The sequence below is a fragment of the Alosa sapidissima genome, chromosome 5, assembly GCF_018492685.1.
Source record: "Alosa sapidissima isolate fAloSap1 chromosome 5, fAloSap1.pri, whole genome shotgun sequence".
In the NCBI taxonomy this organism is placed as follows: domain Eukaryota; kingdom Metazoa; phylum Chordata; class Actinopteri; order Clupeiformes; family Clupeidae; genus Alosa; species Alosa sapidissima.
This window is the reverse complement of record NC_055961.1, coordinates 16,069,212-16,190,612: the sequence shown is the minus strand read 5'-3', so window position 1 is coordinate 16,190,612 and position 121,401 is coordinate 16,069,212. Positions and strand designations below refer to the sequence as shown.

Below are 121,401 nucleotides of genomic sequence, written 5' to 3'. Positions count from 1 at the left end.
ATCCCATAAAATCGGAAAAAAATCACGGCTTCCAATGCATTTCTATGGAGCCGTAAGGTGAAGCTGTCGGACTTTATCTACATGTGCGGAGCTACTGGACTGCCATTGGCTCAACCGCGTTCGATGGGCGGGGCTTGTGATAGGTCAATAGGGAGGGAAAGTGAAAACCAGCGCCCCAAGTGGTTGGTGGTAGACCTATTTTTAAAAAAATATTGTGAAGCCAAATCAGCAATGTTATCCACCAAAATATTTTTCAGTGTCTATACAGTAATAATATTGTACAGTATTAGTACAGTATTGTACAATAACATTATACAGTAATAACTGTGAAAATGTCAGACCCTATTTTGCCTTATTTAAGAAAATCGAAATTGCTCCTTTTGTTTCATAAACGAACTACAAAAGAAATCACGTGACTTTACCCTTCAACGTTACTCACGGTAGCATGGTTTGTTTATTAGCCTGGTTAGCACTGACACTTAACACTTACAGCTAGCTCTTCATGTGAGTAGAAGCACAACACCAGTTATCCTGACATAAAGGTTATCACCACGCGGTTTACATCACGTTCCGTTATTACAAAAATATGTTAAGCCAGTTAACCAAATTGCGTATACGTTAGACCGGCACATCCGGGAACTTGACTCGTGACAAACGTTCCCGCCCCTTTCGGGGGGAAAACAAACAACCCCTCTCATTAACTCCAACGCAAATTAGTGTCAATAAACTTAATTCGTACAGAAATCGCAGGAGTAAATAATAACAAAAAATACCACAAATCAATATGACCACTCAATACATAACCACTTTGCCGGTCGTTGACCGTGAAAGATACCTACAAAAGCTTAATTCAATTAGTATAAAAACATGTCCCTTCAGTCTCGAGTAGGCTACGAAGTGGTCCAACAACCCCACTCAGTGACCAGAAGTGTCATACGGTCTTCTCTTCTTATGGCTTGTAGCCATAATTTTCTTCTGTCAGGATTTTTTTTGAGGACATGGTAGGCAAAAGAAACTCAGGGAGGGGTTCTTAGCTGTGTGGTTGGTACATGTCTACCGGTTCACTCTGGCTTGTTCTGAGGGAATGTTTTCCCCTCAAAAGGGGCATGGCGCAAACAACCTGCTCTGTGTGACGCGGGTCGGGTTGTAAGTATTGATCAGTTAGAGATTAAGCGCCCAAACATGTGACGTCACATGCAGCTGTAGTTCCTTATCACCATGTTATGACAAAAACTCAAAACAATTCAACTGATCCTAAAAATAAGGTATGACCACTTGAAGCAATAGAGGTGACCCCAGTGCCTAACATATGGAAGGCATTAAATTAAGATCCCAATGTGCACCGAGATATATTTAAAAAAAAAAAATCCCATCCACTCCGCTAAACTCTAGGAACGCAACCACTAGATGGCGATGAGATTACTTTCCCTCCCTATAGGAAATGGAATCATTTGGTTGCCCTTCCCTGCCAGTCATCACTTCTCATATACATAGTGCACGTGGTAATGATCTCATCCCGGATAGCAGCTGACACAATATTGGGCTAGCTAAAAGTCAGTTAGAAGTCTTGCCCTGTGTCATATTTGATATTATGACATTTCACTACAAGCTTGTACAATTCAGTCGATGTGATGGCTTGTTTGTTACATTATGTCATCACATTGCTATATAATGACAGAATAAAGAAATGTAACACAAGGTATTATTTATACATTCTGGTAATAAAGTATATAAACTTGACAACTGAGCCTGCACTGATTGCACCAAAGACGTCATGAATAAGATGCTGTCCTAGCAAAGTAATAATCTGATACATGAGGATGCCATCTCTCTGGTGACTCCAGAGCTTCAGTGATTTAGTTCTGTGTGTATTGGTTGTTTGCAGCTGGAGCCCCTGACTGTTACCCCAACAGCTTCAGTGCCCCAGAGACCCAGCCCCGCGCCATGGAGTCCAGTGCCCCCGAGACCCAGCCCCGCTCCATGGAGTCAAAGTTTCAGGTGTCCTTTGACGTGGCCTGCTGCAACAGTGCTGACGTTGACACCGTTACTCCGTTAGGAGTAACACCGTCAGGGGGCAGCCGTGGCCTACTGGTTAGCGCTCGGACTTGTAGCCGGAGGGTTGCCAGTTCGAACCCCGATAAAGTAGGAACGGGAGCAAGGCACCTAACCCCTCACTGCTCCCCGAGCACCGCTGTTGTAGCAGGCAGCTCACTGCGCCAGGATTAGTGTGTGCTTCACCTCACTGTGTGTTCACACTAATTCACGGATTGGGATAAATGCAGAGACCAAATTTCAAAAGAGTATATATACTCAGGTATGCCTGCCAGCTAAAGGAAGTGGTATGCGTTTTTGTAGACGTCAATGACATGCATCATTGACACATGGTCTCAATTGTTGGGAGGCACACAACACACCCCGTATACCGCGTTGACGATGCAATTCTCATCACACGCCATGTGCGCGGGGACAAAGACACACGATTACACCAGGCGTGTATGTGGCACCTCTGTGGGTGGCTGTGTGGAAGAGAAGTTCTCTTGCTCCCTGGCTGGTGAAAGATGTTACATGTGCCCTTAGTGTGAAAGTCATTTATAGTTTAATGCCTGAGTGATCGTGCGACTTTGGATCTGACAGGAGCACAGACTCAGTGAATAAACATATGGTCAGCGGTTTGCTGTCCGCGCTCTTTAGGTGTGCACCTTCTACACCCAAGTCTTGTGTGGGGCGGAGCGCCAGCAGAATTGAACCGACAACTTTCAGGCTACAGCACGCTAGCCCAGCTCCTTAACCACTACACTACCACCGCCCCGTTTGTGTGTGTGTTTGTATGTTTGTGTGTGTGTGCGTGTGTGTGTGAAGCGTGCGTGTCCCTCGTTACACAGGATATGTGTGAAGCGTCTAGTGCAGTAGTGTGGAGGTGCTTGTAGTTAATGCATGCTGCTTTCTGCTTGCAGTTAGTGCATGCTGCTTTCCGCTTGTAGTTAGTGAATGCTGCTTTCCGCTTGCAGTTAGTGCATGCTGCTTTCTGCTTTTTAGCTGGCTAGCCCCCAGCTAAAAAGCAGAAAGCAGGGGGTGAAAATAAGAGCCGAGTGTGCAAGTCTCCTCCGCAAGTCTCCTCCTCCAGCCTCTCCACCACCAAGACTTTTGCAGTGCCTCCTTGTGGCCACACATGGTAACTGGGTACCAGTCCCAGGCTAAACTGCAGGGGGTCTCGCAGCAGCAGTGGGCCCCAGAGATGTGGTGTGCAGGCCCACCACATGGTGGACATGCCCTGACGCCTATCAACCAGCTATGGGCAAATAGCCCCACTACCTTGCGGGTTAACCTCTTGAGGCAAGGCTAAGGGAGCACACCCCAACAGAAAAAAAATGTGTTGGCTAGGTCCCGGCAGCCTCCTGCAGCCAGGACGGGGAGTTTGTCGTCCTGGGCCAACCAATGCCACCAGACCCACCTTATCATGGTGAAGATAGTGCTACTGAGGAGAGCGCACCCCCTGTAGCACTTTAACAAGTTTGGTTTTGATACAAGAAAGCATTGCTGAGATATATGCTTTGTGTGTAAGTTGGCCCACTCAAACAATGCCAGACCCATACATAAATCCTGGCACCTTCTCTGGCTGAAATTCAGACACCATGCTAAAAAAACCTCTGTAGCTGAAAATAGACCTCTGAAGTTTGCTTACAAAAAAGCTACTATCCTTGCCCATGTAAGAAGATCCTGTATCTTGAGATTTTTCCTATGACAAAATAACATGGAGATTTTGAATTATCGCCCCTGTTAATCTCTTGCGGGGATGAAGAAATCGGAAATGCAGATGTTTTGCTCTACACACTTTTGTCCTCTGCCTTCTAGTGGATACTGTGATCTTTGGTGCGTTTGGTAAGACGACCCAGAGCTAACTTGCAATAAAACTGGCCATAGGTAGTTAGCTTTAATTAACACCCGGATCTCCTTATATGGGCAAAGATGGCAGCTTTGGTTCCTTTAGAGGGAGTTAAGTTATTTAGAGACGGGTGACCGTCGCAGGAAGTGCATCATAACAAAGAGACGCCAGACCCTCTTGTATCAGCTGTACTCGGTGATACTGCAGACTCGTAAAATTAGTTAGAACATAAGGCAGAAAAAAGACAAGTTTCCTCATGCTGCTTCCTTATGTTGGAATGTGCAAAAAATTACAATCAAGCCTAGCCTACAGAAAACACTTAATTGATGTGATATAATGATAACTTGTTAAATGTATGCCTACAAAGGTTTATTAAACATCATAGTCATTTATTTCGTCAGTCATCATGTTCATGTTAATGAATAGGAAGGACACTTAAACCATAGCCATAAACCAAAATATCTGCCGTGAGTCCCTATGCGTGAGTCACGAGCTCCTCCCAGCTGACTCTGGCAGATCACATGGACAGTCAGTCGCGATCGGTTATTTAATAAATAAATGTGAATTATGAATAATAATAAAACGCTTCTACCTAATATGACTATTTTCTATATAAACTGTAAAAGAAAATATGTGTTTTCCTGCTGTATTCTCCATAAAGAGTAAAGTAAACGATGTACTTATTTCTGGAATTGACGTCACTTCCTGGACTCGTCTGAGGCTGGTCTGAGGTCTCTCAATGACTTAACCCCTACTATTTTTATAGGCGAACTTCAGAGGTCTGTTGAACCATAGATATACATAATACAGGCTAGATGTCTCGTCCGCGCTGCTGGCCAATAGAGGTTGACGTCCGCACCTGGAGGCCACCTTGCCACAGTCAGCTCGCTCACTCATAGGCCTAACATTGTGTTTCAATGGTGCATACTTTTTAAACAACCATAACTTGCTCAATTTTCTACCGATTTTCAAACGGTTTGGTTTGTTATAAACGTCAGAGATGTAGTTATGACACTGCATACTTATAAATAATAATAAAAACGTCAACATGTTCAAGTATCCAGATTATAGTTAAGTTAATAATGTTTGCAAGAAACCAAACCGTTTGTAAATCCGTCAAGATTTCAGCGAGATAAGAGTATTTGTGTTTGTGCAGATCAATCACCTTACATCAGGTACCACAGAGCCCACCAGATAGCTTGCCTGTGACAAGATGGCCGACGGTGATGCCGTTAGAGACTCCGCCATAAGAGTGTTTTCACACTTGGTCCCTTTCAGCCTTCTAAACGAACTCAGATTGACGACTTTTTTGTGCATAATGTGAGGGGGCCTGCACTGAATTAGAAAGTTTGATTGGCTGACATGTTGACTGACAGTTAGAGGATCTTTGCAATAACTTCAGATCAGAATTCATTAAAAATGTATATATATATTACATATTTCATATTTTTTTTATATGAAACAAAATCACCACACCAGTATCTATCAATCTATCTATCTAGCTAATTTCTGCCATTTTTAGGGGACAACTGTTCATATCATTCTCCCGTTTATGCATCTCATTAACTTTTGTTTTGCATGCATTACCCATTGTTGATGACACACCCTTGGTGCGGTTCAAAACTGGTTGGTTCACTAGATAGCACCAGTTCTGGACCGCACAAGATACCACTAGATAGCACCAAGGTTTAAAGAATTCGGAACGCCACTGGTTCAAGAATGCGTGCTCTGTGTAGGTCGATAAATGGCCTATGTGAAAACACCCTAAGTTAGTGCAAGATGTTTAGCACCTGCGACAAAACTGTGTAGAGCAAAACGTCTGCATTTCCAATTTCTTCGTCCCTGTGAGAGTTTAACAGGTGCGATTATTCAAAATCCCCATGTTATTTTCCTATAGAAAAAAATCTCAAGATACCGGATCTCCTTATTTGGGCAAAGATGGTAGCTTTTTTGTAGGTGAACTTCATAGGTCTATTAATGTCTGGCCACACCCCAGAGACACTGGCACGCATCACTAAACAATGCACACCTGGAACTCATTTGATTCTAATTATCACTGAATTGAGCATGAGGGCGTCCTGCCTTTATAAGCCTCCATAATGCCAGCTTGAAATCATCCTTTCCATTGTTGTTTAGTGATCCAACATGGCAGTACTGGCAAAAGTTGTCGCTGTGTGGTTTCTCATTGCTACTGTTAGTAATGGTGAGTGGTGTTAAGTATCTTTTGGCAGTTGTATTGTGTCTTTTAAATCCCACTTAAATCATGATTTCTTTTGCTCATCTGAGCAGTCTTCTGTCTTCCAAAGAGGGATGTTGTGGAGAAAGGTGCCCATGTGGTTGATGTTACAACACCAAATCCCAACAACCAGACCCAAACCGGAGATAATGGTGAGTATTTCTGTAGTGCTCCTATAGTCTTACAAGCTGGTTGTGTTGAACTCAAATGTCTAAACTTGAATGGAATCCCCAGGTGGTGCAAGTGAAGATGTTCAATCAGCCACTCCAGCACCTAATCCCCAGAATCAGACAGATGCTGCACAAACTGAAGTTACTGGTAAGGATAATGGCTTATTTTTGCCTTCATTTTATATTTGTTATACGTGACCATATACCAATCCCATCACCCAACTGAAATGCATTTATTTTGTGAAATACAAAGATGGAGCAAGTGAAGATGACGTGGTAACTGAAGGCCCAAATTCCCAAAACCAGACAACAGCTGCCCAAACTGGAAATGCTGGTAAGGACATTGGGTCATTTGAATATGATTTATGTACTTCACTATATACCATTCCATACACAGCCCCACTGACATAAATTTATTTTGTGAAATACAAAGATGGAGTAAGTGAAGATGACGTGGTAACTGAAGGCCCAAATTCCCAAAACCAGACAACAGCTGCCCAAACTGGAAATGCTGGTAAGGACATTGGGTCATTTGTGGCTTCATTTGAATATGATTTATGTACTTCACTATATACCATTCCATACACAGCCCCACTGACATAAATTTATTTTGTGAAATACAAAGATGGAGCAAGTGAAGATGACCTGGTAACTGAAGCCCCAAATTCCCAAAACCAGACTACGTCATATGCTGCAGGTGGAGTAACTGTTACTGGCAATCAAATCCTACGGGGGTAGTTGCTAACATAGCCTGAACAAACTTCTATTAGGGAAAACCATTGGGGTCACTTTAAATTATGCCACCACCTACATCATTCCCAAATTATACTATGGTCTAAAATGAGCCGGCTGTTTTTGTGTAGGGTCCCAGGATGGTCCAAGTGAAGATGCTGAGGTTACCATGCCGACACCAAATGTCCAAAACCAGACCACCTCAGACCACACTGTAGGAACTGGTAAGGCTCGCTGGCTGTTGAAGGGCAGTGTGTCCCTGTCCTGCTTACAACTGCAGTTGGGAATAATCTGTTTATGACTCGGTTTGGTTCTGAAACTAACTGGATCCTCCATGACTTTCTCCTTGTTTTCTCATGTGGTATCCCAAGATGGTGCAAGTGAGGATGCTTTTGTGTTAACTACTGTACTGAACCTGCATAATGAGACTACTGCTGCCCAAGATGGGACCACGGTTACTGGTATTTGCTGATTTGGCTTTTTGACATGTTTCTGTGAGATTTCAATTTTATTGATACATCTGGGATTTGAAACTTGACCAAGACATGATGCTCTACAGTACATTAGTATCTGATTTAGATTTGTGGAATTTCTCCCCATCCATCATGACAATCTCTAGCTTCTTTAGCGCTGGTCTTCTGAGACTTGTGGATTGTAGATGTGTGAATTCAGTTCATTAGCCCCACTAGTGCTCTGTACCACACAAGGAAGGAGTCCCTTTGGTTGACTGATTTTAGAGCAATGGTGCAGAAACTGGGCACTGTGGGCTGGCTTGGTTGTATGGTTCATATCTTAGCCCAGCAGGTCTCTTATATAATAATCAGTGCCAGTAGTGTCACAAACCTCTGGTGGTTATCAACCCCATGTTGGAGCGCAATAGCATTTGTAAACTTGCTCACCAATTATTATTTTAATACTTTATTATCCCTGTCTCCTACTGTGCTGCATACTCTGCTCCCTAACAAACTGCTCAGACTTAACCTCTGGCTGATGGAGCTCCCCCAGTCATCTTGTATTTGTCTCCTGTGAATTGTAGATGGCAGGCTATATAACAACTTGTGCAGTTTGTTAGCCCAACTACTGCTGTACAAGGAATGATTTTGGTTTGAACCTTTTTGGAGCTGAAATGGAACATTGTGGGCTGGCCTGGTTCATATTTCAGGCTGTAGCATTCTTAGATCAACCAATAGTCATAACAAATGTCTAGTTGACCAGTCCCAGATTGAAGCAATGGCATATGGTAAGGAGTTCTGAAATGTAAGTAAAATGTAACTTGTCTTTTTTTACCAATCCCTGTAGACTCCCATGATTCTGCCTAACCCATTCCTGATGTGACCATTCGGAATGCTATGCCTGATGGAACTACTCATCATTTTCATATTGAAAGCAATAAAGACCAGACTTTTTAATCCAATATTGTCTTTCCTGTTTGTTTTTGTTTTTTTTTGAAAGTGGGAGTTGTGATTGTCTTGTCTGATTTGGCGGTAAAGCTGAATAGAAGACCTCATTAACTTTCCTGTTACATTTACGTTTAATTTTGTAATGTGTTAGCCTAACTAAAAGGGAAGTTGGTCCAGTTAATTATACAATTGGTGGATATTGGGTCCGTGTAACGCTTATCAGTTAGATTTTCTAAACACAAACGGACATTTGGAAAAACAGAAATGGATTCAAATATCCAATTTCATTTTTTCCGCCTTGACAAATTAAATTGGATCTTGGAACTGTTTTTCTGTTTTTATTCAGAGGATCAGAAATTTAGAAAATGACAAAATTGCATCTGGGCTCCAATTATTCAGTACTGCAATGATATTCTCTCCCTCGTTCCACATAACTAGCCAACCAATCTTGGAAATGTGCCCTGGTTAGAGATGGTTTCTATGTAGCGGTAAAATAAATGAAAGCAGGCTGGGCTACCTGCCCACTAAGTTTCATGCAGCCTGGTCTTTCAGTGTGTTGAATTTGACACAATTACTGAAAGGGGGGAGGGGGCTGACTAGCTTAGAGTAGAGATCCTGGCCACAAAGTTATCGAAGTAAGGACTGAGTGGCTGCTCACTGTAGATTATAATTGACATTTTGGCAAACAGCCTTCATCCAGGCTGTAAGGCTGTTTGCCTTTAAACAGTTTTATATTTGTAGCCTATGGAAGTTCAACCACATAGGACACAAAGGAGTTAGGATTCTTTCTTTAAGTTTATTCACCAGTGTGTAGGTAGCAGCTAGTAACCAGAAATAGTCTCTGGCATTCAACCAAAATACGTTAGCATGAATTGGTAATGTTGATGATGAAGAAATCGGAAATGCAGATGTTTTGCTCTACACACTTTTGTCCTCTGCCTTCTAGTGGATACTGTGATCTTTGGTGCGTTTGGTAAGACGACCCAGAGCTAACTTGCAATAAAACTGGCCATAGGTAGTTAGCTTTAATTAACACCCGGATCTCCTTATATGGGCAAAGATGGCAGCTTTGGTTCCTTTAGAGGGAGTTAAGTTATTTAGAGACGGGTGACCGTCGCAGGAAGTGCATCATAACAAAGAGACGCCAGACCCTCTTGTATCAGCTGTACTCGGTGATACTGCAGACTCGTAAAATTAGTTAGAACATAAGGCAGAAAAAAGACAAGTTTCCTCATGCTGCTTCCTTATGTTGGAATGTGCAAAAAATTACAATCAAGCCTAGCCTACAGAAAACACTTAATTGATGTGATATAATGATAACTTGTTAAATGTATGCCTACAAAGGTTTATTAAACATCATAGTCATTTATTTCGTCAGTCATCATGTTCATGTTAATGAATAGGAAGGACACTTAAACCATAGCCATAAACCAAAATATCTGCCGTGAGTCCCTATGCGTGAGTCACGAGCTCCTCCCAGCTGACTCTGGCAGATCACATGGACAGTCAGTCGCGATCGGTTATTTAATAAATAAATGTGAATTATGAATAATAATAAAACGCTTCTACCTAATATGACTATTTTCTATATAAACTGTAAAAGAAAATATGTGTTTTCCTGCTGTATTCTCCATAAAGAGTAAAGTAAATGATGTACTTATTTCTGGAATTGACGTCACTTCCTGGACTCGTCTGAGGCTGGTCTGAGGTCTCTCAATGACTTAACCCCTACTGTTTTTATAGGCGAACTTCAGAGGTCTGTTGAACCATAGATATACATAATACAGGCTAGATGTCTCGTCCGCGCTGCTGGCCAATAGAGGTTGACGTCCGCACCTGGAGGCCAACTTGCCACAGTCAGCTCGCTCACTCATAGGCCTAACATTGTGTTTCAATGGTGCATACTTTTTAAACAACCATAACTTGCTCAATTTTCTACCGATTTTCAAACGGTTTGGTTTGTTATAAACGTCAGAGATGTAGTTATGACACTGCATACTTATAAATAATAATAAAAACTTCAACATGTTCAAGTATCCAGAGTATAGCTACGTTAATAATGTTTGCAAGAAACCAAACCGTTTGTAAATCCGTCAAGATTTCAGCGAGATAAGAGTATTTGTGTTTGTGCAGATCAATCACCTTACATCAGGTACCACAGAGCCCACCAGATAGCTTGCCTGTGACAAGATGGCCGACGGTGATGCCGTTAGAGACTCCGCCATAAGAGTGTTTTCACACTTGGTCCCTTTCAGCCTTCTAAACGAACTCAGATTGACGACTTTTTTGTGCATAATGTGAGGGGGCCTGCACTGAATTAGAAAGTTTGATTGGCTGACATGTTGACTGACAGTTAGAGGATCTTTGCAATAACTTCAGATCAGAATTCATTAAAAATGTATATATATTACATATTTCATATTTTTTATATATGAAACAAAATCACCACACCAGTATCTATCAATCTATCTATCTAGCTAATTTCTGCCATTTTTAGGGGACAACTGTTCATATCATTCTCCCGTTTATGCATCTCATTAACTTTTGTTTTGCATGCAATACCCATTGTTGATGACACACCCTTGGTGCGGTTCAAAACTGGTTGGTTCACTAGATAGCACCAGTTCTGGACCGCACAAGATACCACTAGATAGCACCAAGGTTTAAAGAATTCGGAACGCCACTGGTTCAAGAATGCGTGCTCTGTGTAGGTCGATAAATGGCCTATGTGAAAACACCCTAAGTTAGTGCAAGATGTTTAGCACCTGCGACAAAACTGTGTAGAGCAAAACGTCTGCATTTCCAATTTCTTCGTCCCTGTGAGAGTTTAACAGGTGCGATTATTCAAAATCCCCATGTTATTTTCCTATAGAAAAAAATCTCAAGATACCGGATCTCCTTATTTGGGCAAAGATGGTAGCTTTTTTGTAGGTGAACTTCATAGGTCTATTAATGTCTGGCCACACCCCAGAGACACTGGCACGCATCACTAAACAATGCACACCTGGAACTCATTTGATTCTAATTATCACTGAATTGAGCATGAGGGCGTCCTGCCTTTATAAGCCTCCATAATGCCAGCTTGAAATCATCCTTTCCATTGTTGTTTAGTGATCCAACATGGCAGTACTGGCAAAAGTTGTCGCTGTGTGGTTTCTCATTGCTACTGTTAGTAATGGTGAGTGGTGTTAAGTATCTTTTGGCAGTTGTATTGTGTCTTTTAAATCCCACTTAAATCATGATTTCTTTTGCTCATCTGAGCAGTCTTCTGTCTTCCAAAGAGGGATGTTGTGGAGAAAGGTGCCCATGTGGTTGATGTTACAACACCAAATCCCAACAACCAGACCCAAACCGGAGATAATGGTGAGTATTTCTGTAGTGCTCCTATAGTCTTACAAGCTGGTTGTGTTGAACTCAAATGTCTAAACTTGAATGGAATCCCCAGGTGGTGCAAGTGAAGATGTTCAATCAGCCACTCCAGCACCTAATCCCCAGAATCAGACAGATGCTGCACAAACTGAAGTTACTGGTAAGGATAATGGCTTATTTTTGCCTTCATTTTATATTTGTTATACGTGACCATATACCAATCCCATCACCCAACTGAAATGCATTTATTTTGTGAAATACAAAGATGGAGCAAGTGAAGATGACGTGGTAACTGAAGGCCCAAATTCCCAAAACCAGACAACAGCTGCCCAAACTGGAAATGCTGGTAAGGACATTGGGTCATTTGTGGCTTCATTTGAATATGATTTATGTACTTCACTATATACCATTCCATACATGTAAAGTGGCTTATATATGTGTTGATAAAAGGACTATCTGTGGGCTGAATGGGGTGTCATTGATGTATATGGATGGACTAATTGGTTATGGACGTTTATGATGTGGACTCTTGTTTGATTATACCCTAATTGGACTGCATACGGGGTTGTCTGTTCAGGTGATCCCTCTCTGTTTCAATGACTAATGGTGGACTGGCCGTCTCCGAAATTGATGCTTGCGGATAGGCTGTATCTCCCTTTAAATACAGGCCTGCAAAGAGAGAACGGGGGGAAGAACCGACGCAAGAACGCACCGAGGGCCGGGCGATCGGTAGACGCGGAAGTGGCTATGAGGACCGAAGATCACTGATACTACGCCCGCTAAGTATTTTTGAAAGGAACGTTGATTGTTCCCTTACCTGTGCTTTGAGTTGAACTGTCTTAGTGCTGTCTCGCGGTGTCCTGATTCCTGGTGTTGCTACCCTTGCAGCGGTGCTGAGGCGACAACGGAGTATTCCCCCCGACGAGGGGATCAGCTGATCGGATTAGACGTCGGGTGGCTCGGAGTCAACGTTCTCAAACTTCGTTGCTAAGTGGGGAATCCCCGCAGAACGGCTCGCGTTGATGACATCACAACCACGAAGGGTATCCCGGAATCTTCCTGCAACTTGAGCCCTGGGGGCGTGGCCTCGGCCGACTGGACTCGGACTACGTTATAGGGACTGTGTGAGTGGTTCAACCTATGGAACTTGTGTTTTCCAGAAATACTTTTGTACTGGTCGGAGGGAGGCCTGCCCGACCAGTACTGTCTTTTCCCTCCACTTAAAGACTGTTGGAAGGGGAGTGGCACCACCAGGGGTGGACAGCATATTACATCCCCTGCCATTGTCTGCTGCTCTCGCCTTACTGTGTGGCGGGTGACTTTTTCTGAGTGCATTTTGTGCCCTGGTGTGTTTGCCCATTGTGAGACATTTTGTAGTGAGATTTTGGTGTGTTATCTTGCGATGTGTGTGCTGCTATGGTAACAGGTTTCTTGGTGTGTGGGTATACATATGAAGCTGGTTAAACTCGTGAGCTGTCAGTCAGTGTGCTAGCGTGCTGTGTGTGCTCCTGCCCTTTAGTGGTGGTCTAGATCTCACTTCCCCCTATGCCGAACAGTGTTTTATGCTGCTTGTACTAATAAATATTGTTGTTATACTACTACTACTGCCTCTGTGTTGTCTGTGGCTCGGGAGGATTTGGTTATTGTGAAACCTAGCAAGTGCAATTGTGACATTTTTGGCGTAGTCGGCAGGATCCTCCCTTAGCACAGACAATGACAGACGAAGCGCCACAACCCAGTAATGCAGCTGGTGCAAGTAATGTGATCATGATGCCATGGTTCCTAGGGGGACCCTGGGTGCCAAAATTTGGGGATAGAGAAACAAGTATTGGCTTTCATGATTGGCATATGCAAATTGAAACTTTGATCCGAGCTCAGAACCTCACTCAGACCCAGCAGGTTGACTTTGTTTTAAGCACTCTCCAAGGCGACGCAAGGCGTGAAGTTCTACTACTCCCCACAGATGACCGTAACACCCCAGACAAGATTTTCAAGGCCCTGACGGACCTCTATGGAGAACAAGCCACGGTGGTGCAACTCAGGGCGAAGTTTTTTACCTGCAGACAGCAGGCCGGAGAAGAGGTGGGTGGATTTGTGTTGCGGTTGCGGGAGTGTCTTGCCAGGTGGCGTAAGAAAGAGCCGAGGGCTGAAGGAGAGCAGGGTGATGACGACGAGATGCTCCGCTCCCAACTGGTGGCAGGTCTACGACCGGGACCCATACAGCAGGAACTTCAGAAGCTGCTACGACGACAACCTAGTCTCACATTCATAGAGGTGAGCAAAGAAGCTAAAGCTGTTGAACACGAACAGGGCCACGACGTGGAGGAAGCCACTTCTAGGAAGACCTATGCGCCCACCAAAGCCTGCAATACTGGCCACCCTGCAGACGACTGGCCGGAAATCAAACAGACCCTGAAGGCTGAGGTGCTAGCTGAAGTCAAGGAAGAGATGCTCACCTTAAAGGACAGTATCTTGGGGGAGATACGGCAACAATTCCGGGAGAATCAACCCTCGGCCCAACAGCCTGAACAGCGAGGAATGTCCAGATGGGGGAATGACCAACGACGTCGGCGGGAGAGAAACCCAAAGTGGGATGACCAGGGGCGGCCCATCTGTCTGCGCTGCGGTCGGCCCGGACACATGCAGAGGGACTGCCCCGAGCGCCAGCCCCCACCCCAGGATTTTTGACCGCCTCGACCACCGTTGGGCAGGTGGCCGAGGATGAGGCTCCGACTGAACCCGCACTTAAGCCCGCACTAATTGGACACTGCCCAGAAGTCGAGGTAATAGTACAGGGCAGGGTTATTCCCTGTATCTTAGATACAGGATCACAAGTCACCTTATTCAGCCGCACGTTTTTCCGCCGTCATTTACGCCAAGAGAAGGTTCAGGGGGCAGATGGAATCTCTTGGCTGTCGTTGAAGGCCGCCAATGGACTTAAGTTGCCTTATGTGGGCTATGCGATACTGGACTTCCAGGTTGGGGGGGTGCACGTTCCTGCTAAGGGAGTCGTGGTAGTAGAAGATGACTGCCTACAATCTGACCATGCCATCCTTGGAATGAATGTTATCAGCCATTGCTGGCAGGAACTGTTCCAAGATGGGCACCCGGGCCTGGCGGCCTTCAAATCTGCAATTCCCAAAAGAGCCGGGGAAGCATGGGAAAAAGCCTTCCAGGTGTGTCGTCGGGTACAGGCGTCCAAGTCGTCAGCTGTCTTCGAGGGCACTGCACGCTTGCAGCGACATGGTTCCGTCTCATTGGCCCCCATGACCGAGACCTTGATATGGGCACGCGTCCCCCAAGCTGGGGGCACACCTGACTGCTGTGTCATGGTGGAGGACCTGGGTGGAGACCTGCAAGAGTGGCGAGTAGGTCGGGCTGTCGTCCACATGCGAGCTGGTAAGCTGCCTCTCCGGGTTTGCAACCCCCACCCCTACCCCGTGGAACTGCCTTCCCGGAAGCCCCTGGCCACTGTTGTGCAGATTGATCCAGCTGATGTGCAAGGCCAAAGATATCTGGTACTCCAATGCAGTGGGGAGCAGGAGGTGGAGGTGGATATTCGCTCCGTCACAGCTGGAAGAGCAGAAGAACATTTGGCATTGTCCCTGAAGGGCGAGGACTTGACCAAAGAGCAACAAAGGAAGCTGGAGTGCCTGCTCCGTAAATGGACCCACGTCTTCGCAGCCCATGAGGACGACTATGGGCGGACAAGTGCTGTTCTTCATTCCATCCCAACCGGCGATGCCCCTCCAGTGCGGGAGCGCTACAGACCAGTCCCCCCTAGCCTATATTCGGAGCTGCGCACGCTACTGACAGGGATGCTGAATAGTGGGGTTGTTACGGAGAGCTCCAGTCCGTGGGCAGCACCAGTAGTTCTGGTGAGGAAACGGGACGGCAAGTGGCGTTTTTGTGTTGACTATCGAAAACTCAATGCAGTCACTCATAAAGACGCCTTCCCCCTCCCACGCATTGAAGAGTCCCTCACCGGGATGAAGAAGGCGAGGTGGTATTCCACATTAGACCTGGCCAGTGGTTACTGGCAGGTGGAGGTCCACCCCAAGGACAAAGAGAAGACTGCTTTTACAACGCCCATGGGTCTCTACCAGTGGGAGCGTATGCCTTTCGGACTGTGTAACGCACCAGGTACGTTCCAGCGCTTGATGCAACGGTGTCTAGGGGAGCATGTAAATGATTTCTTACTGATCTATTTGGATGACATCATAATTTATTCAGAAGATTTTGACACCCACCTGCACCACCTCGACCAGGTTTTCGGAAGGCTGGGCCATCATGGCTTAAAACTCCACCCTCAAAAGTGCAAGCTGTTCCACCGAGAGGTTAGGTACTTGGGCCATGTAGTAAGCCAAGAGGGAGTGGCGGTTGACCCCGAGAAGACGACTGCAGTACAGCAGTGGCCCGTCCCTAAGACGGTGAAGGAGGTACGCTCCTTTCTAGGATTTGTGGGGTACTACCGTCGCTTCGTCTCAGGGTTTTCCAAAGTGGCGGGGCCTCTAAACAAGTTGTTACAAGGTACAGGGGGCAATAAGACCGCAAGCATAACGTGGACTCCTGCTTGCCAAGAAGCATTTGAAACCTTGAAAAGGACCCTCACTCAAGCCCCAGTCCTAGCCTATGCGGACTTCACAGCCCCTTTCCGCCTGTACACAGACGCCAGCTTCCAAGGCTTGGGTGCGGTCCTGGCACAAGTACAGGAAGGGAAAGAGCGCGTTATAGCCTATGCCAGCCGTAGCCTCCACCCCACAGAAAGGAATGACAAGAACTATAGTTCCTTCAAATTAGAGCTTTTGGCACTAAAATGGGCTATAACAGAAAAATTTAAAGACTACCTGTGGGGGGCGACCTTTACAGTCTATACAGACAACCGGCCTCTTACCCACCTTCAAACCGCAACCCTGGGGGCAACCGAACAGCGGTGGCAAGCACAGCTAGCCTGTTTTGACTTCCAGTTGTGCTATAGGCCAGGGTCCGTCAATCAAAATGCTGACGCATTGTCCCGGTTGCCAACGGAAGCCAACAGCCAATCGGTGGAAGTGGAGCTCCCCCAGAGCTTGCCCCATGGAATCAACACTGGAGTGACTGAGATTGAAGGCGGGGGGGGAGATTGGACTCGCATCCAGGAGCGGGACCCAGACCTGGGGAAGGTCCGGCAGTGGAAGCAAGAGGGGAAACGGGAACAGCAGATAGATCTGCGACTTCTCACGTCTGGGGGGCGACGTCTTATGAGGGAATGGGACCGTCTACGACTCCAGGATGGGATCCTCACCCGGCAAAGTAAAGACCCAGCCACCGGCCAACTACTGTCCCAAGTGGTAGTACCAGTCCAGGAGCGGCGTAAGGTATGGACCGCCTACCATCAGACTTTGGGCCATGCACGGGGGCAGAGGATGGTAGAGGCACTCCGGGGCCGCATCTTCTGGAATGGGCTGACTGGGGACTCCAAGCGCTGGGAAAGGGAGTGCCACCAGTGCGTGGTGGGGCGGGCGGGGAAAGAAGAGAGGGCCCCACTCCACTCAGTGGTGAGTCAATATCCCTTTCAGATTTTGGCCATGGACTATTTGTCTCTGGGGCGGGTGAACGATTCCCATCCCTGTGTTCTTGTCATCACTGATTTGTTTTCTCGGTATGCTTTAGCCGTACCGACCAGGGATCAGTCTGCCCTGACGACAGCGAAGGCCCTGTGGAAGAACGTGATCCAGGTGTTCGGTTGTCCCGAGCGGATACTGACAGATCAAGGCGGGGCCTTTGAATCCGAAGTGATGCGAGAGCTGTGCCAGTTGTACGGGTGTACCAAGAGCCGCACGACCCCCTACCACCCGCAAGGTAATGGGGCCTGTGAGCGGTTCAACAGGACCCTCCTGGGACTGTTAAACACCTTGGACCAGGAGGGTCAGGGGCGTTGGGCTGAGCGGCTGCCTTACCTCCTCCATGCCTACAATAACACCCCTCACAGTTCCACAGGACTGACCCCATTCTACGTCGTCTTCGGGAAACATGCCAGGTTGCCCCTTGATGTCGCCCTTGGAATCTCCCCACCAGAGGCCCCATGCTCCCGAAATGACTGGGTCCAACACCACCACCAGCAGCTGCTATGCGCCTACAAGAGAGTGCAGGAACATAGTCAGCGTCGACAGGAGTGGGACCAGAGGCGGTACAACCAGCGGGCTAAGGCTTGTCCTCTGTTGCCTGGGGAGAGGGTCCTCTGCAGAAACTTCAGACGGCGTGCTCAGGGAAAGTTGGGGCCTTTCTGGGTCCCAGAACCCTGGGTGGTGGTCTCCCAGCTTAACCCTGGGCAACCGGTGTATAAGCTGCGTCCAGAAGGCAAGGAGGGACCTATCAGAACCATCCACAGGAACAATATCCGTCCATGCCCGGCCAGTTGGACAACTCAAGACCCCGGGAGAGTCTCCCGAGGGGCCGACCGGGTGAGTGAGGTGGGGTTCTGGCCTATGCGTTTTGGTAGTGACCCAAGGCACCCAGGTGTCCCACAGGTTGAGATGGGGGAGGGTATGCCAGAGCCCAGACCCCCAAATGTAACTGATTGGGGGCTGGAATCAGGTACAGGGGATGTTGAAAGTGTGGACTCTGCTGTAGGACTAAGACGCTCCACTAGGAGTAACCTTGGGGTCCCCCCTGTGCGATTTGGGGAATAGCTGGTGGTCGGGACGACCACTGGTCAAGGGGGGAGGGAAATGTAAAGTGGCTTATATATGTGTTGATAAAAGGACTATCTGTGGGCTGAATGGGGTGTCATTGATGTATATGGATGGACTAATTGGTTATGGACGTTTATGATGTGGACTCTTGTTTGATTATACCATAATTGGACTGCATACGGGGTTGTCTGTTCAGGTGATCCCTCTCTGTTTCAATGACTAATGGTGGACTGGCCGTCTCCGAAATTGATGCTTGCGGATAGGCTGTATCTCCCTTTAAATACAGGCCTGCAAAGAGAGAACGGGGGGAAGAACCGACGCAAGAACGCACCGAGGGCCGGGCGATCGGTAGACGCGGAAGTGGCTATGAGGACCGAAGATCACTGATACTACGCCCGCTAAGTATTTTTGAAAGGAACGTTGATTGTTCCCTTACCTGTGCTTTGAGTTGAACTGTCTTAGTGCTGTCTCGCGGTGTCCTGATTCCTGGTGTTGCTACCCTTGCAGCGGTGCTGAGGCGACAACGGAGTATTCCCCCCGACGAGGGGATCAGCTGATCGGATTAGACGTCGGGTGGCTCGGAGTCAACGTTCTCAAACTTCGTTGCTAAGTGGGGAATCCCCGCAGAACGGCTCGCGTTGATGACATCACAACCACGAAGGGTATCCCGGAATCTTCCTGCAACTTGAGCCCTGGGGGCGTGGCCTCGGCCGACTGGACTCGGACTACGTTATAGGGACTGTGTGAGTGGTTCAACCTATGGAACTTGTGTTTTCCAGAAATACTTTTGTACTGGTCGGAGGGAGGCCTGCCCGACCAGTACTGTCTTTTCCCTCCACTTAAAGACTGTTGGAAGGGGAGTGGCACCACCAGGGGTGGACAGCATATTACATCCCCTGCCATTGTCTGCTGCTCTCGCCTTACTGTGTGGCGGGTGACTTTTTCTGAGTGCATTTTGTGCCCTGGTGTGTTTGCCCATTGTGAGACATTTTGTAGTGAGATTTTGGTGTGTTATCTTGCGATGTGTGTGCTGCTATGGTAACAGGTTTCTTGGTGTGTGGGTATACATATGAAGCTGGTTAAACTCGTGAGCTGTCAGTCAGTGTGCTAGCGTGCTGTGTGTGCTCCTGCCCTTTAGTGGTGGTCTAGATCTCACTTCCCCCTATGCCGAACAGTGTTTTATGCTGCTTGTACTAATAAATATTGTTGTTATACTACTACTACTGCCTCTGTGTTGTCTGTGGCTCGGGAGGATTTGGTTATTGTGAAACCTAGCAAGTGCAATTGTGACATACACAGCCCCACTGACATAAATTTATTTTGTGAAATACAAAGATGGAGCAAGTGAAGATGACCTGGTAACTGAAGCCCCAAATTCCCAAAACCAGACTACGTCATATGCTGCAGGTGGAGTAACTGTTACTGGCAATCAAATCCTACGGGGGTAGTTGCTAACATAGCCTGAACAAACTTCTATTAGGGAAAACCATTGGGGTCACTTTAAATTATGCCACCACCTACATCATTCCCAAATTATACTATGGTCTAAAATGAGCCGGCTGTTTTTGTGTAGGGTCCCAGGATGGTCCAAGTGAAGATGCTGAGGTTACCATGCCGACACCAAATGTCCAAAACCAGACCACCTCAGACCACACTGTAGGAACTGGTAAGGCTCGCTGGCTGTTGAAGGGCAGTGTGTCCCTGTCCTGCTTACAACTGCAGTTGGGAATAATCTGTTTATGACTCGGTTTGGTTCTGAAACTAACTGGATCCTCCATGACTTTCTCCTTGTTTTCTCATGTGGTATCCCAAGATGGTGCAAGTGAGGATGCTTTTGTGTTAACTACTGTACTGAACCTGCATAATGAGACTACTGCTGCCCAAGATGGGACCACGGTTACTGGTATTTGCTGATTTGGCTTTTTGACATGTTTCTGTGAGATTTCAATTTTATTGATACATCTGGGATTTGAAACTTGACCAAGACATGATGCTCTACAGTACATTAGTATCTGATTTAGATTTGTGGAATTTCTCCCCATCCATCATGACAATCTCTAGCTTCTTTAGCGCTGGTCTTCTGAGACTTGTGGATTGTAGATGTGTGAATTCAGTTCATTAGCCCCACTAGTGCTCTGTACCACACAAGGAAGGAGTCCCTTTGGTTGACTGATTTTAGAGCAATGGTGCAGAAACTGGGCACTGTGGGCTGGCTTGGTTGTATGGTTCATATCTTAGCCCAGCAGGTCTCTTATATAATAATCAGTGCCAGTAGTGTCACAAACCTCTGGTGGTTATCAACCCCATGTTGGAGCGCAATAGCATTTGTAAACTTGCTCACCAATTATTATTTTAATACTTTATTATCCCTGTCTCCTACTGTGCTGCATACTCTGCTCCCTAACAAACTGCTCAGACTTAACCTCTGGCTGATGGAGCTCCCCCAGTCATCTTGTATTTGTCTCCTGTGAATTGTAGATGGCAGGCTATATAACAACTTGTGCAGTTTGTTAGCCCAACTACTGCTGTACAAGGAATGATTTTGGTTTGAACCTTTTTGGAGCTGAAATGGAACATTGTGGGCTGGCCTGGTTCATATTTCAGGCTGTAGCATTCTTAGATCAACCAATAGTCATAACAAATGTCTAGTTGACCAGTCCCAGATTGAAGCAATGGCATATGGTAAGGAGTTCTGAAATGTAAGTAAAATGTAACTTGTCTTTTTTTACCAATCCCTGTAGACTCCCATGATTCTGCCTAACCCATTCCTGATGTGACCATTCGGAATGCTATGCCTGATGGAACTACTCATCATTTTCATATTGAAAGCAATAAAGACCAGACTTTTTAATCCAATATTGTCTTTCCTGTTTGTTTTTGTTTTTTTTTGAAAGTGGGAGTTGTGATTGTCTTGTCTGATTTGGCGGTAAAGCTGAATAGAAGACCTCATTAACTTTCCTGTTACATTTACGTTTAATTTTGTAATGTGTTAGCCTAACTAAAAGGGAAGTTGGTCCAGTTAATTATACAATTGGTGGATATTGGGTCCGTGTAACGCTTATCAGTTAGATTTTCTAAACACAAACGGACATTTGGAAAAACAGAAATGGATTCAAATATCCAATTTCATTTTTTCCGCCTTGACAAATTAAATTGGATCTTGGAACTGTTTTTCTGTTTTTATTCAGAGGATCAGAAATTTAGAAAATGACAAAATTGCATCTGGGCTCCAATTATTCAGTACTGCAATGATATTCTCTCCCTCGTTCCACATAACTAGCCAACCAATCTTGGAAATGTGCCCTGGTTAGAGATGGTTTCTATGTAGCGGTAAAATAAATGAAAGCAGGCTGGGCTACCTGCCCACTAAGTTTCATGCAGCCTGGTCTTTCAGTGTGTTGAATTTGACACAATTACTGAAAGGGGGGAGGGGGCTGACTAGCTTAGAGTAGAGATCCTGGCCACAAAGTTATCGAAGTAAGGACTGAGTGGCTGCTCACTGTAGATTATAATTGACATTTTGGCAAACAGCCTTCATCCAGGCTGTAAGGCTGTTTGCCTTTAAACAGTTTTATATTTGTAGCCTATGGAAGTTCAACCACATAGGACACAAAGGAGTTAGGATTCTTTCTTTAAGTTTATTCACCAGTGTGTAGGTAGCAGCTAGTAACCAGAAATAGTCTCTGGCATTCAACCAAAATACGTTAGCATGAATTGGTAATGTTGATGATGAAGAAATCGGAAATGCAGATGTTTTGCTCTACACACTTTTGTCCTCTGCCTTCTAGTGGATACTGTGATCTTTGGTGCGTTTGGTAAGACGACCCAGAGCTAACTTGCAATAAAACTGGCCATAGGTAGTTAGCTTTAATTAACACCCGGATCTCCTTATATGGGCAAAGATGGCAGCTTTGGTTCCTTTAGAGGGAGTTAAGTTATTTAGAGACGGGTGACCGTCGCAGGAAGTGCATCATAACAAAGAGACGCCAGACCCTCTTGTATCAGCTGTACTCGGTGATACTGCAGACTCGTAAAATTAGTTAGAACATAAGGCAGAAAAAAGACAAGTTTCCTCATGCTGCTTCCTTATGTTGGAATGTGCAAAAAATTACAATCAAGCCTAGCCTACAGAAAACACTTAATTGATGTGATATAATGATAACTTGTTAAATGTATGCCTACAAAGGTTTATTAAACATCATAGTCATTTATTTCGTCAGTCATCATGTTCATGTTAATGAATAGGAAGGACACTTAAACCATAGCCATAAACCAAAATATCTGCCGTGAGTCCCTATGCGTGAGTCACGAGCTCCTCCCAGCTGACTCTGGCAGATCACATGGACAGTCAGTCGCGATCGGTTATTTAATAAATAAATGTGAATTATGAATAATAATAAAACGCTTCTACCTAATATGACTATTTTCTATATAAACTGTAAAAGAAAATATGTGTTTTCCTGCTGTATTCTCCATAAAGAGTAAAGTAAATGATGTACTTATTTCTGGAATTGACGTCACTTCCTGGACTCGTCTGAGGCTGGTCTGAGGTCTCTCAATGACTTAACCCCTACTGTTTTTATAGGCGAACTTCAGAGGTCTGTTGAACCATAGATATACATAATACAGGCTAGATGTCTCGTCCGCGCTGCTGGCCAATAGAGGTTGACGTCCGCACCTGGAGGCTCACTCATAGGCCTAACATTGTGTTTCAATGGTGCATACTTTTTAAACAACCATAACTTGCTCAATTTTCTACCGATTTTCAAACGGTTTGGTTTGTTATAAACGTCAGAGATGTAGTTATGACACTGCATACTTATAAATAATAATAAAAACTTCAACATGTTCAAGTATCCAGATTATAGCTACGTTAATAATGTTTGTAAGAAACCAAACCGTTTGTAAATCTGTCAAGATTTCAGCGAGATAAGAGTATTTGTGTTTGTGCAGATCAATCACCTTACATCAGGTACCACAGAGCCCACCAGATAGCTTGCCTGTGACAAGATGGCCGACGGTGATGCCGTTAGAGACTCCGCCATAAGAGTGTTTTCACACTTGGTCCCTTTCAGCCTTCTAAACGAACTCAGATTGACGACTTTTTTGTGCATAATGTGAGGGGGCCTGCACTGAATTAGAAAGTTTGATTGGCTGACATGTTGACTGACAGTTAGAGGATCTTTGCAATAACTTCAGATCAGAATTCATTAAAAATGTATATATATATTACATATTTCATATTTTTTATATATGAAACAAAATCACCACACCAGTATCTATCAATCTATCTATCTAGCTAATTTCTGCCATTTTTAGGGGACAACTGTTCATATCATTCTCCCGTTTATGCATCTCATTAACTTTTGTTTTGCATGCAATACCCATTGTTGATGACACACCCTTGGTGCGGTTCAAAACTGGTTGGTTCACTAGATAGCACCAGTTCTGGACCGCACAAGATACCACTAGATAGCACCAAGGTTTAAAGAATTCGGAACGCCACTGGTTCAAGAATGCGTGCTCTGTGTAGGTCGATAAATGGCCTATGTGAAAACACCCTAAGTTAGTGCAAGATGTTTAGCACCTGCGACAAAACTGTGTAGAGCAAAACGTCTGCATTTCCAATTTCTTCGTCCCTGTGAGAGTTTAACAGGTGCGATTATTCAAAATCCCCATGTTATTTTCCTATAGAAAAAAATCTCAAGATACCGGATCTCCTTATTTGGGCAAAGATGGTAGCTTTTTTGTAGGTGAACTTCATAGGTCTATTAATGTCTGGCCACACCCCAGAGACACTGGCACGCATCACTAAACAATGCACACCTGGAACTCATTTGATTCTAATTATCACTGAATTGAGCATGAGGGCGTCCTGCCTTTATAAGCCTCCATAATGCCAGCTTGAAATCATCCTTTCCATTGTTGTTTAGTGATCCAACATGGCAGTACTGGCAAAAGTTGTCGCTGTGTGGTTTCTCATTGCTACTGTTAGTAATGGTGAGTGGTGTTAAGTATCTTTTGGCAGTTGTATTGTGTCTTTTAAATCCCACTTAAATCATGATTTCTTTTGCTCATCTGAGCAGTCTTCTGTCTTCCAAAGAGGGATGTTGTGGAGAAAGGTGCCCATGTGGTTGATGTTACAACACCAAATCCCAACAACCAGACCCAAACCGGAGATAATGGTGAGTATTTCTGTAGTGCTCCTATAGTCTTACAAGCTGGTTGTGTTGAACTCAAATGTCTAAACTTGAATGGAATCCCCAGGTGGTGCAAGTGAAGATGTTCAATCAGCCACTCCAGCACCTAATCCCCAGAATCAGACAGATGCTGCACAAACTGAAGTTACTGGTAAGGATAATGGCTTATTTTTGCCTTCATTTTATATTTGTTATACGTGACCATATACCAATCCCATCACCCAACTGAAATGCATTTATTTTGTGAAATACAAAGATGGAGCAAGTGAAGATGACGTGGTAACTGAAGGCCCAAATTCCCAAAACCAGACAACAGCTGCCCAAACTGGAAATGCTGGTAAGGACATTGGGTCATTTGAATATGATTTATGTACTTCACTATATACCATTCCATACACAGCCCCACTGACATAAATTTATTTTGTGAAATACAAAGATGGAGTAAGTGAAGATGACGTGGTAACTGAAGGCCCAAATTCCCAAAACCAGACAACAGCTGCCCAAACTGGAAATGCTGGTAAGGACATTGGGTCATTTGTGGCTTCATTTGAATATGATTTATGTACTTCACTATATACCATTCCATACACAGCCCCACTGACATAAATTTATTTTGTGAAATACAAAGATGGAGTAAGTGAAGATGACGTGGTAACTGAAGGCCCAAATTCCCAAAACCAGACAACAGCTGCCCAAACTGGAAATGCTGGTAAGGACATTGGGTCATTTGAATATGATTTATGTACTTCACTATATACCATTCCATACACAGCCCCACTGACATAAATTTATTTTGTGAAATACAAAGATGGAGCAAGTGAAGATGACCTGGTAACTGAAGCCCCAAATTCCCAAAACCAGACTACGTCATATGCTGCAGGTGGAGTAACTGTTACTGGCAATCAAATCCTACGGGGGTAGTTGCTAACATAGCCTGAACAAACTTCTATTAGGGAAAACCATTGGGGTCACTTTAAATTATGCCACCACCTACATCATTCCCAAATTATACTATGGTCTAAAATGAGCCGGCTGTTTTTGTGTAGGGTCCCAGGATGGTCCAAGTGAAGATGCTGAGGTTACCATGCCGACACCAAATGTCCAAAACCAGACCACCTCAGACCACACTGTAGGAACTGGTAAGGCTCGCTGGCTGTTGAAGGGCAGTGTGTCCCTGTCCTGCTTACAACTGCAGTTGGGAATAATCTGTTTATGACTCGGTTTGGTTCTGAAACTAACTGGATCCTCCATGACTTTCTCCTTGTTTTCTCATGTGGTATCCCAAGATGGTGCAAGTGAGGATGCTTTTGTGTTAACTACTGTACTGAACCTGCATAATGAGACTACTGCTGCCCAAGATGGGACCACGGTTACTGGTATTTGCTGATTTGGCTTTTTGACATGTTTCTGTGAGATTTCAATTTTATTGATACATCTGGGATTTGAAACTTGACCAAGACATGATGCTCTACAGTACATTAGTATCTGATTTAGATTTGTGGAATTTCTCCCCATCCATCATGACAATCTCTAGCTTCTTTAGCGCTGGTCTTCTGAGACTTGTGGATTGTAGATGTGTGAATTCAGTTCATTAGCCCCACTAGTGCTCTGTACCACACAAGGAAGGAGTCCCTTTGGTTGACTGATTTTAGAGCAATGGTGCAGAAACTGGGCACTGTGGGCTGGCTTGGTTGTATGGTTCATATCTTAGCCCAGCAGGTCTCTTATATAATAATCAGTGCCAGTAGTGTCACAAACCTCTGGTGGTTATCAACCCCATGTTGGAGCGCAATAGCATTTGTAAACTTGCTCACCAATTATTATTTTAATACTTTATTATCCCTGTCTCCTACTGTGCTGCATACTCTGCTCCCTAACAAACTGCTCAGACTTAACCTCTGGCTGATGGAGCTCCCCCAGTCATCTTGTATTTGTCTCCTGTGAATTGTAGATGGCAGGCTATATAACAACTTGTGCAGTTTGTTAGCCCAACTACTGCTGTACAAGGAATGATTTTGGTTTGAACCTTTTTGGAGCTGAAATGGAACATTGTGGGCTGGCCTGGTTCATATTTCAGGCTGTAGCATTCTTAGATCAACCAATAGTCATAACAAATGTCTAGTTGACCAGTCCCAGATTGAAGCAATGGCATATGGTAAGGAGTTCTGAAATGTAAGTAAAATGTAACTTGTCTTTTTTTACCAATCCCTGTAGACTCCCATGATTCTGCCTAACCCATTCCTGATGTGACCATTCGGAATGCTATGCCTGATGGAACTACTCATCATTTTCATATTGAAAGCAATAAAGACCAGACTTTTTAATCCAATATTGTCTTTCCTGTTTGTTTTTGTTTTTTTTTTGAAAGTGGGAGTTGTGATTGTCTTGTCTGATTTGGCGGTAAAGCTGAATAGAAGACCTCATTAACTTTCCTGTTACATTTACGTTTAATTTTGTAATGTGTTAGCCTAACTAAAAGGGAAGTTGGTCCAGTTAATTATACAATTGGTGGATATTGGGTCCGTGTAACGCTTATCAGTTAGATTTTCTAAACACAAACGGACATTTGGAAAAACAGAAATGGATTCAAATATCCAATTTCATTTTTTCCGCCTTGACAAATTAAATTGGATCTTGGAACTGTTTTTCTGTTTTTCTTCAGAGGATCAGAAATTTAGAAAATGACAAAATTGCATCTGGGCTCCAATTATTCAGTACTGCAATGATATTCTCTCCCTCGTTCCACATAACTAGCCAACCAATCTTGGAAATGTGCCCTGGTTAGAGATGGTTTCTATGTAGCGGTAAAATAAATGAAAGCAGGCTGGGCTACCTGCCCACTAAGTTTCATGCAGCCTGGTCTTTCAGTGTGTTGAATTTGACACAATTACTGAAAGGGGGGAGGGGGCTGACTAGCTTAGAGTAGAGATCCTGGCCACAAAGTTATCGAAGTAAGGACTGAGTGGCTGCTCACTGTAGATTATAATTGACATTTTGGCAAACAGCCTTCATCCAGGCTGTAAGGCTGTTTGCCTTTAAACAGTTTTATATTTGTAGCCTATGGAAGTTCAACCACATAGGACACAAAGGAGTTAGGATTCTTTCTTTAAGTTTATTCACCAGTGTGTAGGTAGCAGCTAGTAACCAGAAATAGTCTCTGGCATTCAACCAAAATACGTTAGCATGAATTGGTAATGTTGATGATGAAGAAATCGGAAATGCAGATGTTTTGCTCTACACACTTTTGTCCTCTGCCTTCTAGTGGATACTGTGATCTTTGGTGCGTTTGGTAAGACGACCCAGAGCTAACTTGCAATAAAACTGGCCATAGGTAGTTAGCTTTAATTAACACCCGGATCTCCTTATATGGGCAAAGATGGCAGCTTTGGTTCCTTTAGAGGGAGTTAAGTTATTTAGAGACGGGTGACCGTCGCAGGAAGTGCATCATAACAAAGAGACGCCAGACCCTCTTGTATCAGCTGTACTCGGTGATACTGCAGACTCGTAAAATTAGTTAGAACATAAGGCAGAAAAAAGACAAGTTTCCTCATGCTGCTTCCTTATGTTGGAATGTGCAAAAAATTACAATCAAGCCTAGCCTACAGAAAACACTTAATTGATGTGATATAATGATAACTTGTTAAATGTATGCCTACAAAGGTTTATTAAACATCATAGTCATTTATTTCGTCAGTCATCATGTTCATGTTAATGAATAGGAAGGACACTTAAACCATAGCCATAAACCAAAATATCTGCCGTGAGTCCCTATGCGTGAGTCACGAGCTCCTCCCAGCTGACTCTGGCAGATCACATGGACAGTCAGTCGCGATCGGTTATTTAATAAATAAATGTGAATTATGAATAATAATAAAACGCTTCTACCTAATATGACTATTTTCTATATAAACTGTAAAAGAAAATATGTGTTTTCCTGCTGTATTCTCCATAAAGAGTAAAGTAAATGATGTACTTATTTCTGGAATTGACGTCACTTCCTGGACTCGTCTGAGGCTGGTCTGAGGTCTCTCAATGACTTAACCCCTACTGTTTTTATAGGCGAACTTCAGAGGTCTGTTGAACCATAGATATACATAATACAGGCTAGATGTCTCGTCCGCGCTGCTGGCCAATAGAGGTTGACGTCCGCACCTGGAGGCCAACTTGCCACAGTCAGCTCGCTCACTCATAGGCCTAACATTGTGTTTCAATGGTGCATACTTTTTAAACAACCATAACTTGCTCAATTTTCTACCGATTTTCAAACGGTTTGGTTTGTTATAAACGTCAGAGATGTAGTTATGACACTGCATACTTATAAATAATAATAAAAACTTCAACATGTTCAAGTATCCAGAGTATAGCTACGTTAATAATGTTTGCAAGAAACCAAACCGTTTGTAAATCCGTCAAGATTTCAGCGAGATAAGAGTATTTGTGTTTGTGCAGATCAATCACCTTACATCAGGTACCACAGAGCCCACCAGATAGCTTGCCTGTGACAAGATGGCCGACGGTGATGCCGTTAGAGACTCCGCCATAAGAGTGTTTTCACACTTGGTCCCTTTCAGCCTTCTAAACGAACTCAGATTGACGACTTTTTTGTGCATAATGTGAGGGGGCCTGCACTGAATTAGAAAGTTTGATTGGCTGACATGTTGACTGACAGTTAGAGGATCTTTGCAATAACTCCAGATCAGAATTCATTAAAAATGTATATATATTACATATTTCATATTTTTTTTATATGAAACAAAATCACCACACCAGTATCTATCAATCTATCTATCTAGCTAATTTCTGCCATTTTTAGGGGACAACTGTTCATATCATTCTCCCGTTTATGCATCTCATTAACTTTTGTTTTGCATGCAATACCCATTGTTGATGACACACCCTTGGTGCGGTTCAAAACTGGTTGGTTCACTAGATAGCACCAGTTCTGGACCGCACAAGATACCACTAGATAGCACCAAGGTTTAAAGAATTCGGAACGCCACTGGTTCAAGAATGCGTGCTCTGTGTAGGTCGATAAATGGCCTATGTGAAAACACCCTAAGTTAGTGCAAGATGTTTAGCACCTGCGACAAAACTGTGTAGAGCAAAACGTCTGCATTTCCAATTTCTTCGTCCCTGTGAGAGTTTAACAGGTGCGATTATTCAAAATCCCCATGTTATTTTCCTATAGAAAAAAATCTCAAGATACCGGATCTCCTTATTTGGGCAAAGATGGTAGCTTTTTTGTAGGTGAACTTCATAGGTCTATTAATGTCTGGCCACACCCCAGAGACACTGGCACGCATCACTAAACAATGCACACCTGGAACTCATTTGATTCTAATTATCACTGAATTGAGCATGAGGGCGTCCTGCCTTTATAAGCCTCCATAATGCCAGCTTGAAATCATCCTTTCCATTGTTGTTTAGTGATCCAACATGGCAGTACTGGCAAAAGTTGTCGCTGTGTGGTTTCTCATTGCTACTGTTAGTAATGGTGAGTGGTGTTAAGTATCTTTTGGCAGTTGTATTGTGTCTTTTAAATCCCACTTAAATCATGATTTCTTTTGCTCATCTGAGCAGTCTTCTGTCTTCCAAAGAGGGATGTTGTGGAGAAAGGTGCCCATGTGGTTGATGTTACAACACCAAATCCCAACAACCAGACCCAAACCGGAGATAATGGTGAGTATTTCTGTAGTGCTCCTATAGTCTTACAAGCTGGTTGTGTTGAACTCAAATGTCTAAACTTGAATGGAATCCCCAGGTGGTGCAAGTGAAGATGTTCAATCAGCCACTCCAGCACCTAATCCCCAGAATCAGACAGATGCTGCACAAACTGAAGTTACTGGTAAGGATAATGGCTTATTTTTGCCTTCATTTTATATTTGTTATACGTGACCATATACCAATCCCATCACCCAACTGAAATGCATTTATTTTGTGAAATACAAAGATGGAGCAAGTGAAGATGACGTGGTAACTGAAGGCCCAAATTCCCAAAACCAGACAACAGCTGCCCAAACTGGAAATGCTGGTAAGGACATTGGGTCATTTGAATATGATTTATGTACTTCACTATATACCATTCCATACACAGCCCCACTGACATAAATTTATTTTGTGAAATACAAAGATGGAGTAAGTGAAGATGACGTGGTAACTGAAGGCCCAAATTCCCAAAACCAGACAACAGCTGCCCAAACTGGAAATGCTGGTAAGGACATTGGGTCATTTGTGGCTTCATTTGAATATGATTTATGTACTTCACTATATACCATTCCATACACAGCCCCACTGACATAAATTTATTTTGTGAAATACAAAGATGGAGTAAGTGAAGATGACGTGGTAACTGAAGGCCCAAATTCCCAAAACCAGACAACAGCTGCCCAAACTGGAAATGCTGGTAAGGACATTGGGTCATTTGAATATGATTTATGTACTTCACTATATACCATTCCATACACAGCCCCACTGACATAAATTTATTTTGTGAAATACAAAGATGGAGCAAGTGAAGATGACCTGGTAACTGAAGCCCCAAATTCCCAAAACCAGACTACGTCATATGCTGCAGGTGGAGTAACTGTTACTGGCAATCAAATCCTACGGGGGTAGTTGCTAACATAGCCTGAACAAACTTCTATTAGGGAAAACAATTTAAAGTGACCCCAATGATGCCACCACCTACATCATTCCCAAATTATACTATGGTCTAAAATGAGCCGGCTGTTTTTGTGTAGGGTCCCAGGATGGTCCAAGTGAAGATGCTGAGGTTACCATGCCGACACCAAATGTCCAAAACCAGACCACCTCAGACCACACTGTAGGAACTGGTAAGGCTCGCTGGCTGTTGAAGGGCAGTGTGTCCCTGTCCTGCTTACAACTGCAGTTGGGAATAATCTGTTTATGACTCGGTTTGGTTCTGAAACTAACTGGATCCTCCATGACTTTCTCCTTGTTTTCTCATGTGGTATCCCAAGATGGTGCAAGTGAGGATGCTTTTGTGTTAACTACTGTACTGAACCTGCATAATGAGACTACTGCTGCCCAAGATGGGACCACGGTTACTGGTATTTGCTGATTTGGCTTTTTGACATGTTTCTGTGAGATTTCAATTTTATTGATACATCTGGGATTTGAAACTTGACCAAGACATGATGCTCTACAGTACATTAGTATCTGATTTAGATTTGTGGAATTTCTCCCCATCCATCATGACAATCTCTAGCTTCTTTAGCGCTGGTCTTCTGAGACTTGTGGATTGTAGATGTGTGAATTCAGTTCATTAGCCCCACTAGTGCTCTGTACCACACAAGGAAGGAGTCCCTTTGGTTGACTGATTTTAGAGCAATGGTGCAGAAACTGGGCACTGTGGGCTGGCTTGGTTGTATGGTTCATATCTTAGCCCAGCAGGTCTCTTATATAATAATCAGTGCCAGTAGTGTCACAAACCTCTGGTGGTTATCAACCCCATGTTGGAGCGCAATAGCATTTGTAAACTTGCTCACCAATTATTATTTTAATACTTTATTATCCCTGTCTCCTACTGTGCTGCATACTCTGCTCCCTAACAAACTGCTCAGACTTAACCTCTGGCTGATGGAGCTCCCCCAGTCATCTTGTATTTGTCTCCTGTGAATTGTAGATGGCAGGCTATATAACAACTTGTGCAGTTTGTTAGCCCAACTACTGCTGTACAAGGAATGATTTTGGTTTGAACCTTTTTGGAGCTGAAATGGAACATTGTGGGCTGGCCTGGTTCATATTTCAGGCTGTAGCATTCTTAGATCAACCAATAGTCATAACAAATGTCTAGTTGACCAGTCCCAGATTGAAGCAATGGCATATGGTAAGGAGTTCTGAAATGTAAGTAAAATGTAACTTGTCTTTTTTTACCAATCCCTGTAGACTCCCATGATTCTGCCTAACCCATTCCTGATGTGACCATTCGGAATGCTATGCCTGATGGAACTACTCATCATTTTCATATTGAAAGCAATAAAGACCAGACTTTTTAATCCAATATTGTCTTTCCTGTTTGTTTTTGTTTTTTTTTGAAAGTGGGAGTTGTGATTGTCTTGTCTGATTTGGCGGTAAAGCTGAATAGAAGACCTCATTAACTTTCCTGTTACATTTACGTTTAATTTTGTAATGTGTTAGCCTAACTAAAAGGGAAGTTGGTCCAGTTAATTATACAATTGGTGGATATTGGGTCCGTGTAACGCTTATCAGTTAGATTTTCTAAACACAAACGGACATTTGGAAAAACAGAAATGGATTCAAATATCCAATTTCATTTTTTCCGCCTTGACAAATTAAATTGGATCTTGGAACTGTTTTTCTGTTTTTATTCAGAGGATCAGAAATTTAGAAAATGACAAAATTGCATCTGGGCTCCAATTATTCAGTACTGCAATGATATTCTCTCCCTCGTTCCACATAACTAGCCAACCAATCTTGGAAATGTGCCCTGGTTAGAGATGGTTTCTATGTAGCGGTAAAATAAATGAAAGCAGGCTGGGCTACCTGCCCACTAAGTTTCATGCAGCCTGGTCTTTCAGTGTGTTGAATTTGACACAATTACTGAAAGGGGGGAGGGGGCTGACTAGCTTAGAGTAGAGATCCTGGCCACAAAGTTATCGAAGTAAGGACTGAGTGGCTGCTCACTGTAGATTATAATTGACATTTTGGCAAACAGCCTTCATCCAGGCTGTAAGGCTGTTTGCCTTTAAACAGTTTTATATTTGTAGCCTATGGAAGTTCAACCACATAGGACACAAAGGAGTTAGGATTCTTTCTTTAAGTTTATTCACCAGTGTGTAGGTAGCAGCTAGTAACCAGAAATAGTCTCTGGCATTCAACCAAAATACGTTAGCATGAATTGGTAATGTTGATGATGAAGAAATCGGAAATGCAGATGTTTTGCTCTACACACTTTTGTCCTCTGCCTTCTAGTGGATACTGTGATCTTTGGTGCGTTTGGTAAGACGACCCAGAGCTAACTTGCAATAAAACTGGCCATAGGTAGTTAGCTTTAATTAACACCCGGATCTCCTTATATGGGCAAAGATGGCAGCTTTGGTTCCTTTAGAGGGAGTTAAGTTATTTAGAGACGGGTGACCGTCGCAGGAAGTGCATCATAACAAAGAGACGCCAGACCCTCTTGTATCAGCTGTACTCGGTGATACTGCAGACTCGTAAAATTAGTTAGAACATAAGGCAGAAAAAAGACAAGTTTCCTCATGCTGCTTCCTTATGTTGGAATGTGCAAAAAATTACAATCAAGCCTAGCCTACAGAAAACACTTAATTGATGTGATATAATGATAACTTGTTAAATGTATGCCTACAAAGGTTTATTAAACATCATAGTCATTTATTTCGTCAGTCATCATGTTCATGTTAATGAATAGGAAGGACACTTAAACCATAGCCATAAACCAAAATATCTGCCGTGAGTCCCTATGCGTGAGTCACGAGCTCCTCCCAGCTGACTCTGGCAGATCACATGGACAGTCAGTCGCGATCGGTTATTTAATAAATAAATGTGAATTATGAATAATAATAAAACGCTTCTACCTAATATGACTATTTTCTATATAAACTGTAAAAGAAAATATGTGTTTTCCTGCTGTATTCTCCATAAAGAGTAAAGTAAATGATGTACTTATTTCTGGAATTGACGTCACTTCCTGGACTCGTCTGAGGCTGGTCTGAGGTCTCTCAATGACTTAACCCCTACTGTTTTTATAGGCGAACTTCAGAGGTCTGTTGAACCATAGATATACATAATACAGGCTAGATGTCTCGTCCGCGCTGCTGGCCAATAGAGGTTGACGTCCGCACCTGGAGGCCAACTTGCCACAGTCAGCTCGCTCACTCATAGGCCTAACATTGTGTTTCAATGGTGCATACTTTTTAAACAACCATAACTTGCTCAATTTTCTACCGATTTTCAAACGGTTTGGTTTGTTATAAACGTCAGAGATGTAGTTATGACACTGCATACTTATAAATAATAATAAAAACTTCAACATGTTCAAGTATCCAGAGTATAGCTACGTTAATAATGTTTGCAAGAAACCAAACCGTTTGTAAATCCGTCAAGATTTCAGCGAGATAAGAGTATTTGTGTTTGTGCAGATCAATCACCTTACATCAGGTACCACAGAGCCCACCAGATAGCTTGCCTGTGACAAGATGGCCGACGGTGATGCCGTTAGAGACTCCGCCATAAGAGTGTTTTCACACTTGGTCCCTTTCAGCCTTCTAAACGAACTCAGATTGACGACTTTTTTGTGCATAATGTGAGGGGGCCTGCACTGAATTAGAAAGTTTGATTGGCTGACATGTTGACTGACAGTTAGAGGATCTTTGCAATAACTTCAGATCAGAATTCATTAAAAATGTATATATATTACATATTTCATATTTTTTATATATGAAACAAAATCACCACACCAGTATCTATCAATCTATCTATCTAGCTAATTTCTGCCATTTTTAGGGGACAACTGTTCATATCATTCTCCCGTTTATGCATCTCATTAACTTTTGTTTTGCATGCAATACCCATTGTTGATGACACACCCTTGGTGCGGTTCAAAACTGGTTGGTTCACTAGATAGCACCAGTTCTGGACCGCACAAGATACCACTAGATAGCACCAAGGTTTAAAGAATTCGGAACGCCACTGGTTCAAGAATGCGTGCTCTGTGTAGGTCGATAAATGGCCTATGTGAAAACACCCTAAGTTAGTGCAAGATGTTTAGCACCTGCGACAAAACTGTGTAGAGCAAAACGTCTGCATTTCCAATTTCTTCGTCCCTGTGAGAGTTTAACAGGTGCGATTATTCAAAATCCCCATGTTATTTTCCTATAGAAAAAAATCTCAAGATACCGGATCTCCTTATTTGGGCAAAGATGGTAGCTTTTTTGTAGGTGAACTTCATAGGTCTATTAATGTCTGGCCACACCCCAGAGACACTGGCACGCATCACTAAACAATGCACACCTGGAACTCATTTGATTCTAATTATCACTGAATTGAGCATGAGGGCGTCCTGCCTTTATAAGCCTCCATAATGCCAGCTTGAAATCATCCTTTCCATTGTTGTTTAGTGATCCAACATGGCAGTACTGGCAAAAGTTGTCGCTGTGTGGTTTCTCATTGCTACTGTTAGTAATGGTGAGTGGTGTTAAGTATCTTTTGGCAGTTGTATTGTGTCTTTTAAATCCCACTTAAATCATGATTTCTTTTGCTCATCTGAGCAGTCTTCTGTCTTCCAAAGAGGAATGTTGTGGAGAAAGGTGCCCATGTGGTTGATGTTACAACACCAAATCCCAACAACCAGACCCAAACCGGAGATAATGGTGAGTATTTCTGTAGTGCTCCTATAGTCTTACAAGCTGGTTGTGTTGAACTCAAATGTCTAAACTTGAATGGAATCCCCAGGTGGTGCAAGTGAAGATGTTCAATCAGCCACTCCAGCACCTAATCCCCAGAATCAGACAGATGCTGCACAAACTGAAGTTACTGGTAAGGATAATGGGTTATTTTTGCCTTCATTTTATATTTGTTATACGTGACCATATACCTATACCAATCCCATCACCCAACTGAAATGCATTTATTTTGTGAAATACAAAGATGGAGCAAGTGAAGATGACGTGGTAACTGAAGGCCCAAATTCCCAAAACCAGACAACAGCTGCCCAAACTGGAAATGCTGGTAAGGACATTGGGTCATTTGAATATGATTTATGTACTTCACTATATACCATTCCATACACAGCCCCACTGACATAAATTTATTTTGTGAAATACAAAGATGGAGTAAGTGAAGATGACGTGGTAACTGAAGGCCCAAATTCCCAAAACCAGACAACAGCTGCCCAAACTGGAAATGCTGGTAAGGACATTGGGTCATTTGTGGCTTCATTTGAATATGATTTATGTACTTCACTATATACCATTCCATACACAGCCCCACTGACATAAATTTATTTTGTGAAATACAAAGATGGAGCAAGTGAAGATGACCTGGTAACTGAAGCCCCAAATTCCCAAAACCAGACTACGTCATATGCTGCAGGTGGAGTAACTGTTACTGGCAATCAAATCCTACGGGGGTAGTTGCTAACGTAGCCTGAACAAACTTCTATTAGGGAAAACCATTGGGGTCACTTTAAATTATGCCACCACCTACATCATTCCCAAATTATACTATGGTCTAAAATGAGCCGGCTGTTTTTGTGTAGGGTCCCAGGATGGTCCAAGTGAAGATGCTGAGGTTACCATGCCGACACCAAATGTCCAAAACCAGACCACCTCAGACCACACTGTAGGAACTGGTAAGGCTCGCTGGCTGTTGAAGGGCAGTGTGTCCCTGTCCTGCTTACAACTGCAGTTGGGAATAATCTGTTTATGACTCGGTTTGGTTCTGAAACTAACTGGATCCTCCATGACTTTCTCCTTGTTTTCTCATGTGGTATCCCAAGATGGTGCAAGTGAGGATGCTTTTGTGTTAACTACTGTACTGAACCTGCATAATGAGACTACTGCTGCCCAAGATGGGACCACGGTTACTGGTATTTGCTGATTTGGCTTTTTGACATGTTTCTGTGAGATTTCAATTTTATTGATACATCTGGGATTTGAAACTTGACCAAGACATGATGCTCTACAGTACATTAGTATCTGATTTAGATTTGTGGAATTTCTCCCCATCCATCATGACAATCTCTAGCTTCTTTAGCGCTGGTCTTCTGAGACTTGTGGATTGTAGATGTGTGAATTCAGTTCATTAGCCCCACTAGTGCTCTGTACCACACAAGGAAGGAGTCCCTTTGGTTGACTGATTTTAGAGCAATGGTGCAGAAACTGGGCACTGTGGGCTGGCTTGGTTGTATGGTTCATATCTTAGCCCAGCAGGTCTCTTATATAATAATCAGTGCCAGTAGTGTCACAAACCTCTGGTGGTTATCAACCCCATGTTGGAGCGCAATAGCATTTGTAAACTTGCTCACCAATTATTATTTTAATACTTTATTATCCCTGTCTCCTACTGTGCTGCATACTCTGCTCCCTAACAAACTGCTCAGACTTAACCTCTGGCTGATGGAGCTCCCCCAGTCATCTTGTATTTGTCTCCTGTGAATTGTAGATGGCAGGCTATATAACAACTTGTGCAGTTTGTTAGCCCAACTACTGCTGTACAAGGAATGATTTTGGTTTGAACCTTTTTGGAGCTGAAATGGAACATTGTGGGCTGGCCTGGTTCATATTTCAGGCTGTAGCATTCTTAGATCAACCAATAGTCATAACAAATGTCTAGTTGACCAGTCCCAGATTGAAGCAATGGCATATGGTAAGGAGTTCTGAAATGTAAGTAAAATGTAACTTGTCTTTTTTTACCAATCCCTGTAGACTCCCATGATTCTGCCTAACCCATTCCTGATGTGACCATTCGGAATGCTATGCCTGATGGAACTACTCATCATTTTCATATTGAAAGCAATAAAGACCAGACTTTTTAATCCAATATTGTCTTTCCTGTTTGTTTTTGTTTTTTTTTGAAAGTGGGAGTTGTGATTGTCTTGTCTGATTTGGCGGTAAAGCTGAATAGAAGACCTCATTAACTTTCCTGTTACATTTACGTTTAATTTTGTAATGTGTTAGCCTAACTAAAAGGGAAGTTGGTCCAGTTAATTATACAATTGGTGGATATTGGGTCCGTGTAACGCTTATCAGTTAGATTTTCTAAACACAAACGGACATTTGGAAAAACAGAAATGGATTCAAATATCCAATTTCATTTTTTCCGCCTTGACAAATTAAATTGGATCTTGGAACTGTTTTTCTTCAGAGGATCAGAAATTTAGAAAATGACAAAATTGCATCTGGGCTCCAATTATTCAGTACTGCAATGATATTCTCTCCCTCGTTCCACATAACTAGCCAACCAATCTTGGAAATGTGCCCTGGTTAGAGATGGTTTCTATGTAGCGGTAAAATAAATGAAAGCAGGCTGGGCTACCTGCCCACTAAGTTTCATGCAGCCTGGTCTTTCAGTGTGTTGAATTTGACACAATTACTGAAAGGGGGGAGGGGGCTGACTAGCTTAGAGTAGAGATCCTGGCCACAAAGTTATCGAAGTAAGGACTGAGTGGCTGCTCACTGTAGATTATAATTGACATTTTGGCAAACAGCCTTCATCCAGGCTGTAAGGCTGTTTGCCTTTAAACAGTTTTATATTTGTAGCCTATGGAAGTTCAACCACATAGGACACAAAGGAGTTGGGATTCTTTCTTTAAGTTTATTCACCAGTGTGTAGGTAGCAGCTAGTAACCAGAAATAGTCTCTGGCATTCAACCAAAATACGTTAGCATGAATTGGTAATGTTGATGATGAAGAAATCGGAAATGCAGATGTTTTGCTCTACACACTTTTGTCCTCTGCCTTCTAGTGGATACTGTGATCTTTGGTGCGTTTGGTAAGACGACCCAGAGCTAACTTGCAATAAAACTGGCCATAGGTAGTTAGCTTTAATTAACACCCGGATCTCCTTATATGGGCAAAGATGGCAGCTTTGGTTCCTTTAGAGGGAGTTAAGTTATTTAGAGACGGGTGACCGTCGCAGGAAGTGCATCATAACAAAGAGACGCCAGACCCTCTTGTATCAGCTGTACTCGGTGATACTGCAGACTCGTAAAATTAGTTAGAACATAAGGCAGAAAAAAGACAAGTTTCCTCATGCTGCTTCCTTATGTTGGAATGTGCAAAAAATTACAATCAAGCCTAGCCTACAGAAAACACTTAATTGATGTGATATAATGATAACTTGTTAAATGTATGCCTACAAAGGTTTATTAAACATCATAGTCATTTATTTCGTCAGTCATCATGTTCATGTTAATGAATAGGAAGGACACTTAAACCATAGCCATAAACCAAAATATCTGCCGTGAGTCCCTATGCGTGAGTCACGAGCTCCTCCCAGCTGACTCTGGCAGATCACATGGACAGTCAGTCGCGATCGGTTATTTAATAAATAAATGTGAATTATGAATAATAATAAAACGCTTCTACCTAATATGACTATTTTCTATATAAACTGTAAAAGAAAATATGTGTTTTCCTGCTGTATTCTCCATAAAGAGTAAAGTAAATGATGTACTTATTTCTGGAATTGACGTCACTTCCTGGACTCGTCTGAGGCTGGTCTGAGGTCTCTCAATGACTTAACCCCTACTATTTTTATAGGCGAACTTCAGAGGTCTGTTGAACCATAGATATACATAATACAGGCTAGATGTCTCGTCCGCGCTGCTGGCCAATAGAGGTTGACGTCCGCACCTGGAGGCTCACTCATAGGCCTAACATTGTGTTTCAATGGTGCATACTTTTTAAACAACCATAACTTGCTCAATTTTCTACCGATTTTCAAACGGTTTGGTTTGTTATAAACGTCAGAGATGTAGTTATGACACTGCATACTTATAAATAATAATAAAAACTTCAACATGTTCAAGTATCCAGATTATAGCTACGTTAATAATGTTTGTAAGAAACCAAACCGTTTGTAAATCTGTCAAGATTTCAGCGAGATAAGAGTATTTGTGTTTGTGCAGATCAATCACCTTACATCAGGTACCACAGAGCCCACCAGATAGCTTGCCTGTGACAAGATGGCCGACGGTGATGCCGTTAGAGACTCCGCCATAAGAGTGTTTTCACACTTGGTCCCTTTCAGCCTTCTAAACGAACTCAGATTGACGACTTTTTTGTGCATAATGTGAGGGGGCCTGCACTGAATTAGAAAGTTTGATTGGCTGACATGTTGACTGACAGTTAGAGGATCTTTGCAATAACTTCAGATCAGAATTCATTAAAAATGTATATATATATTACATATTTCATATTTTTTTTATATGAAACAAAATCACCACACCAGTATCTATCAATCTATCTATCTAGCTAATTTCTGCCATTTTTAGGGGACAACTGTTCATATCATTCTCCCGTTTATGCATCTCATTAACTTTTGTTTTGCATGCATTACCCATTGTTGATGACACACCCTTGGTGCGGTTCAAAACTGGTTGGTTCACTAGATAGCACCAGTTCTGGACCGCACAAGATACCACTAGATAGCACCAAGGTTTAAAGAATTCGGAACGCCACTGGTTCAAGAATGCGTGCTCTGTGTAGGTCGATAAATGGCCTATGTGAAAACACCCTAAGTTAGTGCAAGATGTTTAGCACCTGCGACAAAACTGTGTAGAGCAAAACGTCTGCATTTCCAATTTCTTCGTCCCTGTGAGAGTTTAACAGGTGCGATTATTCAAAATCCCCATGTTATTTTCCTATAGAAAAAAATCTCAAGATACCGGATCTCCTTATTTGGGCAAAGATGGTAGCTTTTTTGTAGGTGAACTTCATAGGTCTATTAATGTCTGGCCACACCCCAGAGACACTGGCACGCATCACTAAACAATGCACACCTGGAACTCATTTGATTCTAATTATCACTGAATTGAGCATGAGGGCATCCTGCCTTTATAAGCCTCCATAATGCCAGCTTGAAATCATCCTTTCCATTGTTGTTTAGTGATCCAACATGGCAGTACTGGCAAAAGTTGTCGCTGTGTGGTTTCTCATTGCTACTGTTAGTAATGGTGAGTGGTGTTAAGTATCTTTTGGCAGTTGTATTGTGTCTTTTAAATCCCACTTAAATCATGATTTCTTTTGCTCATCTGAGCAGTCTTCTGTCTTCCAAAGAGGGATGTTGTGGAGAAAGGTGCCCATGTGGTTGATGTTACAACACCAAATCCCAACAACCAGACCCAAACCGGAGATAATGGTGAGTATTTCTGTAGTGCTCCTATAGTCTTACAAGCTGGTTGTGTTGAACTCAAATGTCTAAACTTGAATGGAATCCCCAGGTGGTGCAAGTGAAGATGTTCAATCAGCCACTCCAGCACCTAATCCCCAGAATCAGACAGATGCTGCACAAACTGAAGTTACTGGTAAGGATAATGGGTTATTTTTGCCTTCATTTTATATTTGTTATACGTGACCATATACCAATCCCATCACCCAACTGAAATGCATTTATTTTGTGAAATACAAAGATGGAGCAAGTGAAGATGACGTGGTAACTGAAGGCCCAAATTCCCAAAACCAGACAACAGCTGCCCAAACTGGAAATGCTGGTAAGGACATTGGGTCATTTGAATATGATTTATGTACTTCACTATATACCATTCCATACACAGCCCCACTGACATAAATTTATTTTGTGAAATACAAAGATGGAGTAAGTGAAGATGACGTGGTAACTGAAGGCCCAAATTCCCAAAACCAGACAACAGCTGCCCAAACTGGAAATGCTGGTAAGGACATTGGGTCATTTGTGGCTTCATTTGAATATGATTTATGTACTTCACTATATACCATTCCATACACAGCCCCACTGACATAAATTTATTTTGTGAAATACAAAGATGGAGTAAGTGAAGATGACGTGGTAACTGAAGGCCCAAATTCCCAAAACCAGACAACAGCTGCCCAAACTGGAAATGCTGGTAAGGACATTGGGTCATTTGTGGCTTCATTTGAATATGATTTATGTACTTCACTATATACCATTCCATACACAGCCCCACTGACATAAATTTATTTTGTGAAATACAAAGATGGAGTAAGTGAAGATGACGTGGTAACTGAAGGCCCAAATTCCCAAAACCAGACAACAGCTGCCCAAACTGGAAATGCTGGTAAGGACATTGGGTCATTTGTGGCTTCATTTGAATATGATTTATGTACTTCACTATATACCATTCCATACACAGCCCCACTGACATAAATTTATTTTGTGAAATACAAAGATGGAGTAAGTGAAGATGACGTGGTAACTGAAGGCCCAAATTCCCAAAACCAGACAACAGCTGCCCAAACTGGAAATGCTGGTAAGGACATTGGGTCATTTGTGGCTTCATTTGAATATGATTTATGTACTTCACTATATACCATTCCATACACAGCCCCACTGACATAAATTTATTTTGTGAAATACAAAGATGGAGTAAGTGAAGATGACGTGGTAACTGAAGGCCCAAATTCCCAAAACCAGACAACAGCTGCCCAAACTGGAAATGCTGGTAAGGACATTGGGTCATTTGTGGCTTCATTTGAATATGATTTATGTACTTCACTATATACCATTCCATACACAGCCCCACTGACATAAATTTATTTTGTGAAATACAAAGATGGAGTAAGTGAAGATGACGTGGTAACTGAAGGCCCAAATTCCCAAAACCAGACAACAGCTGCCCAAACTGGAAATGCTGGTAAGGACATTGGGTCATTTGAATATGATTTATGTACTTCACTATATACCATTCCATACACAGCCCCACTGACATACATTTATTTTGTGAAATACAAAGATGGAGCAAGTGAAGATGACCTGGTAACTGAAGCCCCAAATTCCCAAAACCAGACTACGTCATATGCTGCAGGTGGAGTAACTGTTACTGGCAATCAAATCCTACGGGGGTAGTTGCTAACATAGCCTGAACAAACTTCTATTAGGGAAAACCATTGGGGTCACTTTAAATTATGCCACCACCTACATCATTCCCAAATTATACTATGGTCTAAAATGAGCCGGCTGTTTTTGTGTAGGGTCCCAGGATGGTCCAAGTGAAGATGCTGAGGTTACCATGCCGACACCAAATGTCCAAAACCAGACCACCTCAGACCACACTGTAGGAACTGGTAAGGCTCGCTGGCTGTTGAAGGGCAGTGTGTCCCTGTCCTGCTTACAACTGCAGTTGGGAATAATCTGTTTATGACTCGGTTTGGTTCTGAAACTAACTGGATCCTCCATGACTTTCTCCTTGTTTTCTCATGTGGTATCCCAAGATGGTGCAAGTGAGGATGCTTTTGTGTTAACTACTGTACTGAACCTGCATAATGAGACTACTGCTGCCCAAGATGGGACCACGGTTACTGGTATTTGCTGATTTGGCTTTTTGACATGTTTCTGTGAGATTTCAATTTTATTGATACATCTGGGATTTGAAACTTGACCAAGACATGATGCTCTACAGTACATTAGTATCTGATTTAGATTTGTGGAATTTCTCCCCATCCATCATGACAATCTCTAGCTTCTTTAGCGCTGGTCTTCTGAGACTTGTGGATTGTAGATGTGTGAATTCAGTTCATTAGCCCCACTAGTGCTCTGTACCACACAAGGAAGGAGTCCCTTTGGTTGACTGATTTTAGAGCAATGGTGCAGAAACTGGGCACTGTGGGCTGGCTTGGTTGTATGGTTCATATCTTAGCCCAGCAGGTCTCTTATATAATAATCAGTGCCAGTAGTGTCACAAACCTCTGGTGGTTATCAACCCCATGTTGGAGCGCAATAGCATTTGTAAACTTGCTCACCAATTATTATTTTAATACTTTATTATCCCTGTCTCCTACTGTGCTGCATACTCTGCTCCCTAACAAACTGCTCAGACTTAACCTCTGGCTGATGGAGCTCCCCCAGTCATCTTGTATTTGTCTCCTGTGAATTGTAGATGGCAGGCTATATAACAACTTGTGCAGTTTGTTAGCCCAACTACTGCTGTACAAGGAATGATTTTGGTTTGAACCTTTTTGGAGCTGAAATGGAACATTGTGGGCTGGCCTGGTTCATATTTCAGGCTGTAGCATTCTTAGATCAACCAATAGTCATAACAAATGTCTAGTTGACCAGTCCCAGATTGAAGCAATGGCATATGGTAAGGAGTTCTGAAATGTAAGTAAAATGTAACTTGTCTTTTTTTACCAATCCCTGTAGACTCCCATGATTCTGCCTAACCCATTCCTGATGTGACCATTCGGAATGCTATGCCTGATGGAACTACTCATCATTTTCATATTGAAAGCAATAAAGACCAGACTTTTTAATCCAATATTGTCTTTCCTGTTTGTTTTTGTTTTTTTTTGAAAGTGGGAGTTGTGATTGTCTTGTCTGATTTGGCGGTAAAGCTGAATAGAAGACCTCATTAACTTTCCTGTTACATTTACGTTTAATTTTGTAATGTGTTAGCCTAACTAAAAGGGAAGTTGGTCCAGTTAATTATACAATTGGTGGATATTGGGTCCGTGTAACGCTTATCAGTTAGATTTTCTAAACACAAACGGACATTTGGAAAAACAGAAATGGATTCAAATATCCAATTTCATTTTTTCCGCCTTGACAAATTAAATTGGATCTTGGAACTGTTTTTCTGTTTTTATTCAGAGGATCAGAAATTTAGAAAATGACAAAATTGCATCTGGGCTCCAATTATTCAGTACTGCAATGATATTCTCTCCCTCGTTCCACATAACTAGCCAACCAATCTTGGAAATGTGCCCTGGTTAGAGATGGTTTCTATGTAGCGGTAAAATAAATGAAAGCAGGCTGGGCTACCTGCCCACTAAGTTTCATGCAGCCTGGTCTTTCAGTGTGTTGAATTTGACACAATTACTGAAAGGGGGGAGGGGGCTGACTAGCTTAGAGTAGAGATCCTGGCCACAAAGTTATCGAAGTAAGGACTGAGTGGCTGCTCACTGTAGATTATAATTGACATTTTGGCAAACAGCCTTCATCCAGGCTGTAAGGCTGTTTGCCTTTAAACAGTTTTATATTTGTAGCCTATGGAAGTTCAACCACATAGGACACAAAGGAGTTAGGATTCTTTCTTTAAGTTTATTCACCAGTGTGTAGGTAGCAGCTAGTAACCAGAAATAGTCTCTGGCATTCAACCAAAATACGTTAGCATGAATTGGTAATGTTGATGATGAAGAAATCGGAAATGCAGATGTTTTGCTCTACACACTTTTGTCCTCTGCCTTCTAGTGGATACTGTGATCTTTGGTGCGTTTGGTAAGACGACCCAGAGCTAACTTGCAATAAAACTGGCCATAGGTAGTTAGCTTTAATTAACACCCGGATCTCCTTATATGGGCAAAGATGGCAGCTTTGGTTCCTTTAGAGGGAGTTTTAGAGACGGGTGACCGTCGCAGGAAGTGCATCATAACAAAGAGACGCCAGACCCTCTTGTATCAGCTGTACTCGGTGATACTGCAGACTCGTAAAATTAGTTAGAACATAAGGCAGAAAAAAGACAAGTTTCCTCATGCTGCTTCCTTATGTTGGAATGTGCAAAAAATTACAATCAAGCCTAGCCTACAGAAAACACTTAATTGATGTGATATAATGATAACTTGTTAAATGTATGCCTACAAAGGTTTATTAAACATCATAGTCATTTATTTCGTCAGTCATCATGTTCATGTTAATGAATAGGAAGGACACTTAAACCATAGCCATAAACCAAAATATCTGCCGTGAGTCCCTATGCGTGAGTCACGAGCTCCTCCCAGCTGACTCTGGCAGATCACATGGACAGTCAGTCGCGATCGGTTATTTAATTAATAAATAAATGTGAATTATGAATAATAATAAAACGCTTCTACCTAATATGACTATTTTCTATATAAACTGTAAAAGAAAATATGTGTTTTCCTGCTGTATTCTCCATAAAGAGTAAAGTAAATGATGTACTTATTTCTGGAATTGACGTCACTTCCTGGACTCGTCTGAGGCTGGTCTGAGGTCTCTCAATGACTTAACCCCTACTATTTTTATAGGCGAACTTCAGAGGTCTGTTGAACCATAGATATACATAATACAGGCTAGATGTCTCGTCCGCGCTGCTGGCCAATAGAGGTTGACGTCCGCACCTGGAGGCTCACTCATAGGCCTAACATTGTGTTTCAATGGTGCATACTTTTTAAACAACCATAACTTGCTCAATTTTCTACCGATTTTCAAACGGTTTGGTTTGTTATAAACGTCAGAGATGTAGTTATGACACTGCATACTTATAAATAATAATAAAAACTTCAACATGTTCAAGTATCCAGATTATAGCTACGTTAATAATGTTTGTAAGAAACCAAACCGTTTGTAAATCTGTCAAGATTTCAGCGAGATAAGAGTATTTGTGTTTGTGCAGATCAATCACCTTACATCAGGTACCACAGAGCCCACCAGATAGCTTGCCTGTGACAAGATGGCCGACGGTGATGCCGTTAGAGACTCCGCCATAAGAGTGTTTTCACACTTGGTCCCTTTCAGCCTTCTAAACGAACTCAGATTGACGACTTTTTTGTGCATAATGTGAGGGGGCCTGCACTGAATTAGAAAGTTTGATTGGCTGACATGTTGACTGACAGTTAGAGGACCTTTGCAATAACTTCAGATCAGAATTCATTAAAAATGTATATATATATTACATATTTCATATTTTTTATATATGAAACAAAATCACCACACCAGTATCTATCAATCTATCTATCTAGCTAATTTCTGCCATTTTTAGGGGACAACTGTTCATATCATTCTCCCGTTTATGCATCTCATTAACTTTTGTTTTGCATGCAATACCCATTGTTGATGACACACCCTTGGTGCGGTTCAAAACTGGTTGGTTCACTAGATAGCACCAGTTCTGGACCTCACAAGATACCACTAGATAGCACCAAGGTTTAAAGAATTCGGAACGCCACTGGTTCAAGAATGCGTGCTCTGTGTAGGTCGATAAATGGCCTATGTGAAAACACCCTAAGTTAGTGCAAGATGTTTAGCACCTGCGACAAAACTGTGTAGAGCAAAACGTCTGCATTTCCAATTTCTTCGTCCCTGTGAGAGTTTAACAGGTGCGATTATTCAAAATCCCCATGTTATTTTCCTATAGAAAAAAATCTCAAGATACCGGATCTCCTTATTTGGGCAAAGATGGTAGCTTTTTTGTAGGTGAACTTCATAGGTCTATTAATGTCTGGCCACACCCCAGAGACACTGGCACGCATCACTAAACAATGCACACCTGGAACTCATTTGATTCTAATTATCACTGAATTGAGCATGAGGGCGTCCTGCCTTTATAAGCCTCCATAATGCCAGCTTGAAATCATCCTTTCCATTGTTGTTTAGTGATCCAACATGGCAGTACTGGCAAAAGTTGTCGCTGTGTGGTTTCTCATTGCTACTGTTAGTAATGGTGAGTGGTGTTAAGTATCTTTTGGCAGTTGTATTGTGTCTTTTAAATCCCACTTAAATCATGATTTCTTTTGCTCATCTGAGCAGTCTTCTGTCTTCCAAAGAGGGATGTTGTGGAGAAAGGTGCCCATGTGGTTGATGTTACAACACCAAATCCCAACAACCAGACCCAAACCGGAGATAATGGTGAGTATTTCTGTAGTGCTCCTATAGTCTTACAAGCTGGTTGTGTTGAACTCAAATGTCTAAACTTGAATGGAATCCCCAGGTGGTGCAAGTGAAGATGTTCAATCAGCCACTCCAGCACCTAATCCCCAGAATCAGACAGATGCTGCACAAACTGAAGTTACTGGTAAGGATAATGGGTTATTTTTGCCTTCATTTTATATTTGTTATACGTGACCATATACCAATCCCATCACCCAACTGAAATGCATTTATTTTGTGAAATACAAAGATGGAGCAAGTGAAGATGACGTGGTAACTGAAGGCCCAAATTCCCAAAACCAGACAACAGCTGCCCAAACTGGAAATGCTGGTAAGGACATTGGGTCATTTGAATATGATTTATGTACTTCACTATATACCATTCCATACACAGCCCCACTGACATAAATTTATTTTGTGAAATACAAAGATGGAGTAAGTGAAGATGACGTGGTAACTGAAGGCCCAAATTCCCAAAACCAGACAACAGCTGCCCAAACTGGAAATGCTGGTAAGGACATTGGGTCATTTGTGGCTTCATTTGAATATGATTTATGTACTTCACTATATACCATTCCATACACAGCCCCACTGACATAAATTTATTTTGTGAAATACAAAGATGGAGTAAGTGAAGATGACGTGGTAACTGAAGGCCCAAATTCCCAAAACCAGACAACAGCTGCCCAAACTGGAAATGCTGGTAAGGACATTGGGTCATTTGTGGCTTCATTTGAATATGATTTATGTACTTCACTATATACCATTCCATACACAGCCCCACTGACATAAATTTATTTTGTGAAATACAAAGATGGAGTAAGTGAAGATGACGTGGTAACTGAAGGCCCAAATTCCCAAAACCAGACAACAGCTGCCCAAACTGGAAATGCTGGTAAGGACATTGGGTCATTTGTGGCTTCATTTGAATATGATTTATGTACTTCACTATATACCATTCCATACACAGCCCCACTGACATAAATTTATTTTGTGAAATACAAAGATGGAGTAAGTGAAGATGACGTGGTAACTGAAGGCCCAAATTCCCAAAACCAGACAACAGCTGCCCAAACTGGAAATGCTGGTAAGGACATTGGGTCATTTGAATATGATTTATGTACTTCACTATATACCATTCCATACACAGCCCCACTGACATACATTTATTTTGTGAAATACAAAGATGGAGTAAGTGAAGATGACGTGGTAACTGAAGGCCCAAATTCCCAAAACCAGACAACAGCTGCCCAAACTGGAAATGCTGGTAAGGACATTGGGTCATTTGTGGCTTCATTTGAATATGATTTATGTACTTCACTATATACCATTCCATACACAGCCCCACTGACATAAATTTATTTTGTGAAATACAAAGATGGAGTAAGTGAAGATGACGTGGTAACTGAAGGCCCAAATTCCCAAAACCAGACAACAGCTGCCCAAACTGGAAATGCTGGTAAGGACATTGGGTCATTTGTGGCTTCATTTGAATATGATTTATGTACTTCACTATATACCATTCCATACACAGCCCCACTGACATAAATTTATTTTGTGAAATACAAAGATGGAGTAAGTGAAGATGACGTGGTAACTGAAGGCCCAAATTCCCAAAACCAGACAACAGCTGCCCAAACTGGAAATGCTGGTAAGGACATTGGGTCATTTGTGGCTTCATTTGAATATGATTTATGTACTTCACTATATACCATTCCATACACAGCCCCACTGACATAAATTTATTTTGTGAAATACAAAGATGGAGTAAGTGAAGATGACGTGGTAACTGAAGGCCCAAATTCCCAAAACCAGACAACAGCTGCCCAAACTGGAAATGCTGGTAAGGACATTGGGTCATTTGTGGCTTCATTTGAATATGATTTATGTACTTCACTATATACCATTCCATACACAGCCCCACTGACATAAATTTATTTTGTGAAATACAAAGATGGAGTAAGTGAAGATGACGTGGTAACTGAAGGCCCAAATTCCCAAAACCAGACAACAGCTGCCCAAACTGGAAATGCTGGTAAGGACATTGGGTCATTTGTGGCTTCATTTGAATATGATTTATGTACTTCACTATATACCATTCCATACACAGCCCCACTGACATAAATTTATTTTGTGAAATACAAAGATGGAGTAAGTGAAGATGACGTGGTAACTGAAGGCCCAAATTCCCAAAACCAGACAACAGCTGCCCAAACTGGAAATGCTGGTAAGGACATTGGGTCATTTGAATATGATTTATGTACTTCACTATATACCATTCCATACACAGCCCCACTGACATAAATTTATTTTGTGAAATACAAAGATGGAGCAAGTGAAGATGACCTGGTAACTGAAGCCCCAAATTCCCAAAACCAGACTACGTCATATGCTGCAGGTGGAGTAACTGTTACTGGCAATCAAATCCTACGGGGGTAGTTGCTAACATAGCCTGAACAAACTTCTATTAGGGAAAACCATTGGGGTCACTTTAAATTATGCCACCACCTACATCATTCCCAAATTATACTATGGTCTAAAATGAGCCGGCTGTTTTTGTGTAGGGTCCCAGGATGGTCCAAGTGAAGATGCTGAGGTTACCATGCCGACACCAAATGTCCAAAACCAGACCACCTCAGACCACACTGTAGGAACTGGTAAGGCTCGCTGGCTGTTGAAGGGCAGTGTGTCCCTGTCCTGCTTACAACTGCAGTTGGGAATAATCTGTTTATGACTCGGTTTGGTTCTGAAACTAACTGGATCCTCCATGACTTTCTCCTTGTTTTCTCATGTGGTATCCCAAGATGGTGCAAGTGAGGATGCTTTTGTGTTAACTACTGTACTGAACCTGCATAATGAGACTACTGCTGCCCAAGATGGGACCACGGTTACTGGTATTTGCTGATTTGGCTTTTTGACATGTTTCTGTGAGATTTCAATTTTATTGATACATCTGGGATTTGAAACTTGACCAAGACATGATGCTCTACAGTACATTAGTATCTGATTTAGATTTGTGGAATTTCTCCCCATCCATCATGACAATCTCTAGCTTCTTTAGCGCTGGTCTTCTGAGACTTGTGGATTGTAGATGTGTGAATTCAGTTCATTAGCCCCACTAGTGCTCTGTACCACACAAGGAAGGAGTCCCTTTGGTTGACTGATTTTAGAGCAATGGTGCAGAAACTGGGCACTGTGGGCTGGCTTGGTTGTATGGTTCATATCTTAGCCCAGCAGGTCTCTTATATAATAATCAGTGCCAGTAGTGTCACAAACCTCTGGTGGTTATCAACCCCATGTTGGAGCGCAATAGCATTTGTAAACTTGCTCACCAATTATTATTTTAATACTTTATTATCCCTGTCTCCTACTGTGCTGCATACTCTGCTCCCTAACAAACTGCTCAGACTTAACCTCTGGCTGATGGAGCTCCCCCAGTCATCTTGTATTTGTCTCCTGTGAATTGTAGATGGCAGGCTATATAACAACTTGTGCAGTTTGTTAGCCCAACTACTGCTGTACAAGGAATGATTTTGGTTTGAACCTTTTTGGAGCTGAAATGGAACATTGTGGGCTGGCCTGGTTCATATTTCAGGCTGTAGCATTCTTAGATCAACCAATAGTCATAACAAATGTCTAGTTGACCAGTCCCAGATTGAAGCAATGGCATATGGTAAGGAGTTCTGAAATGTAAGTAAAATGTAACTTGTCTTTTTTTACCAATCCCTGTAGACTCCCATGATTCTGCCTAACCCATTCCTGATGTGACCATTCGGAATGCTATGCCTGATGGAACTACTCATCATTTTCATATTGAAAGCAATAAAGACCAGACTTTTTAATCCAATATTGTCTTTCCTGTTTGTTTTTGTTTTTTTTTGAAAGTGGGAGTTGTGATTGTCTTGTCTGATTTGGCGGTAAAGCTGAATAGAAGACCTCATTAACTTTCCTGTTACATTTACGTTTAATTTTGTAATGTGTTAGCCTAACTAAAAGGGAAGTTGGTCCAGTTAATTATACAATTGGTGGATATTGGGTCCGTGTAACGCTTATCAGTTAGATTTTCTAAACACAAACGGACATTTGGAAAAACAGAAATGGATTCAAATATCCAATTTCATTTTTTCCGCCTTGACAAATTAAATTGGATCTTGGAACTGTTTTTCTGTTTTTATTCAGAGGATCAGAAATTTAGAAAATGACAAAATTGCATCTGGGCTCCAATTATTCAGTACTGCAATGATATTCTCTCCCTCGTTCCACATAACTAGCCAACCAATCTTGGAAATGTGCCCTGGTTAGAGATGGTTTCTATGTAGCGGTAAAATAAATGAAAGCAGGCTGGGCTACCTGCCCACTAAGTTTCATGCAGCCTGGTCTTTCAGTGTGTTGAATTTGACACAATTACTGAAAGGGGGGAGGGGGCTGACTAGCTTAGAGTAGAGATCCTGGCCACAAAGTTATCGAAGTAAGGACTGAGTGGCTGCTCACTGTAGATTATAATTGACATTTTGGCAAACAGCCTTCATCCAGGCTGTAAGGCTGTTTGCCTTTAAACAGTTTTATATTTGTAGCCTATGGAAGTTCAACCACATAGGACACAAAGGAGTTAGGATTCTTTCTTTAAGTTTATTCACCAGTGTGTAGGTAGCAGCTAGTAACCAGAAATAGTCTCTGGCATTCAACCAAAATACGTTAGCATGAATTGGTAATGTTGATGATGAAGAAATCGGAAATGCAGATGTTTTGCTCTACACACTTTTGTCCTCTGCCTTCTAGTGGATACTGTGATCTTTGGTGCGTTTGGTAAGACGACCCAGAGCTAACTTGCAATAAAACTGGCCATAGGTAGTTAGCTTTAATTAACACCCGGATCTCCTTATATGGGCAAAGATGGCAGCTTTGGTTCCTTTAGAGGGAGTTAAGTTATTTAGAGACGGGTGACCGTCGCAGGAAGTGCATCATAACAAAGAGACGCCAGACCCTCTTGTATCAGCTGTACTCGGTGATACTGCAGACTCGTAAAATTAGTTAGAACATAAGGCAGAAAAAAGACAAGTTTCCTCATGCTGCTTCCTTATGTTGGAATGTGCAAAAAATTACAATCAAGCCTAGCCTACAGAAAACACTTAATTGATGTGATATAATGATAACTTGTTAAATGTATGCCTACAAAGGTTTATTAAACATCATAGTCATTTATTTCGTCAGTCATCATGTTCATGTTAATGAATAGGAAGGACACTTAAACCATAGCCATAAACCAAAATATCTGCCGTGAGTCCCTATGCGTGAGTCACGAGCTCCTCCCAGCTGACTCTGGCAGATCACATGGACAGTCAGTCGCGATCGGTTATTTAATAAATAAATGTGAATTATGAATAATAATAAAACGCTTCTACCTAATATGACTATTTTCTATATAAACTGTAAAAGAAAATATGTGTTTTCCTGCTGTATTCTCCATAAAGAGTAAAGTAAATGATGTACTTATTTCTGGAATTGACGTCACTTCCTGGACTCGTCTGAGGCTGGTCTGAGGTCTCTCAATGACTTAACCCCTACTATTTTTATAGGCGAACTTCAGAGGTCTGTTGAACCATAGATATACATAATACAGGCTAGATGTCTCGTCCGCGCTGCTGGCCAATAGAGGTTGACGTCCGCACCTGGAGGCTCACTCATAGGCCTAACATTGTGTTTCAATGGTGCATACTTTTTAAACAACCATAACTTGCTCAATTTTCTACCGATTTTCAAACGGTTTGGTTTGTTATAAACGTCAGAGATGTAGTTATGACACTGCATACTTATAAATAATAATAAAAACTTCAACATGTTCAAGTATCCAGATTATAGCTACGTTAATAATGTTTGTAAGAAACCAAACCGTTTGTAAATCTGTCAAGATTTCAGCGAGATAAGAGTATTTGTGTTTGTGCAGATCAATCACCTTACATCAGGTACCACAGAGCCCACCAGATAGCTTGCCTGTGACAAGATGGCCGACGGTGATGCCGTTAGAGACTCCGCCATAAGAGTGTTTTCACACTTGGTCCCTTTCAGCCTTCTAAACGAACTCAGATTGACGACTTTTTTGTGCATAATGTGAGGGGGCCTGCACTGAATTAGAAAGTTTGATTGGCTGACATGTTGACTGACAGTTAGAGGATCTTTGCAATAACTTCAGATCAGAATTCATTAAAAATGTATATATATATTACATATTTCATATTTTTTATATATGAAACAAAATCACCACACCAGTATCTATCAATCTATCTATCTAGCTAATTTCTGCCATTTTTAGGGGACAACTGTTCATATCATTCTCCCGTTTATGCATCTCATTAACTTTTGTTTTGCATGCAATACCCATTGTTGATGACACACCCTTGGTGCGGTTCAAAACTGGTTGGTTCACTAGATAGCACCAGTTCTGGACCTCACAAGATACCACTAGATAGCACCAAGGTTTAAAGAATTCGGAACGCCACTGGTTCAAGAATGCGTGCTCTGTGTAGGTCGATAAATGGCCTATGTGAAAACACCCTAAGTTAGTGCAAGATGTTTAGCACCTGCGACAAAACTGTGTAGAGCAAAACGTCTGCATTTCCAATTTCTTCGTCCCTGTGAGAGTTTAACAGGTGCGATTATTCAAAATCCCCATGTTATTTTCCTATAGAAAAAAATCTCAAGATACCGGATCTCCTTATTTGGGCAAAGATGGTAGCTTTTTTGTAGGTGAACTTCATAGGTCTATTAATGTCTGGCCACACCCCAGAGACACTGGCACGCATCACTAAACAATGCACACCTGGAACTCATTTGATTCTAATTATCACTGAATTGAGCATGAGGGCGTCCTGCCTTTATAAGCCTCCATAATGCCAGCTTGAAATCATCCTTTCCATTGTTGTTTAGTGATCCAACATGGCAGTACTGGCAAAAGTTGTCGCTGTGTGGTTTCTCATTGCTACTGTTAGTAATGGTGAGTGGTGTTAAGTATCTATTGGCAGTTGTATTGTGTCTTTTAAATCCCACTTAAATCATGATTTCTTTTGCTCATCTGAGCAGTCTTCTGTCTTCCAAAGAGGGATGTTGTGGAGAAAGGTGCCCATGTGGTTGATGTTACAACACCAAATCCCAACAACCAGACCCAAACCGGAGATAATGGTGAGTATTTCTGTAGTGCTCCTATAGTCTTACAAGCTGGTTGTGTTGAACTCAAATGTCTAAACTTGAATGGAATCCCCAGGTGGTGCAAGTGAAGATGTTCAATCAGCCACTCCAGCACCTAATCCCCAGAATCAGACAGATGCTGCACAAACTGAAGTTACTGGTAAGGATAATGGGTTATTTTTGCCTTCATTTTATATTTGTTATACGTGACCATATACCAATCCCATCACCCAACTGAAATGCATTTATTTTGTGAAATACAAAGATGGAGCAAGTGAAGATGACGTGGTAACTGAAGGCCCAAATTCCCAAAACCAGACAACAGCTGCCCAAACTGGAAATGCTGGTAAGGACATTGGGTCATTTGAATATGATTTATGTACTTCACTATATACCATTCCATACACAGCCCCACTGACATAAATTTATTTTGTGAAATACAAAGATGGAGTAAGTGAAGATGACGTGGTAACTGAAGGCCCAAATTCCCAAAACCAGACAACAGCTGCCCAAACTGGAAATGCTGGTAAGGACATTGGGTCATTTGTGGCTTCATTTGAATATGATTTATGTACTTCACTATATACCATTCCATACACAGCCCCACTGACATAAATTTATTTTGTGAAATACAAAGATGGAGTAAGTGAAGATGACGTGGTAACTGAAGGCCCAAATTCCCAAAACCAGACAACAGCTGCCCAAACTGGAAATGCTGGTAAGGACATTGGGTCATTTGTGGCTTCATTTGAATATGATTTATGTACTTCACTATATACCATTCCATACACAGCCCCACTGACATAAATTTATTTTGTGAAATACAAAGATGGAGTAAGTGAAGATGACGTGGTAACTGAAGGCCCAAATTCCCAAAACCAGACAACAGCTGCCCAAACTGGAAATGCTGGTAAGGACATTGGGTCATTTGTGGCTTCATTTGAATATGATTTATGTACTTCACTATATACCATTCCATACACAGCCCCACTGACATAAATTTATTTTGTGAAATACAAAGATGGAGTAAGTGAAGATGACGTGGTAACTGAAGGCCCAAATTCCCAAAACCAGACAACAGCTGCCCAAACTGGAAATGCTGGTAAGGACATTGGGTCATTTGAATATGATTTATGTACTTCACTATATACCATTCCATACACAGCCCCACTGACATAAATTTATTTTGTGAAATACAAAGATGGAGTAAGTGAAGATGACGTGGTAACTGAAGGCCCAAATTCCCAAAACCAGACAACAGCTGCCCAAACTGGAAATGCTGGTAAGGACATTGGGTCATTTGTGGCTTCATTTGAATATGATTTATGTACTTCACTATATACCATTCCATACACAGCCCCACTGACATAAATTTATTTTGTGAAATACAAAGATGGAGCAAGTGAAGATGACCTGGTAACTGAAGCCCCAAATTCCCAAAACCAGACTACGTCATATGCTGCAGGTGGAGTAACTGTTACTGGCAATCAAATCCTACGGGGGTAGTTGCTAACATAGCCTGAACAAACTTCTATTAGGGAAAACCATTGGGGTCACTTTAAATTATGCCACCACCTACATCATTCCCAAATTATACTATGGTCTAAAATGAGCCGGCTGTTTTTGTGTAGGGTCCCAGGATGGTCCAAGTGAAGATGCTGAGGTTACCATGCCGACACCAAATGTCCAAAACCAGACCACCTCAGACCACACTGTAGGAACTGGTAAGGCTCGCTGGCTGTTGAAGGGCAGTGTGTCCCTGTCCTGCTTACAACTGCAGTTGGGAATAATCTGTTTATGACTCGGTTTGGTTCTGAAACTAACTGGATCCTCCATGACTTTCTCCTTGTTTTCTCATGTGGTATCCCAAGATGGTGCAAGTGAGGATGCTTTTGTGTTAACTACTGTACTGAACCTGCATAATGAGACTACTGCTGCCCAAGATGGGACCACGGTTACTGGTATTTGCTGATTTGGCTTTTTGACATGTTTCTGTGAGATTTCAATTTTATTGATACATCTGGGATTTGAAACTTGACCAAGACATGATGCTCTACAGTACATTAGTATCTGATTTAGATTTGTGGAATTTCTCCCCATCCATCATGACAATCTCTAGCTTCTTTAGCGCTGGTCTTCTGAGACTTGTGGATTGTAGATGTGTGAATTCAGTTCATTAGCCCCACTAGTGCTCTGTACCACACAAGGAAGGAGTCCCTTTGGTTGACTGATTTTAGAGCAATGGTGCAGAAACTGGGCACTGTGGGCTGGCTTGGTTGTATGGTTCATATCTTAGCCCAGCAGGTCTCTTATATAATAATCAGTGCCAGTAGTGTCACAAACCTCTGGTGGTTATCAACCCCATGTTGGAGCGCAATAGCATTTGTAAACTTGCTCACCAATTATTATTTTAATACTTTATTATCCCTGTCTCCTACTGTGCTGCATACTCTGCTCCCTAACAAACTGCTCAGACTTAACCTCTGGCTGATGGAGCTCCCCCAGTCATCTTGTATTTGTCTCCTGTGAATTGTAGATGGCAGGCTATATAACAACTTGTGCAGTTTGTTAGCCCAACTACTGCTGTACAAGGAATGATTTTGGTTTGAACCTTTTTGGAGCTGAAATGGAACATTGTGGGCTGGCCTGGTTCATATTTCAGGCTGTAGCATTCTTAGATCAACCAATAGTCATAACAAATGTCTAGTTGACCAGTCCCAGATTGAAGCAATGGCATATGGTAAGGAGTTCTGAAATGTAAGTAAAATGTAACTTGTCTTTTTTTACCAATCCCTGTAGACTCCCATGATTCTGCCTAACCCATTCCTGATGTGACCATTCGGAATGCTATGCCTGATGGAACTACTCATCATTTTCATATTGAAAGCAATAAAGACCAGACTTTTTAATCCAATATTGTCTTTCCTGTTTGTTTTTGTTTTTTTTTTGAAAGTGGGAGTTGTGATTGTCTTGTCTGATTTGGCGGTAAAGCTGAATAGAAGACCTCATTAACTTTCCTGTTACATTTACGTTTAATTTTGTAATGTGTTAGCCTAACTAAAAGGGAAGTTGGTCCAGTTAATTATACAATTGGTGGATATTGGGTCCGTGTAACGCTTATCAGTTAGATTTTCTAAACACAAACGGACATTTGGAAAAACAGAAATGGATTCAAATATCCAATTTCATTTTTTCCGCCTTGACAAATTAAATTGGATCTTGGAACTGTTTTTCTGTTTTTATTCAGAGGATCAGAAATTTAGAAAATGACAAAATTGCATCTGGGCTCCAATTATTCAGTACTGCAATGATATTCTCTCCCTCGTTCCACATAACTAGCCAACCAATCTTGGAAATGTGCCCTGGTTAGAGATGGTTTCTATGTAGCGGTAAAATAAATGAAAGCAGGCTGGGCTACCTGCCCACTAAGTTTCATGCAGCCTGGTCTTTCAGTGTGTTGAATTTGACACAATTACTGAAAGGGGGGAGGGGGCTGACTAGCTTAGAGTAGAGATCCTGGCCACAAAGTTATCGAAGTAAGGACTGAGTGGCTGCTCACTGTAGATTATAATTGACATTTTGGCAAACAGCCTTCATCCAGGCTGTAAGGCTGTTTGCCTTTAAACAGTTTTATATTTGTAGCCTATGGAAGTTCAACCACATAGGACACAAAGGAGTTAGGATTCTTTCTTTAAGTTTATTCACCAGTGTGTAGGTAGCAGCTAGTAACCAGAAATAGTCTCTGGCATTCAACCAAAATACGTTAGCATGAATTGGTAATGTTGATGATGAAGAAATCGGAAATGCAGATGTTTTGCTCTACACACTTTTGTCCTCTGCCTTCTAGTGGATACTGTGATCTTTGGTGCGTTTGGTAAGACGACCCAGAGCTAACTTGCAATAAAACTGGCCATAGGTAGTTAGCTTTAATTAACACCCGGATCTCCTTATATGGGCAAAGATGGCAGCTTTGGTTCCTTTAGAGGGAGTTAAGTTATTTAGAGACGGGTGACCGTCGCAGGAAGTGCATCATAACAAAGAGACGCCAGACCCTCTTGTATCAGCTGTACTCGGTGATACTGCAGACTCGTAAAATTAGTTAGAACATAAGGCAGAAAAAAGACAAGTTTCCTCATGCTGCTTCCTTATGTTGGAATGTGCAAAAAATTACAATCAAGCCTAGCCTACAGAAAACACTTAATTGATGTGATATAATGATAACTTGTTAAATGTATGCCTACAAAGGTTTATTAAACATCATAGTCATTTATTTCGTCAGTCATCATGTTCATGTTAATGAATAGGAAGGACACTTAAACCATAGCCATAAACCAAAATATCTGCCGTGAGTCCCTATGCGTGAGTCACGAGCTCCTCCCAGCTGACTCTGGCAGATCACATGGACAGTCAGTCGCGATCGGTTATTTAATAAATAAATGTGAATTATGAATAATAATAAAACGCTTCTACCTAATATGACTATTTTCTATATAAACTGTAAAAGAAAATATGTGTTTTCCTGCTGTATTCTCCATAAAGAGTAAAGTAAATGATGTACTTATTTCTGGAATTGACGTCACTTCCTGGACTCGTCTGAGGCTGGTCTGAGGTCTCTCAATGACTTAACCCCTACTATTTTTATAGGCGAACTTCAGAGGTCTGTTGAACCATAGATATACATAATACAGGCTAGATGTCTCGTCCGCGCTGCTGGCCAATAGAGGTTGACGTCCGCACCTGGAGGCTCACTCATAGGCCTAACATTGTGTTTCAATGGTGCATACTTTTTAAACAACCATAACTTGCTCAATTTTCTACCGATTTTCAAACGGTTTGGTTTGTTATAAACGTCAGAGATGTAGTTATGACACTGCATACTTATAAATAATAATAAAAACTTCAACATGTTCAAGTATCCAGATTATAGCTACGTTAATAATGTTTGTAAGAAACCAAACCGTTTGTAAATCTGTCAAGATTTCAGCGAGATAAGAGTATTTGTGTTTGTGCAGATCAATCACCTTACATCAGGTACCACAGAGCCCACCAGATAGCTTGCCTGTGACAAGATGGCCGACGGTGATGCCGTTAGAGACTCCGCCATAAGAGTGTTTTCACACTTGGTCCCTTTCAGCCTTCTAAACGAACTCAGATTGACGACTTTTTTGTGCATAATGTGAGGGGGCCTGCACTGAATTAGAAAGTTTGATTGGCTGACATGTTGACTGACAGTTAGAGGATCTTTGCAATAACTTCAGATCAGAATTCATTAAAAATGTATATATATATTACATATGTCATATTTTTTTTATATGAAACAAAATCACCACACCAGTATCTATCAATCTATCTATCTAGCTAATTTCTGCCATTTTTAGGGGACAACTGTTCATATCATTCTCCCGTTTATGCATCTCATTAACTTTTGTTTTGCATGCAATACCCATTGTTGATGACACACCCTTGGTGCGGTTCAAAACTGGTTGGTTCACTAGATAGCACCAGTTCTGGACCGCACAAGATACCACTAGATAGCACCAAGGTTTAAAGAATTCGGAACGCCACTGGTTCAAGAATGCGTGCTCTGTGTAGGTCGATAAATGGCCTATGTGAAAACACCCTAAGTTAGTGCAAGATGTTTAGCACCTGCGACAAAACTGTGTAGAGCAAAACGTCTGCATTTCCAATTTCTTCGTCCCTGTGAGAGTTTAACAGGTGCGATTATTCAAAATCCCCATGTTATTTTCCTATAGAAAAAAATCTCAAGATACCGGATCTCCTTATTTGGGCAAAGATGGTAGCTTTTTTGTAGGTGAACTTCATAGGTCTATTAATGTCTGGCCACACCCCAGAGACACTGGCACGCATCACTAAACAATGCACACCTGGAACTCATTTGATTCTAATTATCACTGAATTGAGCATGAGGGCGTCCTGCCTTTATAAGCCTCCATAATGCCAGCTTGAAATCATCCTTTCCATTGTTGTTTAGTGATCCAACATGGCAGTACTGGCAAAAGTTGTCGCTGTGTGGTTTCTCATTGCTACTGTTAGTAATGGTGAGTGGTGTTAAGTATCTTTTGGCAGTTGTATTGTGTCTTTTAAATCCCACTTAAATCATGATTTCTTTTGCTCATCTGAGCAGTCTTCTGTCTTCCAAAGAGGGATGTTGTGGAGAAAGGTGCCCATGTGGTTGATGTTACAACACCAAATCCCAACAACCAGACCCAAACCGGAGATAATGGTGAGTATTTCTGTAGTGCTCCTATAGTCTTACAAGCTGGTTGTGTTGAACTCAAATGTCTAAACTTGAATGGAATCCCCAGGTGGTGCAAGTGAAGATGTTCAATCAGCCACTCCAGCACCTAATCCCCAGAATCAGACAGATGCTGCACAAACTGAAGTTACTGGTAAGGATAATGGGTTATTTTTGCCTTCATTTTATATTTGTTATACGTGACCATATACCAATCCCATCACCCAACTGAAATGCATTTATTTTGTGAAATACAAAGATGGAGCAAGTGAAGATGACGTGGTAACTGAAGGCCCAAATTCCCAAAACCAGACAACAGCTGCCCAAACTGGAAATGCTGGTAAGGACATTGGGTCATTTGTGGCTTCATTTGAATATGATTTATGTACTTCACTATATACCATTCCATACACAGCCCCACTGACATAAATTTATTTTGTGAAATACAAAGATGGAGTAAGTGAAGATGACGTGGTAACTGAAGGCCCAAATTCCCAAAACCAGACAACAGCTGCCCAAACTGGAAATGCTGGTAAGGACATTGGGTCATTTGTGGCTTCATTTGAATATGATTTATGTACTTCACTATATACCATTCCATACACAGCCCCACTGACATAAATTTATTTTGTGAAATACAAAGATGGAGTAAGTGAAGATGACGTGGTAACTGAAGGCCCAAATTCCCAAAACCAGACAACAGCTGCCCAAACTGGAAATGCTGGTAAGGACATTGGGTCATTTGTGGCTTCATTTGAATATGATTTATGTACTTCACTATATACCATTCCATACACAGCCCCACTGACATAAATTTATTTTGTGAAATACAAAGATGGAGTAAGTGAAGATGACGTGGTAACTGAAGGCCCAAATTCCCAAAACCAGACAACAGCTGCCCAAACTGGAAATGCTGGTAAGGACATTGGGTCATTTGAATATGATTTATGTACTTCACTATATACCATTCCATACACAGCCCCACTGACATAAATTTATTTTGTGAAATACAAAGATGGAGTAAGTGAAGATGACGTGGTAACTGAAGGCCCAAATTCCCAAAACCAGACAACAGCTGCCCAAACTGGAAATGCTGGTAAGGACATTGGGTCATTTGAATATGATTTATGTACTTCACTATATACCATTCCATACACAGCCCCACTGACATAAATTTATTTTGTGAAATACAAAGATGGAGTAAGTGAAGATGACGTGGTAACTGAAGGCCCAAATTCCCAAAACCAGACAACAGCTGCCCAAACTGGAAATGCTGGTAAGGACATTGGGTCATTTGTGGCTTCATTTGAATATGATTTATGTACTTCACTATATACCATTCCATACACAGCCCCACTGACATAAATTTATTTTGTGAAATACAAAGATGGAGCAAGTGAAGATGACCTGGTAACTGAAGCCCCAAATTCCCAAAACCAGACTACGTCATATGCTGCAGGTGGAGTAACTGTTACTGGCAATCAAATCCTACGGGGGTAGTTGCTAACATAGCCTGAACAAACTTCTATTAGGGAAAACCATTGGGGTCACTTTAAATTATGCCACCACCTACATCATTCCCAAATTATACTATGGTCTAAAATGAGCCGGCTGTTTTTGTGTAGGGTCCCAGGATGGTCCAAGTGAAGATGCTGAGGTTACCATGCCGACACCAAATGTCCAAAACCAGACCACCTCAGACCACACTGTAGGAACTGGTAAGGCTCGCTGGCTGTTGAAGGGCAGTGTGTCCCTGTCCTGCTTACAACTGCAGTTGGGAATAATCTGTTTATGACTCGGTTTGGTTCTGAAACTAACTGGATCCTCCATGACTTTCTCCTTGTTTTCTCATGTGGTATCCCAAGATGGTGCAAGTGAGGATGCTTTTGTGTTAACTACTGTACTGAACCTGCATAATGAGACTACTGCTGCCCAAGATGGGACCACGGTTACTGGTATTTGCTGATTTGGCTTTTTGACATGTTTCTGTGAGATTTCAATTTTATTGATACATCTGGGATTTGAAACTTGACCAAGACATGATGCTCTACAGTACATTAGTATCTGATTTAGATTTGTGGAATTTCTCCCCATCCATCATGACAATCTCTAGCTTCTTTAGCGCTGGTCTTCTGAGACTTGTGGATTGTAGATGTGTGAATTCAGTTCATTAGCCCCACTAGTGCTCTGTACCACACAAGGAAGGAGTCCCTTTGGTTGACTGATTTTAGAGCAATGGTGCAGAAACTGGGCACTGTGGGCTGGCTTGGTTGTATGGTTCATATCTTAGCCCAGCAGGTCTCTTATATAATAATCAGTGCCAGTAGTGTCACAAACCTCTGGTGGTTATCAACCCCATGTTGGAGCGCAATAGCATTTGTAAACTTGCTCACCAATTATTATTTTAATACTTTATTATCCCTGTCTCCTACTGTGCTGCATACTCTGCTCCCTAACAAACTGCTCAGACTTAACCTCTGGCTGATGGAGCTCCCCCAGTCATCTTGTATTTGTCTCCTGTGAATTGTAGATGGCAGGCTATATAACAACTTGTGCAGTTTGTTAGCCCAACTACTGCTGTACAAGGAATGATTTTGGTTTGAACCTTTTTGGAGCTGAAATGGAACATTGTGGGCTGGCCTGGTTCATATTTCAGGCTGTAGCATTCTTAGATCAACCAATAGTCATAACAAATGTCTAGTTGACCAGTCCCAGATTGAAGCAATGGCATATGGTAAGGAGTTCTGAAATGTAAGTAAAATGTAACTTGTCTTTTTTTACCAATCCCTGTAGACTCCCATGATTCTGCCTAACCCATTCCTGATGTGACCATTCGGAATGCTATGCCTGATGGAACTACTCATCATTTTCATATTGAAAGCAATAAAGACCAGACTTTTTAATCCAATATTGTCTTTCCTGTTTGTTTTTGTTTTTTTTTGAAAGTGGGAGTTGTGATTGTCTTGTCTGATTTGGCGGTAAAGCTGAATAGAAGACCTCATTAACTTTCCTGTTACATTTACGTTTAATTTTGTAATGTGTTAGCCTAACTAAAAGGGAAGTTGGTCCAGTTAATTATACAATTGGTGGATATTGGGTCCGTGTAACGCTTATCAGTTAGATTTTCTAAACACAAACGGACATTTGGAAAAACAGAAATGGATTCAAATATCCAATTTCATTTTTTCCGCCTTGACAAATTAAATTGGATCTTGGAACTGTTTTTCTGTTTTTATTCAGAGGATCAGAAATTTAGAAAATGACAAAATTGCATCTGGGCTCCAATTATTCAGTACTGCAATGATATTCTCTCCCTCGTTCCACATAACTAGCCAACCAATCTTGGAAATGTGCCCTGGTTAGAGATGGTTTCTATGTAGCGGTAAAATAAATGAAAGCAGGCTGGGCTACCTGCCCACTAAGTTTCATGCAGCCTGGTCTTTCAGTGTGTTGAATTTGACACAATTACTGAAAGGGGGGAGGGGGCTGACTAGCTTAGAGTAGAGATCCTGGCCACAAAGTTATCGAAGTAAGGACTGAGTGGCTGCTCACTGTAGATTATAATTGACATTTTGGCAAACAGCCTTCATCCAGGCTGTAAGGCTGTTTGCCTTTAAACAGTTTTATATTTGTAGCCTATGGAAGTTCAACCACATAGGACACAAAGGAGTTAGGATTCTTTCTTTAAGTTTATTCACCAGTGTGTAGGTAGCAGCTAGTAACCAGAAATAGTCTCTGGCATTCAACCAAAATACGTTAGCATGAATTGGTAATGTTGATGATGAAGAAATCGGAAATGCAGATGTTTTGCTCTACACACTTTTGTCCTCTGCCTTCTAGTGGATACTGTGATCTTTGGTGCGTTTGGTAAGACGACCCAGAGCTAACTTGCAATAAAACTGGCCATAGGTAGTTAGCTTTAATTAACACCCGGATCTCCTTATATGGGCAAAGATGGCAGCTTTGGTTCCTTTAGAGGGAGTTAAGTTATTTAGAGACGGGTGACCGTCGCAGGAAGTGCATCATAACAAAGAGACGCCAGACCCTCTTGTATCAGCTGTACTCGGTGATACTGCAGACTCGTAAAATTAGTTAGAACATAAGGCAGAAAAAAGACAAGTTTCCTCATGCTGCTTCCTTATGTTGGAATGTGCAAAAAATTACAATCAAGCCTAGCCTACAGAAAACACTTAATTGATGTGATATAATGATAACTTGTTAAATGTATGCCTACAAAGGTTTATTAAACATCATAGTCATTTATTTCGTCAGTCATCATGTTCATGTTAATGAATAGGAAGGACACTTAAACCATAGCCATAAACCAAAATATCTGCCGTGAGTCCCTATGCGTGAGTCACGAGCTCCTCCCAGCTGACTCTGGCAGATCACATGGACAGTCAGTCGCGATCGGTTATTTAATAAATAAATGTGAATTATGAATAATAATAAAACGCTTCTACCTAATATGACTATTTTCTATATAAACTGTAAAAGAAAATATGTGTTTTCCTGCTGTATTCTCCATAAAGAGTAAAGTAAATGATGTACTTATTTCTGGAATTGACGTCACTTCCTGGACTCGTCTGAGGCTGGTCTGAGGTCTCTCAATGACTTAACCCCTACTATTTTTATAGGCGAACTTCAGAGGTCTGTTGAACCATAGATATACATAATACAGGCTAGATGTCTCGTCCGCGCTGCTGGCCAATAGAGGTTGACGTCCGCACCTGGAGGCTCACTCATAGGCCTAACATTGTGTTTCAATGGTGCATACTTTTTAAACAACCATAACTTGCTCAATTTTCTACCGATTTTCAAACGGTTTGGTTTGTTATAAACGTCAGAGATGTAGTTATGACACTGCATACTTATAAATAATAATAAAAACTTCAACATGTTCAAGTATCCAGATTATAGCTACGTTAATAATGTTTGATACCACTAGATAGCACCAAGGTTTAAAGAATTCGGAACGCCACTGGTTCAAGAATGCGTGCTCTGTGTAGGTCGATAAATGGCCTATGTGAAAACACCCTAAGTTAGTGCAAGATGTTTAGCACCTGCGACAAAACTGTGAAGAGCAAAACGTCTGCATTTCCAATTTCTTCGTCCCTGTGAGAGTTTAACAGGTGCGATTATTCAAAATCCCCATGTTATTTTCCTATAGAAAAAAATCTCAAGATACCGGATCTCCTTATTTGGGCAAAGATGGTAGCTTTTTTGTAGGTGAACTTCATAGGTCTATTAATGTCTGGCCACACCCCAGAGACACTGGCACGCATCACTAAACAATGCACACCTGGAACTCATTTGATTCTAATTATCACTGAATTGAGCATGAGGGCGTCCTGCCTTTATAAGCCTCCATAATGCCAGCTTGAAATCATCCTTTCCATTGTTGTTTAGTGATCCAACATGGCAGTACTGGCAAAAGTTGTCGCTGTGTGGTTTCTCATTGCTACTGTTAGTAATGGTGAGTGGTGTTAAGTATCTATTGGCAGTTGTATTGTGTCTTTTAAATCCCACTTAAATCATGATTTCTTTTGCTCATCTGAGCAGTCTTCTGTCTTCCAAAGAGGGATGTTGTGGAGAAAGGTGCCCATGTGGTTGATGTTACAACACCAAATCCCAACAACCAGACCCAAACCGGAGATAATGGTGAGTATTTCTGTAGTGCTCCTATAGTCTTACAAGCTGGTTGTGTTGAACTCAAATGTCTAAACTTGAATGGAATCCCCAGGTGGTGCAAGTGAAGATGTTCAATCAGCCACTCCAGCACCTAATCCCCAGAATCAGACAGATGCTGCACAAACTGAAGTTAATGGTAAGGATAATGGGTTATTTTTGCCTTCATTTTATATTTGTTATACGTGACCATATACCAATCCCATCACCCAACTGAAATGCATTTATTTTGTGAAATACAAAGATGGAGCAAGTGAAGATGACGTGGTAACTGAAGGCCCAAATTCCCAAAACCAGACAACAGCTGCCCAAACTGGAAATGCTGGTAAGGACATTGGGTCATTTGTGGCTTCATTTGAATATGATTTATGTACTTCACTATATACCATTCCATACACAGCCCCACTGACATAAATTTATTTTGTGAAATACAAAGATGGAGTAAGTGAAGATGACGTGGTAACTGAAGGCCCAAATTCCCAAAACCAGACAACAGCTGCCCAAACTGGAAATGCTGGTAAGGACATTGGGTCATTTGTGGCTTCATTTGAATATGATTTATGTACTTCACTATATACCATTCCATACACAGCCCCACTGACATAAATTTATTTTGTGAAATACAAAGATGGAGTAAGTGAAGATGACGTGGTAACTGAAGGCCCAAATTCCCAAAACCAGACAACAGCTGCCCAAACTGGAAATGCTGGTAAGGACATTGGGTCATTTGTGGCTTCATTTGAATATGATTTATGTACTTCACTATATACCATTCCATACACAGCCCCACTGACATAAATTTATTTTGTGAAATACAAAGATGGAGCAAGTGAAGATGACCTGGTAACTGAAGCCCCAAATTCCCAAAACCAGACTACGTCATATGCTGCAGGTGGAGTAACTGTTACTGGCAATCAAATCCTACGGGGGTAGTTGCTAACATAGCCTGAACAAACTTCTATTAGGGAAAACCATTGGGGTCACTTTAAATTATGCCACCACCTACATCATTCCCAAATTATACTATGGTCTAAAATGAGCCGGCTGTTTTTGTGTAGGGTCCCAGGATGGTCCAAGTGAAGATGCTGAGGTTACCATGCCGACACCAAATGTCCAAAACCAGACCACCTCAGACCACACTGTAGGAACTGGTAAGGCTCGCTGGCTGTTGAAGGGCAGTGTGTCCCTGTCCTGCTTACAACTGCAGTTGGGAATAATCGGTTTATGACTCGGTTTGGTTCTGAAACTAACTGGATCCTCCATGACTTTCTCCTTGTTTTCTCATGTGGTATCCCAAGATGGTGCAAGTGAGGATGCTTTTGTGTTAACTACTGTACTGAACCTGCATAATGAGACTACTGCTGCCCAAGATGGGACCACGGTTACTGGTATTTGCTGATTTGGCTTTTTGACATGTTTCTGTGAGATTTCAATTTTATTGATACATCTGGGATTTGAAACTTGACCAAGACATGATGCTCTACAGTACATTAGTATCTGATTTAGATTTGTGGAATTTCTCCCCATCCATCATGACAATCTCTAGCTTCTTTAGCGCTGGTCTTCTGAGACTTGTGGATTGTAGATGTGTGAATTCAGTTCATTAGCCCCACTAGTGCTCTGTACCACACAAGGAAGGAGTCCCTTTGGTTGACTGATTTTAGAGCCATGGTGCAGAAACTGGGCACTGTGGGCTGGCTTGGTTGTATGGTTCATATCTTAGCCCAGCAGGTCTCTTATATAATAATCAGTGCCAGTAGTGTCACAAACCTCTGGTGGTTATCAACCCCATGTTGGAGCGCAATAGCATTTGTAAACTTGCTCACCAATTATTATTTTAATACTTTATTATCCCTGTCTCCTACTGTGCTGCATACTCTGCTCCCTAACAAACTGCTCAGACTTAACCTCTGGCTGATGGAGCTCCCCCAGTCATCTTGTATTTGTCTCCTGTGAATTGTAGATGGCAGGCTATATAACAACTTGTGCAGTTTGTTAGCCCAACTACTGCTGTACAAGGAATGATTTTGGTTTGAACCTTTTTGGAGCTGAAATGGAACATTGTGGGCTGGCCTGGTTCATATTTCAGGCTGTAGCATTCTTAGATCAACCAATAGTCATAACAAATGTCTAGTTGACCAGTCCCAGATTGAAGCAATGGCATAGGGTAAGGAGTTCTGAAATGTAAGTAAAATGTAACTTGTCTTTTTTTACCAATCCCTGTAGACTCCCATGATTCTGCCTAACCCATTCCTGATGTGACCATTCGGAATGCTATGCCTGATGGAACTACTCATCATTTTCATATTGAAAGCAATAAAGACCAGACTTTTTAATCCAATATTGTCTTTCCTGTTTGTTTTTGTTTTTTTTTGAAAGTGGGAGTTGTGATTGTCTTGTCTGATTTGGCGGTAAAGCTGAATAGAAGACCTCATTAACTTTCCTGTTACATTTACGTTTAATTTTGTAATGTGTTAGCCTAACTAAAAGGGAAGTTGGTCCAGTTAATTATACAATTGGTGGATATTGGGTCCGTGTAACGCTTATCAGTTAGATTTTCTAAACACAAACGGACATTTGGAAAAACAGAAATGGATTCAAATATCCAATTTCATTTTTTCCGCCTTGACAAATTAAATTGGATCTTGGAACTGTTTTTCTGTTTTTATTCAGAGGATCAGAAATTTAGAAAATGACAAAATTGCATCTGGGCTCCAATTATTCAGTACTGCAATGATATTCTCTCCCTCGTTCCACATAACTAGCCAACCAATCTTGGAAATGTGCCCTGGTTAGAGATGGTTTCTATGTAGCGGTAAAATAAATGAAAGCAGGCTGGGCTACCTGCCCACTAAGTTTCATGCAGCCTGGTCTTTCAGTGTGTTGAATTTGACACAATTACTGAAAGGGGGGAGGGGGCTGACTAGCTTAGAATAGAGATCCTGGCCACAAAGTTATCGAAGTAAGGACTGAGTGGCTGCTCACTGTAGCTTATAATTGACATTTTGGCAAACAGCCTTCATCCAGGCTGTAAGGCTGTTTGCGGAAATGGTGTTGAATGAATAACCTAAAGATTAGTGTGTATGGCCTCTGTCCTTATTTTGAAAGATTCAATTGGAATCTTCAATTGGAAGGTGCTCAACCTTTTGAGCTACAGTAGCTGATAGGCTAGACATTAATGCTAATGGATGGGCTTGCCCCTGAGCTACTTTTTGGTCCTAACTACAGAATTGCTCCGATTATTTGGGATGCATTTGTAAATTCAGCCCAGCACTCTAAAAATGTAATTAGGAACAAACGGTCTTCCATTTCCCACGAACACTTGAACGGTCATTAAAATGAATCTCCAAAGAGGGTTTTTTTTGTGTACTAATGCCCTTGTCATTTGCTTATTTCAGACTCGTCATCTACAAAGTGGTCAGTATTGCACAAAGTGGTGTTATGAGAGGACCGAGCTGATTAGCATGCAAAATGTAATACATGTAATATATATTTGGGCCATACAGTACACAGATGTTGTTGACACTACATCAACACCAACAATCTGTTGCTAATCAATCAACAATTTAAACTAAATTGTTTAGAGCACCTTAAAGCCATCACCTTTGAAATCCTTACTGACTCTAGAGATGAGTCTGCTGTGACAGTGCCATCTCTTTTGTGGTAACAATGGGAGCTGGATGCTATCTTTCTTTCTTGTTAATACAAGACAGAATAACAGCATGATCTTGGGCACTTACACCTGTGCACAGACTGTCAATTTATAGGCAAATTACACCATTAAATTTCAAAAATATTGTATTATGATACACCTCTTGTACATGGAACATAGAAAATATGTTTGCTGTCTTGTTTCAGTTCAATATCTCTTCTACCAGTCATGTTGGAGTATCTGGTTGGACAACTTCTTTCATGTCCTCCTTGCAGGCTTTTTTCTCTCTGCCAAACTCAATCACCAGTGGCCTGTTTAGAAGCCGGTAGCCATGCAAGAGTCCCAGAGCCGCTTGTGCACTCTCCTTATCTAATATAATGATACAAAACAACATGGAAACGGAAAGTCAACTCAGTCAAATGTAGAAATATCCTTATTTTTACACACACACACACACTTTTTATAAAGCTGTCATAGCTTAACAATTGCAAGCTGACATCTTCATTCATTGGATTCCCACCCAAATTTTAACACATGAGCACTGGACATGAGCATTACCCCCCACTCCCCACCTGAAAGTGTGATGAAGGCCTGTCCTTTGAGCCTTCCAGTGAGGAGGCGGTAGAGGATAGGTGGCCGGTCAGAGTGCTGGAACCGAGAGAAAAGCGACACAAGCTGTGCCACAGTGGCCCGTGGACTAAGGTTCTTCACATACAGCACCTATAGGAACCAGTAAAGATCAACAACACAAAGGGTCCAAGCAACTATTCCTGTGGTTTAAATTAAATAGGGTCGTTCACACCAAGAATGATAACTTTAACAATAATGGCAAAAAAGCATCGCCATCACACTAATATGAATGACAATGTCCACACATAAACTATAATGTTAACGACATAAGAACAACATTGTTGGGGTCGCTTTCTGTTATCGTTATAGACATCACTCTTGGTGTGAACAACCCTTAATAAAAGATACCAGAATATCAGATACATGAATACCATATTTCAAAAGCTCAGTGACAAGGTGCAAATATTTGGAATGGTTTATACTGACATTAGATGGCTCTCCTGGCTGGTAGTTCTGAAAGCGAGGAATTCCTCTGATGCCCTCCGCCGTCTCCTTGTTTTTCAGGATTTCCTCCTCAGGGACAAGCTCCACGTGGCCAGTGACTGTCACTGGCCCATTTAGTTGTGATCCAGCACTGGTTGGTGAAATCAAAGCACCAATTGACTGGCTCACATCCATTTTTTTGTTGGAAGCTGAGATCTGAATCATCTTTTGGTTGACCTGAGTCTGTGGCTGGCAGGCTGAACTGTCCAGAATCGATGATGGCTGGTCTACACATCTATCCATCACATTCAATAAATAACTAAACTCTTGGCTGCTGTGAGAAGGTGGCTGGGCTCTTTTGTCAACAGATGCACGTGGTTGGCTGCTGTTATGGCAAGACTGAGAGTGGCTGCTCTGTGAAACCTGCCAGTGGTTTTCCTTTGCACTTTTGTGACTCGCTGGTTGGGCAGGTTCTTCTTTTTCTGCCTCCTTTAGGAAGTCCTTATAAAGTATGTGCATGGTGTCTGCTCCTGAAGACCCTGGCTGGTCTGAACTAGGCTCTTCCTCTGTGTGGTAGTAGAGAACACCCGTTATTTTGAGAATGTAAATGATGTGTAACATTTGTGAGCATTTCTCAATCATGTAACCTATTGCTGGACTTGGTAAAATAAGGTGCTAAAAGCACATAACAGTGCAAATTTTAAGAACTCATAATTCTATTATGTTGTAGTATTAACACATGATTTTACACACAGGGGAAAGTCAAGGAGCCAGTGGATCTTGCTTCCCAAAGAACACTGCATTGTTATGAATGAAAATGTAAAATAAAAAATATGGGGACAGTATGGGTGAGTGCATAAAAAGAAGAGGCATTTCAAAGATCAGGCGACGGCATGAAACCTTGATGGTAGAGGGCAGTGAGGAATCCCTGTCGATCGGTGCCCTGGAACAGTGCCCGCTCAATCTCCATTTCTCTCCGTGAGAGTGGCCGACTGGCAGACAGACGCTGTGGACGGGACAGAAGGTGGTCGCGGGCGTCAATCTTCTCTTGGATGACTTGTAGCCGCTCACGCCTTGCTGCAGGATCCACACACACCCCTCGGGCCTGGATCAAACAAGCACAAGTTGGAAAGCATTTACACACTGTGCATATGTACACAAACACACATACATTTTTAATCAACACATAAGCCTACTGTACATAGCCGAACACAATTTTAATATTAAATTAGATTTAGACCACCATTTGAAACCATGTGATACCTTCTGAGATGCCTCATGTTTATCCCTGTTCTTCCATAGCTGAATCTCAGCATCATTCAGCCCTAACTCTCTCAAACTGGCCATCTCCGTCTCTCTGTCTTGCAGGTCTTGGAACTGTGACAGGCTCTTCACCCCTGCAGCCTGCTCCCCAAAGGGTTTGTAGAAAGCGGCGGGAGCAAAGCACTGCTTCTTCGCAAAGCAGCTGAGTGATGCCAAAACACAGTAAACAACCGTAAACCATGTAACAATCCTGACATCTTTTTTACAATGCGGTGTGCTCAACCTACCGATCGATGTCGACTCCAGTGTCGAGTTGTTGAAGGAGCAGGCTATGGAGCTGCCTCTGTCCCTCCGTCTCCTGCTCCTCGGGTACAGGAGCATCATCGCAATCGCGCCGAGTCACCCTTCAAATAACGTCAAATATAATTACTGTGGTCATAACATGTGGTGATAACTCTCAAATCAAATTTTCTAAGACAAGCTGTCTAAACTTCCAACAGGACATTCAGATGTAAAGCTAGCTTAACGCTACGTCTCCGTTCATAAATGTAAACTGAAATCCTAACGTTAACAATTCAACTGTCACTACAGGGGCATCATCGCAATCGCGCCGAGTCACCCTTCAAATAACGTCAAATATAATTACTGTGGTCATAACATGTGGTGATAACTCTCAAATCAAATTTTCTAAGACAAGCTGTCTAAACTTCCAACCGGACATTCAGATGTGCTAGCTTAACGCTACCACGTCTCCGTTCATAAATGTAAACTGAAATCCTAACGTTAACAATTCAACTGTCACTACATACAGCTAGTCTACCTTGTTATATAACATATATTTATTGCCTACCGCTTCATTGCCGCTCCTGGTAGATAGATAGGCTATGTATGTTTCTGTCCTGTGTGCACCCTATCTCTTTGCACGTAGGTCCGCCAAACCAAAACAAGCGTGCTTCCTGTTTCAAAGAATTATGGGAAATATGTTTCTGGGAAACGTAGGCTAGTTTATGACTTTAAATACTAGCGCCTTCCTGCCCTATTACTTCTTTATCCATGTATCTGTTTTGTGGGCTATTATTCTAGCAGTAATAAAATAACGGGAAATGCAACAATCAACAATCAGATAGGCCTACAACATGGGAATATAAGTAAAAAACAAAACAAAAACAATAGCCTAGCTTACTAGGCCTTGTGTGTGTGTGTGTGTGGTGGGGGATGGGGGTTAGGCCTATCTTGAATCAGCAATGTTTACATTCCTCAAATAAACAAACATAGGCTATTATAGTATAGTAGGCCTAGAGGTTTAAAAACTACGGCACAGGTCCGGGGAAGCAGGGAGAGCGTGGGAAATAGACTACCAACGCCCTCTGGAGGAAGTTCAGGTAAAGGGACCTCCTTTTGTGAATTCTATATGGATCTTGCATTTATTATGACCGCCGCGCAGCGAAGCGGCGGTCATATAGGTTTAGTCAGATTTTTTTTTTTTTTTTTTTTTTTTTTTTTTCTTTTTCGCATGCCCAAATTTCCGTCAATGATTCCCGGGACACTGAAAGACCGGGGTACACGAAACTTGGTGGGCATGTAACCCCACATGGATAGCATGGAACCATCGTTTTTCGTTTTGATCTGTAGCCCCCCCGCTGGACTGGACCCCCCGAAAGGAGGGTAGGGCAGACACAGTTTTCTGTGAATATCTCGAAAACCGTAGGGTTTAGGAGGACCATTTTTTTTTTGTATGTTGATCTCAAGGGGCCATGTCAAACCATTCCATAAACACTCATTCCATGTATAGCGCCACCTAGTTAAACACAAAAAAGTAAAAATGAGGTGTTGTAATTGAAGGTATCTGTGACCTAACATAGTCAAAACTGCACGAAATTGGAATTGTAGGATCATTATGACACCCTCTGTATGCACGCCAAGGTTTGTGGAATTCCGTTCATGGGGGGACCACACAATAAATTAATTTATGTTACTATACACCAACTGGCCTGTAGGTGGCCGGAGACAGTTTTCTGTGAATATCTCGAGAACCGTAGGGCCTAGGAGGTCCACCTTTTTTATGTATGTTGGTCTTAAGGGGGCATGTCAACCCATCCCATTACCACTTATTTCATGTATAGCGCCACCTAGTTAAAAATTAAAAAGCAAAAAATTAGGTGTTTTCATCACAATATCTCTGGCTGACAAGGTCAAAACTGCACGAAATTAAAAGTGTAGGATCATTATGACACCCTCCGAATACATGCCAAGTTTTGTGTACTTTCGTTCATGGGGGGCCTTACAATAAAATAATTTATGTGTACATTTAGTGACGTACACCAACAAGGATTCCCGGGACACTGAAAGACCGGGGTACACAAAACTTGGTGGGCATGTACCCCCACATGGATAGCATGGAACCGTCATTCTTCGTTTTGATCTGTAGCCCCCCCGCTGGACTGGACCCCCCGAAAGGAGGGTAGGGCAGACACAGTTCTCTGTGAATATCTTGAGAACTGTAGGGCGCATGCATGCACATGCACAAACACACATACGCAGGCAAACACACAAGCACGCACATACACACACACACACACACCCACACACATAAACATAAATTTGTACACGCACACATGCACATAATTCAAGAATTTTTCCCGTCATCTACTCCCTGAATTTTTGGTCATTGATACCCGGGACACCGAACCACCGGGGTACATGAAATTTGGTGGGTATGTAGCCCCACTAGACTTTTACGGAAAAATTTCATTTCGTCCCCGGGGACCACCACCAGCCCCCCCGGGCTGGGCCCCCCGAACCGCAAAAAAAATAACAGTTTTTCCTAAATAACTACCTGAACCGTGGCACTGAGGATGAAGAATCTTTTATGGTATGTTGGTCTCAAGGGCCCACATCAACCTGGCTCATAATCACTCATTTGTGATTTGCACCCCCACCCCCCCGTAAAAAATGAAAATGCAATATTATTCTGCTTTAATTGCCCCTATCTTCAGTTAAGATGTTCAGAACTGCACCAAATTTTATGTGTATGATTGACCTGGCATTCTCTGGGGGTATGCCAAGTTTCGTAGAATTTCATCCAGGGGGGGGGGGGGTCTAAAAAAATTAGGTTATGTGTACATTTAGTGACTGTACACTCATTGGCCTGTAAATGGCGGTGCACACATATACACATGCACACACACAGGCACCCACATACTATCGGTATTAGAACGGCCGATACATAATTACAAATTCAGTAGGATTAAAAGAAAGCCAAAATAAATATTCATCATCATCATCATGGCTGCATTTTCAGTATTGGCGATAAGTAGTCGTTTGTCCACTAGATGGCGCATCGTTGCAGTGAGACGTAATTTTGTTGGAAGTTAAAAGTGGGTTGGAAAAAACAATGGACGCTTCCTACAAGGACTGTAATTTACCGCAGCGGACATCTAATAAGGATAGGATGATGTTCACATGAAGTGTAATTCCCATTTCTTCTTGAAGCCGAAATAAATCTGAGGATGTTTATCGGACATGCTTGGTTTTTACTGCAGGTACGTTAATCTTGTAATATCAATAAGGACCTAGGTAATGTTACCGTTAGCGTTAGTTGAGTGATGGAGGCATTTGATTGATTGCATTTGTAGAAAACTATAAATGCGGTTATACCAAGCAAATTGATAGCAGCACTGTAATTGTATCTTTCGACTGTCATTTATTGCACGTGCTACAAAATCATTCTGTGCAATGGAAGATTTACCAACGTTACACCGGTCTGATACAGTTTTGCCTATACATGCGTGAGACTGAGACGCCTGTTTATTTTGTTTTAAGTGCGTGCATGGTGTGAGAGGGGAATCGATGTGCTTTGATTACAGCTTGGTAGTTGTAGTCTTGTGAAATTAAAAAGCACGTGTGTGTGAAGTATCCAAACAATGACACCTTCATTTCATTATGGCTGCTTTAGCAACACACCTTAAGCTACTGTGTAGTGGGTCCCATCTAGAAGTGGCTACTTCATTCGCGCTTTCCTTGACTCATGGAGCTGCTTGAATGTTATTACAATTTTTCGCCACGATATGGCAGTTTAAGTCCGCTTGATACTGTAAGGCGTAAGCCATTGGTTTCCAAAGGAGATTTTATTTGTGTCGCCAGCATAGCCTATTGACAATTTATGTTGTAAATAGGCCTACCTTATAATCCTACCTGTAGCTTAGGGAAGCTAACAGCTTTCTATTAGGATCTAGTTTGTTAGTTACCGTTTTGTCATAACTCCCTGATGCATTTTTGCATTTAGAATAGCCAGAGCGTGTATATCTCAATCGGAAAATTAAACAATATCGGGTGCCTATGGACTAGGCTGGGTGAACCCAGCCTGATCTGCCCGCTATTTATTTTTTGATTTCTTAAAAGATTGAGCTTGGTCTGATGAAAGCCAGACTAGCCATGGACCTCAGTTACACAATGCAAGGGAACATGAATCAGCCTATATTTGCACGAACAATAACGGACAAAAGCTCTTCAACTTTGGCCCGTTAAAATGTGTATGAACAGTCTAGCGACGCATTTCATCAAGGCCCATTTGGACATGTCAGTTATTTGCACCACTGGTTAGATGTAAAACAGCATTTCGTTTCAGACTAGGCTACTGTTACTTAATTTGTGCATTAACAATAACGTTTCAGACTACTATTACTTAATTTGTGCATTGACAATAAAGTATTACATGAACTAAAGATGACTAAAATCTTATGTAGAAGAAGAAACATTCACAAAAAATCCATCCATCCAAAAATGACCTTTGTTTTTGATAGCTGTTGAAAACGGCATGGAACTGACAGAGATGTTTTTGTTTATAAATACACAAAAAATAAATAAATAAATAAATAAATAACATTATGCTGATACCTTTTGCTTTTCCCAAATACAATGTAGCCTACAGGTGTAAGTGACCTTTCATCAATCCAGTTGCAATGGATGAACTGTGATGAACTGCCCTACTTGTGATTGTTTAGAGATTTTAAAGGTTTTATAACAATGCTACATCTTCTTTGGCTATTCTACAATCTATTCATCTTTTCAGCACCAGTAGGCTACTTTCTGTGCAGCCGCACACACACACTCAGGCATGCCAAACAAGCATACACAAAAGTTTCAAGAGTGGGGGATGGAGTAAAATATGGAGACAAATTGAAGTGTGATTTATTTTCGCGGAACGGATGTACAGGACTGAGCGGCGGTCATATTTTGTACCGCTATGCGGTACATCTAGTTTAATAAGGATCATGCATATTTTGTTGAATTTGTAACATAATCCTTTGTGCCAGACTGTTTACATATTTTCACTGAAATAAATGTTCAAGTAGGCTAGGCCTATTTTTTGTTGCTGTTTGAGTTTGAGTTTACGGTGGACTAGCCTACTTCTGTTGCAAGACATGAATGGTCACATATTCACATTTACTATTCTTTATTTACAGTTCATCAAGACAGCAGTGACATTCAAAAGCACCACCACATAAAAAAATGATTTTGTCTGAACTACAAGAAAAATAATGAATATATTGAAAAATAATATATCTAATAATCAAATTCTTTCACGTGTGAATGACCAAAGAAACACCCCTTTCCCTGTGCAATGCGAGGGAATGCAAGTGTGTTTCCGAGTGTTTACTAATATTTACATTTCTTCTTCACTGAATGTGTGTGAAAGATAAAAGCAGTAAGTTAACAGTAGCCTACACATTTGACCTCCATTAAAAAAAACAATCTAAAAAAATTTAAACGTTTAACATTATTTAATACTTAATCATCTTTAATCTGTGTTAATTAAACTAAGTGTTATAACATCAACAACATCTTCAAGGGTGATTGGTTTTCAACCTCAGTCATTCTTAAAGGGAAGACTGAATATCAGTGGAAAACATGATATTTCTGAGATCAAACTGCACAGAAGCAATCTCCTCAAGCTCATTCTTCTCACCATATTCCATGAGACAGACAAACATGTCTTGGTCTTCACAGTAAGCCAAATCTGAGTAGCCACTTGGGCCATGATGAAGTTTCCAGAGGGCCTCCCACCGAGATGCATTCAATGGAGGCAACTACACTACCTTGGCACCCATGGGGCTGCTCCACTAGCTCCTGTGCTAGGTGGGCCTGAGCAAAGTCTGCTCCCTTATCTCCGCTTATAGCCTCTATTCTGTGGCCATGGCTGTTACGAGTATTACGAGCATTGCAATACAAATAACTTTGACCTGCATGGTCTGTAACTTCAGCCATTTGACACTCACATGACTTCATTGTCGAAGCAGATAGTGCAGTGGTCACAGGCAAGGGCTGGCACGCGGGTGACCGGGGTTCGATTCCCGTGTGATGCGTTTAGGGGCAGCAGTGGCCCACTGGTTAGCACTCTGGACTTGTAACCGGAGGGTTGCTGGATCGAGCCCCGACCAGTGGGCAGTGGGCCCTTGAGCAAGGCACCTAACCCCTTACTGCTCCCTGAGCGCCGCCATTGTAGCAGGCAGCTCACTGCGCCGGGACTGCACCATGTAGTGTGTGCTTCACCCCACTGTGTGTACACTGTGTGCTGTTTGTGTTTCACTAATTCACCGATTGGGTTAAATGCAGAAACCAAATTTCCCTCACGGGATCAAAAGAGTACTTATACTTAAACTTCACCGGCATCTTTGTTTCTACCTGCCACGTCTTCCCATAGTCATCACTGTAGAAGGCTAATGCATGAGGCTTGACTGAGCATGGCAGGGGAAAACAGAAACATCTGTGGTGAATGTAAAACACGTAAGCTGGAATGATAAGCCTTCCGCTCTTCATTTGAATGCCATGCCCTGGTCCTACTGCGAATGTCGCCCATTTCTGAATGCTCCTACTTATCACACTCTCGGTCAAGTCTTTCACCTCACTCCAACTCTGGCCATAATCAGAGCTAGTGACATAACAGAGGCGAGCTCTGTTCTTGCCTGTACATATCTGAAATTGCTCTGTGGTTTTCCGAAAGACACAGATGAAAAACAGAAACAGAGTCTGAGTGTTCTTTTCAAAGACAGGACAAGGGTTCATGGTGCGGTACTCTGGCAGACATGCTGAGCTCCTGAATCGACCATTTTGCGTCATTTGCAGCTCTTCTGATCGGCCTTCAGAGTGCTCCGATCAATCAAACTATTAGCCTATTAGTGAATATCAGCGGCCATAGAGCATCCCTATGAATATGCATAGCTGCAGGGAAGAACTTGGGGCACTATAAAGCAAATAGACATTACGTTACCTCAATAATTGTGCCCTCCAATGTACCTCTTTTCATAACAAGAAGTTCTGCATCCTGATCAGAATGTGAAGTGTGTTTCTCTGCAAAGGCCAGAACAACTAATAAGCTTTATAAGTTAATTATAACAACAATCTGTGGGGACTGATATTGTAGGCTTATCTTGCCAGTGTGTAAAATATCACATAATTTATAGTCCTTTGAGGCCTATGCTATTTTCAGTGTAATTTTTATTAAGCTCTTTGGTCATTGTAAGGGCCATCTATTATGCTAGGCTATTATTTTCAAGACAGTATAGGCTACCCATATCTAGGAAAGTAGTCCGGGCCATGAATTAAAAATTCTGTAACCCTGTAGGCATTTGGAGGTATGTCAACCTTTGGCAGAGGAAGAGCCGGAATATGTGTAGACAACTGCCATGTTTGCGTTACAAATTAACCCCACGTACTGTATACCTCGCCAGTCACACAGGGTCAGTAGTAAACCTACCTTCTATTGCTCCCCGAGAAGGCATATGCAGAGCTTAATGTTTTCAGGCGCGGGCCGTGCCATTTACAATATCAAGACATGTATGCTTCAGAAATGTTTGCTAAGTTCAGGCACAGATATTTTCCTTGCTTTAAGCCATGCTTATGTATTCGGGCAGACATGCCAAGCTCTCACCCCAACCCTGCCTCAGGTGTTGTCCTGAGGGCCTTTTCGTGCCGACATTTTCTGAGTGTTGGATGATGGATGCAACAACATCAGAGTCACTCATTCCATGCAAGGTGGACCCAGTTGAGCAGCCCTCTGCATTGCTGTCCTTGAGTACGCTATCCAGGAATAGGTCAGCCTCTAAGCAGGCCGTGGCCCCCCAGCCTCAGCCCCTGTCTCCGCCCCCAGTGTCAGCCCTTAGAGGCTGGATACGTAACAATAGGGAGGGAAAGTGAAAACCAGCGCCCCAAGTGGTTGCGTTCCTATCGAAGAGCAGCTCCAATGTTAAGTCCCATAGACCTATTTTAAAAAAAATATTGTGAAGCCAAATCAGCGATGTTATCCACCAAAAATATTTTTCAGTGTCTATACAGTAATAATATTCTAACTGTGAAAATGTCAGACCCTATTTTGCCTTATTTAAGAAAATCGAAATTGCTCCTTTTGTTTCATAAACGAACTACAAAAGAAGTCACGTGACTTTACCCTTCAACGTTACTCACGGTAGCATGGTTTGTTTATTAGGGCCCGTCCACACGGAGACGCTTTTTAGGTTAAACGCAGAGGTTTTGCTTCGTCTTGGCCGAGCGTCCAAACGAATCCTGTAAACGCACTGCTCGAAACCGCACTTTTCTGAAACCTGGTCCCAGAGTGGAGAAATCTGAAACCGTAGCCCGTTTGAATTCGTTTAGACAGCGAAACCGCACATACTGCTTGCGTATCGATGCTGTCATCGCCACACCTCAGCTGCCCTGGACTTGCACTTATAGTATTGCCTAACAATACTAGTTTTCATACATGACATTACCTACGATTATACTCCGTAAGATAAATATCACAACTGGTGCTGCGCAGCGCCGATAGCTTATGACTTGGTGGACTGAAGACTGTTTTTTCCCGGTGTTTTTTAATGCATTCTAGCTACTGTCAGTGACGCGAGAGAACTTAAAGTTATTAGGAAAGTGCGGTGTAAGTTTAGGCTACATTAATTTGTGCGTAGTGCCAGTGTCATTAATTTATTTTACATGTCTTACAACATATATACATGCATTCACAGTCGAGTGAAATCAGATATAAGCATACAAAGACGCTTAGAACTCACGTTAAGCCGATGGTAGCACACTGAATGCAAATGCGCGATTTGATTTGATGCAGGCAAACGTATTGACTGTTACTAACGAAGGTTTTATAGCAATATTATAAATGTGGCGACAGAATAGCCTAGAACTTGGGTAAGCCTTGCGTTTAGTAGCCTAATTGCGGTGAAACTAATGTGAATCACGGACTATCCTACAACCAAAGAAAGTAAAGGTGATTAGTAGGCCTACCTGCGTTAGCCAAATAAAGGACGGGACTGCATCCTTCACAAACCGTAAAATAAAGTTTATTAGTTTTACAGTTGACTACAGTTGACAGTTCACCATCAGTCCACACAAACAATTCTGGTTTCCTTGCACTAGCCATTTTGTCATAGCCTATTCTGTCTGTTTGTAAAGCACAAACTTTGGTCAATTTCTGTAAAGAAACAGTGCCACCTATAGGCCTGGGGTATGAAGTAACGTGTTGAGTCGTGTTGAGATGGATCCGTTTGGATGCAAATATTCTTGATGCGGTTTCAGGGAAGACGGAGGAAAAAAAGATCGGTTTCGTACGTGTGGACTAGCCCTTAGCCTGGTTAGCATTGACACTTAACACTTACAGCTAGCTCTTCATGTGAGTAGAAGCACAACACCAGTTGTCCTGACATAAAGGTTATCACCACGCGGTTTACATCACATTCCGTTATTACAAAAATATGTTAAGCCAGTTAAGCAAATTGCGTATTGATCAGTTAGAGATTAAGTGCCCAAACATGTGACGTCACATGCAGCTGTAGTTCCTTATCACCGTGTTACGACAAAAACTCAAAACAATTCAACTGATCCTAAAAATAAGGTATGACCACTTGAAGCAATAGAGGTGACCCCAGTGCCTAACATATGGAAGGCATTAAATTAAGATCCCAATGTGCACCGAGATTTTGATCTTTTCTAAAAAAAAATCCCATCCACTCCGCTAAACTCTAGGAACGCAACCACTAGATGGCGATGAGATTACTTTCCCTCCCTATATGCTCACGCTCTCCATGGGTGCTGCTGCGTCCTGCTCCTGAATACCAACGTCAGACAAGCACAGGGCGGACATCAATCAGGATACTGGTCTCCCTTGTCAGAGTGAAGCTCCACACCTCTCTTGCCCCAGAGTGTGTAAGCGTGTGCATTTTCACACCCACTTTTACAATGGCAACTGTTACTCATGACGGTCCCACTTAGCCCCAGTGTGGTAGCTCTGTCTGCCCCAGTTGTGCCTCAGTTGACCACACATGCAGCTCACACAGCCCATTTGACTATTTTTGCCTTTGCCTGCAGTCCATAATGCTCTGGCAAGCACAAACCTTTGCACACCCCCACCAGTGTTGGGAGTAATGCATTAAAAAAGTAATGTAATTACAGTAATGCATTGCTTTTTGCTGTAATGCAGTAATGTAAGGCATTACCAATACAATTTCAGTAATATTTTACTCGGTACAATTCTCAGTAACTGAAGTTACTTTGCTTTTTAATCCAAAATTGAGAAATGCTCAATTGGCACCAGAGAAGATTATCCAAGAATTAAAAAAGTCATCTATGCTGGTCCTGGAATTTGATTGCCTTGTTTAGATGACTGTAGAAAGGGAATTTGAGTTATCTCTGCCATTCATGCACAGATCTAACATGGTTAGGCTATACTTCTCATTTCAAGCAGTGAGAATAACTAAAATGTTGCTTTTACAGACAAAGATCGTAGCCATTATTCTCAAACTATTTGCATTAATTCTACACCACTGTAAGTGGAAGGAAAGGCAACCAGCAATGATGAGAACCATTTAAAGTCAACATACAATTTCACTATGGCTATATTTTACTATATTAAGTTGTGAGTGACCTTTGGCCTTTGGGGCCTACCTACATTGTCCTATGAGCCATTACAGCAACCATTATATTGTTCTTTTGTTAGCCTTAAGCCTATCTCAGTCATTATGCCATACCACATCACCTCCTGCCGTGTAATGAGCTGCATTGAACACATGAAGATCTATTGAGAACACCAAATCCATATTTCCTGTGGTGAAGTAATGTAAACGTAGTGTAATGCCTTACAATTCAAAGACAGTAATATTATAATGTAACAAATTACTTTGAGATGACTGTAACAAGTAATAAATAATGCATTACACTTTTGAAGTAACTTGCCCAACACTGACCCCCACACCTCACTACTTACCTCAACAATTGGCGAACATGTAGCCTAGAAATCTAGACGCACCCTAGCGGCAGCAAATTACATTTGCTTCCAGGGCTAGTCTAGTAACTCTGGCTTGTGAGCTCGAAAAATTAAACTTCTATCAGGCCAATCAAATAGTGTATAGAGTCGTTAGGCTGGCTTAACATAATGATTGATGGCAGAGTTGCAACAGTTTGGCTTGAATTCCCTGCTACTTGAAAACAAAGAAGATGGATGTTGCTGTTGGCCAACAGTGTGACACGAGTTAAGCTTGTTTTAAGTTGGCAAAAGTTTGAACTAGCCAACTAGCTCCGCTGGTAAGAAAACGCATGGGACTCAGCGCTGTCCTATTGCGTGCAGAGGGAATTTTAAAGACAACCGATTATCCCGCCCCTCTGACTGATTACTGCGAACGGTGAGTGCCCAGACCCTACATTTTAATGTGGGTCTGGCTCGTCAGGCTAGCGAACATGCACAATCATAGGTACTCCAAATGATTTGATAAAAAGGCCCCATAACTTAAGGCTGTGTTGCAGCATCTTGGAAGAGTATCTCTATTGAACATATCTGTCTAAGTGCAAGCTGGGTTTTGTGCAATAGCTTTGCCCACATTTATAGCCTGCATTGGTAGCCTGATCTGTGCTTTCAACTTCACGTGACTGGCGCCCAGTATGTGTGTGTCACGTCTTGACTCAGTCTCGAATGTCACGTGTGCTCAAATGTGGAATACGGAAGCCTGTCAACTCACACTGACCAATCTGTGTTGTCGGCCTCACGCCAGCACCTGCATAGCATGTTGCTGCAGTTCTACGTCAGACGTGCCTAAGACAGCCTAGACACTAAGCTAAACTCTAAACATGTCAGTATTCAACTTCTGCAAGGTTTTCAGCTTGTGTTCATGACTCTGATGGTAGTTTAGTATGGTTGTCTGTTATCGCCAGTGAGGCACAGTAGGCTATATTTGTTGCCATTGGTTAATATTGAGTGAACTCACCTAAAAGATAACATTCCTTAACTGTTATAAATATATTGGTTCAGTTCATCACGTGATCTGGTAACATCTCATGTTCTCCTTTAAAGAACTAAGAATATATTCATAACTTTTATATTTTGCAACATTTGCATGTTTGAACCTATAAATGTACAATATTATTTAATCAACTTAAGATTTTAACTGTACCACCCAATTTCTGCTTTGTTTATTTCTTGACTTAGACTTAAAAACATTTTTGGGCAGCCATTTACTTTTTATTATATCTTATGTAGGCCTTTTTGTCAAGGAAAAATACTTTGTGTGTCATGATTGTTGCATTCATGTCACCTGAAGCATGATGCTAGAAATATCCATTCAAAATCCGTGCATGCCATGATCAACTTTTAATTCTTTGATATGGAAACCAAGTTCATTAGAATTTCACCCCAAAGTTGGATACCATGTAGAAATGTGCTGCAATTTCAAAACTCTGGAATTACTCGGGAACAGGTTACTGGAATGGAAACTGGTTTTAATCGATTTTATCAACAATTTTGACAAGAAACCAACCAAACCTATAATAAAAAGCCTTTGAATAAAAAGGCTATACCCCCTCCTCTAGCCAAACTTGGACCTCGGTCATAAAGCATCTGTCTGCGCACTACAACATAGGCCTTCAACAATACCGGGAGCAACAGTCCCTTACGAAAAAGAACTAGGCTAAAGTCATAGTAGGCTTATAAGACTTCTATAGTATAGTAGGCCTATATAATATGATAGTATAATACAAAATACTAAACAATTTCTAGTTATTTTTCGTAAGGGGTTACATCACTGTGTGATTTAGAAATACACGTGTCAACGAAGTGAATCTCTGTGCAACCCTCTCTTTTGATTACAGAACACTGACTTGAGTTGCACGATAATCCTCTCTTGAGCCATCGCTTATTTACTGGATGTGAATGTTGCAGAATGCCCTACCATGGAATTCTAAAAGCTAATTAATGTACAGATTGAGAAATTACTCTCCTGTAGCAGGCTCTTTTTTATTTGCTTAAACAAATCAATTTAAAATGCTACCTTATCAAATCTAACATTGGACCTTTATTTTAACAGACTTTATTCGTAGCCAATGTCAGTCATCACCATGGACATAGACAATGTTTATGTGACAGGTCATGTTAGACATAATTTTTGTGGTAAATGCAAGTAGGCTGTGACCCTGAATAGGCTATTTGAAGTAGGCTAGGATATGGTTTCATTTAAATTGAGGACAAAATAGAACAGAAACCCCAGTGTGTTGTGTGTGTGCAGTGAATTCCTGACACATGAGAAGATGAAACCATCAAAACTAAAATGCCATGGCCAGATGAAACCATCAAAACTAAAATGCCATGGCCAAGGCACCCCCGTCAAACCTGTTGAGTAGCCTACTTTAAAAGGTGACATCAGGGGTCGAAGACTTCACAAATGTAATGCCAATGCCATACATCCGCATGTTCCAAACAAGTAGGTCTACAGGTACTTTGTGTGCCTTGGCTTGAACACTAAAAAAATATATGGGTCGCAACTTTAAAAAGCTTACTGTAACTCAAAGGCCACTGTTTGCCAGTAGCAGTATCCATCTTCTTTGTTTTCAAGTAGCAGACTAATGTGATTGGCCTGATAGAAGTTTCATTTTTCCAGCTCGCAAACCAACGGAGAGTTGCTAGACTACCCTGGCTGCAAATTACATTTGCTGCCACTAGGGTGCGTCTAGATTTCTAGGCTACGGTGATGTGGTTGCCCTGCAACAAGTTGCACTATGTATCACTTCAAGCAACACAATGAAAAATGATGTAAGGGATAATGTATAGAACGCCGGTCATTATCGGGAAATGGGTCCCGACAGGGCGAACCGGACCCCGACGTGCAGTGGAGGGGTCTTGTTCCACCCTGAAGGGACCTTTTTCCGGTTAATGACCGGCGTTCTATACATTATCCCTGTTATTACACAGCTACTTGCCAAAACAAAACAATAAACTCCCAACGATATGACTCGAGCCTACATAGCCTAGGCTATAGCCTATAAGTTACCGTTTCATCGTGGCTTTTGCTGAGAAACAAATAGTTTGCAACAGCACACGCTGAACTTGAATCAACATTCTTTAGAACACAGCTGATCAACCGTCTGCTTTCACTTTTGAATGAAGTTCCAGTCCTTGCGTAGTGATATGAAAGACGTGAATTAGAATCACAAAACCCATTTTCCTTGACAGCGGTCTGTTATACTTAGCAACGGTCTGTTATTGAGAATTAGCAGACCACCGAACGTTGGGAAGGCCCATTCAAGTGAATGGAGCATTCTTCAGCATTATGAAGAGCTGTGTAATAAGACCATATAATATACTGTATAATAACTTGCTGTTGGCCCTGGCCGTGGCGCAACTGGCTGGGGCACCTGCACCGTACACCGGCAATCCGGGTTTGATTCCCGCCCTGTGGTCCTTTCCGGATCCCACCCCGACTCTCTCTCCCTGTCATTCTCCACTGTCCTGTCGCATTAAAGACATAAAAGCCCCCAATAATAATAATAATAATAATAATAATAATAATAATAATAATAACTTGCTGTTAGGATAGGTTAGGGTCACATGGTAGGGATAGCACTGACTTACAGGCGGGGCTTCAGTGATGTCACTACCTGTGGCTAATTGGTAAAACCTGTCCTCTCAATCAGGAGACACAGACACAATTGGGTTTTGAAGCCTGCTGGAGGAGCATGGCCAAAGTTCTCCCCTTCCGTTTGTAGCCACATGAACTGTGGCATTAGGACAACCTTTTGCGTTGGATTGCTTTTGGATTTTACACCACTTTAAAGAGAAATAAAAACTTGAACCAAAACAGCTTGGGCTGGTCCAGCTACACAGAGGAGTACCGGACAGGGAATGCCAGCACGCCACAGGAATGTTGACCGCTCTTTGAGGCTCCTGCCAAGCTGACAAACACTATGCATTCACACACGGATAGGACCTACTACCAAGCTCTGCACCACGCGTAGGGTTAGCGTGTAGGGAGCAGTTAGGTCTTTCTGTGTTTGTTTTGCTTAGTTTGGGTTGCGGTTGCGGAAGGCTTTAGTCGTAGTTACAACACCCTAGACAACGAAGAGCTTGGGCCAGGACAGCCTCGTAACACTTGCCCAGACTTGTTGTGCATCATAATATTAAACAAAAAAAAGCATTGACAATGTAAGAGACACTTTGTACTGCTTGACAAGTTCAGTTGTGACTTTTTGAGTGCATCTGGGATACAGCATTTAGGCTATGAGATTTACAGGCATGAGCTATGAGAGTAACAGGCAAGTCAGTATATTGATCTGTTGACTGTTTGCAGGTAATGGCATGTCTTGTAGGCTGTTGCTCTTTGTCCTCTTAATCAACAGAGTCAGTGTACTGATGAAGGAATATATTACATTTTAAGATATGGAAGGTTTGCAAATATTTATTTTGATACGGTGTGGCTATGCATTTTGTAGTTTATTTTGATAGACTTAAAATTAGGGTATTTGACATTTAATTTTAAAGCTAAACTATGCAGTATTTTTAGCTTAATATGCAAGTTTTTTTTAGCTTAATTTACCTTCGTTTAACAGCTTAAGAGTCATTGGAATGGTTATATGACTTTTTTCGGGTTGAATGGTGGCCGTCTCGCTTCCCCCTAGCGCCTGTCAACGTACTTCCGCTCGATTTATTTTCCCTACAGTACTCCTGCGAAGTCAGAGAGTTTGGTTTCCAGGCTACGACGGCCTCAGTGTCAGCAAGTATAACGAGTGTAACGAATTGCTTTACTGCATTCAAATACACGTACACGCCAGGCACCGGCTAGAAAAAGGTAGCGATGGAGTTTCTCAGACATTCATGACAGAGCCAGCGAAAAAGAAGCAAAAACCGAGAAAACAGTAAGGAAATTGCCAATACTGCATAGTTTCCCTTTAAAATACATTTTGATGTATTTTTGCCCATCCTTGCCAACAGCAAGAGCAGCCAGGCAGCTATTAGTGCTACACTCAGCAATGCTTACATTCCTAAAATGAACCAATATAGGCTATTATATACAGGGCTATAGTATACAGGGCTTGAAATATGGTTGTCGAATGCTCTAACCACTGAGCTAGAAGCCTAGGCTTCCAACTCAGCGGTTAGAAGCATTCTTAAGGTTAGGGGTGTGAGGATTTACACAGGCAACTAGCATGCTAGCTCAGTTCGCCTCTGTTACACTAGCAAATTTTAAAACCACGGAAGTTAATGAGGCAGTTATAGCATGTTTATAGACTGGTTAGGAGTTGACAATAAGTATGTAGAATTAGATAAATACAATTACATTCTTTTATTGGTGTCTTAAACAATTACTTTAAGGTGGACTATGTCTGTTACAAGACTTGAATGGTCACATGTTCACATTTATTATTCTTTATTCTCAGTTCATCAAGACAGTAGTGACATTCAAAAGCAGTGTTATTCAATATTTGGACAATAATTATATCAACATAAGATTTGTCAGAACTACAAGCAAAATAAATGATATGTTTGTGACTCCTATGTTTGTGTTTGGCTATTTTGGCTAGTTTGGCTATTTTGTTTTGAAACAAAAAATGATCTTCCTTGTCAAAAAAGAAAGGCATTAATAAAGATAGCGTCCCGCCCCACACTTTGAGAACCACTGATGTATTGAAAAATAGTATCACTAATCAAATTCCATCACGTGTGAATGAGCAGAAAACCACCCCTTTGAATTGTGGGCTACCAGGCAATGTGAAGGAATGCAAAAGGGGTGTTTTTTCAAGTGTGTACTGATATTTACATTTCATCTTCACTGAATGTGTGTGAAAGATAAAACCAGTAAGTTAACAGTACACCTTACATGGATTTGACGTCCATTAAAAAAAAAAAAAAAAAACTATCTAAAAAATGTGAATGTTTAACATTATTTCATAATAATGCATCTGTAATCTGTGTGAATATAACATTAACAACATCTTCAAGGGTGACTTTTTTTCAACCTCAGTCATTCTTAAAGGGAAGACTGAATATCAGTCGAAAACATGATTTCTTTTTTCATGCATCCATGACATTTCGGAGATCAAACTGCACAGAAGCAATCTCCTCAAGCTCACTCTTCTCACCACATTCCATGAGACAGACAAACACGTCTTGGTCTTCACAGTAAGCCAAATCTGAGTAGCCACTCGGGCCATGATGAAGTTTCCAGAGGGCCTCCCACTGAGACGCATGCAGCGGAGAGCGGTTCAAGTACATACCAAGATCCAGTCTTCTCTTCTTATCAGTCGGGTGAGTGTACAGCAGCCACGTTGCGTCTTCGCTCACCTCCGACACGTGTTTTGGCACTTTAAAGGCAACTACACTACCTTGGCACCCATGGGGCTGCTCCACTAGCTCCTGTGCTAGGTGGGCCTGAGCAAAGTCTGCTCCCTTATCTCCGCTTATAGCCTCTATTCTGTGGCCATGGCTGTTACGAGTATTACGAGCATTGCAATACAAATAACTTTTACCTTCATGGTCTGTAACTTCAGCCATTTCACACTCACATGACTTCATCTGCATCATTGTTCCTACCTGCCACGTCTTCCCATAGTCATCACTGTAGAAGGCTAATGCATGAGGCTTGACTGAGCATGGCAGGGGAAAACAGAAACATCTGTGGTGAATGTAACACACGTAAGCTGGAATGATAAGCCTTCCGCTCTTCATTTGAATGCCATGCCCTGGTCCTACTGCGAATGTCGCCCATTTCCGAATCCTCTTTCCTATCACGCTCTCTGTCAAGTCTTTCACCTCACTCCAACTCTGGCCATAATCAGAGCTAGTGACATAACAGAGGCGAGCTCTGTTCTTGCCTGTACATATCTGATGGTGCTCTGTGGTTTTCCTCAAGACACAGATGAAAAACAGAAACAGAGTCTGAGTGTTCTTTTCAAAGACAGGACAAGGGTTCATGGTGCGGTACTCTGGCAGACATGCTGACTGTAGCTCCTGAATCGACCGTGACCACTGAGAGAGATAAAGAAGAATGAATTATTATTGATGAGCCATGCAGAGAAGAACATGGGACCAGGGTTGTGCACAATTCGAATTGCAATTATGCTTCCTGTTTGCTACCTCAATTGAAATGCAAGTGAACTTTAAGAATTGAATTAGAATTTAAGAGCCAGTTTCAATTCAATTCTGGAATTTTGCACAAGCCTGCCTGGGACACTATAAAGCAAATAAAGACATTACCTTACCTCAATAATTGTGCCCTCCAATGTACCTCTTTTCATAACAAGACGCTCTGCATCATGATCAGAAGAGGAAGTGCGTTTCTCGGCAAAGGCCAGAAACATCTGTTTCTCTCTGATGTATATAAGAGCTGGGATTCTGTATGTTATTCCCGGTGGTTCATCCCGTTTAAAAACTGTTGTCTTCGCCGGAGGATCTCCCCTCCAAGATGTTTGCACTGATGCGCTGTTGCCCATTGGTCCGTCAATGTGTTCCACAACTTCGCAGAAAAAGCTACCATGTGACTGAAGATATGTAGAGCTCTAGTATTTTATTAAGAGTAATTTTATCCTAGGAAGAGACGAAATAAGTCGGATGACTACTGTGGCATATTTCACATAGCCTAAGACACTTCAAAACAGCAAGATAAGCAGCACTTAGCGTATGAATCAGCAGAACGAATTCTACCTCTGCATCTAGGCAAAAGAACGCGTCACCACTCTGAGGTGGACAAAGGTACCAATGTTTTCTCCGGTCTGTCATGTGATCTTTGCAAATAAAGGCAAATAACCTATGCGGCGCAATGTGCGCGTGCTTCTTATGATATTCTGAAACCGGGATAGTTTTTTTAGTTTTATAAAAAAAGAGCACAGAAACAGATGCTGAATGACTAAATAAAGCGCATTTTCCATTCTGTCTGCCTAATCACATACTGTAGGCTGAAGTGTCCGAGAGATATGCAATTAGGCTACCTCCTACCTCCATGACGCCAAGTCGTTTTGAATTGGTCCAAAAAGCTTACATGCATGTTATAGAAAGGTGGTGGGCATGCATTTACATAGGCCTAACTGCCAATCTAGTCATTTGCCTCCAAAACAGTGTTCTGTTTTACTCACAGAAGACGCCTGTCTCTATTCAAGCACACCAGCAACCAAATCACGGAAATGAAGACAACTAGTGTAGCACTATGGGTAATGTAGTTTACTGGATTACTTTGCATCCAGCCCGTGAACGCCCACTTCAGGTAGAGTTACACTTATATTATCCTATACATATTAGCCAGCAAATCTGGAAGTTTGTCACGTATTAGCCTACAGCAAAGACAGAAAAGTTGTAGGAACTATCTAGTAAAAGGGTTCATAAGCCTACAAGCAGTGGTATAGTGGTAAAATAAGAGGTGGGTAAACTGAATTCTGTGATCATGGTGAGGTGGATTGTGCCATGCGGTATCGGATTTTTTTAAAAGGCATTCAGAACCTGTTTGGTGATGGTGGAGGTCATTGTCCAATTTTATAACAATACCAGTGGTGTTAAATGGTTCCTAGAGTGTTTATGAGTGTACTTATTGTGAATGTGGATAATAAGTGTGATTTTTTAATGTCAAAGTTGCAATTGGTGCATAAACTCTTTTGAGAGGTGGATACACTCTAATAAGAGGTGAATAAACTCTATTTCTGAAAATTCAGAGGTGGATAAACTGCGTTTACTTGCGTTTAGCCTCCACTACATCCCTGCCTACAAGGTAATATAATACACTGGAATGAGACGACAACGTCAAATCAATGTGTTCAATGTCTACAGATTTTCAGTTGTAGGATACTCAACATAGGCTCACTCTTGAATTGCATTGGATTGAACATCAAAATGAACCCACTGTTACAATACAGGCAGATACACAATTAATATAGCTGCCTCTGCTGAATGGAATGTTACAGAAAAATATTTGGTATTTTTGTAAAGTAGGCTAAGCTGGTAGTGCACGAAACAGGCTAGGCTACAGGTTAGTAGCCTATACCTGCCCATTACTAAATGTTTGTATGCCTAGCCTGAGCTAAACCTACCCTACAGTTTGAAATCACAACAACTAGGCCTACAACTTCTAACAACACAAAGAATCAGTGGGCCTGGTCATATTTAGGTCAATTATTGATTTATTTTTATATTGAAACTCCCCCGAACGATCATAGTCACATAGGCTAGGGGTCGCATCCAATTGACCGCTGTCCAAGGTCCTGCAACTTATTTAGGCTATTTCACGATTTACTCCATCCTATTGTATCGGTAGGCTATAACCTACCTCTAGACTTAGGTGGCTCTGGAAGCGGTTATAATATCGTGAATGTAGCTAGCCATTGAGCACCAGTCAGTTTGAACTGTTGCCTAATGGGAAGATAATCCGATGCCGTGAAGGTGTTGCAGGCAGCACTACCGCCACTTCTGAAAGCACTGCAGTGTCGACGCTGCGGATGCTCTCTGACGCGGATTGTCCCACGGACAAACTGATGGAGGGAGGGAAGTTGTGAGGCAAGGAAAGGGGTGAAATAGCCCCTTGAAAGCCTGAACTCTGAAATAATGGCGGAAGCCAATCCACTTCGGGGATTTCCTCGAATCCGAAGGGCTGCGGTGAGTTGCAGATGTTAATAGCTTACAGTCGAGGTGGCAGGCGTCTCAGAGTTTTCTTGGGGTTGGGAAGCTGCATAATTCTGCAGTACTCAGTGACTGTCGATCGCATGGGCAATTCCATTTGGTTTCTGTAGCGCTTGTTAAGCTGGAGCTGTGGTTTTTGACATCCTAGAATTTGGAAATGGCATAAGCATGAAGAAGATGTTCTAATTTTAAGATCTATTTTTCGCTATTTTTGCTCAACCGTATTGCCACCAAAAGAGTGTTTGTTCGGGGCAGGTGGATGACGCACAGGGTGTAGTAAGAGCAAAGTGTGTCATTCAGCGGGCATGATGCACGACTGTTTGGGTTATAACATATCCTGTATATACCTGACAATATAACGGTATGCCTAGTTGGCTTGAGTTCGTTTATAAAACAGTTACTTTTAATGGATGACAAAAGCTATTCTTTTATAATAACTTTGCGCAATTCTTCCATTGCTCCGCGATAGATTCAGCTACCTTGCATTCCATCAGATGAATGGTTTGTACATCCGTAATGGCATGCAATCGGTTAAAATTACGGTACTCGCTGCAGAGAGGTTATGAAATATTTATCAAGATATAAAGACTACCTCTAGTAGATCTCTCTCTCCGTTGGTGCACACTTAAAACTCTCTATGTTTGTTGATCCTGAGTTGAGTATAGTTATGCTGACAGTTTGAGAGGAAAAGCAGAGAGTTGCTGTTGCACTTCATTGATCCTGTGTCCATGTTGACAGCCTCAGCAGGAGGAATCCAGTCACTATCACACAGTATAGGCACATTTTGACTGGGGACACAGAGAGAGTTTCACTGGCAGAAAAAGAAAGCAAAGATTCAGGAGATGGGTTACTGTTAAGTATTGTTTGGTTGTGCTGCACAAAGTTCTTAGAGTTAATGTTATGTTTATAATTCTGTGTGGGTTCTTAGAGGTAATGTTCTGTATTAGAGTTTTGTGTGGGCTGTTAGACTGTTAGTAGATATTCATCTAGACACACGGGTTAAAATGCTTGCAAAGATGATGATGCAACTAGTGCTGAAAGAGGAATTCCATTGTTTGTTTTATGGCTCTGTATAATACGTATCTCTAATGTCACTCTCTGTCTGTCTGTCTGTCTTTATGTCTGTCTGTCCATCTCTCTTTCCCTCACTCTTTGTGTCTGTCACACACACGCACACACACACACACACACACACACACACACACACACTCTCTCTCTCAGACATCCATTCCGGGTAACCTCCACCTGATCTTGGTGCTGAGGCCCACTAGTCTCCTCCAGCGCACCACTCCCTGTGCTTCCACTGACATTGGCTTTCGCTTCAGTCAGGATGACTTCGTCCTCAAAATGCCCGTAAGACTATGCGTTGAATCATATAAATCCAGTTTACATACATTTGCTTTTTTCCCCAAGGAAAGTATGAAACATACACTGAAACATTCACTTGCATGGGCACACACTCAAACACACAAATAAGCACACACATACACATACACACACACATACACACACACACACACACACACACACACACACACACACACACATACACACACACACACATTATGTAAACTACAGCGATATCCTACCTAATTATAAAGTATTATTCAATCAATTGTTAATGGTTATCACAGTCTTTTGCACGGTTCATATCAATCAGTGATTGGGGCAGTTACTCATTTTCTTTTTGTCCACTAAGGTAATCACACTCAGTTCTGTAACTGACCTTCTCCGCTACCTTGATGAGAACCACATTTCATCTGAGTTTGATGGCAAACTGGAGTATTGCCGTAGTGACTGGTTTGTTTTACGAACGGTAATCATCATTCTTTTGTTTATTATTATTATTTTATTTAATTGAGCAAAAAATGATGATCTGGGACATTATAGCGCTATATGTACAACCCTCCGCCCCATACATTTTAGCAACTTGTTATTGTGGTGTTTGGAGTTCAAGTGGATGGTCAGAATTTATGGTCAAATTCTAAAAGTACAAGGCCTACTGATGCTGATGAAATTGATAAAATATTTTAGCTCAGACTTTCTATGTATAGGCCAACAGCATGTCTTGCATTTAATGTGAAGAATATTTCTTCTAATGTATTGTATGCCTTGCCATAAAAGGCTGACCTTTTCTTGCATGTGATGGAACAGGCAAGTTCAGTCTCATAGTTACCGTACATAGTGTCTGAAGTTATTATAGGGTAGTTTCACTTCAGTATCGGTTGGAAATCTCTGCAGGCAATTGAGAGCTTTGCAGTAACAGTGAAGGAGATAGCTCAGCTGCTCCAGTCCTTTGGCACGGAGCTGGCCGAGATCGAGCTCCCAGATGAGGCTAACGCTATCGAGTACCTCCTCACCGCTCACACAGACAAGTACCGCCAGATGAAGGTAATGGTCACCAATCAAAAATAGGAAGATTAATTTTTTTTAATCCATTGCGTTTTTATGATGTATGCTTCTTCTAATGAGTTTGGACAAGTGGCTATTTTTTTGTGAAATCAGCATTGTAATCAATAACCTTAAAATGAATGCTTGTAATTAACAGGATGAGATCAGGTCTGTCATCAAAGAGGGCCGTCAGTTGCAGGTCAATCTGGAGACCTCCAAGCCACCAGAGGGCAATGCTGCAGAGCAGAGAGAGGCTGACCAGGACAGGAGTACGGTGCAAAGGTAAGGGATGCAGAAAGAGACCCTAGCTTTATCTGGGCAATGGCAAAGTACTGATAGTGGGGAGAATGGTAAAGTTATTTTCATTTTAATTGTTCCAAACTGGAATGAATATTTAATATTGTATTCCATGCTTTGACATTTTTGAGATTTGTTTGCTAATATGTTCTTTGTATAAAATATTTGAAAATGTTTCAAATTCTTTGATTTGAACACACCTCAGGAAAATATAGTCGATTTATATTTAAAACGTCTATATATATATATATATTATATATATATATATATATATAAAAGCTTACACTGTAGTCAGCTACAGTATGTAGTAATGTCTTCCAAAATGAGCCAGCTGATCCTCTGAGGCAGAGTGACAGGATTATCAGCTTGCAAATCTGTGAAGTGCACTTCTTTGAGGAAGTCTTTCGAATAGCTGAGTAGAGGCAGGTCTACACTGCTGAGCTGCAGAGGACTCATTAATCGCCTGAAGCCCCTCCTGTCCTCCTCTCCCACAGGCTCCTGGCCCAGCTGCGGGACATGGAGATGGCCTTTGATGAGTTCTTCGAGAAGCACCACCTCAAGCTGCAGCAGTACCTTCAGCTCCTGAGATACGAGCAAGGCTTTCACGAAGTACGTTTGTGTAGGCATAAGATGAATCGTATGCTGTTACATAATTTTGTGGTATTCTGTTTGAATAGCTTTATTCAATCTCAGGTTTACTCGGTTGAGATCCTTTGATCCTTTGATATGATGATCTTGCTGTCTGTATTTTCATCTCTGTTTTCCTGTTATGAGTTCCGTCCTTATTACCTTGGGGGTTATGTAGCATGTTGTTGTCACATGGCTGACGTCTGGATCTTGTCACTGCTGTGTTGATCAGATGGAGCTGACGCTGGAGCAGCTCACTGTCCAGGAGAAGGCCATCCCCTCCGTCGGCATGACAGTGGGCCAGACAGAGCAGCTGCTCGCAGACCTGGAGGTGTTGGATGCCCGAGCTGAGGTCAGTCAGCCACCAGGGGGCGTCAGTGTCCATCAAAGCCATGGTGAAATCACAGACAGGCAACGGGCCAACCCTCAGGGACCGAGGATGCCCAGAGGCCAAATAGTTTATGGCATTGTTTGAAATGCAATCAGCAACTGAGAAATTGAAGGCTGATTGAAGTTGTTTGTAGTATATTATTGTATATTCTCAGTTTAACTAGGCTACCCAGTCTTTCTACAATTAACAAGCATAGATAGAGATAGCATAGTTTTCTTCAACTGGCAAACACACAAAATAATCACCAAATGCATATTGATTGTGTAATCAAGTGTCAAGTACTAACAAACACATGCAGTGTACAAAGCAATAATCTCAGGGCAATGTTTGGCTCAACACCCCCCCCCCCTCCCCCACCCCACCCTACACACACACCCCACCCCCACCCCACGGCTGATTGACAGGAGGAGATGACCCGCGCCCAGATCATCATCCTCCATGGGCACCAGATGGCCACCAGCCACCACTACGCCCTGGCGCTCATCGTGCAGCGCTGCAACGAGCTGCGCCACCACTGCGACGTGCTCACCACCTCGCTGCGCGCCCGCCGCGCCTCCCTCACGCGCGCCAGGGACCTGCTCATCTGCCTGGAGGAGGTAAGGAGCGGGCACACTACTGGAATGCCCACGCACAGGAGCATACAATAGAGGTGGCCCCTGTCGTATGTATCACTGTGCTGAGTGGATGGATAGGGGGCGGACACAGTAATACTTCCCTTATGTAACGCTCGTCCAATGAAGTGGTTCAATAGAGGTTGAAAAGTCAACAGAAAACAATGCCGCTTAGGTAAGCTTTGAAGAGCATGAGTGTGTATGTGTATATCACACCGCATTTGTCGACAGGCCCATAGTTTATCCTGAAATAGTGTGTGTGTGTGTGTGTGCGTGTGTGCGTGCGTGTGTGCGTGCGTGCGTGCGTGTGTGGCAGTTGTTATTATATGACCTGATATATGCACATACAGTACATTCAGTTTTTTTGAAGTGTTCTTGTGCTCACCCACAGGTAACGTCCTGGTGTGATGAGGGGGCCTATCTCTTGGCCAATCAGCTGGTGGATAAGTTCCAGTCTAAGGAGGGCGCTCAGATGGCCCTGCTGGACCTGGACAGACTCTTGGAGAGGGGGCCCTCCGTCCTCAGGTCAAGCCCTGATGTACTCAGCCTAGAGTTCCAGGCTATCCTGACACCCCAACTGGAGGTAATCCCTTAAACACACACATATTCATGCAGTTATAACAGCTTGTTTAAATAATGTTTGATTTTATACAATTCTGACATAATGGTCTGTTTTTAAATGTCACACACACACACACACTCACCTAGACCAGTGCAGATATATAAGCATACCAGTCCTAGTCAGCCCACACATGCACTCTCAGCTCATGTTTGTGTGCACGTACACACTCTCACTCACCGTAAACACACAGCAACTAATATTGCAATCTGACGCGTACGCCTCAGAGTCCTGCTGATTGTGACATTTGCTGCTGCAGCGTACGGCCCATATCTCATGTCCCTCCTCTCCTCTGCCAGTCCCAGATAACTGCCACTGCTGAGAAGCTGTCTGCCGTGCGCGGAATGATCCAGAACCGGCAGGCGTGCCTGCGGAAACTGGCGGACTTGCAGGCCCGGCCCATCCAGCTGGTGGCACCTCGACCCGAGAACCCCCCGCGCTGCTGCAAGTCCCCACTCTTCTCGCCCAAGCACAGTGAGTTGGCTGCTGCCGTCAGTTAACATGGGCACGTTAACACATACTGTAGACCTACTGCATATATACATGCTCACACACATATTCATACACACACACACACACACACACACACACACAGAGTACGAGAACTCGAAGCAAGAATTGTTAATACCTTAATGATTTTCTCTGTCAATAGGTGTCGACTTTAACTCCACCCTCAAATTCTCCTTCTCTGATCTTTCCCTACCTGGGAAGAGAGGATCTCGGAAAAGCCCAAGCACAAAGAAGGTGACAGAAGAAGACAGCTAGAATACACTGACGTCACGTTAACAAGGTAAAGTCGTGTAAAAAAGCTTAATCTGTCTGTCTTTCCTCTCCTTCAGATTGAAGTGATGCATGACTATGAGGAGAACAGGTCCTCCATGTCATATACACCAGAGGGGGAGGAGAACCCACTCCAGAAGATACGGTCTGAAAACTTGAAATAATTCCCTCTTTCTACTAATCACTCTCTTTTTTCCACTCTGAGTCTTCTTTCACCTCTTTGCATGTTTTGTTTGACAAATTGAAAGACACCTCACTTCTTACTTTTCTGCTTTTTATTCCCACAGACATGTGATCAAGGAGCTGATTGACACAGAGAGAGTCTTTGTGGAAGAGTTGCTGTCTGTGTTGCTGGTGAGAGCTGGGTTTGTCGTTGTGTCGTTGTGGGTTTGTGAGGGGTTTGTGTGTCTGCATGCTTGTTGTTGTACTGTTGTTGGACAGCTACTATGTTTGTCACACACACACACACACAGACACACACACACATACACACACTGTGTAGTTGCACAGTAGTTAAAGGGCTTGTGTGTGTGGTTGGGTGTTCAGGGCTACAGAGCTGAGATGGACAACCCAGCTCTTTCTGGCCTCCTGCCCGCTGCCCTGCGCAACAAGAAAGACGTGCTGTTTGGAAACATGTCAGAGATCTACAATTTCCACAGCAGGCAAGAAAAACACACACACACACACACACACACACACACACACACACACACACACACACACACACACACAAACACACACATAAACACACACACATAAACACACACACACACACACACACACACACACACACATACACACACACACACATACACGGTGAGATCCATGGTGTCGTGTCTAATCAGGGTGACTAATCTTCCATTAATCTCTGTGTCCTTGAAATTTAAATTTCACTTTTCTGGTCAACAGAATTTTCCTCCAAGATCTGGAGAGTTGCCTGGAGGTCCCAGAGAGAGTTGGGGCCTGTTTTCTTGAGAGGGTGAGTACATTCACTCACCCCCCCCCCCCCCCCTTCTCTTTCCCATTTATCTCTCTCTCTTCTGCTCTCTCTCCTCTCCTCCCTCTTTCTTTTCCTCTCTCTCTCCCCTCTATCTATCTCTTTCAGCCTTTCAGACACTACCCTCATGCATGTCAAGCGTCTGTTATTCAGTGAATGTGCTGATGTAAAATAATGTAATGTGACATTAAATAGTGCACCAAAATATTCCATTTAAAAAGTGTGCTTCCTTGGCATGCTGTTTCCAGACTGAGAACTTCAAAGTGTACGAGCGGTACTGTCAGAACAAACCTCGCTCTGAATCACTATGGAGACAGTGCTCTGACTCTGCATTTTTCCAGGTACTATTTGATAATTCCATTGTACTGCAGAACATGATTAGTATACATCATTCTACACAAATTATCTACTGTATGGTTATGGTATTTTGCAGATGCTTTTATCTAAAGTGACTTACAGAATTACATTACACTACATTAAGCATAATAGTAATAATAATAACAATAATATCAATAACAAATCAAATGTCAACAATGAAAACAATGAGTTTTATTTTAACAAGACCATAAACATACAATCATAATTCTAAAAGAGAATTAATTAATTAAATAATCTACAGTGTAACAATCCATGGCTTGGCTAATGCTATTTTGATACGTCTTTGATGTAGGAATGTCAGAAAAAGCTTGACCATAAACTGCGGTTAGACTCCTATCTTCTTAAGCCTGTTCAACGGCTCACCAAATACCAGCTTTTACTGAAGGTATAACTTTTCATTCTCTATTGAGTTGAAGTCTAATTTGAACTCAACATTCAGTGAGTTCAAATGATTCTCCATTTGTGCAAGTTATGTGTTTTCATTTGAGAGAGAACAACTGTTTCCTCACTATTCCAAATCATTATAGTGCAGTCTAGACTATGGTTTATAACATTAGTTTATCATCCCTGCAAGGACAAAGCAAAGAACACAGAAGCGAACAAGCAAGTAGGTTTCAGTAAACTACATAAAAGGCTCTCTGAAACAAATGTGTCATGTGGATGGCATTTTAAACAAGGGTAACAAATGGTTACAATTTTAAACACAAACAACGAAACACCATTCTACAGCTCCCTTGTGTGCGTGTTTTTTTGTAACCCTTTGAGATGGTCTCCGTTCATACATGTCTCACAGTGCATCCGTGTTCTTGGCCCTCTATCTCTGACATGCGCAGGAGCTCCTGAAGCACAGTGCCAACTCTGACCATGCCAGCGAACTGCAGGGGGCGCTAAACGCTATGTTGGATCTCCTCAAGTCAGTCAATGACTCCATGCACCAAATCGCCATCACAGGTTATGAGGTAAAGTCAGGATATAAGAGAGATGATTGGCAGGATATGAGAGAGCTTTTGTATCATGTAGAGAATCTGGAATAAGATTGCACAGATTGTACTGTCCCCATCTTTAACCCAGAACTATACGTTATAACACAGGGAACAATACACTCAACACATTGATTCCATATGATTATGACTTTGTAATTTCATGATTTTCACTTATCACCAAGCGCAATGCTTAACCATACCAGCAGGGGGCCAGGCTGATGTCTTTCTCTCCCCCTTCCCAGGGCGATCTGAGCGACCTGGGCCGTGTTCTCATGCAGGGCTCCTTCAACGTGTGGATCAGCCACAAGAAGGGCTCCACGCGCATGAAGGACCTGGCCCGCTTCAAGCCCATGCAGCGCCACCTGTTCCTGCACGAGCACGCGCTGCTCTTCTGCAAGAAGCGTGAGGAGAACGGCGAGGGCAACGAGCGCACGTCCTCCTACAGCTTCAAACATTGCCTGCGGGTGCTGTGACTAACCGATCGCTGTCTTAGACGACCTCTGTGTTCACTTTCTCAAGGACTTGTGTTTACCTCGATCTCTTTAAACTTCACTCGTAGTATTACTACTGTATTAGACATTATATCATTTACATATGGCATACAGTGGGCATCTCATTTTTTTTCTTATAAACATTAGATCTTTAGTTGGTGATTAGAAGAGAGATTATATATGATTTGCAAGTTAATTGTAACAAATCCTTATTTTTTTTTCATTTGTGGGACTTTTTCTGTAATTGTTATAACCACCAAGTAAGGTGATATCAGGCAAACCAAATTGAACTCGTCTGTGTGTGTTGTTGTGCCATTTTTGTAGATGAGCGCTGTTGGCATCACAGAGAACATCAAAGGAGACATCAAGAAGTTTGAGCTGTGGTACAGTGGCCGAGAAGAGGTCTATTTAATCCAGGTAGCTAAATCGTTCATTCCCTCACAACATGATTGCACCACATGCCATACGAAGGCAAAGCTGGGTCTACAAAGAGTATTTCACATTCACTTACTCACTCACACAGAGCCATACAGTGACTGCCCTTTAACTATTTATGTAGATATATTATTATATAATCATTCCACATCTGTTACTCTACAAAGGCAGAGTCTGTATGGGTTTGTGAAATTTAAACTGTGTTGACAGCAGATCAGATCATTTGTGTTCATCAGACGTGTGTCTTCCCATCCTGCTACACTCACCACTCAATGACAGGTGGTGTGTGTGTGTGTGTGTGTGTGTGTGTGTGTGTGTGTGTGTGTGTGTGTGTGTGTGTGTGTGTGTGTTTTGCATTTGTGTGTGTGTGTGTGTGTGTGTGTGTGTGTGTGTGTTTTGCGTGTGTGTGTGCATTTTGCTTGTGTGTGTGTGTGTGTGTGTGTGTGTGTGTGTGTGCGTCTCAGGCCCCGTCGGTGGAGGTGAAGATGTCCTGGCTGACCGAGATCAGGAAGATCCTCACCAATCAGAGGCTTGCTCAAGGTTCCTACTTTGTGGCTCACTGTCTGTCAATGTCCACTTTGGGTGTGTTCTGTGGCTTTCACTATGATTTTATTATTATTTCATGTGATGAAGCTGAATTTGTTTGAGCTTTTGATGTCTTACAATGACGTCCCTGTGATGCTGTGCATGCAGGATTCAATCATTCAGTCATTCCTTTTTTCCCCATTACTCTGTTCACATTGTTTTAAAAAATGTTGATGTTGCTTTCCGACTCTCTCCCCCCCCCCCCCCTTCATTTCCTGTCGTCCTCAGATGAAGGTCACACCTGCGTGGTTGCGGAGGGGGTAGTAGACAGGTGATTCTCTCCTCCGGCCTCGACTTGTCTGCATGATCTCGTAGTGGCGTTGGCTCATGTGCTGCATGCTAACAGCAGGAATTCTGGCGACCAGAATTCCTCTCACACACGTCTAGTAGACCATGTCATTGGCTTGCAAATCTCCATGTGTTCCAATATTGTGTATCCAATATGGCCATGCAGTAGCCTGCTCCAATGCTCTAGGTAGGTTCCATGTGTCTAGGTTTGGTAGGAGGCAGAAGTTACACAATATGACTAAATGGCAATACTGTTAATTGTCAGCTCTCTAAAACAGATAGTTCTGGTCCTTGATTAAAATTGGCTGAATCGTGTTGGATGCTGTTGTAAAATCCAGCACAAACATACACATTGACCACATTTCGTTCTATATTACTGCGCTATTATATTATAGATTGGTTATCTATGATTAAATCGTTACATTTTCCGTTGCTGTGCCTTTATTTTATGAAATTTTGCCAGATATATGTAGTAACCGTTTTAGAAAAGCAATAAGCCACTTGAGATTGATTTTAGAATAGTGCTCCGTCGTGCCTAACAACGCCACTTAGCTGTTCTGTAATCAGTGTAACCTATGGCCTCTCGGGGCTTATTCCTTAATTAACTGATTGGTGAGAAAAAGTCTGTTGTTATCAGGGTAAGGTGAGGACATGAATGAAGACATTCACTTTCAGAAAAAAGGAACCAAGATTCACTGATTTCACATTATCGATATCAAGACATGCAAGTGCTAACATGTTCTACAAACAGATGTAGTGTGTCATTGTTTGTGCTGGTTTGTGTGTGTGTGTGTGTGTGTTTGTATGGCTTGTGATGTGATGTGCATATTGTGATTATTGTTGTGGGCATACGGTGTGTTTGTCCTCTACTGATGAGGCTGAGTGCCATTGAGGGTATGCTTTAATCAAGTGGTGAAGGAGAACAACAGCGGGAAATAGTGAAACACTTTTTTGATTTTTCATTTGCTGTGTCGTATTGAAGGAATTATTTTGACTCCAAGCCATGTGAAAGACTGTTATTTAATGGTATGAAGATGTCATATGAAGTTTAGATATCTTCAATCAGTAGTCAGTATACTTGCTTTAGTTTCTTCACTTTTCAACAGTTTCAACAGTGAATTGTGAGTAGAGAATTCATTGCCCTCTGGATGCATGAAGGGTTAGATTTAATTATTGAAATGTTGTTGACATTCACATGGTGTGTCTCTCATGCTCAGTTTGCATGAATTTTATTAGTGTCTGAAAACAAGTCATTTTGGTTTTGGGCAGTGACTCAGAGGTCAGAGCAGAGTGTTTTTTGGTGATTAGAAAAGAGGACACTCTTCAATTGGAACAGAACGCAGGTGGTCAGTATCACAGAATTAGCAAATGCATTGCATTTAGATTGGTTTTATGCAAAACAATTTTTTCAATGAGCTGGGAAACTTTCAAAACTGGAGACCTTTGTGACAGTGAAGAATATTATGCTTCATCATTTCTTATGTAAGCTTTGTCAGCTACTGTGTTCTGTATTTAGCTTTAGATGATTTAGCTTTAGAATTATGCAATCACTTTTTAAAGTATATTTTGGGCCTTTTTGCTTTCATTCAAATAGGGCAGTGAAGAGCGACAGGAAGTGGGTGAGAGAGAGATAGGGTGGGATTGTAAAATGACCACGGATCGGATTCAAATCTCGGTCTTAGTGGGCAGTTATGTGGTAATGTGGTACGGACCTCTAACGCCACAGCTTCCCCGATCCACTCACTTTTGAGACAAGATTTGAGACAAGATTTTAGATGATTTTTCAGTGTATTTTTTCTGGGTTCTATTTTTTCTCGACATGTCTTCTGCCCTGAGCAGGTGGAATGTCATGCTGTTGTGTGCTCAAGCATGTGCTAGCTGCTGTGTCACAAATGAATATGAGATCAACCCAGTTCATTTGGAGATGCTACGTTTCACAACAACCAACCTTAGAATTGAATTAGAAATGGCAAAATAACTCTATTGGAATAGCAGTCGAATATGCTTTGCAATATTGTGTGCAGGATTTGTTGATTAGTTGCCTCATTGCTTCTTGAGCTTCTACGTGCCAGCTACTGTGTGACCTTGTCTGCTGATAGAATGAAAGGCATTTTCTAATCTTTTAATTACTGATGAACTCCACGTTTTAGGCAAGTTTACTGACAAAAAAATATGTATGTATATAAAATAGCATGGAATAACAAAACTGCCATGGAGGAACCCTGTTATATGCACATTTTTGCTCCACTTGGTGTTATAGCATACTTTGCATTAAAATAGAGCATGAGGTATCGGGACATTATCATTTGATGTTTCTCTCAAACCATGGTAACCTAAAGTCACTGTGCATTAACCACTAAAGTATCTCTCAACCTCATTTAACAATCCTATTAGTCTTTGGTTGTACAGTGCTACAGGGCTCCATGCTTGTTTCATGACTGTGTTTGGTGTTGTGTTTCTGTTCTGCCCACCCCTATCTCTCCTCCCCCTCCACCATGATCATCATTACCCACCACCTGACCGGGCGGGGGTCAGTCTGGCACGTGTGTCGGTGTGCATGCCCTGGAGCCCCACACAGATCACAGGCTGCTCAGCTTGTTTTGATGTGCCTCCTCACAGCAAGCTGCAGGGGGCGTCGGTCAGCTCCGAGGAGACTGAGTCGGGCCGCACCAGCCCAGTTCTGACGGACCCGGTCATCTTCTCTCCCCGGCGGCAGCAGAACCGCCGCAGTGAGTGCCGTGTGGAACACGAGAGCACCCACAGCCCTGGGTACCTGCTGTGGCAGAACGTTGCAGTAGTAGAGGTTAAAGGAATGTTGAGGAAATAAGTACAGATGCTCTGCAGTTTTCACATGAGTATATCATGTTGTGTTGCATTTCAATGGAACAGGAGGGTAGATCCAGTCAAACTGATAAGTGAATAATTATTTCCCTGGCTCGTCACACTGATATACTCTCAAGAGAGTCATACGTATTTTTGGTCACACTTTTTTGGAAAGTCCGTCCACAGACGCTACAAGTTATCAACAGATGCTCAGATTATCATCAAACTATCTGTTGACACGCTGTTAACTACAATTTATGGTTACGGTTAAAGGGAGGGGTTTTTGATTTGGTTATATTGATGTTTAGTACAACAATTTTACATACCGAACTTAAATGTTTATAGATGATCGTTTAAATCTCTGTGAGCAGACTATTCAAGTAAAGATTACATTTTTTTTTTGTATGAGTCATGATCTGTGCTGCACTGACTGTACTTGCAGGCTGGCATGGTACCTCCAACTCAGTAGACTTCTGTGAGGGCCTGGAGGACTGGACCACTGACCTGTCCAACCTGTCCGAGTCCGATGAGGAAGAGGAGGCCACTTTGCTGGTGAGCTTGTGTTTGCAATAAGTTACTTTATTTGTCCTCTGCGTTTAATCTATCTGGGATTAGTGCACACACATACACAAAGACAGACACACACACACACACACATACATACATACACACACTATAGCACACATACACACCTGGAGCAGTGAGCAGCCCTTGATCCAGGGAAGCCAGCTCCTTGGCACTAGACGGACCTTACATCACTGAAGGTCTGTATGAATTCCTCGCTATGAATACCTGTAATGCACTCTACCTGTTTATTAAGTGGTTCTCTAAATTGTGTAAACTGCCATGTAGTGGTTGAAAACTCCTATGATTTGTTGATGATTTAAGATTCAGTTTGAGGTTTGTCTTTGATTTTGTAAAAAACGGAAAACAGAATTTCTAGAGAAAAGTACGAAAATAATGCAAATAATGCAACAAAAAAATACCAGAAAATTTCAATTTGTCCAATCAAAGAGACAGAGATGGGAACTCCCACTTTACCTGAGTAGAAAGTCCCTTTACTACATAAATGCAGCTATACATAATTACAACACTACCTGCTCTCTTAAATGTTGTTAGCTTTTACACTGCCCTTATTGAGAAGCTGCCATTTGTTTTTCCTAACATGGGCTACAAACACTGCTGAAATATCTGTGATTTCACGTTCTGCCGTTATCTAACCTGCTTGATCAACCCATGCATAACAAATTAATCCGACACAGCAGCGCTCCATTGTTTAGATGAATAGTCATTTTTAGGTCGTAGGGGGGGGGGTGTGAGCGGGGAGAGGAAGTCGCAGTGATACGCTCTGGTGGAGCTCTGACCTGACGTGCCCCCCTCCCTGTAAGAAATTACGGATGTTGATTTTGTGTTTTGCTGTGAGTGGATAACTGATCCCCCGCCCCACACACACACATGCTCACACACACTCTCACACATACAGGTCCCTGGGCGGTACAGGGCGGTGGTGGACGGCCATCAGAGAGAACCAGAGGACCTGGTGATCAAATGCGGAGATGTCCTTCAGCTGGTGGAGGAGGATGGAGCGGGCCTGTGGTAGGCTACTTGCACTTCCCATTGACACGACTGAGTCATCGCAAAATGTAGAAAATGGCGACAACAATGTGGTGCTGAAATGGAGGTGATGTTAAAATTTGATCCGTTACAACCAGTGACAGTGTTGCGCTGTGCTTTGTGATATCTCAGGCTAGTGAGGAACATCACTCGGGGGGAGGAGGGCCGAGTTCCATCCGACAGCCTGGTCAGGATTCTGGGAGAGACCGGTTATTTCACCCGCCAGGGCGGTGAGTTTTGGTGAGAGTGGTGAGTTTGCGTGCCTGTCCCCAAAGCCTACAGCCATCCATTTGTAGCACATAGCACTACGTCAGGAGTACTATGGAAGTTAACTACCATTTAAAACCTAATGCATTATGAAAAGGTTTGGTTCCTGACACAATGTTGACAATGTTGTGTTGCAGATATGGTAAGCATTAAGACCAGGAAGCTCAGCTCCTGAAGAAGCCCCTTGTGAGACCACAGGAGCCCCCATCACTTTTCCTCAGGCCACACTCCAGAGATCCTCAGCATTCCGCACAAAGACCCCAGCATTCCTCCGTCCTCAATCTTACTGTCTCAGTCTCACAGTCTCCACCAGCCATCTCTTAAGAGACAGGACATGCGCGATGCAGGAGTAACTACATATGTTACAGACAGGCTGCAACCCTGTCTGACAGAAGGGGGTTTGGGGATTGGACTGAAGGACAGGCATGGACTCTCTACAGTTCCAAGATCAGTATCTTTCACAAGGATCCACCAGTGTCAATACAGTGGAGTTCAAAACAAACCTGTCAAGCACAATGTGAAACACAGGCCAGTATTCCTCCTGACCTACAGAGAGCCTGATTGGTTGGCATCAGGCCTTTTCTCATTACCACGCAGTGCCCAGTGTTATTCACACCGCAGTCTCGGTTTCCATGGTAATCAAGCAACCTTGGACCCCACCTCCCGACGGTGTCCAGAGGTAGGCCTCTTCATGCGAGTCATGGTTGAGGGTTTTCAGCAATTTCAGATGAGACGGGTCTCTCGCAGAGATTGTTCATGTACAGCTATTTTCTTACTGTATGTACAGAATGTATTTATGGGAGGGTCTCGGATATGTGTTATAGTGTACACAGCACATTTGCATACCATCTACCTGAGTATATACTGTATGTGCCAAAAACTCAAAATCCCATGATTCCCTCTAACCCTCCATTTTTATGAGGCTGTTGTTTCATGACATGATAGCTGCCTAGCTTAAAGAGCACATGATTGTTTTTATTTGTGGACATAGTGGGGTCTTCAAAATATGGCCATCACTCAGTAACTATGGTTGCGCTTTATTCAGCTTCCACTCACAATGCCGCATGATGCAATCTTAACCATGGGGTGTTTCTCTTGCTGCACACTCCATGCTTGCTTCATTTTGCACTGCACTTTGATTTCGGTAGGTTTTAAGCTTTGCCAAAGCCTTAACACAATTCAGAAGCTTCCATCACATTCAAAACCGATATTGTGACCGGTTGATTGGACACAGTTCTGTTGTACACCAATGAAAGGTCATATTATTGGTTTTGAGGAGCAATGAATTCCTTGCATAAAGTCATTTAAAATGTATGCTATGGCTATTGTAGTACAGGAGAGTTTCTGCACAGACCTAAGAACAGCAAATGCCAATGTGTTGTTTGTATTAGAGAAATGTATTTTCAGTTATGTAAATTAGAGTTCTCATGTGAATATCCAAAAATATCAAAAAGAAATATATTAACACAGCAACAAAGTATTTTGAGAGGACATCTTTATTTCTTTCTTTCTTTATTTTACTCTTGAGTGAATTATTTTGAATTAAATAAATATCATCAGTCTCTATGGAATGCTTAGAAAGCTTACATTTTTTTTCGATGCATCCTTCACAACCTTTGATGCTGCATGTTGTTTACCTGAAGACACAGCACATTTCTTTAACTAGAGCGCTGTCATTGTATAGATTGAGACAAGCGTAAGACATTTTGCATTCCCCTTTATGACATGTTTTCATTTGTTTTGGGTCCTTGGTCATTTTGTGTGCGCGAGAGTCAAGCCTGTGACGTTGGAGATCCAGTGGAAGTACTTGGAGATACGTGTGTAGATGCCGTACTTGCCGTCCTTGGCGCACTCCTCGCCCCAGCTGACGATGCCCGTGAGGAACCAGGTGTCCTTGTACTTGGTGGCGTGTGGTCCGCCGCTGTCCCCTTGGCACGCGTCCTTCTTCAGGGTCTTGTAGCCGGCGCAGAACATGAAGCGGGACACAGGGTCATTGCTGCTGCGCTTACACTCAGTCCGGTCCACGTAGGGTACCTCGACCTTCTGCAGTGTGTGCGACACGCGGCGGTTGAAGAACGTCCGGCCCCAACCGCTCACCAGGGCCATGGAGCCGTCTCTCAGGAGGAACTCGGTGAAGTCCTTGGTGCCCAGGCAGATGGGGATGATGTAGTCGGAGAAGATGACGGGATCCCGAAGGTGGAGCAGGGCGATGTCGTGGTTGTAGAGGCTCTTCTTGGCATTGTAACTAGGGTGGAGGATGACGTCGTCCACCTCGTGGTCACGCTCACTTTTTTCAGTCACGCGCTTGTCATGTTCCCCTGGTAGAGTTAAGATGTTTGTTAAGAGGTATCGCCTGCAAACACCGTGAATCATGAACCTTCCAACAAGTGATGTCTCAATAGTCTGCCTCAATGTTTGGGTCAATAATACACCTATTTGTGTATGTTATGAACTGGAATTGCTGCGTATTTGTCCACTCACCTACTCGGATGAACAAAGGTCCCTGGCTCTCAGCTCTACAGTGGGCTGCTGTGATGACCCAGACTTCACTCAGTAGTGAGCCTCCACAGAACATTACATTGGTGGTTTTGTTGAATATAGCCACCTTGGATTATTTGAGTTAAGGAGAAATTACAAGATTGGTATTAGACATATTGAGCTATTCTACAAAGATATAAGTTATGAGTATTTTTTAAGTACATTTACAAGCCTGATTAAGGTATTCACATCCCAGTCTGGAAACAGTACACAAGCATAACAATCCTGGTTTGGTTTGGCTTCACTCTACACCTTGTGCTGCCAAAGCCCTGCCAAGCTGAATCCACTCTGGTTCAAACTAAGTCAGTTATTCCTGACATTTACATTTATTAATTTAGCAGACACTTCCATCCAAAGCGACGCACATATGTCAATTATATTACAAGGGTAACTTGGGGTTAAGTGCCTTGCTCAAGAGCACAACAGTGGATGCCAGGAATTGGACCCACAACTTTTCTGACAACTGCACACTAGGCCAGCTAAGGAGCTACCACTACGCTACCGCAGCCCCCAAATGATAGTCATCTGCTTGTCTGGCCTCATACCTGCCATGGAATCTCTCCTCGAGTGGCCTCATCTCCGCCGACGATTCGCTCGTCTATGGATGATTCAGGGATGATTGTTCTCAGGGTCGGGTAGAAATGCCAGAGAGGAATTGTCCAATTGTTTACTGCTGGCTGCTGGGTGCTGTTAACCTCTAGTGGACTGGCTGTGCTGTTGGTGAGGTCAAGGGTGTTGTTCTCAGAGGAGGTTTGATCCGACATGTTCAGGTGGGCGTTGAATAACATGTCATTCAGGTTAACTGTTTCCGCGTCTGTGACAGATCTTCCGGATTCTTTGTCCTTTATGGTTTTGCCAATCCGACCACAGGAGTATTGACCTGACAAAAACAAACAAACAAATAAACTTGTTATCAGCTGTTTATTTTCTCACCCTTGGGCGTTGTGCCTTGGAGAGGAAAATCAGTGAAGCTATTGTTAGCTGGTGTTCGGCAAACAGTCACTATGAGTGGCCTTTATTCATTTCACTTGCTCAGGCTACAGTCAAATGTGATCATGAAATATGAGCTGATGGATAGCCCATTTGCCATAATTCATCAGTTTCGTCTTTGGCATGGCTGAGGGCTACAATCAAGCTCAGTTCTGTTCAATTGCTGTTAGCATCACTTATCATCAAAAGGATAACAATAAAAACAGGCCAATAATAGAACAGATAAGGAAACTTGAGCTGGTAACATTGAATGCCATCACTGGGTAAAGCTTTACAGATGTGACCTAACAGTGATCAGTGAGTGTAAACAAATAAATGTGTGAGAAGGATATGAAAGGTGTTAGGAACATACAGTGTTTCAGTACAACTGATTGTGCTACACAGGTTAAGCCTATGCTCAAATCATTGGTCATTACAATGTGGTTCCATCATGCTGAAGTGTGTGTGTGTGTGTGTGTGTGTGAGAGAGAGAGAGAGATAGATAGAGAGAGAGAGAGATGGAGATGTGAGTACTTAGTGGTTCGCAGGTCATCTTGTCTGCCCCCCGCCGGTATCCTGGGGCACATGCACATGTGGCACCCCGTTTTTTATCTTCAAGGCAGAAATGCATGCAGCCGCCGTTATCCACGGCACACTGACGAGCAATCTCTTAATGAGAGGAACAGGGGGAACAGAGAGACTAATTCCAATATCATGCTGAAATACAGTAGGAGATTAAATTCTTGGCATGAAATTGTTTGTTATTCATATTTGTCCAACACAGCATGAGCCATATAGTGAAATGGTAGTCAATATACATCACAATACAGAAAAAGAACAGCCAGTCCATAGAACAATCTAGAAGCTTAACAAACAAGCAATGTTTTAAATGAAAACCCTGAACCTCCTTCCATTACGTTTCTTGGTGTTTTATGCCCCCAACGTTGTCTTCAAGGCAGTGCTGCCTGGAAGGTGCTATGGTTAGGCATGGGTTAGGGTTAGGGTTAGGTTTAGGATAAGGTGCCTTTAAAGGGAAACTTGGCAGGATTTCCCCCTCTGCTGGAGAAATTGCACATTATGCTATTTCAAACTGTGTGAAAAGGTAATGATAAAGCACATGGATTTGTTTACAAGCTAGCGAACTGTTAGCATAAGTTTGGCAGAACTATGTGGATGTTACAAGGTAAGAAACACGATTTAAAACGAGTTTCTTGTTTCTCACTTCTCTTTCCGGGACGGTAGTCTCAATGTTGCAAGGTTGGTTTTCCGCCTGGGGACGCTAGGCGCAGCGAGGAAAGTCACCATTTTCACCGGAACAGGTCATTTAACCATCCAAATGATTTCTAAACGGGTTTATTAAGTTGAAATAGTTGCCAAGTTCCCCTTTAAGTCGACGGTGGCAGCGCTACCTGGAAGACGACGTTGGGGGCATAAAACACCATCGAGCGCAGGGGTCCACATTATATACTGTAGCTCTTTTTTACACCCTGTCTGTTCAAGTTTTGGGGGAAATAACACTAATCAGTTACCAAGGTTTATTCTGTCTTCTTTTTTTTGGGGGGGGGGGGCTTTTTATGCCTTTAATTATAAGACAGTGGAGAGTGACAGGGGGGGGGGGGGGCTTTTTATGCCTTTAATTATAAGACAGTGGAGAGTGACAGGAAGTGAATGGGAGAGAGAGCAGGGGTGGGATCCGGAAAGGACCACGGGGCGGGAATCGAACCCGGGTCGCCGGCATACGGTGCAGGTGCCCCAGCCAGTTGCGCCACAGCTGGGGCCGTTTATTCTGTCTTCTGCCAAGTTTACCCAGACACAAGAGACAGGATTCACTCACCTATCTCACAGTTCTTTCCACCAAAGCCAGTGGGACACCAGCACACATAGGAACCCATTCCATCCTCACACGTTCCTCTGTTCTGACAAGGAGAGGACTCACACTGATCCCCATCTATGGTAAATAATATCAGCCTGCTTATTACAACAACCCCAGTATGAATGAGTATGAACAGCAATACATTCCTCGGATTATAATAATCAGTACTAAAAGTTGAATGGGAGAAGAGAAGAAAGCTTACACTATTGATGCTTTGCAAGATGTTTTTCAGATCATTTGTACAGTGATATATGTTTGAATGTGGTGGGCGTCTTACCTATATAACCAGCCCAGAACTCCATCTACAGAAGGAGATGCAATAGTAAAAGAGTGTCATGTCCCCAGAACCAGTGATAACAGGTCTCAGATGACACTATGGCAGCTTAGTAGCATGTGACAGAGGTTGTTATGCTATTTTATTATAAAACTTTATTACACGGCTCTTCACAAGGCAAGTAGAACGCTCCATTGACTTGAATGGGATTTCCCAAAGTTCTAGCGGTCACTATTTCTTGGGAAAGGACCTCTGAAAAAAATTATGACCGCTGTCAATGGCAAGGAGTTTGTGCTTCTAATTCAGGTATTTCATATCACTACGCAAGGACTGGAACTTCATTCAAAAGTGAAAGCAGACGGTTGATCAGCTGTGTTCTAAAGAATGTTTGATTTAAGTTCAGCGTGTGTTGTTGCGAACTATTTGTTTTAGCAAATGCCATGATGAACAGTAACAAATAGGCTAGGCTATGTAGGCTAAAGTCATATCGTAAGGAGTTTATTATTTTGTTTTGGCAAGTAGCCGTGTAATAAGCGGGATACTGTATAGAACGCCGGTCATTATTGGGAAAATAAGTCCCTTCAGGGCGGAACAAAACCCCTCCGCTGCGCGACGGGGTCCGGTTTGCCCTGTTGGGACTTATTTTCCCAATAATGACCGGCGTTCTATACATTATCCCTTACATAGAAGCTATCAGGACCATTTCATTATGGGAATAAGACACAGCTGTATTGTGGAACACTGACTGTCAGGACAACTATTTTTTGCTATGAGATATATCACATAGTTGCCTACTGTCATGCTTTTGACAGACTGTTTAACAAAGGTATTCCCTAAAAAAAGTATCCCCCCAACACAACACAACACACAAACACACACAGACAGACAGACACACACAGACAGACAGACACACACACACAGACACACACACACACACACACACAGGTGGTGTACCGTTTTGGCATTGTCCTCAAACACCTCCCTGGCCTCCTCCCAGTTGCACTTCTCCTCGATGCACTCCCGCTCCAGGTTGTCCCTCTGCACCACCTCCTCCAGGTGCCCGCTGTTGAACCTACGCTGCCTCCGCAGCACCGTGCTCGCCATCTGGGGCGAAACAAACACGGAGGCTGGAAGAGAAGCAAGCAACAACGGAGAACTTTCACTCTGAGTTCAGAAGTATATTCAGTTTGTTTCTTGTTATGTCTCTCAGTCCACAGCATACAATAGAAAAATAAGTTGGGTAAACACCTCTGGAACATTCCCAATTTTAAACTAAGAGAAAAATTATAAATAAATAAGTATAAATAAGAAGTATAAATTGTTAAACAACAACACAATTATTAAATAACAATACAATTGTTATAAAGTTGAAGATACATTATATAATAAATAAAGTGACTGGTGAAATGTTTAGAAATAGCTACTTGACTGTATGGAAATAGCACTCACTGATGCACTAACTTGTACTTATCGTACTCTACCTTAAATTGTTTACCATGTTAAGAGTCACTTTGGTTAAAATGGCAAATGTAATGTAATAAAAAGAAATGTAAGGCTAAGCTTGACTTGTCAGTCAGCTAGACAGCTATTGAACAAAGCAATTGGAATGTTTAGACAACGTTTGGTAACCCTTGGTCACTACTGCTTTCTCACAGAGTCCGGGAAGCCCTATGGTAAACAACAGGCTATGAACAGAGCCTGAAAACTAACAATTAAAAAAAAAAAATCACCACCAACATGTTCGTCAAACATTCTTCAATAAAAACGCATAAGATACATCTATATCTATATTGAAATATATCACTATATAATCCCTCCTAAGTTTGGGAATATTTAACTCTAAAACTAGATTTCAAAATCAGTTATTATTTATTATTTAATTGATTTTAGAAAAATTATCTTTCATCAACGAGCAAAAGAATATTTTCCTCAAAAAATATGTACTCTTCTCTGCTATGTACATCAAATGTTTTACATGTTGTGCTTTTGTTGTGTTATTCAGTTTGCTGTTTACATGGTTTCAACTTTCATTTTAAGACATTAGCAATAAAACAAAAACAAGCTTACCTCCATATGTAAACCAGTTATTCACCAAAAGAGAGACCACAAGGAGTGACAGAAAAATCTTTTCCATACTTTTTAGAGAGCAAGAAACGGCTAAAAAAGAACACAGATGACCATTTGCTCCACAAGTAAACAATCTAAAGAGCACAAGCACTTTGATTGCCTAAGGCCTACCCTTGTATGTGTGTCCAGCTGTGTGCAACTGAACTGAACAACGTCTGTTGGTCAGTTTTGGCCAGGGTCTTGCCAGTAATGTTTAATAAAACATTTGTGGTAATGACAACAGGACACCTTAACATTTTTGTAATGTAAGCTACAATGCTGTAGCATTCTTTGGCTGTGATTAAAATGTTGACATATTCAATCAGCACAGTGTTGTTATTATGGTTCAAATATTTTTTTGGCTTAAACTCCCAGTGTGAGAATCTCATTGTATGTATTTTGTATTCCAATGGGTAAACACATCATGTAAGTAAAATATCGTATTAGGATATAATAGCTTTAACACCACATAATATCAAGCATGGCAAATATTGACACGATGAGCCGTTCTGGTCTAAGAGTTAATCAGTGACTTGTGAGTGACTCACTGGTATACAAGCTTGGTCATGCAACCAAAAAAGGGCAAATCAGTCTGGTACATCCCGCATACATTACAAGGTGAATCTAAACTGTAATGACAAAGTTAGCACAATGTTACTCTCTTACATATTACACAAAACAACATTGGACTGTGTGCAGTTGCATTACACAGACATAATACAGTACATGCAGTCCAGAGTGTAGAATCACTGCTTTTAAGTTATTCACCGTGATATCATCAGCTAATCACACCAATGTAAAAGTACTACAGAGAAGAATGAGATAGCTTGTAGCATAGCAGCTTCCCAAGCACTGGAGTTTTCTCCCAGCCTTATAACTTATGAATGGTGGCCCATTTTCTAAACAAGACACTACACTGAGGGTAATGGCTTCTAAAAATGGGCAGCTTGCTCCACCCACAATAGAGTAATTTAGGTGACTATCTGTAAAGCCAAGTTTGGTACTGATGCTGCTTGAGTGGATGGTTGACCTGTAAGTGACCTTTTACTCTAAAGCTGTCTGCTGTAATCTTCACTCTCCTTGTTGACTGTTTCTGGCTTGTGGTTAAAAATATAGGTAGCATTCAGTTATGGGATGGCAACAATCAAAATAGACCAATGACATGAGAGAGTGGTTAAAATATTACATGTAACATGACTGAACACATATTTTGGTTACAGTTCTGTATTTAGACTGTGCTATCTCTGATATCTCTGAACAGATACACACCGACTGGTATGGGAGAATTTTCGCTGACTTTGTCTAATGACTAAAATCTCTAATACCTCTCAGCGTTCCAGATCTTTTATATTTGCAAATCTATCTCTAAGTCAAGTGCAAAACGTTTAAATATTAATTTAGCCCCTGCTCACACAAGCATTATTAATGTCAGACTCTGCCAGATATTACTAGTGACTTTCTATATAATCCAACCACTTTAATTTCTTCCCTATGCTGCTTCAACAGGGAATGTGAATCACTGTCTCACTCAATAATTAATTGCATTTTTCCTGTACTGGTATGAAAACTATGTGTAACGGGTAGATCAAGCGTACTACATGTCCCAAGATCCCTGCCTATGCTCCGCCTTCACCTGGCTGCGAGGCTTACCTGACGTAGGGCATTCGTCTTTTTAAATTAATGACCCCGCGAAAGCTCACCTGTGCTGTCTTGCTGGGAGAATTGTTTGGTGTCGGCGTTTGGTGTCTGCTTTCTCGTTGCTGTCCCTCCGAACTCATCCTTTGTGTCGTTTCAGTCAACGTGTCTTTGGTATGTGTTACTTATTTTATCAGTATAAACAGACATTCACACTGGCGGGATGTTAATCCTGGTAATCACAACCAGTATTGCAGTATTGCTTTACCTCTGTCGTGGTGACTGATTCAGTGACGCATAGCTTTATTCCACGTTGTTTTTTTTTGCAGTGTTACTATGTCTAATGAGGAGTTGGCAGAGCAGGTAAAAACACTGATGGAGACGGTACAAAGACTCCAAGCAGATAATCAACAGCTTAGAGAGACAGTGAACCGGAGGCCAGTTCCTGTTGATCCAGGTCCTTCAAACGGTGACGAATCTGGAGGTGAGCCAGCAGTTCCAACTCCCTCTGCCCCAGGTTTAGAACCCCCCTCCCCTCCTATGACAGGGCGTTATGTGTTGGTGCCTAGAGAGCGAAAGTGCCCTAAGTTCTCCGGCAAGACTTCTCAGGATCCCCTTAGGGTGGAGGAGTGGATAGAGGAGGCCCGGCGCTCATTAGGAGTCCGACCTATGTCTCGTTCAGAGAAGACACTGTTTATATTTGATTTATTAGATGGGGAGGCAAAGGCTGAGGTTAAGTTTCGACCAACCAGTGAGCGCGATGAACCGGAGAAAATCTTTGCTATCTTACTTGAGGCGTACGGGTGCACTCAGTCGTACATTACCTTACAGCAACAATTCTTTCAGCGACGGCAATTAGAGGGCGAGTCATTGCGTGAGTATTCGCATGTATTAATGTCCTTACTGGAGATGATTAGGCGTAAATCCCCGTCATGTTTCCCCAACCCTGATTTTGTCCTAAGAGACCAGTTCACTGAGCATGTCAAGGATAACATGTTAAGGCGAGAACTACGGCGCCATATGCGCCTTCACCCTAATGCTTCCTTCCTTGACATACGGGAAGAAGCCTTACGCTGGGTTAATGAGGGGGAGCTTACTAACAAGCCAAGGCCTCGGGCCTATTCATGCAGTGCCCAAGGAACAACTGAGTGTGACGCTGATCTTAACATCATCTCAGCCAGATCTACCACCGAGCTGAGTGAACTAAAAGAGTGCCTCATTCGGCAACAGGCCCAACTAGATGCCATTATGCACCGCTTGAACTCTCCTCCACCCTTGGGACGTTCAGGGCCCAATACCCATGCACCCCCATCTCGCCATCAACGTTTAGATCCCTCTTTTAGGCGAGGGGGTAGTGGTGCACGCACACCGGCTTTTCAGCCTCGATTCCAGCCAGACGGCACGCCCATTTGTATGCGCTGTAACCAGCCTGGACATGTGGCTAGGGTTTGTCAGACCACGCTGCCTCCATTATTGCGAGGCTTGCCAACAGCAGAAGGAGTAGCCACGCCTGCCACAACACCGTCGGAAAACTAATGCCCTCTGATGCCACGGCCCAGGCATCAGAAGGGGTCATGTTGGGCAACGATCAGCAAACATCTCAGAACCTTCTCGGTAACTGTCCAGTGGTGGAAGTCTTAGTAGAGGGGTTGGCCGTAACTTGTCTTTTGGATACCGGCTCTATGGTGACCACCATCACAGAGGAGTTCTTTGAGGAGCACTTGCAGCCCCGCCTTCAGACACCTTTACGACCATGTAGCTGGCTCACCCTGAGGGGCGCCAACGGCTTAGAAATACCGTACCGTGGGTATGTTGAATTGGAAGTTCAAATTCTGGGCAAGGTCCTCCCAAAGATGGGCATCCTGGTGGTAACAGCCACTCACGACTTGACCACTCAAGCCCAGAAGCGACGCATCCCCGGCTTACTTGGCATGAATGTAATAAGCAGCTGTTACCAGGAGCTGTTTGTTCAGCATGGTCAGGCTCTTTTTCAGTCCTCCAATGTTCGTTTAGCAGGCAAGGGCTGGGTACGTGCACTCTCAGAATATCAACACTTTGACCGCATGTTGGATTCGGGCAGGGTGGGCCCGATTAGAGTTCGACGTGGTCCAGCGGTCTTGATCCCAGCAGGGTCCCTGAGGTTCGTCCCAGCAGTCTGTCATCAAGGCTTAGGTTCTACCCTGTCATCCGCTCTGCTTGAACCATTGGCCCCTGGGGATAATCGGTTACCCGCCGACCTGCTCATTCCTTCTGCTTTCCTCCCTGTAGCCCATGGAACAGTTAATGTGCCAGTGGTAAATGTCGGTAGTCAGGATAAGTGGCTATGGCCCAAGACCATGTTGGGTGAACTTCACATGGCCCAGACTCAGCCTTTTAGGTGTCCAATACAGTTCAACCTTCAAAGCAAGGAGGATGAACAAGTGGCCTTGATTCAGTCCATAGGGGTGAATATTTTGGAGAGTACACCTCTGCCTGACTTCTTCCAACTGTCATGGCCAGCCCTGTCCTCCTTAGAGGAGCAGGAGGCCCGTGCTTTGTTAGTAAAGTATCAAGATGCCTTCAGTCAGGATGAAACCGATTTGGGCTGCACCCCTTTAGTACAACATACCATTCCCCTATTAGATGATGTCCCCATTCGTCTACGATACCGCCGGCTACCTCCCTCCCAGTACGAGCTAGTGAAGTCTCATATCCAGGGACTATTGGAGCAAAAAGTAATTAGACCTAGTTGTAGCCCTTACTCTGCCCCTATCGTCGTAGTGCAAAAGAAGGATGGTGGTATCCGCATGTGTGTAGATTATCGGCAGCTTAACGTGAAGACTCGCAAAAGATGCATACCCCTTGCCTAGAATAGAAGAGTCCCTCGATGCATTGGCTGGAGCTAAGTGGTTTAGCACCTTAGATTTGGCGAGTGGATACAACCAGGTTCCGATGGCTGAAAAGGACAAAGACAAGACCGCGTTTTGCACGCCCTTTGGGCTTTTCGAATTTAATCGGATGCCTTTCAGTCTATGCAATGCGCCTAGTACGTTTCAACGTCTTATGGAAAGGATTTTTGGCGATAAAAGCTTTCATTCTTTGCTCCTTTATTTAGATGACATCGTGGTATTCTCCACCTCCTTCCATCAACACCTGGAACGACTAGAAATGGTACTTAGCAGGCTTCAACAACATCGCCTTAAGCTTAAGTTAACAAAATGTAATTTCTTCCAATCTGAGGTAAAGTACCTCGGCCATGTCATCTCCGCCCGTGGTGTTGCCACGGACCCAGAAAAAATCTCTGCTGTATCAGAATGGAGGAGACCCAGGAATGTTACCGAGCTTCGGTCCTTCTTGGGCTTCGCTTCTTACTACCGGCGATTTGTGGAGGGGTTTGCTGGCTTAGCGGCTCCATTACATAGTTTAGTGGGGAAGTTACAAGGGAGCAGAAAG

The 121,401-nt window shown here is 42.4% G+C and overlaps 6 protein-coding genes and 1 long non-coding RNA gene across 47 annotated transcripts; 3 read left to right on the top strand and 4 right to left on the bottom strand.

Annotated features, from left to right (window-relative positions):
• Positions 1 to 5,924: 5,924 nt before the first annotated feature.
• LOC121709859 (cell wall protein IFF6-like) lies at positions 5,925 to 69,453 on the top strand. Of its 39 annotated transcripts, XM_042093516.1 has the most exons (51): positions 5,925 to 6,086; positions 6,173 to 6,271; positions 6,354 to 6,437; positions 6,543 to 6,623; positions 6,723 to 6,803; positions 12,056 to 12,136; positions 24,921 to 25,001; positions 25,101 to 25,181; positions 25,293 to 25,373; positions 30,615 to 30,695; positions 30,795 to 30,875; positions 30,987 to 31,067; positions 36,314 to 36,394; positions 36,494 to 36,574; positions 41,799 to 41,879; positions 41,979 to 42,059; positions 42,171 to 42,251; positions 42,363 to 42,443; positions 42,555 to 42,635; positions 42,747 to 42,827; positions 42,939 to 43,019; positions 48,237 to 48,317; positions 48,417 to 48,497; positions 48,609 to 48,689; positions 48,801 to 48,881; positions 48,993 to 49,073; positions 49,173 to 49,253; positions 49,365 to 49,445; positions 49,557 to 49,637; positions 49,749 to 49,829; positions 49,941 to 50,021; positions 50,133 to 50,213; positions 55,434 to 55,514; positions 55,614 to 55,694; positions 55,806 to 55,886; positions 55,998 to 56,078; positions 56,190 to 56,270; positions 56,370 to 56,450; positions 61,684 to 61,764; positions 61,876 to 61,956; positions 62,068 to 62,148; positions 62,260 to 62,340; positions 62,440 to 62,520; positions 62,620 to 62,700; positions 67,357 to 67,437; positions 67,549 to 67,629; positions 67,741 to 67,821; positions 67,933 to 68,004; positions 68,171 to 68,263; positions 68,411 to 68,500; positions 69,339 to 69,453. In XM_042093516.1, the coding sequence occupies exons 1-51, from the start codon at positions 6,029 to 6,031 to the stop codon at positions 69,356 to 69,358; spliced, it is 4,080 nt and encodes a 1,359-aa protein (XP_041949450.1). In that variant the 5' UTR covers positions 5,925 to 6,028; the 3' UTR covers positions 69,359 to 69,453. The 39 variants fall into 39 exon arrangements, with proteins under 39 accessions (XP_041949450.1, XP_041949460.1, XP_041949459.1 ...); XM_042093526.1 differs by lacking the exon at positions 6,354 to 6,437; XM_042093525.1 differs by lacking the exon at positions 6,543 to 6,623.
• Positions 12,753 to 19,684, top strand: LOC121709917. The gene is made up of 2 exons (XR_006032062.1): positions 12,753 to 12,914; positions 18,751 to 19,684. It is a non-coding gene; the product is annotated as an uncharacterized LOC121709917 (long non-coding RNA).
• A 1,131-nt stretch (positions 69,454 to 70,584) lies between the features above and the next one.
• On the bottom strand, positions 70,585 to 74,056 carry rbm41 (RNA binding motif protein 41). The gene is made up of 7 exons (XM_042093591.1): positions 73,931 to 74,056; positions 73,368 to 73,484; positions 73,081 to 73,282; positions 72,718 to 72,922; positions 71,821 to 72,383; positions 71,337 to 71,484; positions 70,585 to 71,133 (listed from the first exon to the last, which is right to left on the bottom strand). The coding sequence occupies exons 1-7, from the start codon at positions 73,936 to 73,938 to the stop codon at positions 70,991 to 70,993; spliced, it is 1,386 nt and encodes a 461-aa protein (XP_041949525.1). The 5' UTR covers positions 73,939 to 74,056; the 3' UTR covers positions 70,585 to 70,990.
• A 4,903-nt stretch (positions 74,057 to 78,959) lies between these two features.
• On the bottom strand, positions 78,960 to 80,259 carry LOC121709126 (sialidase-3-like). Its single transcript, XM_042092253.1, is given in 3 exon segments — positions 78,960 to 79,164; positions 79,166 to 79,404; positions 79,765 to 80,259. Coding segments are annotated over 3 exon segments (879 nt in total). The 5' UTR covers positions 80,200 to 80,259.
• Positions 80,260 to 89,748: 9,489 nt separating this feature from the next.
• On the bottom strand, positions 89,749 to 92,564 carry LOC121709886 (sialidase-3-like). Of its 2 annotated transcripts, none has more exons than XM_042093598.1 (3): positions 92,008 to 92,564; positions 91,597 to 91,921; positions 89,749 to 91,363 (listed from the first exon to the last, which is right to left on the bottom strand). In XM_042093598.1, the coding sequence occupies exons 2-3, from the start codon at positions 91,825 to 91,827 to the stop codon at positions 90,410 to 90,412; spliced, it is 1,185 nt and encodes a 394-aa protein (XP_041949532.1). In that variant the 5' UTR covers positions 91,828 to 91,921; positions 92,008 to 92,564; the 3' UTR covers positions 89,749 to 90,409. The 2 variants fall into 2 exon arrangements, with proteins under 2 accessions (XP_041949532.1, XP_041949533.1); XM_042093599.1 differs by having other exon boundaries at positions 92,467 to 92,560.
• An 841-nt stretch (positions 92,565 to 93,405) lies between these two features.
• LOC121709867 (proto-oncogene DBL) lies at positions 93,406 to 110,060 on the top strand. Of its 2 annotated transcripts, XM_042093567.1 has the most exons (27): positions 93,406 to 93,973; positions 95,219 to 95,350; positions 95,697 to 95,813; positions 96,239 to 96,388; positions 96,546 to 96,670; positions 97,180 to 97,294; positions 97,545 to 97,664; positions 98,108 to 98,299; positions 98,706 to 98,897; positions 99,233 to 99,407; positions 99,586 to 99,677; positions 99,773 to 99,858; positions 100,001 to 100,067; positions 100,260 to 100,375; positions 100,623 to 100,692; positions 100,959 to 101,051; positions 101,381 to 101,473; positions 101,922 to 102,047; positions 102,314 to 102,535; positions 102,887 to 102,979; positions 103,462 to 103,537; positions 103,811 to 103,853; positions 106,490 to 106,599; positions 107,136 to 107,245; positions 108,177 to 108,289; positions 108,440 to 108,537; positions 108,712 to 110,060. In XM_042093567.1, the coding sequence occupies exons 1-27, from the start codon at positions 93,923 to 93,925 to the stop codon at positions 108,747 to 108,749; spliced, it is 3,015 nt and encodes a 1,004-aa protein (XP_041949501.1). In that variant the 5' UTR covers positions 93,406 to 93,922; the 3' UTR covers positions 108,750 to 110,060. The 2 variants fall into 2 exon arrangements, with proteins under 2 accessions (XP_041949501.1, XP_041949502.1); XM_042093568.1 differs by lacking the exon at positions 101,381 to 101,473 and having other exon boundaries at positions 106,406 to 106,599.
• Positions 110,053 to 116,504, bottom strand: f9b (coagulation factor IXb). Its single transcript, XM_042093584.1, has 8 exons — positions 116,296 to 116,504; positions 115,183 to 115,355; positions 114,232 to 114,256; positions 113,916 to 114,029; positions 112,616 to 112,750; positions 111,658 to 111,992; positions 111,056 to 111,179; positions 110,053 to 110,892 (listed from the first exon to the last, which is right to left on the bottom strand). Exons 1-8 carry the CDS (start codon positions 116,360 to 116,362, stop codon positions 110,327 to 110,329), a joined length of 1,539 nt encoding a protein of 512 aa, XP_041949518.1. The 5' UTR covers positions 116,363 to 116,504; the 3' UTR covers positions 110,053 to 110,326.
• Between the last annotated feature and the right edge of the window lie 4,897 nt (positions 116,505 to 121,401).

What these genes read in the sequence shown, in the direction of transcription:
- LOC121709859 (XM_042093516.1), top strand. Translation starts at nt 6,029, where the DNA reads ATGGCAGTACTGGCAAAAGTTGTCGCTGTGTGGTTTCTCATTGCTACT. An exon ending in TGCCCAAACTGGAAATGCTG is followed by an intron (nt 36,575 to 41,798) that starts GTAAGGACATTG and finishes TGAAATACAAAG; the next exon opens with ATGGAGCAAGTGAAGATGAC. An exon ending in TGCCCAAACTGGAAATGCTG is followed by an intron (nt 61,765 to 61,875) that starts GTAAGGACATTG and finishes TGAAATACAAAG; the next exon opens with ATGGAGTAAGTGAAGATGAC.
- rbm41 (XM_042093591.1), bottom strand. An exon ending in AGCCAGGAGAGCCATCTAAT is followed by an intron (nt 71,485 to 71,820) that starts GTCAGTATAAAC and finishes TGGTTCCTATAG; the next exon opens with GTGCTGTATGTGAAGAACCT. An exon ending in GGCCTTCATCACACTTTCAG is followed by an intron (nt 71,134 to 71,336) that starts GTGGGGAGTGGG and finishes TCATTATATTAG; the next exon opens with ATAAGGAGAGTGCACAAGCG.
- LOC121709886 (XM_042093598.1), bottom strand. Translation starts at nt 91,827, where the DNA reads ATGGGCAACAGCGCATCAGTGCAAACATCTTGGAGGGGAGATCCTCCG. An exon ending in TGGAGGGCACAATTATTGAG is followed by an intron (nt 91,364 to 91,596) that starts GTAAGGTAATGT and finishes TATCTCTCTCAG; the next exon opens with TGGTCACGGTCGATTCAGGA.
- LOC121709867 (XM_042093567.1), top strand. Translation starts at nt 93,923, where the DNA reads ATGGCGGAAGCCAATCCACTTCGGGGATTTCCTCGAATCCGAAGGGCT. An exon ending in ACGAGCAAGGCTTTCACGAA is followed by an intron (nt 97,295 to 97,544) that starts GTACGTTTGTGT and finishes TGTGTTGATCAG; the next exon opens with ATGGAGCTGACGCTGGAGCA. An exon ending in GCTTCAAACATTGCCTGCGG is followed by an intron (nt 102,536 to 102,886) that starts GTGCTGTGACTA and finishes CCATTTTTGTAG; the next exon opens with ATGAGCGCTGTTGGCATCAC.
- f9b (XM_042093584.1), bottom strand. Translation starts at nt 116,362, where the DNA reads ATGGAAAAGATTTTTCTGTCACTCCTTGTGGTCTCTCTTTTGGTGAAT. An exon ending in TAACTGGTTTACATATGGAG is followed by an intron (nt 115,356 to 116,295) that starts GTAAGCTTGTTT and finishes CTTCTCTTCCAG; the next exon opens with CCTCCGTGTTTGTTTCGCCC. An exon ending in ACCTTTGTTCATCCGAGTAG is followed by an intron (nt 110,893 to 111,055) that starts GTGAGTGGACAA and finishes TAACTCTACCAG; the next exon opens with GGGAACATGACAAGCGCGTG.